Source organism: Argiope bruennichi, chromosome 4 (assembly GCF_947563725.1).
Source record: "Argiope bruennichi chromosome 4, qqArgBrue1.1, whole genome shotgun sequence".
Lineage (NCBI taxonomy): Eukaryota > Metazoa > Arthropoda > Arachnida > Araneae > Araneidae > Argiope > Argiope bruennichi.
Window position 1 is genome coordinate 56,723,524 of NC_079154.1, and position 144,179 is coordinate 56,867,702.

The window sequence follows — 144,179 nt, forward strand, 5'->3', positions numbered from 1 at the left end:
AAACATTTCCTCTCACCCCTATTTTGCCGAATTAAACACGCCCTAACGCATGCGCAAAAGATTGAAGTCGTTGGAAAACAATACACGTATTGGCTCGGATCGACGAAAAATAAGAATGAAGTATGATGTACGAAAGAAATAGACAAGGTAGAAGTTCTAAAAGAACACTTGAAGGATAATGCATGATATTCAGCCGCATTTATTCTTGCAATGAAGGCTTCTAGCACATTATATAATCAATCGTAGTTCTCATTAAAATGTTATGATCGACCTACGAAAGTGATTTTACTTTGATATTAATTGCGATTGTAATTACTGTATATGATTCCATGAAATCCAGTATAATAAAATTTTAATTTGAAGATGTGCAAGTTTTCTATGATAGCGCTTTCTTTTGCGGTGTTATTTAAATGCCCCATTCATTTGAAAATTATCATTTGTTGAACCAATTTTGTCAAATAGTGTTTTTTTTTTTAATTCTAAAAACATTGATTTTTAAAATAAAGATTTAAGAAACCTTTATTATTCATATTTAGTTTTTTAGAGACTTCTTTTTGTAACTTTTAGACCATTTTTTTCCCCCCAATATAAATTGATTTGCCTGGCAGGCTCACGTAAGGATGGTTTTTGTAAAATTTCAATTAGGAATTCAGTTAAAAAATTAAGGAAATTTTAACTTGTTTCCACATTAACATCAAAAGAATATTATCGCACTAACTTTAATTTTTCACCTTTTTAAAGGTTCAGAAATTTATAATAAGTATTTTTCGAAACTTCTATAACTTGTGCCGCTGCTTTTCTTAAGTTTCGGCTTGTTAATAGAAAAATGACTTTTTTTTTCATGTTTTTATCCCAGGAATTTAAAAGAAGCAAACAACACGACTCAGTCAGATTTATCCTTATTATAAGTATGTTTTATTTTTAAAATATAAATATTTTTCCTTTTTTTATTTAAATGTTGAAGAAGTTCGGTTACGTATAAACTCAATTCATCATTTTCGGCCGAAGAAATTAACATACCTGTTAATTTTTATGACGAATGAAATACATTGTTTAACCCATTTCTTTTCCTTAAAAAGTCGCTGGTTGGGGAAAATGCGAATACCGTAAAAACATTTTAAGCAAATGAAATTATCGATGTTTTTTAAAAATTTGATTTTATTTTCAAGAAAAAACAATCGGATGGCAGATCAGTTAAGTTTACTATTGTAAGAATGGCTAAATGATGGACATTCTTCCTAATATGCAACCGTTGATGTAATCAAGATAAATAAATACAAGCGAATTGAGCCAAGCACATTATGCTTCAATAAATCAAACTAGATGTTCGCAAACATTTTTTTAAAATCCAAAACCGCAATTACAAAGAGGAGACCAATTTATAACTTTAAGGGAAACATTTTAAGGATATTTTTAAAATACCCGACGCCTAATTAAAGAAGTGTATGAATAAATACCCAAAATTAAGCCATTATATAAATAATAAGCACTAATTAATTTCCTTATTTTAGCATTAATTAATTTACTGAATGAAACGGATTCCCTTGCATCTCTGTAACATTTTAACAGTCGATCTATCCTGCAATCGAATTTTATATCGTCTAAGTGGAAAAACAAAACATTTATTTGTTTAAACTAAGCAAAATTTATATTAAATTAAAATCTTTTGATCTGAAAATAAATTTAGCTAAATGTGATATTATAATGGCCATTAAAGCTCGTGCTTCATAAAAATTAAATCTATAAATACAAATGAATTTAATATATGGTCCCTCAAAAAGTGGGTGTTTCAAGTTGACTGAGAATTTTTCAATTTTTTGAATATTTCGAAAACTATTTTGGGTATAAGCACAATTATTTGGATTTCGGAATTTTATCATGTTTGCTTTACTGTCGTAAAAATTTTAGTATGTTACAATTAACTTTTCCCCACATTCATCTTTAAAAATATTAAATTTGTGTTACTTATGCATTTATTTCACAACTTTTATGAAATATGATAATTTACTTTAGGTGAAAGAAATTTTTTTTAATAGTGTCCGAGATATCGCCGAAAAATAAGACTTTTTTTCACGTTTTTATCCCTGGAATTTAAAAGAAGCAAACAATATTAATCTATTATTGGAAGGGTCATTTTTCAAACCCTATAACTCGAAATAATCATCAGAATTCCGTAAGATTTTAATGAGAGGTTAATTTCACTTAGACAAATCGATGCAGTAAACATGTTCTAGACAAACAATTTACTCTATCCAACATATAATTGAGCTCTTTTAATAATGCTTCCGTAAATATTTTGTTCTTTTCTAGTAATACTGTTGCAAGTATCGATTATCTTTCATTTAAGGTCAGATGCGTTTAGGGGAAGAGTATCAAACTAGTGCTATAAGCCGACCCCAAAAATAAAAATCGAGTGGCTTTAGATAAAGGGTTTCGGGGAGCCATTCTGGGATTTTTCAAACCGATCCATTATTTATCAAAGTTTTCGTTGAACCAGTTTAGTTTTGTGTGTAGACGCATCATCTTGTTGAAAATACATACTTTTTATTATTGATAATGGCGTATTCTCCAAAAATTTTGTTACTATATCGTTACTATATTTACTATTCCAATCGTGATCCTTGTGTGTATTTATTTCCGCATTTTCCTTAAACAAACATTCATCAGTCCACATAGTGTTCTTAAGAAAATTCAATTTTGTGTCTTGTTGCATTAACAACTATTTGAATAAGAAATAATGTTTTCTTCGTTTTCAGTATTCAATCGATTTCTCTCAGAACCAGGTCTCGGATGAAATGGAATGGCTTGATCTTGATCGTCTCATCATTCGATAAACAAATTATCGGAAATTTCGGATATTGCCGTCAAATTAATTAGAAGTTTCTGCATTATTTTCGTTGCACACAGGATAAATCATTGCCGATTCAAATAGCTCATCGTTTGCTCAAATTCCATAATACACTACCAATTTTGCTGTATTCTTAATTCAACAATATGAAACTAAACATTGTTGAATGGTTCCCAGTCTTTGATATGAACAAAAAACATTTAATTGAATTATACGGAAAAGAAATAATTCTGAGAATAAATAAATAAATTGAAAAAAAAATCGTCTGCATTTCAATATGCAGTGTTTTTGTTTTAAGTTTTTTTTTTTTTTTTTTTTTTTTTTTTTTTTAACATAGATACAGTAGACTCCCGATTATCCGCGCCTGCCACACTAAGTTTTTTTTTTTTTTTTTGCTTCCAAGCAAAGAGAAAATGTTTCCAAAGCAAGAAGCAAACACAAATGACTGATTTCTTCAGAAAGGTGTAGTTTTACAGTTATGCTTTTGTAATTACATAATACATTATAGTATTAAAACAGTACATATGTATTAATTTTTCTGTGTATCCTTGACGCCTCTCGTAAGTACAAAGCACTTTTGTTTTCATTAACAAAATGCATTTTGGGTTAGTTTTGAGGGATATACTGAAATATTAAGCGTTAGTTAAACATTTCACGCTGTTTATTTTACGTGTTATTGTACATAAAACAATTTTTCAGTTGGAATTACTGTTTTCTCTTTTGCTATACCCGTTTTTAGCTTTTTTCGGATTATCCGCACCACCCAATTCCGCGGAAAATCGGGAGTGTACTGTATTTAGCAACGGCTCAATTACTTTTAAAAGAAAGAAAATAAATCGTCTGCGAGTCAATTGCTAGAATGAAATTTTGAAAAATTGTGATAAATTTGACAATAAATTACTTGTATGTCTTTATTTCATATTTTTACGAATAAAAATGTCAGTCTGAATATCAAAAAACCCTCAGGAGTACGTGCTGGTGTCACGAATCTGCTCTAAACGGGCAAAAACGATTTTAATGTAAATATTATCATACATTTTGTAAATATGTTACAATTTTATTTTGGTATATGATCCCTATGCAGCGCGTTCTATTTTCAGTTAAGAATAACTCATTCACTTTATATTTAAGATATAAGTATGCGGTTTTTCGTAATGTTGTTGTTGCATAAAAAAAAATTAAAACTTTCCAATTGTCTAAACTTATCAAGAGGGATCGCATAAAAATTTAATAAGTAACATTTGGAAAATTAACGGAAAAGATTTTATTAACATTGTCGCATTTCGAACTACTTCGAAATTTACATTGCCCACTTATCACTAATAGGTAAAGGATGAAAGAGCGTTTCAATCTTTTTGGGACATCCAATATGCGTACATGTAATAATTTCAAATGAGCTGTATTCTCAAAATAAATACCTAGTCGCTTCAACTCAGCCTCCTTAACATCGGAATTCCGCGTATTTTTAATTTTCTCAAGAATTGCAGCGTTGAAGTTTTCCTATTCTTTCTAAAACTATATAAGCTCCAAGTTCTTTCCTTTTTCCGTCCTTTTCTGATTATCTACTAGGTTCGTTGCTTTGCTCTCGCCATGACTTGGATAAAGAAATCGTAACGAAAGTTAAAAATTAGTATATATATGAAAAAGAAAATATTTGTTGGTGAGTCATGGTATTATTTTTGGTGTGTTTTACTTTTCCTAAATTGAAAAATAAGGCTTTAAATTTAAATTTTCTTTCATTCTTTAAATTTCTTAGAGTATTGTGTCTGAATTGAAATCTTTTATAAAAAAAAAAGAGACTTTCAGTTAATAAGACATAAAATGTAATATGAGCAATAAAGACATAGAATAAAAGGTGCAATTTCAAGTGCAATGTAATCATTTTAAAAATAACTGCTATTCAATAATATTAAAAACCTTTAACAGTGTTGAAAAATGCTAAAGACCTAATTTTCGTGCAATGTAAACAAATCCCATGAATATTTAATGATTTATTATTTTTTTATTTCAAAAATGTGCAAAGAAATTCTTTAAAAAAAAAAAGCAAGGATATATGAATAATATACATTTTTTTATATTGGAATTTTCATGTATAAAATTTTTTACTAGGTTCCCTGTTTATATACAGAAGTCAGACTACATATTAAAAAGAATTCAGTTGTGAAATTTTAACTTTTTTGTCATTCAGAATTCTTTGTAGTAAATTCCACATGTCCTTCAAAGTGTAAGTTTGTCCTGACTTTACTGTCTTTTACAGTTTTATTGCCTTGAGATTCAATAATAGAATACTTCAGACATTATACAATTTAATAATAATAAACAGAAGACAGCATCTTATAAGAAATAAAGTTTCAGGAGCAGACTTTATTGGAGATGTTTTTTCTTTCTTTCTAAAAAAGTTATAAGCAATGAACAATCAAATGTCAGTATATTTTGAGAACAAAATTCAGAGGAAAAATATGAAGACAAATTTAGAAATACAAATACATTTTCAATGACATGAAGTCAGTATTCTCTTTTTTGTAAAGTTATTACAATACATGTAGCACATGGAGTCTCCATTTAAAAATGTATTGACATTTCTTAACACATTCCCAAATGTTTCCCGAAATGATAAAAATTAATCCATTTTCAAAGAAGATTTTTTTAATATAAATAATAATTCCTAATTGATACTTTAAGCAAAATTTGCTTTTTAAAGAATATCAATGAAAATATATATATATATAGAACTCTAGTAAACAGGTCAAAATAAACATTATACAAAAAAAAACACAAGGAGTATGAGGGTGCAGAACAGGTTCAAGGCAGCCAAGATACTGGCGCTAACTAAAACGGATTTGTACAGCTACAACACTGCAAATTAAGTAAAAGGACATCTGAAGTTCAAAACAGAACAACAAATTATTTAGTTAATAATGTAGCAAATACCAAAGAGCTAATTTGCCTTAACTAAATCTAAGGCATGAACTGTCTGAGAATGCGACAGCATAGGAAGATAAATATTTTACAGAAACCGAGACATCTTCGCGATGTTAGGAATGTTCCAACACAATTTATTTCTCTCCAACTTTCACACACACGCACATATTATATATATACATTTATATTTATACAACTGGGGAGAATAATTCCAATGTACAATGTGTCTAGCCCTATAAAAAAATTACAGGCTTTTTTCCAATTCAAATCAAACACACACACTACAAGATACATGTGCAGTGCACACTGATCCGAACACATAAAAAAAAGAATAAGGACAGAAAGATAGAAAAACACTAAATTACACATTTACAGCACACAAATATCGTTGATTTCAACAGGAGAAAAAATAATTATACAAAGCCTCCTTGGCTTACATTCCATTTCAAAAAATATAGCTGTCTTCATTTTACACCAATGTCTACACAATTTACAATCTGAGCACCTAAAGTTTTCCTTTTTTTTGTTATTTTTTACCTCCATTTTATGTTTATTTTTAGGAGGCTTTGACTGAAAAATAAAGAAAGAAAAACGGCTAAAAAACAGTATCTATTAGCTCAGAGGACGCATCACACACTTCATTTCCAATCACACAGAATTGTAACTTTTTTAATATCACAGTTTTATGGGTTCATATAGATACAAAATACACAAAAACAAAATAAATTCATACAATTTTTTTTTTTTCTCAACCAATAAACACTTCAAAAAAAAATCAGACTTAACATATTAGACGGCACCAACATATATACACCTAATTGTAAAATAGTAACTCTAGATAGGCCAAGGTTCATTCTGCTCATAAAGGATTAATAGCATCTGTTTAGTTATGGACAGCGGTAGACTGCTGCTGCTGTCGCTCAACTTCTTCAACAAGTAGGGCTTTTTGTTGAGTGCTTGGAGGCATTTCCGGCATTTTCTGCTTCAGTACATCATTTCCAAACCATTTGGCAAGATTGACAGGGGATTGGCGATTGGCAGATGGTTGACCAGGTAAAAGATGTTGATGTTTAGCATCTGAAAGAAAGTTTAATTAATAGCTTCCACAACAAATTCAACTATACTTTTCATCAGAATTTTAAATTATGATTAGTAAAGAAAAATAAAAATATGACTATGAAAGAAATATATCTCACACAGGAAAGAAATCTCATTGATTACAATTCATGGATTTCATTTTTCATATATTCCGGCAAACACTAGAAATTTGTAAAAAATCCAGAGTTGCTGACATATCATTGTTTTACTTGTTAGTAAACTATTTATAGATTGTAGATCCTATTATTTTAGAATAATATACTAACACATTTTTCATCAAGGTTTTTTTTTTTTTTTTTTTTCCCCCCAAAGTCAAACTATACTTTTCATATTAATTCTGTTTAACATTTTTTAAATGTTGATTAATCAATTTTTAATGAAATAGCTTTCATTTCACAGGCATTTCGAAGAAAGAATTTTTAATAAACTGATAGCTATACCTTTTAAATATTTTCGTTTTACAAAATTAAAGCATACAAAAGCCTTGAAATACTGTTAGAAAATCAAATTTAATTTTTAAACATTTCCAATTCAGAAAATACTTAATTCTGATCATAACTGAAATGAATATGGGATGAATGAACCTATGAAAATATATGAATAATTCAAATGAATTAAACCTACCACGATTTCCAGGAAAGCCTCCAACAACTTGAGCTTGTGCAGCAGTCACTTGATTCTGAGAATTCATAAGAATGTGCTGCAGAGCAGCAGGATGTATCCTTTGTGACTGAGCAAGAGCCTGCAATTGACGACTATCAATGGAGTTTCGTTGCATCTGCAGAGCAGCAAGTTGGTTCAAATGATTGAGAGGATTGACAGAATTGGTTTGTGCAGCTGAAAAATAATAGGAATTTAAATATGAAATAATTATTACTAATAACTTTGCAATGAAAATTCACATAGATGCACTTCCTTAAGTGAGAAATGATAGAATATATAAAACCTCTTGAGGCTTTGATTAAAACCCGATTCCGTTTTCTTTCAATTTCATAGATAACAGTAAGAAGCGGCAATACTGCAATTTTTAATTGGTAAAAGAATTCTCAAAATTTTAACAAAACTATTGTACAAAAAGCAAGAATATAATTTGTAAATTAAAGCTATTCACTACTTTTAAACTTTATTCCACCATAATTCACATTTAGTATTTCAATACTGAATATAAAAAGGTAAAATTTTCCTTTAACTTCCTCACAATACATTTTTATACGAGAGAAGATGTAACCAAGAGGAATACTCTTAAATAAAGGCATACTTACAAACAGTTTTGGAAGTTATTACAGAGTTATCCTACCTACTTCTAAAATCTTGTTGCCAAAAAAATTAATCAAAATAATGAAATGAAATTTTTTAACATTAAAGCACTACAGTTTACAAAAACTAATCAGAGTATACTTTTTAGAAACAAGCCTAAAAGAAAATATTGAACAGAAAAACAAACATAAAAAGTCAGTATTAATACAATTCCCAATTAAATCACCTGTACATTAAAATTTTTTACCTTGCATAAAATCTTATATTGGTCGAGTATCTAACATTTAAAAATTGGATGACCATACACTTCACTTATAAAACTTCTGGGTCAACTTCATGTAAATCCAAAATTAAAAAGTCAAACTTTCAAAACTATTTAGGATGGAAATGATTGAATTTGCAAACAAATTAAAATCTAACAATATCATAATAAATAAGTTATCATGAGAGTAATATTTTAAACAATCCGAATTTCTATTAACCAAATATGGCAAAACTAAATCTACATATTCTACAAGCAAGGAAATAAGAAAAAAAAAGAATAAAACTAGGAACTCAAAGCAATAAAAACCAAAATAAAACATTTACCTCTAATGGGATTTTGAACACTATTTCTTAATAAAGGAAAGTTAATATTCGAAGAAGAGACATTTCCAGCTGAAGGTATGTTCATTGGTCTCATTAGGTTAGGGTGATGAGGATTCAGAGGTCGATTGAGAGCAGCGTAAGTGGCTGCCATTTGCAGTTGAGCAGGCATTCCAGAAACATTTTGTTGTCTTGAGAGCTGGGGCCAGGTGTACTTATTCATTGCATCAAAATTAGATTCAACATCATGATGCACATTATGAGCTATAATGAACACAACACAATCATGATTAAAAAAAAATATGAGAATCAGAATTTCATTTGTTCCTAATGCAGATAACCGATTCCAGTTTAATTGAAATATATGTCATGAAATATGAAACTTAATTTTATTTTCATTTTAATTATATTAAAAGTAAATGTTATTTTAATTTATAGTGATGTTATATTAAATCATAGACTAGCAAAAATTATTCAAAATAAACAAAAATTAGTTCCTGAATATGTACAAACATTTACTGAAATTTTAACAAATTTTACATGATTAAAATTTTAAATATCCTGTAAAAATAGTGCTTTCTATGATAATCCATGTAAAAGTAGGAATATTAGAAATGATCTCTGGGACATATGTCCATAAGGGCTGAAAAGGATTAAACAATATATGAAAAGATTCTTTCCTTTCTATTCAAAATATTTTTGCAGTGATAGAGATTCTAGCAACTGAATTTTTATTATTCTGCAATAATAAACTATAAAATTTCTTGAAAATATTCATAACAGAATGATTAAATATCTTTAAAGATAAGAATTAAATTTATAACACAAAAACAATAGGGGGAAAAATTGAATGACTTAGAATATGCTTACCTTGATTGTTACTTGACATAAATGATTTGTTATGACTAATATTAGCTTTATTTGACATGATGCCTGATCTTGAAAGGTCAGAATTGGGGTTAAGAGGCTGACTCATTCCTACTTTCACAATTGGCCGGCCCTGACTGGGCATGGAAAGTTGAGGTGCAACCGAGTTCATGACACCATGAATGGATCGTGGTTGTGATAGATTTTGTCCATGGACTGCCCTAGGGACTTGATTCAAACCACTAGTATTTTGTGAGCTTGCTAAATTATTCATTAAACCAAAACTGGTATCAGTGCCTGTTGAGATTCCCATATTTGACAGACCACCCGAGCTTAATTTCTGGAAATTCTGAGCAGCATCAGACATTCTAATATCATTAGAGCCTATTAAATACAAAATTACATTTCATTCAACAAGCAAGAAGTTATACAAATGGAAATTACGATCTGCAATTATCATGTATCATAAATTTTTATTTTAGAAAAAGTATGAATCTAGTAACTTCACTATCAAACATAATATGCATAATTAAATCACATCTATTCAAGCACCAAAGTTCTATACTTATTCATTATGCATTTTTATCTAATTAAATCTAATCCAGTTATCCAATCCATGCTTTATTTAAATAAATTTAATACATTCTGCATAAAAAAATATCCATTAGAATTTTTTTTTTTTCATTAATACTGTTATTAGCTGCTATTTAAATGCTTTTACAGACCACAAAAACATGCATACAATCTGTTCTTCTATATATTCTGTTTATTATCCAAGAATGTGCAACTTAGTTATTGAAAAAAGGGGAAAAAAAGACTCCTTTCCACCCTAGAAACTTTTAACATTATAATGTTAAAATGGAAAGTATAACACGGCTAGTAGTCACTGAAGTAGTGATACATTATGCATTCACACACAAAACCTATTTAACATCTTTGTTTATGCTCAACAAAGTATCAACATTTTCAGCAATCTAAGATATTCTTATAAATCATTTCAAAAAAAAAAAAAAAAAAGCCACTTTAGACTGCATAGTTTTTAATAGTCTGTATTCTCATTTTTAATTTAAAATAAATTAGATCTACTCAGTAATAGGCAATATTTTCAGTTTATGATAAATGCTTTTTTTGCTGTGTAATCTTGCAGCTCCTTTTGGAACATAAAATAGATTTTTTTTCTCTTCTCATTTCAATAAACTAAGTAATATATTTCGATTAATGCATTATAACTTTTTACCCCAAATTACTTTTTAATTAATGAAACCTCCAAAAATAAAGAACAAATGTTTGCTATAAAACAGAAAACATACTGAAAATAAGTGTGTAAATTAATAGTAATAAATTATCTTTGGCAATAAAAAGATTATTTGTAAGTTAATACCATAAAAAAATTAGAACAATATTACAGATAAAATGAAAAAATTAATAGGGTGGAGATTTAATTAATTTTTTTTAGACAATGCAATACAAATACTAGCCCACCAATACTAACCTGGGCCATCCGGCCTATACAAATAACCTGATTTTGGAATGGTTTCTGTCTCACAGGAAGGGTGCAGGATAAAAAACAAGCTATCACTCAGGATGTCTTCACTTTACATTCTGCACTCCTAATATGAAGCAGAAACCGGCCAAATCAGACCAGAAATAGAGAACTTGCAAGTCTAGGCCAGACCAGATTAGTAATAAGAGGGTTAAAAGTTTTACTCAGTACCAGATTTTAAGTTTTCATTGAATCTTTTAACAGAATTAAAATAAGGATATCTTAAACATCAAAGCAGCTTGGAAGTATTGATTGTTTAACTATTAAAATTTTAATGCTTACAAACTGATCATAGTGCTAAATAAGAATTATACTTATTAAATGAAACAAAATCAAAACAAAAAAGCATTTAATTTTATTAAACAGATTTTTCACAGCAACATAAGCAAATGATAAATATAACTTCACTTGTTTAACATACCTGGAAATTTAGTTCCATTTTGCTGCTGATTAATTTTTTGTTCCTTATTTTCTGTTTTTTCAGACTGTATTTTTCTCATGACTGAAGTAGGAGTAAATGCAATAGTAGGACTAAGCCCCTAGAAAAATGAAATATCTTTTCAAATATATATATTACAGTTTTTAATTTAAAAGTAATTGATATGTAGACAGGTTTTTGAACGTTGCGGTCAGATCAACAAAGATTTAAAAACTTTTTTATATCATTGAATAGAACAGATTATTGCATTTAAATCAAACTAACCTTGAGAGAAGATGGAGATACTCCATTCTTTGTAGCATTTGAAGCGGAAGGGGACGTGGACCTAAAGAAAGGTGAAAAATATTGAATCTTATATGCCAGTACAGCAAAACAAACATATATAAAATTTATGCAAAAATTAAAAAACAATATTGATATAATATTAAATTAATTGAAATTATAGCCTTTTTATACAATACTGAGTATGTTTCATTATGTTCGTATTACCAAAAACTTCATTTCTTATTTTAATAATTACTCAAGACAGTACAATAAATTAAAATTCAAACATAAATGCCATAGACTTACATATTTTTATATATCCATCTTTATAACAGAAAAGAATAAAAAAAGTTAAGAAATGTATGAATCCGGGGGGGGGGGGAAAGAAATCACTGTTTGCTTTTAAATTTAAGCTTTATCTTTTTTTTTTGGGGGGGGGGGGATTTGAAACAAAGCATTAAACTAAAATCCCTATTTAATATGCAAAAGACCAAATTTCCATTAGCAATCAACAATGGATGAAATACCAAGATAAAATATTTATAATAATAAAACTATATGAATTTTATTGCAACAGTGAAAAGCACAACTGCAAAATATACCTAATTAAACAATTATTCTCTATTGTTTAACAGATATTATAGAAAAAATTATCAACAAGCATCGGCATTTTCCAAATAAGTTACAATAAGTATTCAAAAATATCGTTTATCATCTTTTTTTAAATAAGCCAAAGAATGTTATATATTTTTTCCAATAACATTTTCACTCATTTCAAGCAAAAAATCTTTCTTATTTAACAGAAAAATAAACTGACCTCGCCTTCCTAGAAAACACAATGAAAAATATGACACTTGTTTAACATTTTGTCCACAAATATTTAACATTTTTTCATGACAAAGAGAAATTCAAGGCTTTTGGTAAATCTTGATCTTTTGATTGATCAAAGCAAAATATAAGAAATAGGTTTCAGTTGATATTCTTTAAAGCAAACCACTGAATTTATAAATGCCAAATTTGGAACATAAATTATTTAAGAGGATATGTATATCAAGGGTATATATATTTTTTAATTTTATAGTATATTTGGGCAGTTTTTCATAACTTCCAAAAAATATACCACTTTAAAAATTTAAAACAGTGTATAAATTTAGTTGTCAAAGAATCCTACCCAATTTAAATTCTTTGAGGTTTTATAATAATACTTGCCATTATTGTATTAAAATTCATCAATTCAATTATAACAACTTCACAGATTTGTATTTTCCTGAAGCTGGTGGTTGGTTTTAATATTAAAATAGGTTTTTCAGCTTACAATAATATCAAATGAAATTAAAATTTAATATTTTAAGTCTTTTTATAAAATAGTGAAATATTTTTAACTCTTTTAAATAGATATAAAATACCAATTGTACTTATAATTTTTTTTTCAGGTTGTCAATCAATGAATGCAGATATTTTACCACTTTTTTTAATCCATTAATTTTTTGCTATCAAATTTGAACTCTTAGATTAGAGTTGTCATTATATTTATATTTTTCAATCTGATGAAGGAACAAAAAGGGAAATTTTTAAACAGTTACACATTTTATATTAATAGTTTAACTGCTAGAAAATCTATATTTAAGCAAGGTAATTAGCCTTAAAAGCAGTAAGAATTTTATAATTTAAGCACTTCATAAAAATGATTTCTGAAAAAAAAAGTTAATTTGTTGAAATATAATGATTTTCTTTGAATCTTCAAAATGATTTCACTCAATACATTACGTAGTTTATTACACAAAAATAAAAACAATAAAAATTTAAAATATTTTCTTGTATGTTTAGAGAGAAAATGTAAATTAGCAGTTAATCTAAGTCCCTAACAACTAACCATTGCCTAATTTTTGTAAGGAACAGACAAGGTAAAAGTTAAATGATAGACAGAAAAAATTCTTTAGTAGCCAATTCAAGACAAATTTCTGATCTGGAAAGAATTGAAATAACATAACTCTACTTAAAAACATAAATGAATCGACCAATTTTAAATCTCTTCATATCCAACTGATTCATCAAACGATAATTTAAAAGAAATTATTAGGGCTTGCTTAACTATTATCCATGTTCTCACATTAAAAAAAAAATGACACTAAAATAAGATATGTCATGAATTAGGAGATCATTAATTTTTTGATAAATTATCCTAATTTAAGAAATCTTAGCACTGGTGAAAAGAACAAACCTCTGGGCTTCCTGTCTTTTTCTAAAATTTTCTTTCTGTTCTTCTAATTTCCGTTTTATAAGTGCGTTTTGCAAAATGGATTGTGTATGTACAGCCAGCTCCTGAGGTGATGGAACACGTTGAAGGACAACTGGGTTCTAAAATAAAGTCATTTAAAATCAATGTAATATAAAAACAAACTAACAATACATTAATCCTACTAAATTGAATTTACATAAGTTCACAATCATTGTAATATTATTTTATTTTTAATTTCCTTTCAATTTATATGGCAGATTCGCACAATACATCAATTTTAAAACTTATTTTATAAAACACTTACCTGTACTTGCAAAGTGTTAGGGCTAGCCGAATTTTGAGCCATTGCTTGAACAAGAGCTGCTGGATGTATAGGTGCTGGTGCATGGCTTAGAGCAGGTGGTTGCTGACCAAAGACTACAAATAAAAATATATATATATTGTGACATCTAAACAATAATACGTTGATAATTTTTTTTAAACTAAAGAACATTAAGTTTACTATGTTTTGTTATAAATATTTAATTGTATATGATTAATATCTCTCTACTTAACATTTTTATGAAGTTCAAGGGTAAAATTTAGTTTTAGCTGTGCCCGATTATCAATGTGGGTTAATTTAACACATTCAGAGACTAACCTGTACTGGTAATTAGAAAAATTGAGTGGAGAGGGATTCACTACTTATGGCTAATTTTTTTCTTATGTTTTAAACAAACTTTTAGAAGCCAACAATTATTCCATGTCCAAAAATAGGTCAGCATATGTCAATGCTTTTTTTTTTTTTTTTTTAAATTATACAGGTTTTATCATATGCTTTTTTTTTTCTTCTGCAATTTAAACACGTCATACTTTTGTGGACCTTTTTGACCGATATTGTTAATGCATAAGAAGTTTTTCCCCCTTCTTATCAGCAGCTATGACAATTTATCCAATTTACAATTATACCAATCAAATGAAAATTATTCATTACCTGCGTTTTAATTCATACACAATTACAGACTGAGAAAAAATTCCAAATTTATTTGCAAGCTAATTTAACACAGCAAAAAAAAAAAAAAAAAGGGGGGGGGGGAGATGATACACAAGCTAAAGATTTCAACTTCAGTGAGAAGACTGTATTGCTCTTAAAAAATGAAAATTTAAATGCTGTTAAATGAACTATCAAATACAAGTTTGAACCATAATGAATAACGAAATGTAAATATTGAAACTTTATAATAAATCAAATAATTTGCGAGATGAATTATTAGTATTAATTCTAATGATGGCAAAATGTTCTTAAGTTATTTATTAGAATATTCTAACTGTTCATTAAGCAATGATAACAGTGATATAGGAAATAATCTGTATTGTTCAAGTGATTATCAGATGCTTTCAATAAAAGCAAAAACTTTTCATATGTGAATTTTACAGTACACCATTCAGTAACATTCTAAGTAGTGTAGCAAATAGCTAATTTAAATTATATTTAAAAAATCATCTCGTTTTAGTTAATAATAGGAACTATTCATGCAAAAGCATGTATGAAGTATTAAATAATAAATCTAACAGCAACTGAAATAATTTTAAGAAAATTATCTGTTATATGTATGCAATGAAACAAACCATTGAATACAATGTTACTCTATACATACAGGTTGTTTCAGAATTCACGGGCCAAACATTAAGGAGTAGGTAAAGTACATAAAAAGAAGCATTTTTTTTCATAGCAATATTGGGTCGAAAATGAAAAAAACATGATATTTTTAGAACAGACAATATACATGTTCAGTGATGTAATCTTTAAAAAAGTATTTTTGGAAAGAAAAACACTGATGAAATATGAAGGTTGCAGTTTTAAATCACCAGCAAAACCATTTTATTGAGTATGAATATCATTTTGTAAACTTCAAATAATTCTTTATTGTTGGAAAATGTTTTGACATGAGGGGACAATTCATGCTCCGAGTAAGTAGACATGCATGGGCACATTATGTTGAGCTCGCAAATTGTAAAAAAAAAAAAAGTCTTAAGGTTGTACCGTGAATGGTATGGATAGGATATTACTGGATTATAAAATTTTTCAGTGCTTACACTGCTAGCTTTGTGAAAGCAGTTCATTATACGTCAAGTAATAGGATGCAAGTCTCTTGAGACATGTAAAAGTTTCAGAAATGGAAGAAAGTATACTGTGAGAATTTAAAGATAATCCAAGCATTAGTACAAGATCAGTTGCATGAACTACAGGCATTAGTAATAACAAAGGTGAAATTTTACACAAAGAAATACTTTTTTTCCCCATACCACTTACAGAAAACATAACACTCAAAGCATCCGATTATCCTTGGTGCATATATTTCTGTCATTGGTATTTACAACAGAATAAATACAATTTGAACTTCTCCGCAAGTGTTCTTTTCGCAAGTGGGGCCATCTTTATGCGAGATGGAGTTTTTAATTTGCACAGTTCCAATGTTTGAGCCATCGCTAACCCACATGATACACATCTACATGATTTCGCATTCACTTTGACGCTAACAAGCCTGTATTGATGTTGGTAGTGGCACATTTGGCACATACTGTAATATTATGCAAATAAACAGCTTTCTTTTCATTCCCACAGCATTTCTTTCCATTTCGTGTCCCTCCCCCACTTAGCTTTTTATTTCTGGTCCTATAACAAAAATATGTATCATTTACCTATCATTTTACCTACTCTTAAAATATGATCCATGAATTTATAGATACTTTATATATATTAGAGCAAGGAACAAATTAATATATGCCAGAAAAATAAGCACTATTATACAATTTAACAGAACTGTAATGTACAATAATTTATCTTTATTTTTCCTTCCATCGATTCATTTGCAAAATTTAAAAACAACCTATTTATTTTCAAGTAGCAAATTTAACCTGAAATACAATTTATAAGTAAACACCCTGATTATTTTCAAGCAAAAATAGAATATCATTTAGACAAATCATTTTTTTTTTTTGTCAATTACCGAGACTGGACATAATAATTAACAATTTTCATAAATTCTACATAATTCTCACTTTTAATTCTTGCCAATTTAATATGTCAACAAAAGAATTAAAAAAATATCACAAGAAAGTTTAAATTTTCAACAAATTGTAAAAATAGAATTGGATTTTCTTAAGGAAAGATAAATATGTTTACAAGCTTAATTTAAAAGCTGCACATTTGAAGTTATAAAATGGCTAATACACAAAGAAGTCTTTAAAAACAAACTTACCAAGAGGCGAAGGTATACGTCCCTGATTTGGAATTGCTGAACCAATAGCATCAACAGGCAAGGGTGACTGACGTGGACTTATTCCAAGAGTAGGAAGTGCCAGAGTTTGTTGAATGGGAATCTCTTTGGCGGACGGACAACGACGCTGTTGCATAGCCTGGAGCACATTACGTTGAGATAATTGTTGCTGTTGTTGTTGCTGCTGCTGCTGTTGCTTTAAGATGGAAGACAATAATTCTTGCTGTCTTTGCAACTGAAGAGCAGCTATGAAAAGATACAGATTTAGATACATTTAAAAAATATATTAAATAATTTCAGATGAGAAGGGTCTAGAAATACATAAAAAAACATTAACATATTTAACTATCTAAATTTTAGATTAAGCTAAATACCACATTTATAATTTAATTTTCTTCATTAGAAATTGAAAAAAAATTTTAAATGCTTCTTCAGAAAAGTAAAGCAAATTAAATTGCAAAATACATATCTCTAGTTATATTTAGTAGCAACGGAATAATTACCTTGCAGATCATTTCTGTTCAATGACTGTCCAGATCCTGATTGTTGAAGTCCAGGTGAAGCTGGGCTGATGGGTGCCTGTGCTGAGTTATTTAAAATTTTAGACAGCACATCAAAAGTAAATCCCTGCATACCAACATTTTGATTATGTTGCTGATTTTGTTGAATATGATTCTGTAACTGCTGTTCTTGCAGTTGCTGTTGATGCATCTGCTGTTGTTGACTCAATTGTTGCAAATGCTGTTCATGCTGTTTTTGCTGCATTAGTTGAACAAAGGCATCATTTTGTGAACTTTGATTTTGTTGAGAATATGTTGAAGATGCCCCTGAAAAATTTGAACAGTTTATTAAATTAACAAAACCATCTGACATTAAAAAAATACAACAAAGACTATAATACACAGATACATATTCTTTTTATCTCCAATCAACAAGCAACAAATGGTTTGGACCAAGATTGTGAACAGTTAAAGATGAGCATTTAATTATTCAAGCTGATATTTCATTCACCAACCACAATTTAGATGCATTAAAAGTACAATTTTGATCAGGATAGACAATTTAGAATTCCATTTTTTTTTTTTTTTAATCAAGCCAGATGTTACCAAGGTTAAAAAAAGATTACTCCTAGCAAATCTGACATCAATTCTATGATTCAATGTTAATGAAAATTCTCCGACTTACGGATTCTTAATTTACCAGTTGCCATGATTAATAATTTATCATGAAAATGGCACTGAATGAAACAGTTCAAAATTTCTAGAAGCTTAAAAATTCCATAAAATCAGCAAAATAAGAATATTAATGTTTTCACAGAAAATATCGAAAAAAGTAAAAATTTAGTATTAGGATTTTTCACATCCTCCAAAAACAAATTTGATAAAAATCTTTAGAAAATAAAATCCATTGCTTTCAAATTATGCATGGATTTTTTAAAAAATTATAGAAGTATAGTGTTGAATAATAAATGTGAGTTTAAAGAAAAATTTATAGAAAGCAAAGAGAATAAAGCAAACTTTTGAAAATCTTTGGAATTATAATGCATCTAATAATCATATCAGTAATAAATTTTCAAATACAGCAAAGCATCTATAAAGATCATGTTCAATGTAATTGAAAATTTTCTTTTAAATTTAATCAAAGATATTTTATTATATTTTCGCAATTGTAAGAAAGCAAAAATAATTTTTTCATTTTTTTTTTCCTGCAAGGCTAAGAAAATGCTTTTAAAATCTTATATATTGAAATAATGGTAATTCTTTTCTTGAAAAAAAAAATACTTCAAGGGTAGATATGTATATGAATTTTCTTTCCTACCATTTATAAATATTCCAGACTTAAAAGAATTCAAATTTATGAGGACAAAATTTCAGAAGAATTAATATACATTTTTCTGAATTATTCCAATATAATATGAATAAGAATTGAAATTCATAACACTTTCTCTTTTAAAGAAATAATTTCATGAATTTAAAGCTTTAACTATTTCATATTATCATAGAAAAGGAGAAAAATCAATAATAAAAACGTGCTATGTTTAGTTCAACGAAGCTTATAAAATATAAGGGCAGTAAACATTCACACAATGAAGTTAACTTCATACAAGAATTACCATGGAATCCTAAGAAGCATTTTGAATTAACCGAATTAAGAAAATGTACACTACCTACAATCTCCGCTTAAGTATATATGCAAATATAAACTGACAGACACTAACATGGGTGATAAATAGTATGTATACATTAGTAACTAAATATTTAAATATTAAATTTTTTTTTCATTTAAACAGATATCTGAAAATATACTAATTTCATTATATTTCCTAAAATATTAAGAAGCTACAAAAAGATACAAACCAGAGGGCATTTTAAAAATGTTCTGCTTTTCTTCAAAAATATTAAATGTCTGACCAGGTGACGATGGTCGTTGTGGAGCACAAATCATGTCTTTGAGAATATCTTCCTCTTTCAAAGCTTTTGATGTATCAACAATTCCATATCCACAAGTCATGGGGGCTGACTGTTGGTTATTAGAATCTGACATATGCTGCAGCTATAAAAAATGTTTAAAAAGTATTACATTTTGTTTTTTAAATAACAAATTAATTTTTTTTTGAAGCATAGCTTACCAATTTATCAAAAGCAGATTTTTCTTCAGTAGGCTTTTTGTCACCCAATACAATTCTTTTAAGATCAGCTTCTAATTCTCGAACAGTTTTAGCAGACTCTGAAAGAATACAAATATTGTATTATAATAAATTACATCATGCCAAAATACTGAAGGGAAAACATGCCTCAAACTTATTTACTTGGGATATTTTAAGTGCAAAAAGTGAAATTTTTCTTTAAATTTAAAATATTTAACAAGTTTCAATGCCTTTTTTTAAAGCACACTTGCATACGCACAAAAGACTAAGATTTCTTAGACTTAAAGACTTCTTACTACCATGAAATTTAATTCAATTTGAATTAGTATACAGAAGAAACTTATCTTGTTCTACTACAGAATTCATTCATAATCAAGAATTTAATTACATCAATTGATTGTTAGTCTTATGAGCCAAGCTGTGCTTTTTTCTTAAAAAGAATAGTTTATTACTAGTTAATCAGTACTAACAGTAATCAGTAGTAACAGAATATTAGATCAAGATGAAATTACGATAAATGTTTTATACCTTCAAACAAGTTCATTTATTGCACAAAAACAGAAGGATTACAACTATCTTCACACCACAGATATTGGGATATGATGATGCCTTGGGCATAAGTTTATTACTGCATTCCTTTTAATATAATTTAAATAAGTACTGACAGTTCATATAAAGAACACAGGAAATGGTCAACTTCAGTTACTTCTGAAACTAGGAAGTCGAGATTTAAATGGCTTATAAGACATTCTAATTTTTAACAGTGTCTTTTTATCTGAAGATCAAAATTGCTAAATATAGTTGATTGGCAACCATTCTTATGCTAAATAAGCTACAAGTTGATTTTCTATGTTGGGTGACAAAGCAGAAAAATAAAGCTATAAAGGCTTTTTATTGGTATAGTTTAAAAAGCACAAGAATAATGATTTTAAATTTTTGCAAAGAATTACAACCAAATATTTCCTAATTCAATCAATATTATATTATATATATATACACACACACACACACACACTGAAATTAAAACAATGCTTAATATTATAAAATTCTAGATTTATTTTTTTAAATTTAAATAACATTTAGAAAGTATGATTGCATATTTCTTTTTTAATATATATATATATATATATATTGAATTTGACAAGCATTACAAATAGGATAATTTTTTACATTTTTTTTTTCATATATCAAAAATGCAAAGATAATTTCAAATAAAATATAAAAAAGCTAATATAGTTTACCAATTCAAAAATAATTGGTTAAAATTAAACATTGATTATTTTGAAAATGTCAACTTTTTTACAGAAATTAATATTTTTAATCAAGTCTAAAGCAACAGAAATCAGGGTTGAATACATAAAGTTGAACTTGTTTTGTAGAGGAAAAAAATTTCAACATTTGATAATTTGTTTAATTTTAAAATTGTAAATTACGCTGGTTACCATTTGGAGCACCACCATTAACAGATGACTCACTACCCGAATTAGCAGACTGAAGCATCTCCATTATGTCTTTGCTGGTACTAGTTGACATTTTTTGGGGCAAAGCATAATTTGGAGAACGAGATAGGGCAGGACTGATAGGTGCAAAAAAGTTGTCAGATGAATTGTCTGTTGGAGATGGTATCTTTATTTGTGGTTCAACAATACCTTTAAAACATTAGAAGTTCATAATGAAATATTAGTTGTTAGTAATAAAAGGAAAAACAGAAAAAAAAAACATGCAAGAATATTTAGCAATATTAGATTAATTAAATAAATTGTCAAAAGAAAATTAAAATACAGCTAAATAAAATTTCACAAATACTTGCAACATATTGCATTATTTTTTAATTTAAAATTTATTTCATTTCATTATGATTATTAATAATACATAGTTAAAACATTTATGTTTTTTTTAAATTTATGGTAACTAAATTAAAATTTGAATATTAGAATTTTTCTCTAATTATTAGTTTTTTTTAACCTGAGTCAATTACAAATATTAATTTTAGTTAAAGGAGATAAGACGGTAATTATAATAAATATATTGTGTCCAATAAACAATTGATACTTCTTTCTACATTAGTTTCAATATGCTATACAAGTTTTTAAGCAACCTACTAGGACGAAGGAGAAGAATTGTTATGATGTCAGGATTTTACTATAATACTGTATAAATGTTGAAAATCAAGAAAAGGCATCAATTCAATTCAATCCTTTATCATAGATAAGGTTATAAATACCCAATTATTTTGATACAATTTACAAAGATATTATTCAAATAAAATATTCATTTAATTCAATTGATTTGAAAAATTATTAAAGGAATAAAAGACATTAGAGAATGTTTCTAAACATTAAAAACAAAAATATAATTATTAACAGAAATTGGATAAAAGAACTCACTATTCAATACGTTAGCAATTAGTTCCTCATGAAGAGATGATCGCCTACTGTTATTTCCAGATTCAGGTCCTTCAGGTAATGGGCTTTCTTTACGAAACCACTGACTGAAGCGACTACAACCCATTTCTTTATCATTATTTTCTGGAGGTGCTTCATTCTGAAACAAAAATTTATTTTATTTCTATATTGAACAAGAAATAGAAGCACCTTTACTAAACTAACCAGTATTTTTATACATCTGTTGACATAAATCATTTCTAAAACTAATTTTTTTTTTCCCCAAGAAGTAAAAGTATTTATTGTGAATGACTACAGAGAAATCAAGTTTTTCTTGCCATTAATTTAAACGTTAATAGCTTCATTAAAGAATACGTTATATTTAAGAAACAATCACTCAAAATCAAGCAATGTTAATAAGATCATAAATTTCTACATTAGTGTTAGAAAAATTAATTTCTTCAATACAACATAACTTATTAAAATCTGTATTCAATAAAGTTTACTACTAATCACTTTAAATACATTGAAAGTATTATTTATATATGTATTAATATGAATATTAAAAGTATTAAATTATTAAACATTACTAAGTAATAATTGTAAAAGGAATCTTTAGATATAAAAAATTATTTTAATTGATAAAAAGCAATATATAAAGGAGTTATGACATTACAAATTTTTACACTTTTACTAGATGTATAACTCACTTGGATTAAACCAGGTATCCAATCCATTTTAAACAACTGCTCCAAATCAAAACCAGTATTGCCTGACTTAGCATCTTGAGGCTCTTCTGTTTCTTTAACTTCAGCTATAGGTTGTTTAGAATCATCGGATTTAGTTTCACCTGAATAAGAAAGTACTCATGATGAACATCAAATAATTGAAAAATGCATTAAAGAATTCTAGAATATTTTTTTAAAAATTGAAAAAAATATATATATATTTTGTACTTAATATTTAATTACTCACTATTTATAAGATTATAGAAAAATTTAGAGTACCAATAATAAAACAATACAAAATTTTTTACCTTTCTTTTGTGTGTTTTTATCATCAGACAGAACTGCTTCAATTTTTTCACCTTCATCTGATTTCAAACTAGAACGACGAGAATTTTGTTTTGATCTTTTCTTTTTTGCAGGTTTTCGATTTTCACCATCGTTATGTGGATCTTCAAAACCAACAAGTTCAATAGTTTCAGACTGACTAGTTGGTCCTCCACTAAACCATTCAGGTTCAACTTCATCAATACGATCACGACCTATAAAGCAACCAGAATGATTTACAAAGTTTGGAATGGTTGAAATTATTTATATAGCTGAAAGTTTGAGAGCTACTTGTAAACAACATTATGATGTATATGTAAAATATTTTTATTCTACACTAACTTTTTTCTTTAACTTGCAAGCTTCTCCAACACATTTTAGCATCGTACATTATTAAGTTTTAGACAGAACAGCCACAGAGAAAACTAAAATCTTTCATTAAAATTCAAATAATTTTTTTCAGCTGCCATATACTGCCTACATAAAAACAACCTCTTCTAGTCCTTACAAACATCAATAGGAAAAATAATCATATAATGAAGCTTTAAGCATCTGATTTATATTAAGTCTTCGTATAATGTCTATTTAATGATTAAATAAAAAAGAAATATAATAAATACCAAGTAGTATACAGCTAAAAATTTACATAACAGATATGACTGTATAAAGAAATTTATCCAATTCCAAACAAATAAAATATCAAAGCCTCTAAAATGATATTTATCATTAAAATATTTCAACATAAATTTGAAATTTTTTTCACTTTTCATTAAAACTTGAAAAGAAAGAAGGAAAATTTCTCACTTATTCAAAGTTTGAAGAGTTATTCAGATTAATTTATATTCCTATAGTTCATAAGTCTCATTTTATAAAACTTGGTCATTTTATTATTAAAAATACAATGCATTTAACATTTTAATTTTTTAAAATCAGAAATCAATGAAATTCAAATTAAAACAGCATTAAACTATTTACAATATGTCTCCGATTACAGAACTTCCAATAAATGTTTCCTTTAAAAAAAAACATTTTTTATCAATGTAAATTCCTCTATGCATAAGAAAGTATGAAAAACATAGCATCAAATGATTTGATTATTACTTAAACCAAAATAAATTTAAAAACTTACCACCTCTTGAACGTCGATCTGTACGATAACGACCAGAATATCGTCTCAATTCCTTATCGGTATCATCCTGATCAAAGCGATCCCTACGATCATTTCTGTTACCATAGCCATATTCTCTATCACGATCCCAGTCTCTCTGATCTCGATCTCTGGTTATGATGCGACCACTACCAATTCTTCTAGATGGTTCCCTGAAACTAAGATGAATAAATTTCTGTCACGAATACATTGAAAATAATTTAAAACGATAAAAATCAAATGAAATTATATTTAAAAATATTTTTATAACACCATTTCATTAATCCACTCACACTCTTAAAAGCTATAATTTTGATGCAATCCTTACAAATGTAAAAATAGTTTTAATTGACAAAAATAATATTTCTCTCAGATTTCCACTATCCAAAAATATTAAAGCATAAAATTCATTCAATAAAACATTATGTTAAGAACTTGGTTAAACATTGATCAATGATTATCCTTAAACTTGAAAGCATAATATCTTTAATCAGTTTTATTTTCAAAGCACACAAAGTGTAATCCAATAGAACAAAATCAAAACAGAATGAAAATATCACGAAATGACAAGGAATCGCTAGAAAAATGCAATATATTTTCGTTAGAATCTTGCTTTAAAAAAAATGCTATTTTTTAACGTAATACTAAAATTTTTACCAACTATAATGCAAGGTCTTCCCCCTCCCAATCAAGGTTGTTTTTTTTTCATACATAAGTGTAGATTGCAAGTAATTATTTTTGATGTAAAAGCACATTCTCATACTTTACAAACCAATCTCTATCATTAAACTTATATCTCCAAAGAAAAGCATAAAACATAATATGGCTGTTTGTTACTGAGAATCTGAAACCATTAAGCTTTTAGAAATTCCAGCAAATGGACAAATTACTTTAAGAAAATAGATCCTAAAATTAAAATGATGAAGGATATGAACAAAGGATGCAAACTGTGAAGTTTAAAATCATTCAGGTTAGTAACATGAGAATTAATCTTTCTTCTGAGAAAAAAAAAAATAAATTTTTTAAAAATAAATTTTGTATAATGTCCAGAAGCTTCAAGGATATTTATAAAATAGACTTAAATCTTAAAAAGAAAATTTTTTCAGACCTTTTAAAATTATGTATTTATTAAAAATAGATAAATATATTGAAATATAATTTATTCAGGAAGTACCTATTCATTTTAAATAAAATCCAACAAATATAGAAATTTTTCAAATTGATTACAAACTCCTTTAAATCGGTATATTCTTTTCATTTGCCTTGAAATGTTAGTAAAGTATATAATAACACATTCACTGACAAAATGTTAGGTTAAACTTTGGACTATATGTGTTCATGAAGACAGCAAAAATAATTTCTCTTGCGATTTAAAGAAATCTTCGCAATTAACGAACTAAAGAAAAGACCAAAATTTCAAGAGACTGTGATATGTCCTAAAATGAAGATGTTAATGCAAGGATTTCATAACACAGTTTGTGAAAAAACATTACCAAACATTTTGAAAGTCCTTTCTAAACCAAGCATATATTTTAGCAATAAAAAAAAATGTTAAACCTTCAAAGGCATCTCTATAATGTACAATAATCAGTGCAGAGAAAATTAACAGTTTAAAAGTTCACTAAACATATTTACAAAAAAAATAAATGAATTTCAAAAACCCTTAGAAAACTTTTAACTAGTTTCTATTTTTACTTTTAATAATAAAGAAAAATTAGAATGTATTGTTAAAAAAATCATTAATCATCTTTTAGTGATATAAAATTTCAAAACAAAACATACCTAAATATAGAGTTCTATTATATCAGATAAAAGAACTTATATTAGTTTTGTAGGGAAAAAAAATCAGAAACTCAACTTGCATGTTTACAAGTTATTATATTAACACAATGAAAACATGCATACTTTTCAGAGTCTCTTCCATCGGTAGGACTACCAGGTCTTCTAGCTAAAGATGATTGTTGAATGACATGGCAACCTGTTCCAAAACTTCTTCGTTGAGGACTAAGAACTATGTCGTCCTTCTCTTCTTTGATGCGCTCTTTCGGATCAGAAGACTTTCTTTTGTGGCTTACGATACTATCTTCCTGCCTTTCTCGCTTTGAACGAGGTTCATCCAAAGGCATGAGTCGATCACTCCTGTGATTCATAAACCATCGTTCTGGGTCCCATTTTCCAGTAGCACTAAAAATTAAAGGAAAATGAATATTAAAATTTTAAATATTATACTACAACTACAATTTTTTATATATGTCATCCAAATTTATTATACAATTATATTATATATAATAAAAATGCTAATTTTTAAAGTAAATCAACTATTATTACCAATTGAGTTATATCAATTTTTTTTAGGTAGAAAGTACATTGATTCCACAACTTGTCTTTTATTATAATAATGCTGCATTATATAAGTAATTACAATTTTTAAAAAATTTTCAAAAAATTTAGGTAAATTTTGAAGTATGTAATACCATGAAATGAATTAATAAGAGTGACTATGGTTTAAACATGGCATTTTATGTAAAACTATAGAACAATTTTTAACAAAATATATACATGAAAATACAAATGGATGCTATTTGACCAATTGTAACACATTCAGTGTTAAAATCATTTCAAGGGAAGGAATTTTTATTATTTCTTTAGAACAAAAATTTATAAATAGCATTATGATTGTTAAAAAAAAATCTTACTTATTATATGCTGGATCCAGTCTGGCAGGCCAAACCTTAGATAATGGCGAATTTGAATATTTCATTAGCTCTTCCTATAATAAATAAAAATAAGCATGGAAAATAAATTCTAAAGTTTGCCTTTTTCTTTGACTGCAATTAAAAGATAAAGAAACCAGAAGCATATTTTAATTCATTATACTTAATATGTCAGATAAATATTGTGAATTTAAAAAATCCTAGGAATTCAATAAAGGAGTAAAGTTTTAAAATTAAAGTAATCCTTATTTGTGGTAACAAACTATTTTACAAGTAAAAAAAACATTAAAATTTGTGTATATATAATTTAAAAATACAGGATATTAAGTTCTTTAAGGCCAGAAAAGTTAAAATCTATTTTCAAAGATAAGGACAATTATCTGTGCATTTTTGAAAAAGAATAACAGAAGGTTTTGAAATAGCTTTTATATTCAAGGTAGCAAAGTAATTTACTTTGCAGAAGTAATGCAGAGTCTCAGTTATATTTCCAATTTTTGTCTTGATACAGAACAGAATATCATCTCGTACCCAAGTATCCGTAACCATTCTGGTCACTGAACGGTTTGGTGGGCATATTACAGGAATTTTATTAAATACCAGAATATTTACAAAAGATAAAACAAAAATAAATATGCACAGAATTTACCAACATGTAAGAAATAATATGAAACTACAATTTTTTACTTTGAAATATCATGGAAAAATTATCTGGAGTAGTAATATACACAAAGACATTATGTATAAAACACACACACACACACAAGTTCTGTAATTATTATACTTGTTATTATAACATAAAAGATGAGGATGCAGTTAATAAAAATCTAATCTAATATGATTAATAGTTACAAAAAAAATTCCTATTTAAAAGATGTCTATGAATACATATAAATGTAAAAGAGACTGAGGAGCTCCCCCCCCCCTCCCCAGTTCTTGTGTGTCCGACACTCAATGTTAAGAAGGCAAGAAAATATCTATTTTCACTGATAAATTATCCTATGGATTATTTTTCCCTGGAGAAGAAGTTACTGGCAACTCTTTTCAGTCATTCTTGTTCAAGGTTTGGTGATAGTTTTTTCATATGCCAAGAGACTGAGAATGTACTCCATAGCATAATGAAATGTCATGATAATTCCACCACAACTCCAATATACAAAACTAGGTACTTGTAGATATTTACAAACCATGAATTTTATCACCAAAATGGTTATGTGTATTGACATAAAAATAATTTACTGGTATCATAAAATTAATATTATACCTGTCTGTACTTAAAATTGTAAACATAAAATGAGATCTATTTAACTTAAGTGGGTTTTTACTACATTACTTGCAGGATATCAAAGTCTACTACCTAGTAAGTCATGACTAACTTGATTAGATTATGATAAGAATTTACAAAATTTTGATCTTTGATTTTTTTGGGGGATTTTTCTCACTGATGACCTGACCACCCCAACAGACAAGTGTTCATGAACAATGAATGCAAAAGGGAAAAAGTAGATGACATAATACAACTTATAAAAAATGACAGAATTAGACTGATTCAATATTAATGAAATAGCCTTTAAGCTGCAGGAAAACATCTTAACATAACGACTTTATGAGATGGTAGAATACAATAACTAGAAAGCTATTTTTATAGAATCAATTTTCTATTACAAATTTTTATCTTGAAAAATTGTCTTTAGAAGCTTAGATTATTAGTTTATAGGTTGGATATCTTTTTTATTCTAAAATAATATATTATAAAAAATGTTCTATATAGGTTATTTTATGTTTAAAAGTAACTTTTCTCTTCTGTATTATCTAGCATCAACATTCCTTGATCACTTCAGATAAATGCGATAGCTTATATTTCAAACTAAAAAATACATAAAATATGGACATATATCAATATGATAACATTTAGACTTTACAAATTAAACAAATGAAATTTTAATTACTTTTTTTTTAACTTGAGGGGGGATTGAGTTAATAAGGAGTTACTTATACAAAATATTTTTTATATTAAGAAAAATAATATATATTAAATGTTTAACTATTTTAAAAAATTCAGCATTCAGTAAAACTGAATTTTAATTGTAAAGTTAAAATTATGTTAAAAATATAAAACTTTCAATTTAAAAGCTCTTAACATCCATATGTTTAAGAGCCAAAAAAACAATTTAAGATTTAAAATTTTACATAAAGTATTAAAACACATTTTTTAAAGCAAATTTTAGTCAATACTGCTAATAAATTTATATTCATAAATAAACATTTAATGTCATTCATTTCGATACACACTAAGCTTGAGAAGAAAAGGAGACCTTAGAAATATCCATTTCTTGGTCTTGGTTCATTTAGTCAAATTAGATATATTTACATTCCCCAAGACACTAAGGCTATTTTAACCTTATGCAATCATCAATACCACATTGGTGTCATGCAAAAACTATTGGAAGCCAGTCCTGCAGATGCTAAACTACAGAATTCAGACTAGAAATGCAGATAGCATAGTATTAAGAATGAATTTACAATCTTCAGTTGTAATGAGATGATGACAATACCTGAATCACCATTTCTCCATGTTTCAGCAACACACTAGTAGGAAGACATTTGGTACTGATTCATTTCACATACATCAGACAGCCTTACATGATTGTAAAATCTAGTTTCAAATCTGGAATCTTCCAGCTTCTCGGACCACTTTGTCCCATTTTTTATTTAAAGAACATTCATTCACAATTCATATATTATTTCAGACTATTAATAGTAATAAAAGTAAATAGATAAGTGGGCCTAGTAGCATTTTACAGAGACTTTATATTCTGAAGAGATCGAATATACACTTGGAATAAATATTTCAAAATTTGATTTTTTTTTTTTACTGAAAACATTAAAATTTATTCACATATAATTTTTTGATTAAAAAATTCTCTTGGGAGATATTTATTTAATACTAAATGTTTTTTTTTAAAAAATTTTTGATAATTCTTTAAAAAATTTTATACAAAATTGAAAGCTACGTTTCAAAATTACAATAAAAATTAAACTATTTTCATTAGTTTTACAAATATTTCAATGCATTTTTCTCTTGTCATTGTAAGCTAGAGAATACTGGTTTCTTTTGTTTGTTTTAATACTTTGACAATGTTAAAATGACATTTTTTGCTTTAGATTTCATTTGGCATGATGAAAAATAGTACTTTAAATTATTTTTACCAGCATATTCAATCCAACTAAAATGCTACTGAATATGCTCAACATAAATAAAATGTACTGTATCCTTTCACAATATAAAACCAACTATTCATTTTAAACGAGTACCGAGAAAACATAGTTGCAGCACTTTGCAAAACATCATGCAATTTGATAAATGGTGCAAACAGTTACATTTATATAAATTTGAACTTCAGCAGAAAGGTTTGTATATAATTAACACAATTGATGTAAGGCTATTAAAATAACATGGTTTTAATATCTATCTATAATATTTAATTTGATATTTAAAAATTCTTCATTGAGAAAACTGCAAAATTTATACACAAGTGCACATTCTCCAATCAGAATTACTTAAATTTAGATATTTTTAATGTCAAATCAAATACACCTTTCAATGTTAAAAATATACAACTCCATAAACTGCAAATAATCTGTAACCTTTTAACTAGAGTTTTATATAATTAAAATTTTAAACCCATGTAATAAGGTTCTTATTAAGATCAGCCATGTAAAAACTTTTTTTTTTATCCAATAGGGAAAAATATTTTCTGGGATATACATACGCAATTAATATGACAGACTTTACAATTCAAACTATTAAATTAATGTCACAATTTTACAGATCCCAAAAAATAAAAACTTATTGTTTGAACTTAAACTTTAAAGTTGAGTTAAAAATAATTTGATTATACAGGAGTTTTTTAAAAAATATTACCAAAACAAATAAGTTAATAAGTCAACAATTTGTAGGAAAAAAAATCATGACCGAAAATTTTTATATACCTTTTTGTTGTAGATTTGTACATGTTTTTAATCAACAAACTGCAAGAATGAGTGTGGTCTATAATTATTTATTACGAGAAGTCTATTGATTTCTCAAATAAAAATAACATCAGCTAACAATTATAAATATGCCAAAATTGAAACAATACCAAATGATAAGCATATAAGGTAACACTTCTCGGGTTTGAATTGTTGAAATTCATATGTAAAACAAGTTACCTATCATTATAATAACCATTCCTTACAATAGACAGTAAATAATTCCAAGGATCTGCAATTTAAATTTTTATATATCTGAATATAATATTTTCAAAAAAATTGCTAATTTATAATTCTTATTAGAATTACACAAAATGAAAAAAATATCAGAATTGTTATTTAAAATCAAACTCATTTGAAAAAGTTATCTTTTATCAAGAAATTAACTATGTTCATACTAATATAACATTTCATAATGAATGTAAATTTGAAAAATTAAGAATTTAAATGCTTATATTTTTTTTTACAATCATAATATGTAACTTTTAAATTAAAAAAAAATTTTTAAGTTTTAATTTCAATTTTTAACAAAAGGTTCAATTTTAAAATTCAAATCTATATACATGGAATAATTTCAGAACCCTCATAACAATGTCTGAATACCGATACTATTCTGTTAACATCAACAATTATTGTAAAGATTCAGTCTTATTAAATTAGGCTTTTTTTTTCTCCTTTTTGTCTGGGACTACACTATAATAATGGAAAAGGTTCCACACAAATCAATATCCATCAGCAATTAACATTAAATTTATTTTCATTTTCACTTATGACAGCAAATATTTGAAGGATTGGCAATAATTTTGTTGGCAAAATAATTTTTTTCCCTGTAAACTCTGTATAGACAATGTAATGAAATGCTCATTTTTCTTACAAGTCAGAAGTGTGCTCATAGGTTGGAGCATTTTGGTGCTGCATTTGGCAAATTTTGCCTCTTTCGCTGCTAAGTAATAAGTACCAAATATTAAAATTTTGACAAAAATTATTTCTTACTTTACAAGTTAAAAATAATAACTTTGTATAATGAAATGCCCATAACTCAATATATATATCATACAGTAGAATATATTGAAAAATTAGAATTGCAACAAGAAATATTACCATAAGAAGCAGGACAAATAAAACTATAGCTTATTGAATAAAACTTGATTTAAATAACTGAATTAAACCGCAATTGCTTTTTATTAATTTCCCCCCCCCCAATATATACACACACACATATATATTATATATATATACACACTTATATATTTACGAAAATTAACTATTCAGAATAAAAATTAATTTTGGAACTTACAATACAATAAATACTATTTCACAAAGCTTAGTTAAAGTTCAAATGATAAACAAATTTTTGATTAATGGTTCTTTGAACCAAGAAACTGGAAATATTTATTATAACGATATTCAACATACCACATCCTCGAGAGACATTTCAAAAACATTAATATTATTGCTTTATTTATGAATTTTATACTTTAAATTACTTAGTTAAAATTTTGCAACATAACTTGAATATACTTAAGACCAGAAATTAAATATTATAAATAAAATTTAAAAAATACTAACTTTTGTATACTGAAGTGTAGGCATTACAGGAGAATCTCTTTTACTACCAGCAGATGAACAACGTGATGATGGTCGACTATTATTACATTTAACTTGTTCAGAAGATTGACTGTCATCTGATAGGAGAAAAATAATTTCATCCTTGAATGAATTTTAATAAATAAAATTTCATGAATTACAAGTATATATTTTCATTAAATAGCAAATGATAATCACTAACACAAATCCCCAAAACCAAGATTTCATTGTTTTACAATTAATCAATATTACAAATATACTGATGCTTTGTTATTTTAAATTATATATATGAGTATAAAAGAATGTAAACATGCTGAACATATGTACTACAAAGTGTCACTCATAATTTTAAATAAAAGTATTTTATTCATTTTATTGCCAATATTTCAGTAAACCATACAGTATTTTCTTAAATAATTCAAAATTAACAAAATGAGTTTTATTTTAGAAATTCTATATAAATATGTTCTATAAAAGAAATGTGCAATGAAATTATAAAATAACCACAACAAGAAAAATAGCAACAACACAGGCGTTATTTATAATTATTATAAAGGAGCAATCAAATTCCATAATTAACGAAAATTTATCTTAGGCTAATATTCTAAATATTATATAAACTATAAAAAGGTTATTAAAATTTAATAAAGGTTTCAAAATAAAAAAAGTCAGTATCTTTAACAGATTTATATTAATATCGTAAAATAAATATTAAACTTACTTACTGCAAAATAGATTTTATTATTTCAATTACTGTTACTCTTTTAATAAATATGAGTTTATTTACTAGACACATGCATTTACATTTCTTCTTACTCAATATGCAGCACCAATAAAAATAATACTTTATTATGGCACAAATATAAATGCAAGTTTTTTAATACGACGATAACCTACTATTAAAAAAAGTACTCTCGTATGACAACAATAAAAAAAATTTCAGTCGAATTCAGTTTTCTTGTCTCAACAAAAAGAGTAATTCGATTTTGTTTACTGCAGAAAAATGCATGCCAAAACTTGGATTTTTTTAAAACAAATAAACAAGAAAATAATTTAAAATATTTCAACTGTCCTTCAAATTCTCGTATACAAAACAATGCACTAGTCGTATAGAATTCCATGCTTATTTTTTATCAAAAACTATCGAAGTAAACATTCCATAAAAAAATTGTAAAACAATGCTTGAAATGAAAGCATTTTAATACAGTATAAATTACTAACCTTCTGGTGTGTTTCCATTTACTATTTCACCTTCTGTCAGTTGACGAACCATGGCCATCTTTCGCACGTAATGAAGAGGTCGTTTAAAAACAGTGTTTACAGACACAGAAATGACGTAACAATGTATTTACAAGATAGAAATTTATGTACACTATACAATATGAGTTCATTTATAATACAAGAAAGGACGCATCATTTCATAACAAATAACAAAATACGCCACGACCATACAATGATGCAAAAATAGAAATGTCGGAAAGTGCTCAGAACCCGGATGCTAACCAGCTGAGCAGTCTCTCTAACTCCAAATCACAATCTTTTTCGAGTTCCCGAAACAGCAAAGCAATCTCTCTTTGAAACCAGCAGTCGCAGCGCCCCACTGTTTTGCACTACCGTTACATTGATTTATTTTTAAAATTTAATTACTTTCAAACGAGTAATAAATGGATATTCACTGATATACGTAACTGGATTTCAATTATAGAAGTTGCAATACTTTCTTAAATTTTTCATTCAATCATTTCATCATACAAAAAAGAAAATAAAAATAATTAATTTAATCTTGAATCGAATTGGCGAACATAATTTTTAAAAAGTAAATCTGTAGATAAATGCGCAAACTTATTAGAAAATAATAAATATTATTTCCGATGATAACCTTTTCTTCCAGTCATATAATTTGTAAAGGAATGAAATAACTGCATTGATTAGTTTCAGTTTTGATTTCCATTTGTGTCGTACTAATATCATAATGACTAGCGCTATGGCTACAGTCACTGGTCTTCAGCTTCAAATCATGTGGAAGAGATGGATTTTTATAATGGGGTAACTTCATGTTTTACACCACATATATTTAACTTCTTTTTTAAAAAATATTATGATGAAAAAATACATAGATATAATCCAAATTCCTGAGTACTTGATTTATCAAAAATTTAAGAAATATAATAGCCAATATTAGATTTATTTAGATACTCGATTCATTTCTACTATTCATCTATTCATACTGTTCGATTTATCGCATTTGATGCGTTTTAAAAGAGAATGTGTTGATAAGCGTGTATATAGGTGCGCGGGCGTGTAGAGTGTGTGTGTTGGATGGTTTTATTTAATGCATAGCAACCAATATTGCCCAAATATACCGTAGAAATTAAAAATGCCAATCGCAGCAATTGTTTAGAAGTTTTACTTTACAATGTAATTAATCATAATTATATATTTAATTTTTATATTAAAAAAAACTAAGCTGAGCTTGATTTTTAATTAATTTTAATTCTAATTTAGCATAAATTTTTAATTTATTTAAATCACATTCGAGATTTTACCGCTTTTATAATGTAGAAAGATTTCTTACTCCGTTTTAAAATCTAAAAAATCAGCTAACAATTTAGGCAATTTTTTTCCGAATTTGATAATTTTTGAAAATTATTAATAAGCGTAATTAATTATTTATTTCGATAATGCATTGCATTACTGCGAAAGAAATTCAAACCTTTAATAAAATAATAAATATATATTCACTAAATTTTTTTTCCATTGTTGAAAGCCAAAGAAATATTCTGTTTGTTTTCTGCTCTGTTTGCACGAGAAATAAGAAAGCGAAGTTGCAGCGTCCTGAAAAAAGACACTCACACGTATAAACACACATTCTCTTTTAGAATGCATAGAATTGTACTGGTAACCTATCTAAGAAAAAAGGTAGATTAAGTTTTTAGTGACAAATAATATCACGCGGCTTTATTCCATTAGGGCAGTTCATTTATAAATAAAATTATTATAAGGTATTAAAATAACACGACTCTAATGCCTATAACAATTTAATGTTTAAAAATAATTTTTGGAAAAATTAGGAGCATCAATGTTGTGATAAAAGATTTAATGGAAATTAAGCACAAAAGTTAGTTTTTCAAAGGCTGCCGCAGTGAATAATGTAGAAGACTGAAATATTATGTCACAACAAACAAGCATCTTATTTTTAAAAAATTTCAAAACGATTGACTGTTTCTAGAAATTCTATACGGCTATTTATAAACAAATAAAGTCATACTTTATTGAATTTCTTGGTATTAAATTGAAACTCCCAAACCTGAAACAAAAGTTTCTGTGTCATTCGATGAAAAGAAATTTCTATGTAATTTGCTTATTCAATTAGCAGGAAATGTATTTTTTTTATTTTTATATTGTACAGAGTTATAACTTATGTTACAAATACAAGCTTAAGTAGATTTGGAAGGAGAAGTCCCAAAATTTCATCTAACTACGTTTTTAATTATATAATCACTTTTATAGACTAATCAACAGACAAAAATAATTTCTTCCAACTTGAGGAGGTCTAAAATGAGGAGATTTGAGGAGAAATCCACAGGTGATTTTTTTTTTTTTTTTTTTTTTTTTTTTTTTTAGGGTTGCAGTAATTTGATTACTTCGTATATCAAAAACAATATTAACAGTGAGGAAACTATATTTTTCATTCAACACATATATTGAAATAAATTCAACTACATTTTTTTTAACTCTAGCATGTTATACACTTATGAGATTATTTATAATGTTTCAGTAATGCATTATGTTGTCATGACAACAGCATTAAACGCAGTCATAGGAACAGATTATTTCATGATAATTATGATTATGTTTAATCCTACTTAATTTAAATCGATTTTGATAAACTTTCTTATTATGATGATAAATTATTAATAAACACTATTAATCATAAAAATTCCATGAATAAAAATCAATTTTGATTTTACATTTTTCTCTGATGACTTAGACATTACTGTACAGCGATAATTTTTAATCGGTTTTAAAACCAGAAAAATTATTTTTTTATTGATATCAATTTAATTTTCAAGCATTTTTTTTTTTTTTTTTTTTTTTTTTTTTTGGAAATTGTGTAAATTTTAAGTATCAAAAGATGAAATTCAAATCGTTTTTATTATTTCATTAAGTATTTAATCGCTTATGTTTTTTTATTATTATTTTTGAAAGCAAAAGAATGATCCTGTTTCTTATCTGAACAGTTTACAAGAACAATATATATATATATATATATATATATATATATATATATATATATTAGATGATGAATAGCTAATGGAACTATGATGTCAATAGTGATGATGATGACTCCATCATGAACGATCAGGTTCCTAATAAACAGAATGGAAGGTTCCTAATAAACAGAATGAAGGTATTAAGCTAATACAACTTTATTGTAGTTTACAATTTGAAGCTTAAAGATACATTTTTTTAGGAAAATATGAACATTAAATTCCACGAAAGAAATTTAATTGCATTTAACACACACAATATTTCCGACCTCCGAAGGCAGTTAGTTACTAAAAATAATCTCTTATAATAATAAAAAAACTTTTATAATGAATTGCCGCGTAATGTGTTCCTGTATTTAAAAAAAATCCTTATAGTTTTTCTTATTATTTTCAGCAATGCTGTTTACAATAGCCATGAAATTCAAACTGTTTGCATTGTTTCATCAAACATTTGTTGGCATTATTTTAGCATATTAATGAAAGTTAAAGAAAGAACCAGTTTATTAAATACGCAATTTATATGAAGAATAAAAAAAAAAGAGAGAGAGGTTACGTGGCTAAAAGACCAGATTCAATTAGAAGATGATTCATTACTGGAGTAGTTAAGTATTTAGTGGCATTTTGATGCAATGGGATTTCACTCTATCAGAAGAGTTTCTTGGGACAATAAATACAATTGTAAAGAGAGTATCAAAATAACACCACTTTAATAGATATTAAAATGGTGTTATTTTGATGATTTAATGATTAAAAAATTTTTGATGAGGTTATTATGAAACTCAAGCTTAAGTATTAGTAAATGAAGAAAGAAACATTAAATAATACAAGTAGGGAATTCAAAGTATTGGATTACCAGGAAAAATATCACGAACAAATAATTTTATTCAAAACTGTAAAAATGAATCACTAAAAGTTAATACAAAATTTACTCCTCCCCTTCAAAAAAAAAAAAAAAAAAAGAAAAGAAAAGTGAATCGTTTAATTTAAACAAATTTTACTAAAACTGAAACTCATGCGAACAAAGTAGCGATTTAGAATACGCAACTCTTGATTAGTAGCAAAATTTAAAAGAGACTTTGATGATGTGTCCGCCTTACCCGGAAAGGGGGTGCAGTAGCTTCTGTGGGTAAAGACCCCTAAGCATCCGAAGGCAGAAATCTGAGTTCTAGCTCAAATGAAAATGACATTCACTTGCACAACCCCTTTTTTATGGGGGGGGGGATCGTTCACACATCTCTGAGAACACAGGGAGAAGAGCAACCATGCCCGAACCAGGACTTGCACCCAGGACGCCCAAATCACGGGGAAGACGCGCTACCCCTAGGCCAGGCTCAAATTGAACTTCCCCCAAATACGAAGGTTCTGTTAGCTAGGTGATCCCCAAATGAGAATGATCTCATATGAACTCTGTTCCCCATAAGTTGCGAAACTTAGTGGTCATTGGGAGTACACAAAGATATTAGCGATCATAACGAATTGAAAAACAGGCATAACTAAATATTTGAAATATTTTTATAGCAATTCAAAATGATGCTATATGATAGTATCAGTTCGTCTGATGCTGCTTTCTCGAACTTATGCTGTGAATATTTTAAGCCGACAGTGGTTTAATTCGTTTATTGTATTAGTGTATTTCTCTAAATTCATATTGAACAGCAATTAAGGACCGCCACCTTTTAAAAGACATAAACGACTTAAAAATCTGCTAAATTGGTGATTCCAAAATTTTCTCGCATGCTCTCTAATAAAGAAATTAGCCCTAAGCAAATAACATCTGGGCAAATAGATTTCCCCCAAATGAATTTCGTTCAATATTTTATAGAAATCCACAACTTTCGTGTAAAGACCGCATACCGAATTTCATCTGTCTAGCTCAAAGCGCTTTTGAGTTATCTTTGTTACAGGCAGACAGACATAATGTCAAAAATGGGTTTTTCGAACTCTGGAAGATCTGAAATATAGAGATTCTTCAAAATATCGAGTTCGAATTTTCCGAAAATTACAATACTTTCTCTATATTTCCGAGTGCGAGAAAGTAAAAAATATTCACTTTATAAATATTTTAATTAAAAGTAAGTGTAATTAAACATGCAGGAGATTTGCCAATTATACTTGACAAAATACTTATTTTATCATTTATAGAATTTGTATATTCTATAAACTTATTCATTTAGCAAATAGCAAAAAAAAAAAAAAAAAAAAAAAAAACTTTTGAATCAACCTGCTTGTAGTTTCCTCTCTGTGTAGCGGTCCTAGGTAGTTGCTTATTCTGTCTTACTGAAAATCTGCCATCGTATGAGCCCGTTCTATTGTTTATAATCTAAAATTTGGATACTTTTCCATTGAATTTACCTTTTAATTATAATTGCGGGTTATTTATGTTTTTTTTTTAATTATAGAGTCTTGAAATTCGTTGAATCATTCTGAATAATTCTGTATGCTTCATGAATTCCAATCCTATTTCTAATAAATTAAATCTGTGGAAGAAATTCAATAATCGACAATTGTTGAAAAAAGCAAAAAAAAAAAAAAAAAAAAATGTAAGAGCAATCGGATGGAAGTAGGGAGCGGAAATGTTCGTATCCATTGTATGTTAAACGATGTGACAGTTTTAAATCAATGTAGTTAACTATCTGAAAGTAGATAAATGTTACACACTGAACTCACCTATTATTTCTCTAAACTACTGAAGAAATTGAATGTGACTGAAAATAAAAGTTTATCGTTCGTTCCAAACGCTGAAAACGTCGAGAGAAAATGCTTTCTTTGTTGTGAGTGGTATACCTTTCTCAAGATTGGGAAAATTAATATTTGGCCATTTTAAATCGACTAAAAAGTTGTCCATCCATGAGATAACCCGTCCATCATTTTCAAAGACTGATAATACGTTTGAGGAGTTAAAAGTGAAAACGGTTATTATCGATTGAGAACAGAACGATTTTTAGAAAATTGGGAAGGAAGAAGAAGGAATATACTGATCGGAATAAAAAAGATGAGATACTGAATAAAATTCAGTTATTCCCTAATTGTTCATTTTAAGAAGTTTCATATTTTTTCGATATTTATATTCGGAACAAATGATTCAATAGGATTTTTCTTTACGGGTAATATCGGATAGCATTTAAATTTGAATAAATTTTGAATATAATTTCAATAAATTTATTTTTTTAATTCATGTTTGTCCGTCAAATTTTTAGAAAAAAGTATATAAATAACATTTTTTCATAGTAATATGTACAAGGGGTGCTCAACTGAAAAGGTACGAAACGACACTGTGGGTATAAATGAAGACTTTATTCAAAGTATACACCATAGGCCTGAGCACAATGATCCCATTGATTAACGAGCCGAAGGATTCCTTGTTCCCAGACTCTTTGAAGGACTGGGTCCCGTCCCGGCCACAGGAATTTCGGGAATCCTTCGGCTCGTTAATCAATGGGATCGTTGTGGTGTATACTTTGCCTATGTTGTATACTTTGAATAAAGTCTTCATTTATACCCACAGTGCCGTTTCGTACCTTTTCATTAGAAACCCCTTATAACTATTTTATAAAAAGTATATGGCCGTAAATAGCCGGAGTTGTTTTAACAAATGTGAATCCCTGGGGGTCTTTTCAGAATCATCAATAGGAATTTCAACTTCTATATGCCAAAAGAAAATATCTGTTTATGTATAAAATAATTGAGCAATAAGTAATGAAATTTTTTAATTAACTTTAGAAATTTGTATTTCGTCTCTTTATAAAAATTGGAGGTTGCAAGCCAACTCCGACCATACTCGCATACAAGACACACAATACTATAGGTTCCATTATAAAAAGATTTTTATTTAATTTTATGCATTTAATAAATACAAAAATGCAGCCCTATATTTAATATTTTAATAATCATATGCATGATTAATGATATATTCTAATTTTACTAATATAAGAGATCTACATTTTTTATTTAATTGATGCAAAAATGTGCATTTTAATTTATAATTTTAATAACTGTAATCCTAAGCAATTGTAATTTATAATATCTTTATTCAAATAAATAATATTTTATATTTAGATATACGACATAAATTAAAATAATTAATTTGGGGATACTTTTTATAATCTAGAATACCTTGTCTTGTAGTGAAAAATGCATTATCTTACGAAAATGTATAACTGAAAGAATATTAAGAAGTTTGTAAATTTGAAACAACACTATTTGGCCAGAAAAAGAGAGAGAAAAAACATGCTTTTAAAATAGGCGAATTTTTTTTTGGTGAAAATTTCAAATGCCTTTGAAAATTATTTTAATGTAATTCCTGAAAAAAAAAAAAAAAACCACCGACATTTTATAAATTAAATTAAATTAAAACCCGAAATATACATAGATTTAAAGAAAAACAAATGCAATAAAGTAAAAATTATATTAAAATATTTGCTTCCTATCATATTTCGAAATTACTAAGATTTTTTCCAATATCCATACGTTTTTGGGACTGACTGTTGTTTGTTAAAAACATCTTATCATAACGTGACCAAACCCACATTCACTCGCTAAAATATATTCATAAGGAACTTTCAGATGCTAATCTCAAAGTATTTATCTGTTTATTTCAAATCATAATTTAATAAGATTATAGTTAAAAATTATTCTTTTTTTAAATAGAAAACACAGAATGGATGGAAATTCAAATTGATGCTTTCTAGACTCCTTTTGAAGTATCTTTTCAGATCTTTCGATTCATCCTATAGGTGCAAAAGCATTACAAAGAGCTTTTGCTCGTCTTAAAAGGCAGCGGTCTAGTGGTAAGGTCTCGGCTTCTAGAACCGGAGGGTTTCAGGTTCGAGACCCGACTCCACCAAAAAACCGCCGTGTAAGCAAGCCTGGTGCACGTTAAATCCCTGCGGGCCATACGTCTTCCGGTTGGTGTGGTCTGGAGAAGGGGGGTACCAAATCAAGTGTCATCTGATCGTGTTTCAAAGTTACGAGGTCCGTCCAGAAATAGCCCTAATGTTGCTTTCATACGGTATGTTAATATAATTTAAACTAAACTAAACTAAATCTTCGTCTTAAAATCCGTCATATATCACTCTTAAAAGGAAAGTAATAATAATAAAGCTTTTTTCTTGTACATGGTGTGCAGTTTGAGTTCTAATATAGAGAGTTTATGCAAAATATGAGAGAAATATAGGGGTATTTACTAATTAATTGAAAGCAAAATGTGAGGTTAAGTAGAGCTTTTCATGAGCTCTAGATCAAAGATTCTGCGATAATTTCGTAAAATAAAATTTTGCTAAAACTTAAAAAGATTATACAATTGCGAGATCTTCTGCGAATTTCTTTCAAAAGAGACACTTGAATAATAATAACAGGGATAAAAATAAAAATTAGTAAATTTTTCAGATTAGCAGAAAAAAAAAAATTTCCAGAGTACACTCTAGTGCGATTTTGAATCGATATAGTATTTCATTATTAAAATAGGAAAACGGCTAAACACAACCCAAGAAAGAATTGAAGTGAATGTGAGTTGTTGTGTCTCTTGTTGCGCCAAAACGTGTTGGATTTGTGAGGAAATTAGTTTTAGATCTTTGGAAAATTAATTGTTTAGAAAATGTGAAGCTGCTATTGCTCTTTTGTATAATTAACCGAAAACTTAAACAAAGGAGAAAATGTCCGTAAAAAGAGAACTTGAGCATGAAGAATCCAGTAATGATGAATGCATCGGTCCTATGCTGTCAGAAGCGGCACCGGTGAAAAAGCGTAAAGTTTTAGAATTTGAACACATGTACTTAAAAAACATGCCTGATAAAGAATCTTATGAAAAAAGTTATATGCATCGTGATGTTATTACCCATATTGCTTTAACAAAAACAGATTTTCTAATTACTGCGAGTTGTGATGGCCATTTGAAATTTTGGAAGAAAACAGATGAAGGTATAGTATTTGTTAAGCATTTTCGTGCGCATTTAGGAAATATTCAGTGCATCAGTGTAAATTCTTCTGGAACTTTATTATGTTCTATATCGAACGATAAATCCTTAAAAGTATTTGATGTTGTAAACTTTGATATGATTAATATGATAAAATTAAATTATTGCCCCAGTTATTGCGAATGGGTTCATGGCGCTGGAGATGCGATTGCCGCTCTTGCAGTTGCTAAGCAGGATTCCAAGGAAATTTATGTATATGATGGCAGAGAAGTAGGTGAACCCTTGCATGCTTTTGAAAAGCTCCATTCTTCATCAATTGCAGTTATCAAATTCAACCCTGTGTTTGATGTCGTAATATCATGTGACAAAAATGGTATTATTGAATATTGGTCTACTCAAAAAAAAGACTTCAAATTTCCATCATGTGTACAATTTGACTCTAAACTTGATACTGATTTATATGAATTGGTAAAACACAAAACTTACCCTACTGATCTTGCATTTTCCCCTAAAGGAGACCAGTTTGCTATGATATGTAGTGATCGAAAGATTAGGATTTTTCGCTTTTTGACTGGAAAAATGATTCGTGTGTATGATGAAAGCCTGCAACATCTATCGGAACTGCAACAAACAAAACAACAACTTCCCAATATGGAGTTTGGTCGCAGGATGGCTATTGAGAGGGACTTGGAGAAAACTGAAGCCTTTGATACTGCTGGCATATCATATGATGAAAGTGGTTATTTTATTATGTATCCTACTATGTTAGGTATTAAAGTAGTAAATGTCTATACAAATCGTTGTGTTCGAGTGTTAGGAAAAAATGAAAATATAAGACCTCTAAAATTAGCTATCTATCAAGGTATTCCAAATAAACCAAAAGCAGCTATCACTGTTGAAATGCAAGCATCTGATAATCCTACATTAGATGCTCGTTCAAGTGACCCAACAATATTTTGCACAGCTTTTAAGAAGAACCGGTTCTATTTATTTACAACACGGGAACCTGATGATACCAAAAGTATTGATGCTGAAAGGGACATTTTTAATGAAAAACCCTCAAAAGAAGATATAATTGCAGCTACAGAATCCTTGAGCCAGCAACAAGTGTACAATAGCTGTGTTATCCATACAACTATGGGAGATATACACTGTAAATTATTTCCTAAGGAATGTCCCAAAAGTGTGGAAAATTTTTGTGTGCATAGTAAAAATAATTATTATAATGGCCATATTTTTCATCGTGTCATCAAAGGTTTTATGATACAGACCGGTGATCCAACAGGAACTGGAACTGGTGGAGAATCCATATGGGGTGGTGAATTTGAAGATGAATTTCATCCTAGTCTAAAGCATGACAGACCATATACTCTTAGTATGGCTAATGCTGGACCAAATACTAACGGATCCCAATTTTTCATAACTGTCATTCCAACACCTTGGTTGGATAACAAGCATACTGTATTTGGACGAGTAACCAAAGGCATGGAAGTTTGTCAAAATATAAGTACTGTTAAAACAAATCCTAAAACTGATAAACCTTATGATGATGTAAGGATAATAAATATAACACTAAAATAACTAAAAATAATTTGTCTCCGAAATTATAACAAGTCATGTAAATCTTTTTTATCATGATTCATAGTTAAAAATCATTCATATTCATTGTGGGATCATACATTTAAACTACAAATTTTTCTGTATTCATCTTTGAAATTTTACTTCAAATAAATAAAAATGCATTTTATTAAAAAGATCATATGAGATTGTTATTTTTATGCGAGTGTATTTTTTATTTTCTGATTTACTAGACAGTAGTTTTATACTGTTTGAATTTTATTTATAGGTTAAAATAATTATTGATAATTAAGTAATGTAAGTAATTGTAGTTTTTTGGGGGAAATGCAAAAATATATGTTTAATTTTATTATATATTAAAAAAAGATGAATTTCAATTGTTATAAAAATAACATTTTATCAAAATGAATGCTATTTATGCCAGTTATTTATGCTATTTATGCCAACAATGAATATGAGATAACATATTGAGCTTTACTAATTAATTACTGTTCTTTTTTTTTTTTTTCTCTTTTCTGTAATATAGTTTTTACATCCCATAAACTATTCTATGTTTAATTTTTTTACTAAGCTGTTCTTTTTATTATATTCATATTAAAATGTTGTAAACTAGTTAGTTTGATTAAATAATGAACAAGTCTATTTGTCACTTAGTTTTTTTTTCTGTTATTAGATAATCAAAGTTTATATTCGCCTAAAATTAATTTCTATTTTTTTTTTTGTTAAAATATGTTATGAAATATTATATCAATATGAATTATTTCATTCTTTTTCTTTAAAATTTCTAGAAATTAAATATAATTTTCATACTGTCACTTTTGAATAAGCTTTTAATTATTATGTTAATATTTGTTATAAAATAAAATTTCATTCTTCTAAAAAAGATTCCCACAAAGATTATCATTTCTGTTGCAGAAAATAATTTTTATTATTAAATTATATTGATTGTATGTTTGAATGGTATATGGTTAGAATTATATTTCTGTTTTGAATTTTCTCTTTTTATGCAAATGACGATGATTGTGTTCTTGTATACTTTTACTGAAAACTCTGTTTCCTTGATTTGATAGTAATAATTAGTTAATGTTACTTGGATTTATCCATTTTCCTATCTAAGATTTTCAATACCTGTATCATGACTACTAATATAAAATAATGGGAACTATTTAAATTAATTATGTATGTGAGAAGAAATTTTTAGCACCAGATTGACTATTATATTATGGAGGTATTCTACTTCTGAGATTAAATGTTTGCAGTAATAAGGACAATGCTTATACTTTAAACATTTTTTTTTTGTTTGTATATTAAATGTCATTAATATCTTTTGCAATAATTGAACGTTTTAGAAGTGACTTAATTTTCTTTTGAGTTAAAATTATTTCATTACAAGGTAAAAATAGTGTATAATGAATTACAAACCTTGTGAAAATTCCTTGTAATTGTTTAAAATGTGTCTGAGCAATATCTAAATTGATACAATTTCTGACAATATAGTTATTTCAATATATATTTAAGTACAAAGTGTCAGTTGCTTTTTTTTATAAAGAAATAAAATATTGCCAATAAATGCTGGTTATTTCTATTCAATTATTTCATTTAAACTATGTTGTATGTTTTCTTCTTATTTATAAATCTGGTTACTACAATTTTACTTTATATTAGTTTTGTCTAATTCCTATGTTAAATCTAATTTAATTTTTTAAATACATAAGCGAAGTTTAAAGAAATTATTCCTCTCATAAATAATGTATTTATTGCAGAATGATGCAATTGTTTTGTATGATGATTTTGTGTACTCAATCATTTATTCTGAATTGAAGCACTCATTTATTTTTATTGTTCAGTTTGTTTGAGATCACATATAGCTTCATACACATACAAAAAGTTTTAACTTCAAGGTACAACTAAAAATTTCAATTTTGTGCTATTGCTTTTATATTTGTTTATATCTGGAATGTAGAATTTGAAAGTTATCTGCTATACTTATTTTGAGCAAAGCTCTTTTTTTTTTTTTTTTCTTGTGTAGCAATCACTCTACATACTTCAGTTATATTTAGTTGTTAATAGTATATTATTTAACAGTATGATATAATATTTGTATTCTTTACTAAAGGAAGTTACCTTTTAAATTCAAGTTTATTTAATAAGAATATTTATATATTAAGTTGCAACCTCCATGCCCTTGATTGCCTCGGACAACAATACAAAGATTTTTTTTAAAAAAAATGTTAAATTTACAATAAAAATGTTTTTTAAAATTTATTACAGTAAATTAAAATCGGATTTAAAAAAATCATTAGATCAAAAATTTTCAAAAATAAGTTTTTTGTTTAATGAAAATTTTGTTTTCGTAATTTTTATGAGATAATAATTAATATCTTACTTAACATTTTAACTGAACCATAATTTCTTAATTGGATAAATGCTATAAGTTTTTTTAGTTAAATATACTGCTTGACAATTGCTAAGGAACAGTTACGTTTTTTGGAATTATTAAGTATAGACAATGATTGAAAAAATGAAACTAAGTACATGTTTAGTAGGGAGGAGGTGCATTTATCATAGTGCAAAATGGTGCAGATATCGACACATCAAAGAATTAAAAATAAAAAAGATGCTCCTTGGATGATTTCCAAACAACCCCACAAAAATTGGTCTTCAGATCAGAATGATGCAGACATGAGTACTTTAGTAAGATGTGTGATGACCACGGCATTAATGCACGTTCTGCATCTGTTCTCCATGCTCTCCACTAAACTATCGAGGAGTTCTTGAGGGATATTGTCCCACTCCACTCTCAAGGCGATTTTGAGCTCTTGGATTGTTTGGAGAGGGATAGTTCTTTCTGAAACACGTCTGCCAAGAGCATCCCAGGTATGTTCAATGGGATTTCGGTCGGGAGAATAAGCAAGCCATTGTATACGGACAATATTTGCTTTGGAAAAAGAAAAAAAAAAAAAAAAAAAAAAAAAAGAAGAAATTCGCAAGTAAAATTTTCCTGAGTAAAAACAAATAAACAACTGGCTTTGACTGTTTTGTTGAAGCAATGATATTTTAATCCTATCCATGTAGAAACCAAATTATTATGAACCTCTGCTTATCAATACATTGTTGGACTATCTTTCCCTTTAATGCTGCATGGATTCTATGAGATGTTGATAAGCGGTATAATGAATATGAGACCGAATCCGATGAACTGTATTTTCCAGTTCTTTAACATTTGATGGTACTGGATCCAGCTGCCTGATGTCCTTTCGATTTGATCCCACAGACACTTGAGATATGGTGATTTTGCAGGCCAAATAAGTTAGGTAAAGTCTCGGCCATACTCTTCTAACTATTTACTGACAATGCCACCTATATGACAATGGAGCACTGTCCTACTGGAAATATACATCGCCGGCAGGCTGCACCAATAACATACTAGAATGTATTTGACCTACGATAACATCTAACTACTTTTCGACTTTCAGGCTTTGTTCCACAGTAATTAAAGAACTCATACAATGCCAAGAAAGCACCGACCAACCCATAATATTGCCTCCATCAACTTGAAGTGTTGTTGCAGTGCAGTTGAGGTCAATACTTTCGAACTCTTTTTTTCCCCATATTCTCATCTTGCAAACTGCATCTTGTAGTTGTAACCGCAATTCAGCGGACCACATAATTCTTTTCCGGTCATCTATTGTCTAATTCTTGAGTTCTTTTGTGAAACGGAGGCTTTCGGCTTTCGAGCATGTTGTTGATTTCCATAGCCTATATTATTATGTCAAGACGATCATAATGCTTTGACTACTCAGTTTATGTAAGCATATAAAATGCAAACAAGATTGTTTTCCTAATAATAAAATTAAAATGTTATTGACAATTTTTTTCTTTAAAAAAAAAAAAACTTTTTACTTTCTGATATACGAAGCATATCAAAAGAAAATATTGTAATCGTTAATACTTCGATTATCCTCATTTCAGACTTCAAATGTGTCTTTCAAACTTTGAAATTGTGTCTGTCTATTTGTGAACACGATAATTCAGGTACACTTTCAGCTAGAGCGATGGAATTTGGTATGCCATCCATATCCATATGCATGCGGACGCGATTACTAAGAAAAGCAAAGAGCTATGCCATTAAAATTTGGTAGTCAAATTTGACATCAGAATTGTAGGTGCGTATAAAATTCTGGACCAAATCTGTCAAAGACGGGAAGTACAAAACGCTTATGTGTGGCACTCTGAAAATAAAAATCTGAGTACTCGTGACGCTCATGATTTTATCCAAGTTTCAAAATTTTGAATGGGGGAGATTATTATAAGGAAATATGCGAGAAAGTTTTTGAGAAACCATTCTCTTTGGCGTATTACGTGAAAGAACGAATAATATTAGCATTTGGGAATTTTCTGTCAAACTCGCTTTTTTGTTAAGCGAGTTTGCTTATCGGAACTTTGCTATTCGGAACTTTGGAAACATCAAATGTTTTTTATTTTCCGTGTTTAAGAGAGTGAGAGAGAATAATAATTAAATTCAATGCTTAAATTATTTTATTCTTTAAAATTAAATAGACCTTATTATATACTGAAATTTTTTGTTTAAATTATTGAATGACTGAGTTACTCAATTGTCTGAATTTTTAGTATGATAATGCAAACGGGATGGCATACTATCTGCAGATTGGGATATGCATGATGTGAAAATCATTCAAAGTCTTTATAGGAACGATAGTTCTCCCTAGAGCTATTAAATATGGCAGGTAGTTATTTCTTTAGTAAATGTTCATTAATAAAATATTTTCAAAAATTCTAATTGGATTGAAATTTAGGAGAAACAATGAAACATTTTCGTTTTCACTTAATATTTTCAGAACATATTACTGCAGGAAAATCAATCTTTCAAATTCAAGAAATAACATTTCTGTTATAGTAATTTTGTTTCTGCATAATTATTCTCTGCTCTTAATAAATTTTTAAAAATATTTTTTGAGCATATTTTACAACAGTATTTTTTATTTCTTATTTATTGTGTTTGTATCCTTGAGCGTTGTAACGATATTTAACCAAATAATTAAAGGTGAATTTAAAAAATAAAATAATGAGAGAAGAATCTAGTCCTAAAGATTATCATGCCATGATATTTCGAACTGGAAGATCGAATTTTCATTAATTTTTAGTCCACGAGCATATTAGTTTCTATATAAAGTAGTGAATTTGGAATATTTAAAATATTCAAGTCCAAAATATTCCAAATTCAAAGTTGTAGAACAATATTAATGGGCTCGTAGACCCATGGCTTGAAGTCTCATGTTTATCCTTTACAGAAAATAAATTGTATCTTACAGTGAATAGTTAGCTAATGAACTCTCGAAATATTACACAATTGTTTGATTGTGTAATATTTTAGTTAAAATTTACTGAGAATTTTTTTTAAATGAAAAAAATCAGACAGCGGAAATTGTTCAGCCATCTAATGCATGCTGTAATGATGACATTTTACAGAGAAAATACGAAGAAATGAAAGCAATGCCTTGTGCGAGATTTATAATACTAAAATCGGTTCTCATTTTAACAAAATATAATCATCTAAACTTTATTATAAAGATAATTCGTAAATAGAGATTTGCGATTACCTACTTGCTTTATTCTTTAATGCATATCCTAATTTGTGAAATAGTCTGCACTTTTACTTTGTACTGTTTGTTATAAACATCACTAATAATAATATAATTTTTTTAATATAATTTTTTACATTTTTATAAAAATGTAAACACATTTTCAGCAATATCTATATTTTTTTGGAACTAATCTAGTTTATTTTATTTTAAAAGTTTTTAGCATTTCTTCTTGTGAAGGTATTTTCAGTAACCTTTTCATCTTCATCTTCGTGACTCACCGCATTGCTTTCATTATTTTTCGCAACATTTTGAATGTGTCATGCTCCGTTGGATGTATTCAGAAATTACAATAGGCTTATGAACATGAAAAAGAATTAAAAAGCTCTACATATGTCGTATTACAGTAAGAGAGCATGAGGTAACAGAAGTCAAATTGGTAGATTTTATTGGAACTTCATCAAATAAAAAATCGTAAAATATTGCAAAAAAAAAAAAAAAAAAGGAATGTGTCGTGGCTAGTTCGTGAGTGCTTTGAAAAAAATTAGGCAAATAGAAAACTTAACAGATTTATTTCAGATTCGTTCGAGTTACTCTGCTCAGTAACTCCTTCTCCTCCAAGAGCCAACACTCGAATGACCTCACTCTTTGAATTACACTCGCGCTAGTTGCCTAGCGCCATCTATGAACGTTTATTTTCTTAACGCTTCAAAATCCAATCACTACACCCCCAACGTAAGAGTAGTGTTTATATGAAAACATAAACATACCTCTGAATTAAAATTATGAATTGGATTTTAAAACGTATCTAATAACATCAAATTATCCAAATAAAAATAAACACAAATGCAAAGTTAACTCGAATGAATAACTAATTACTAACAAGCATTTAAGAAAGCAACGAGGTAAAATAAGAAATGCACAATTTAATATAAATACCATCTTGATAATAAGAAACTCACTTATCAGTTAATATATACTTAATAATGTATATAATCACTTATCAACTAATAAACACAAATTTATAATGAATATAATCACTTAGTAAACATTAATACATAATTAAGAAAGGATTTCACTTGATAAACATTATTCAAATAATATTTCAAATATAACCAAAACTGCTGAATGAAAATTTATAACAAACACTAGAAAAAGTTATATTCCTGTAACCAATCCTATTTCAAACAGTTTTGCACATTATACTCTTAAACTTGCGAATACCAATTATTCAACATATTAAGAAAATGATAATAACAAAAAAAACATTAAAACAAATATACATAATATCAAGCATAAATTATTATTATTTTATAGTCACTAATCCCATATTGATATATAAAACAGAAAAATGATATTAGTACTAAAAAAATGTTTTTCAGTCTATTTTGGTAATAAACGTGACAGGGCATCTGCATGCGGCATTTTAGAACCAGGGCAATGTTTTAATGTTATGTTGAATCTCTGCAAGGCAAATACCCACCTTTGTAGTCGAGATGACTGAGGAGCGCACTTGGTCAGATAAGGAAGGGGGTTATGATCGGTAAAAATGTGGATCTCGGATCCAAACACAAGGGTTTCAAACTTTTTCAAGCTCCAAACTATAGCAAATGCTTCCCGTTCGATTGTCGACCAAGATTGTTGGCTTTTGTTTAATTTTTGACTTGCATAAGCGAAGAAGGAGTTACTGAGCAGAGTAACTCGAACGAATCTGAAATAAATCTGTTAAGTTTTCTATTTGCCTAATTTTTTTTCAAAGCACTCACGAACCAGCCACGACATTTGGCGCAGTCGACAGGATTGAGAATCGAGTGCTATTTTTGACGAACTTGAAATCGAACTTTATTCGATAAAGGTGTGTGCTTTCGGTATCGATATGGCCTTCCTAGGCAGTGCGAAAAAGGAAGATTTGAAGTTGTTGGCGGAAGAGCTGGGTGAAACTGTTTCATTAGAGATGAAAATTGTGGACTTAAAAAAATTAATTACTGGAAGTGAAAATTACGAGGAAGAGTTTGTGAAGAAACAAATGATAGTTATCATAGAGGATAGAAAAGAGATAGAAGATCAAAAACGAAAGCAAGAAGAACGAGAATTGGAAGAAAGAAAAATTAAAGAAGAACGAGAATTTGAAGAAAGAAAAATCAAAGAAGAACGAGAATTTGAAGAAAGAAAAATTAAAGAAGAACGAGAATTTGAAGAAAGAAAAATTAAAGAAGAGTGGGAATTGCAGGAGAAAAAGGCACAAGAAGAACGAGAATTCGAACTTGAGAAACTGAAGCTGCAATATTCCAGTGTACCCGTGGATGTCGAATTACCAACTCCCAAGATAGAACTCAGGCACGTGATGCAAAAATTCGATGAAAAGAACAGTGATATCAGTTTATATTTGCTGTTGTTCGAGAGACAAGCCGAGTGGGCTCAAATAAAACGAGAAGATTACGTGTCGCATCTATTAGGATTATTGCCAACGGATATAACCCAACTCATCGCTCGAGAGCCAATCGAGAAAGTTAAGGACTATGACCACATCAAGAGTTTATTAGTGAAACGATTTAAACTCAGCCCGGAAAAATTAGGCAAATAGAAAACTTAACAGATTTATTTCAGATTCGTTCGAGTTACTCTGCTCAGTAACTCCTTCTCCTCCAAGAGCCAACACTCGAATGACCTCACTCTTTGAATTACACTCGCGCTAGTTGCCTAGCGCCATCTATGAACGTTTATTTTCTTAACGCTTCAAAATCCAATCACTACAGAATGTTTTACTATCGAACAATTAATTAACTTAAGTAATAAGAAAATAAATAAGACGTAAATACTATATAAATTCAAGGTTATGTAGAAAATTTCGTTAAGTAGAAAACTTCGTTAAATGGAAACTCTACTGAATATCATACATCATTTTATAATAAAGTAAGAGAAAAGTTAAATAAGTTTAAACCGGAAAAAAATAATACTCTTTTGTTTAAATTTATGGGGAAGTTGAGGGCAGAACACTCTCATTGTTTTTTTTTTTCCTTTCTTTCTTGAATGCATTATGGTAGTAGGGATGTGGAGAGAGGCAGCAAACCCTCCCAGGGTACGACTGTCCGCAGAAGTTAATTCATTTCTCAAGCCTGAATTCCACGAGTTAAAACTCAATGTATAGAATTTTATTTCTCGCAGTATAATGAAGATATGAATGAAATGAATGGAATAAATTTTGGAAATCTTTCTTTTGAGGGACTCTATCCAAATTTTAGTGCAAATATATAATTTTAGTCACAAAACGTCATACCAAATTTCATTTATTCAAATTATTGAGTGCGTTTTTAAATTGTTCACATGTTGTTAATTGTGTTCACATATATGCACTTAAACAGGCAGACAAACGATCATCCGTCTGATGGATTTGATGCAAGATTTAAAGAATTTCTGATTTCAGTCATCTACATTTCTGATAATAAAAGTATTTACGAAATTCTATCCATCTTGCCCTTTATATTTTTGAATTATCGTATTCACATGTCCAAAGAAAGCCTTCAAATATATGGATACTGTCCAAAATTTTATAAAATTTGCACATTTTATGCAAGGACTACAAACCAAATTTCATCTCTCTACCTGAATATATTTTTAAGTTATAGTGTTCACAGATAGATGTAATTTCCAAAAATGTATTTTTCGTAAGCAAGGTCATTTGAAGCGCAAAAATTTATCAGTCTTAATTTTTTGACGATTAAAATATTTTATGTATTTTATATAAGACACAGTAAAAGATTGAAATTTTTCTCCTTACCTTCAGTATAACATATTTTGCGCATAGCTTCATAACATAATGAAGAAAAAAAAATCAAATATAAATTTTGTATTTCTTTCCTTTGGCAGATCTATTTGATATAGGTCTATTATTTTTATGTCTGCATTATATACTAAATACCATTCATCTATTTTGTTGCCCTTTTTTTTTATAATTATTATCAAATTCACTCGAATGGGCAAACTGATCGACAAACAATCCGTTCACAGATTTGGTTCAAAAATAGATTCAAATAATAAAGTCATGTGCTAAATTTCATCTATCAAGCAGATTGCATTTTTAAGGTGTGTTAGCCTACAAAAAAGATGGGCTCCCTGGACGAACTTTGTCCGAATTTGATAGAAATCTACAGTTCTGATAGGTATGTGAATTATTACAGACATAATGCCACTTAATGTTCCTGCAACTATAACCATAGCATTTATGATGTCCGTAGAGTAGAGTACATGAAATAAAACCGTGCTGATACACAAACATAACTTCATTTTTTTTTATTTATTTATTCGATTCAGACAGGTCTGAAAACGAGGATTAAATTTTTTAAAATTACAAATAGAAATAGTAAGATATTTTATAATTTTATTTACTGTTGTTTGATGTTTTCTGAACACGTTAATCGAATTCCCTGAAAACACGGTCGTAAAAATTGATTAATTAATAAATTGAAAATAGCAGAAAGTCTTGAAAACGAATTATATTCATGAACATATCATCCAAGGTTCGAAAATGACAAGGTCTTTAGATAAAAATTAAATTTTAATATTAATTTCTTATCTCAATTATCCACACATTTTCATAAATAGTTTACGTAAACTGGCTTTTAAACTCAAAATAACATAGGGAAAAATAAAGGATTAGCATTTTCGAGAGAAATTAGTTTTCTTGTAACTTGGCCACTGATTATTAATGATTTCTTTAAAATTTTAATTCCAAGGCTGATTTATGGACGGAGATAATAATATGAATTTATACGAGCTTATTCTAACAGAATCTTTCTTTCTTTTGCTTTCAGTTTTGTGAGTTAACAGAAAATTAATGTTTTTAATAGAAGCAGACGATTTCGCTGAGATGATTGGACTGAACTGGAACAATCGATAAAAACATATCTTGAAAAGACACGCAATTTCTGTTATTCGTTTCCAAGGCAAGACATGTTCTCCCATATTCCTGCTGATGTGTTTTGTACGCAGGTATTCTTTTTATATTTTATTATTATTTTATCATGTTTGATGCAACTAAACTTGCTCTAACTAATATTCAGGAAAATGTTGCGGTGTTCTAAAAATAGCTGTTATAACTATACGTTATGTGATTAATCAATGTTTTTCAATCAGTCTGAAATAGGTTCTTTCGTCTTAAAATAAAATGAGTGTTCATCAGTTTTATGTCTTTGGACAATGGGGATGGGTACGATAAAATATGTTAATACCAACGGTATAATATCTTTAAACTTTTAAAAATGTTTAGCGCTTTGCAACCAATATTTTTTCGATTTTCTTTGTCCTGAATGAGAAGGGAAAAAAAAATTAATTCTGTTTCAAAAGTCGCATAATAAAACTTTATAATATTGATTATTTATCTTTTTAAAACAAGTTCATTACAAAATGCTTTTTTTTAACCATTTTTAAAATACTTTATATTTAATTTCAAAAATATATTAATCTTTTGTAAATTATTTGAATTTTAAAAAAATACATATCTTAAAAAAATTAACAAGTAAATCTAAAATAAAAAAATCATTTGCAATATTAAATTATTAGATAGAATGATAAAGACAAGAACAACTGGAAATAGATAATTGTAATTACAGCTTTGTTAAGCAAAATAAAATGAGTTTATTGAAAAGTGCATTATTTAAAGGTAACTGAGTTTGATACTCGGTACGCCATTTGAATAGATATAAATAACATAAATAAATCATTTAAGTAAAGGCTAAGAAAAATTAATTCTAAAAAACAATAAATAAAAAATAACCAAAAAATTAAATACCATGAAATTTCTGTGATCGCTTCTTATTAGTTGAGAACTTATAAAGTAAGTAAGGAAGAAAACCCAAAATGACATTTGAAGTAATGAAAAATTCTCGTATTATTTTACACAGTATAAACATATTGTAAATTTCTAAGTGATGAAAGACGGCATTAAAAAACATGAAGATTTAACTACAAATATTTGGGTGCCTTAAATTAGAGAAATAATTTGAATCGTAGTTGTGATTCTTTAAATTAAACCTTCATCGAAAAGAAGAATTTATCAAATTAATTCAAAACTAGTTATTTAATCTATCAAATGATCATATCAATCTGATACTTCTACAATAAAATGCTAATTTCAAGGCAAATTTTGTGGGTATGGATATCTATATGTAATACAACAATCGAGTGAAACTTTTATTTACAGTTTTTAAAGTAAATTATTATGTACAAAACATTTATATTTATAAGTACATTTTGAGTTTAGGACTCTGATTATAAAATATGCATTCAAATTTATATACACAATCGTTATCATTTAATTGTAAGGATGGTATCAGAAAACTTATGCTAATTTCTCTATGTACAGGTGTCCATTCTAATTATGATCCAATATTGGCTTTCTAAACTATAAGAGATATGTAAATACTCCAGCTAAAAAAATTCACTTTAAATGATTTAATGAATTACGTTTTATTTATTAAAAAGAACAGACAAGGATAATTATTGTCTAAATTATTAAATAGTCTCCTGATCCAGTCATTTATATTTAATAAAATATGTGTTTCATAATAATATTTTAAACAAAAGTACGCCCGCAATTCACTAATGAATATTCTTTTTCGACTAAAAAAGTTAATTCTTTTAAACCAATAAAAGACCACTTCTAGCTTGCATCATCTGTTAATCGACTGAACTTTTTGAAGTAGCCACTAAAATGATCTAATAGTGATATTCAATTTTCTTTCTCTCTCTTTACTCTTTCATTTTTAGTTCTGAAGAGCGAACTTTTTGTTTAAAATACTATTGTGACAAGAATATTTTATTAAAAATATAATTCATAGAACCTGACGACTATATAAAAGTTTTTCAGGTGCTTATTCCTTTTTAATCAAAAACAAAATATATATTTACTTGCTTCATTCAAAGCATGTTTCCTTCTAGAACTAACTGTTTGTAACTAATAGTTTATATTAGAAACTATGAATAGAGTAAGCACCGTTTACCCATTCTAATTGTGTTTTAGATTACCTTGCAGAACCTTCCTTACAATATATATTAAAATTAAAAAAAAGATTTTTTTTTAATTCATGCTTATCACAATACTTTAAAATCCACTACTCACAACATAGAAATACAGTTCGATATATTCCCTTGTAACAAGTAAGTCAAATAGATTTTGTTTTATTCGCTGATTCGATTTTAGAACTTCCACAATGATTTTATTTTATTTTTTTAATTTTCATTCAGATGCAATGCTTGGACTTCATTCCTTTGTAAAGAAGTTAAATGCCACTAACATGCAACGCCATAATTGCATAATTTAGTTACTATGTTATGATAATATGTATTGAACATCTCAGGAAGTGAAACAAATCATAAGGTGCAGGGTAAAATATAGAAATTTCCAACCACAGTAAATTGGAGATAAGAAACTGAAGAAATGAGCTATAATGCTGGTGCAGATCTTGCTTCCTCTAGAATAAATAAAACCAAACCATCTACATCTGTATGAACGAATTGAATTAGAATTTAAACGCACTTTCTTTAATTATGAAATGGAGATCTTGACAGCAAACCCAAGAGCCTTTCTAGATATGAATTGTTATATTATGCGACGTTTTTGCAACAGTTATTATTCTTATTTAATTAAGAAATAAACCACTTTAGGTCGCCCATGGTATAAGGATAGACATGGAGCTAAATCTTTTCTATTAGTTGCTGTCTTGATAAATAGATAGATTACGCCAACATGGATTCATCTATTTCTGTGATACATCTGATGTTGATTAATTGTTGATTATTTTGACAAATTGTTATTGGACCAACATTTTAAAAAGTAAAAATAAAAAAAAGAATTTTAGTAATTTATTTGCCTTTGTAGATTAATGGAAATGTAGAAGATGCTTTGAGAGTTCTGAAAGCTCGTCTGGGAAATATACAGAAGAGACCACAGACCTTTGATTGGGAATTTGCAAGCATAGATCCAGAAAATCCAATAACTCAAGTAAGTATTAAAAGAAATCATCAACAATATTTATACAGTTGTCAAGTTGTCAAGGTGTAAATGAATGTAAATAATAGAACAACTTCCTGGTACAATGATATTTATGTTTACTCTAACAATCAGGTTGCCCTAAAATTGATTGCAAATATGGAATAACTTCAAATATCGATAGAAACAATTAATAAGTTGCATAATTATTATTCATAAAGCAAATGAATTGAATATACTGGAATAATTCAAATTATCGGCCGTTATTATTTAAGCACTGTTGATAGTTCCAACTAATGAAACTCCACATGCCAAGGATTAATTGCCTCAAAGGATAACACATTAGTTTCAGTTACAATCCTATATATCACTCCAACTATTTTGGAATTATTGTTCGCCAATACCATGCTAGGTGTCCGTGAGCATACTCAAGGTCCACCATTTTACAAGAGGAAGAAGATAGCAGCTTTAATAGAGAATATGCGAGATAGTTTTGGGGAGACTAAACTCGCTAATTATAATTTCGAAACGGGTAGGGGTTAGGAATGCAAAATATAAGAAATCGGTTATTCAGCATTATGATGGGATTTGCAAAATTAATCGGAAGAAAGGCCTTGTCATTTATTTAGAAAAAAAAATAATAAATAAGAAGCATGGGAAAAAATAGATGAAAAAAAATTTATAAAACTTAACTGGAGACCCGAATTTAATCCTCTTACAGGCAGAGCCCTCTATCTATCTTTTTAGATTATTTTAGTTTTGAGAAAGTAATTTTCCTCTATCTAAATGAGAAAGTAATACATATTTGAGATGCTTAGTGTTTTGTCTGAATTTTTACATTCATATTATTTGCAATATTATTAATTAACTTTTGAAACAAAGAATTCTCGGCGTCTTGAATATCAAAATAATATCAAATATTTTGAAAATATATCAAAAATTTATAAGGTTTTAAAGTTTGGTGCATTTGAAATTTTTCTTGATTACTGCATTGAAAGCATTTTAACTCTTGTTGACAGATGCTTACAAATATTTTTTTTGTGTTCGTCAATTAAATTGTAAGCCAGCACATATAAATATTAATTCTCATGAATTTTTTAATGTAGTAAACTTAATTTTCTCGGTGAAATATATTTTGTCTGAACCCTTTTTACTTTCTCGTATATGTAGTACAAAGTATTGTAATCGTCAAAAAATTCGAACTCTAGATTTTGACGAATCTCCACATTTTAGTCCTCCCTGAATTGAAGAACGCCTTTTTAGAAAATGTCTATCTGTCTGTCTGTGACGAAGATATTCAAAAGCGCTTTGAGCTGCAAAGATTAAATTTTGTATATGGACTTTAGGCCAAATTTATAGATTTCTGTCGAATTTGGGACAAAATCCGTTCAGAAGAAATCCAGTTATCTGGCTGTTCGAATATAAGTTAACATCACAGCTACAAATGAAGAAAGCTAGATATATAACATTTAGTACAGAGATTCAACATATATAGTGTAGACATTTATTAAAATTGGAGCCAGATCTAACCAGGGGTTCACCGTGAGTTGGTCTGTATTTTCAGAAACCACTCAAACTGTAGTGACTTAAATATATTAAATTTGGTATGGGATTCTGTGGCTACAGCTGTAGTTTTGTGTCAAATTTTTGTTTCAATTCGTTTTGGGAAAAAAACCCCCGTCTAAAATGCAATATCGATTTTCAGATATTATTAACCACATACCAGGAATTAATCGTCAAGGATTACAATAATTTGGCGTTAATTTAATATATTCAGTAAAAATGCTAAAGTTATTAAAGCTGTAAATTATAAAAACTTATTTTTGCAAAAGCATATGAAATATTTCCTTGTTTTTCTGATTTCGTCATTTTTTTTTTTCAGGTATCAAAAACTCCCAGTGATGCGGAATTTCCTTGCGATTGGGATGATGGCGATGTCGAAAATGAAAAAGAAGGCATCAGCTATCCAAACACTCCAAGAACTCCTTCGAATTGTAAAGGGTAAGTACTGTAGCAATTTGAAAAGTGAAATAATTTGGTATTTTTAGGCTTACTCTGTAGCAATTCTCGCCAAGTACACAAAAATAGCACTTTCATCAATCAATATCATCAATCAATTTCATCAAACAATAAATCGTTATTAAACAACCACAACAGCAAAGAGCATTTAGAGATAATTACACCAAAGCGAGAATTCGCTTAACTGATATTTCACATGTGACCGTTTTATAATTTTTAATAATTTTATGTGACCGTTCGCTTTTATAGTTTCTGCGACATAGTATGAAAGCAAAAATTCTATCTTATCTTCTAATGATGATACCGCCAAAATTCTTGTATTTTTGAAAACTTTCAATTTTGTCGCCAAATAGTCGCCAAGTTTGTCCTTAAGATTGGAAGCCTTTGACTGACATCTATTCGGCGTCCTTAAAAATATTTATAAAACTCTGTTTCTTACAAACTGTGCAAAGAAAATTCGTAATGATATGTGACACAATATATGCAAGGATTCCAAATATAGAAACCTTTTGCCATAAATTCAAAAATTCCATACAAAATAATAGAGCAAGAGTGATTACTACAAGTAAAGAAACTTTAAATAATTCTTTTTTGATAAACTGTTTCTCATTATTATTGTTTTTTAATTTTCCTCTTAATAAAAGGATAATATAGTAACAGATGAATAAATTACAAGAAACGGCTTTGCGACATAAGTCAGCCAAATATGTTTTTTTATGCATAAAACAAAAGTTGCCATTTTACAGACAATAAACTTTTTGTCTTGAAAACAAAATATCTGTGGAGATTATCAAAGCTCTGTAGTGTTTTCAATGCAAGTCTCTTTGATATTACGTTGAAAGATAAATAACTGAGGAGTCACAAGGAATTACCATCATTATATTTGTAAATATTGCTATTCATTGTTTTAATAAAAGAACCTTTGGTAAGGTAGGTAGTAACAACTACCAATTGTATATTCGAACTATTCCATTTGTAAATGCATTTCCGGATAAACGTCCGAATGTTCTAAATAATGGAACTTTTTTCTCCCTCCCAAATTAATTTCTACCAATGAGTATTTCCTTCAATAACAGAAAACTGACGCTAAACTGCATAGGTTTTTAGGTTATCTTTTAAATAAGCATATTTTATTTACCACTGAATAATAATAAAAAACGCTTGTCTCACATACTACCATCATAATTTTTGAAGGTTTATGAATTCATAGAAATAGTCTAGCAAAATTAGACCATCTGAAATTAACAATAACAACAACGACTTTCATCATCATCATCAATAATTAAAAAAAAAAATTCATACGACAACATGATTTGTTGATTTGAAAGGGCAATTATTTTATTTTAAGAAAAAAAAATCGCCGAATTATCTAAATGGGTGATGAAAAGGAATCAGTTGAAGACACAACAGAAGAAGAGCAAAAGTGAGTAAATATTAAGTTTTACGGGTAAAGCTTAAAAACTGTGTACATTTTCCTGCCAGCCAAGCAAAAATCATGTCAACAGATCGAACAGTCTATCATCTGTATGGTATCGGGATTACCACATTTGGCGAGAAATAGCCAAAAGAAGTTTTACTTGGGTACTCGCATTTTCGTGGTCCGTTTGCACATTAATTATTATCAGTTAAAATAGAATTCAATATTTAATAAAAGTTGCATAATCGTTATATACTGAATCATTTCCCAAACCCTGTAGTACACAGCGAATGTGTACAAAGAAAAATAAAATAAATTGGTTACTTGTCGGTTGTAACGGCGACCAAAAAGCGCGAAGAAAAATTTTCGCCAATTTGGCGATTTTAATAATGCATTTGAACATTAAAATCAAACTAAATAACATGCGATTCGGATGTTGAAAATTTTTCATAATAAATAATAATGCACTTGAATATATTTTTATAATTTGGCGAACTTTTTTCTTGGCGATTTATGACTGCCGTTAAAACCGAGTTGTACCATAAATTGTTTTCACCTGGTTCTGTTACATATATAAATTATGAATTATCGAAAGTAGCACAAAAGTAATACCTTTTTTCACTCTTGGCGAGTTATTTAGTTCTTTTCTTTGTTTATCTTTGTATGAATATGCTTTGCCCTTTTACGGAATTATTTTGCTTTCCTGTCACACGCAAAACTTGTAAAAATGATTAATACTCAATTTATTCCAAAACCATAGTTCATTGAAAAATAATTTAGCAATAATTAGCTATAATAATAATTAGTTAGATAATTTAGCAGTAATTTCTATTAATGTCTTAATAGAAATTACAGGTTGAATAAAATTCCTCCGATTAATGAGTAGAATCCTACTAACTTAAGATGACGGGAGATGGTTGTATAAATTGTTTATTTTTTTATAATAAAATGCTGATAAAATTGAATCAACTTCTGAGATTTTAAATACGTATTTTCTTGAATGTATGAGGTTAGGATATGTAGCAATAATGGCTGTTATCGCTTGTTTTCAGATGGAGACACCGAATAAATTCTTCAACATACGCAATAAAAAAATCACTACAAAAATAAAGTTTCAGTCCATTTACAGTTGTAGAGCAGTATCATTGATGCGTTTCAATACATAGTTATGTTTCTAAAGTTTCAAACCAAACGAAGAGGTACAACAAATCGTTGGATAGAAGCAATAATGAGAGAAGATTTGATTAAAAGGCCCACAGAGGCCGATATAGGATAAAATCAATGAAATTAGTAGATATTAAAGTACTTCATTGATTGAAGAGAAAATTGGAGATTAGTTTTGTTAGCAATTACTTTAGCCAATTTTTTTTCAAAGAAATATTATCTTGCTTATCTTAGTTTTGTCCACACTCTGTCTCTAAAATAAGGATACTTTTAACGTCTTCTCCACGTTTGCTTGTCCATACGAGCCACATCGCAGATACTTTTCTTCCAATTATGAGAAACATTTTTTCCATTTCTGAACTCATTTTTGATGCGCGCATTGAATATTGTTTCGCCAATATGGTAATCCAAATAAGCAAATAGAGTAGTTATGTTTTATAACTTAAGGTTAGTTTACACTCGGCCAGTTATAAGACGACCACTAAGACAACGCATGCGCAGAAAGGGACTGATTTATATTTGCCACAATTTCATAGGATAGATTCAGGCATTCCATGTTAAGAGTTCAGTTAACCACGTGGTCTTCCTGGGTGGAGCTAGCTGCCAATCATGTAAATATCACGTGGTATTCCTGTTGATGTTAGTATATTTTTCTTTCCCACCAGAAGCGAACTTGATTCCGGTACTAGGGGGAGTGATCTCGGCTCTCTCTCTTCCGAGAAATTTTATGTGTAGTTCTCTAGGCCTTCTACACTATGGCGTAATCATGTGCCTTTTGTTGTTGATGTTACCAATAAACCACATAAAGACAGCATGTGTCTTCAAGTCCTTTCACCCAGGACACAATCTTCACCACAAATAAATTATTGTGTAATCATGAAATGCAATAATTAATTACATTCCATGCTTGGCTATAAATTGTTTCGGCGTCTTTGACTCTTTCTTTACCATTGCGTGTCGGATTAAAATAATGGATATTTACATACAGAAACATGGTAAAATAAAAAAAAGGTTAATATATCTAAATTTGGAAAACCATAGAAAAAAATGGCTAATAAAACGGACCCCCCCCCTAACCTTGAATCAAAAAGAAAAAAAGAAGAAAAAAAATGTTGCAATTAATCTATGATTTTTTCACGCCAAAAAAAAAAAAAAAAAAAAAAAAACCCTGCCAAATTCTACAAACGCATGCGCAGTAAGAAAAAATACAATGCAACGGCATGTTGTTATCCCGTCGGCACAAGTACTTGCAATAGACCGGACAGCATTTTTCAGCCTTTCTATGTATGCGTTTCCTACTGGCCGAATGTAAACCCATCTTTAGCATTGTTATTATTGAAATGGATAAACTGAGATTTTTAGCAGCAAAGGCTGTCATCCTCTAATGTTAGAGAGTCAGAGTTAATAAATATAAAAAAACTTCAGTGAATGAAAAAAATGTGAAAAAAGCGTTTATGAAAAACAGTTTTTTTTTCTTTGGGGGGGGGGAGAGGGGCAGAATTTTAAATTTTTTGATGATTGAAAGTGAGCTTGCTCCAAAGGTAGTATTATTTGAGTTGAATACTTCAGAGTTCACCGGAATATTTTCATTGCCATTTTCTTAATTACAGGAGAGACAATCAAGATTATTATGAAGTCCAAATTTATTCAGTAGAGCTGAAGTGATGATCATCCGGGTAATTAAACGTGCTTTTATTACATTTTCTCTTCTATTTTTAAATCATGAGATAAGGGAAAGAATGGATGGAATATCGCCTAGAGCTTCTTGGTACTTGCTATTTTGATAAATTTGGTGCATATTTTGAAGCTAGGTTTCTTGATAACAAGAGATTAAATCTTCAACAGTAATCCTCTCAACGTATGGCTACGACTCTCTCAGATAGAGTAGTTTTTCTAGGAACCCTGTTGTTAAATTATTTACTTATTTTTTGTTTTGTTTATTTGTACTTTTGCTACTTTGAAGACTTAGGATTATCGGCATTCTTGGCGATGTGAAGGAGCATCTCAATATAGGTTCTAATCTTTTTTGCTTTTCTCTTTCGTAATATTTGTCAATTTTTCCTCACTCAGATTTCATGAATTTTGTGTGTTTAAAGATAAAAAAAAGTCTCTTAATCACATTCTATAAAAACTCTCTTGTTAGGACAATCTATTTTCTTCCTATAAAATTTCATACATAAAGAAGGCTTTCAACTTTTCTTCACCGTAACTCAGAATATTTCGGCTTAGAACTCTATATCGTTTGGCTAAAATGCCAGGATGATACATAAATAGGAAAAAATGACGTTTTTGCAATCATATCAGAACTTCTTTGGGAGCACAAAGTCACAGCTTATCCGTACTGATAAGGGAAATTTTGAAAATTGGCATTTTTCCAATACTTCTCTCTTTTTGTCCTCTCATAAACTGTTTCTGATGACTTTATTTTGTTTATCGTTGACTTAAATATTCGCACGGTGAAAATATTTCTTGCTTAATACTTACCATTAATTTTTTCATCTTTATTATTTTTGTTATAAGGAAATAATTTTTATTTATATAATTATTTTAAAAGAAAAAAATGGATATGGAGCTTATATTTAGACTGTAGCTGTTATTTTATACAGGAACTGAATAAACGTAGCTTGCCGTAAACTTACTCTTAAAACAGCTGGAAAGCCATCTGAGTAAATACAAATAAAGCGCATAAATATTTTATACACTATAAAAATAGATTTTGTTCAAATTTCAAGCATAAAAAAGCTTTAATTAAGATTTCAACACTGTTAATTAAATAACTAATTTCTTTATTAATTAAAAATATGCATTTATTCCTAAAAAAATTCCATTAAATGAAAAATATCATAAACAATTTATATCATTTTATTTATATGTCTCTGAATTTACACTCGCAATATTCAATCAATTTTTCTATAAATCTTTAAAAATTATTGATACTTTTAGAAAAAAAATTAGATTTCTGTAATTTTTAAAAATCGTTTGATGCAATATGATGTTCTGATAAATGAAGAAAATTAAAATAATTGTGTATGTGTTATTCTCATTTCAATTATAAAGAAAGTTATAGAATATTTGTTGTAAATGATAAGAGAGTTTTATGTATTAATATCAAAATTAGTTATAGCAAAAATTAATATTTGTGTCTGTATACGAGGTAACATTCTAAGATCTTGACCATATGACCTAGAGCTATCAAAGTTGGCACATTTACATACTTTGGAGGGTGGAAAGTTATACCACCAAGCGATATTTTTAAAAAGTTAATTAAAATTTTAATTAATTAAAAATTAAGCAAAATTTTAATGTTTTCCCGTAATAACTTACGAAAACACTGCAGCAGAGAAAGGATTTTCACATCATCTTAAAATTCAAAAAATTATCTTTTCAATGATGCCTATTAATCTGTCGTATGATCTTTTTCAATGTTTAATAAATTTTAATAAAACATTTTAAGTATATTTTCCAACGATATATTTCATGTAAAATAACAATAAAATTAACATTCACCAGTGCGTTACACCTGCATGAAAAAATTAACTTTTATCAAGATGATGCCATCATGCTGATAAAAGCTGAGTTAAAAAATTAAGTTTACTCGTATTCCAGATAATTTAGAAAAGAGTAATTTTTAGCACGTGTTTGTATGAAATGAAATAAACACAAAAGATGATATTTTTGGAAAAATAAATGTAAGAACAAGTTTTCTATGACCACTTAAAATATCTTTATTATTAATTGAATGATTTTATATTATTTAAGACAAACGTAGTTTATATATACATCCATCTAATCGGGACCTAAATTATTAATAATAGGCATATACAACTAATAAAAAAAATAGTCTATGGCGAAAATAATTAAATTTTAAATAGTTTAAGTCAATAAATGTTCTGATGAACTTCGAATTTTAAGTTTTTATAGAAACCTTCAATACTATGATCACTATTTATATAATTTTTTTAATATAGTAAACTGAATTTTATTTAGAATCAGAGAAATTTTTATTAAATAATTCTTTCAGATATTGCATATATTATAAAAAATATTCAATAGAACAAGTAAAACTTCCGTAATAAAAGATTCCGTTTTCTGTACTCATACTTTTAAAAAACTTGCTTGATTTCAGTAAAAATGTTTTTGTATTGGTTGAAATTTTATAATTTCCTTTTCAAATTAAAGAGAAAAATTTGGAAATTGCATAGTACGTTGAACAGAATCGTGTAAAACTTCTGAAGTAATAAATGACAATCAAAATTTGAAGCTTATAAATATTTTATTACAGGAACTATTTAGATCAAATTACAAAAAAAAAAAAAAAAAAAAAAAAATTATTAAATTAAAATTTTTAGCGATCAATGATCCTGGTGAACTAACTGATTCTACTAATACGGCTAGTATTTTATATAAAAATATTTTTGAATTGGAAATATATAATTTTTATAGACATGAAAATACTTTCATTTCGAGCAGCGACGGATATTTTAACCTGTATAAAATATAATATTTGCAGTTTAATAAAAATAAATTGGCTCAAAAAATATTTTCTTTAAAGAAACAACGCACATATTCAACAAAATATTTTGCTTAAAGATAAAGCATATACCTCAAGGACAGGGTGGTCTAAAACTATAGCAGATTAGATAAATGATTTTGTCTTTTCAGAGTGGATTCCGAAGAGGATATAGAGAAAGATGAGCAAAATGAAGAAACACCTGAGCCGAATTTTCAGAAACTAGAAGATGTTCCAGAGAAGGATGAGAAAGAAGAAAAAGAAGGTGACGACAGTGATCGAGTTCTGATAGAGAAACAAGAAGATGAGAAGAAAGAAGGTGAAGAAAAGGAAACAGAAGAAAAAGAAGAGGGAAAGAAAGCAGAAGAAAAAGAAGAAGAAGAAAAGAAAGAACCAATGGTGCAAACATATTTTGAAATGGCTCTATTTTAAATATAAACTTCGGAGTATATTTTTCTTTTTCTCTTTTCAACTCAGAGCTTTGTTCCATATAAGGGTTCTGGCACCAAATTTCTTGTGCATTTCCACATTCACTTTTAAAATACAGCAAAAAAAAAGGCTGTACCTATATATTAATTATACAATTTAATGATCTCAGTTGGCATATAAAAAATAATTAAAAATAAAATTAACCAGAGAAAATATCCAAAATTATTTTTTAAATTTGTCACTGTTCTTTTTTTTCGGAAATTTGGTAACCCCAAATTTTTTTCTATAATTTCTACAAAATCTGATTTGATTTGCTGTAGTAATATCTAAACTGTTCAGAAATTTAAATATTTAAAATATTTTTCCTGTTCAAAAATTTAAAGTTTTTTTAAATTACATGTTTTTTTAAATGTTTCTTTTTATTCAATTTTCATTACTTGTTGTCCTAATATTTTTTTTAGAGTTCTCTAAATGAACTTAATGGAATTAAGCTTCCAAATTCGGATACCTAAATTAGTTTCGGAAGGAAAAAAAATATTTCCTCAAAAATTTGATGATTTTTGGAAAATATCGAATTTTTTCCCTTTCGCTATTTTTTTTTTAAATTTCTTATCAATATATTTAAAAATCGATGCCTAATTCTATTAGGTCGATATCTTTGAGTTCGCAGGAAAAAATTTCAATCTGTTTCAATAAAATGTGCTTTAATTTTACATTTTGTAAGAGTCATAATTTTAGAAAAAGCGAAGTGAGGAAAACGGCTTTAAAGATTTAACACAATAATATTACACGTTACACAGTTTACATTAAATTAGTACTTTTCTCAACAATAAGTAAAGATTTTTTAAGAGTAATGATTTTATAAAATTTTATTGTTGTCATAGTTAATAATTTCTCTAGTTAAATTTCGCTATAATTAGAAAAACAAATTGAAAAATTATATTGATTTATCGATTTTAATGTTATATAATCACTATACGTAAAAAATCATTCTTAATTTTTTTCTATCAAATGTTTATTAATGCTTAATAATAATTGTAAATCATTTAAATAAAATATAAATAAATAAAAAAAGGTATTTGAAACAAGCAAAGTTTCTAGAAAAATGAGTTGAATAAGAGTAGGTTTAAATCCATCTATAAAAACTTTTATAATCAGTATTTTTTACATAAAACAAAATTATACTTTAAAAAGCAGTTGTAAATTTGACTTTCTTGAGATCAAAATGTTTTAGAAGCATACAAAGAGTTATTAATTTCGGCTTCACTAAGGAATTTTATTGGTAAATAATATATCCTCTTTTCGAAACTGTTTTATTTGATAAATTTGATTTAAGCGTTCTACACCTCTTATCATTCATAACGAAATAATGCGCCTTTCTGTTAATTCGCAGCATTTCCAAATCTTTTTGAATTAAAGTAAGAAATAAATTATGTTGCAATTTTGAAAAAAGCTGATTTTCTTTTCAAAAATGATCCAAACTGGATGGGTAGAAAGGCTGACACAGAAAGGTTGGTGAAATTACCAAATTTAGAAACAAACATTGTGTAAACAAGAAAGTAGTTACAATGTTTGAGACGCTTACCCATATTGTCTTCTGAACATAAAGAGTATTTTTCATTGGATTTGAATTGGCGAATTATACGTTACTGGCAGATCGAAAATTTCATCTTCCAGAAATGGGGCATTTAGCCAAGAGAAAGGCGGGAATAATTTTAAGGTGAAATCAGAAGAATTAACTTCATCGTAATGAATAATTTTTACACTAAAAGTTTTCGATAGCTGCAAACCCTTAGAAGTTCTGTGTTGAAAGAAGACTTTTAAATTCTAACTGTGATTGTCTTTTATCCGAAACAAATGACGCTTCGGTAAAAGTTCTTCCATTCCTCCCCACCCACTCTCTTTACAATCCCTGTGAATCTAGATGGTGGATATAATAGAAATTGATAGAAAGGGAGAAATTTATTCTTATATCCTTGGAACAATATATATATATATATATTTAGGACAGTTAAATATATTTTTATATGTTTTAGCGTTTTGACTGATGCAAAACTGTTTATTTTTCAGCGATGGGAGAGGCCAAAGCGGCCCACATCAATCATGAAGACAAAATTACTTGTGAACGATGTTGTCAAATTCATTGAAGAAATGAAACAGGTACATATATAACGTTTTTCCATAACGATGTTTTTAACTTTTTTGCATCTTATCTAATTCTTTACCAAAGGTAATGAAAATTATATCCATATATTTAAAATAATTAGCAAAACAAAAGAATCAGCCTCCTAGATGTACATAATTCAATAATTTTTATGACAGATCATGATCTTTACATACATAATCATTGATCGCTTGTAATCCCCCCCCCCCATTTTTATTTTGAAGGAACATCATTTCTGCTTTTACATTCGGCAGAGAAATTTCTCTCACACTTCAAATTTTTCAAACAATTTTTGACCTTAAATTTAAAGAGGAATAACTGTAAAACCGTTGCTACTCCCATCTTGCCAAAGCATCCAGGAAAAAATGAATGATCTGGTAGCCACGACAACATGGTTCACAACTGAGTTGGACACAAAATGGTTCTCAGTGCGGTGAAGGCCATATGTCCACCACTCGTGGCAGAATACCTCAATATAGAGGTAACTCAAATCTACACCATTACTATACCCAATAGGAAATGAGGACCTGCTTACTTATGCAGCAACTTCTCATTCCCACATCTGAGGTGCCTCTCAGTGGAATTTTGAAAGAAATATGAAAACATTGAACAACACGAATGAGAGTCGTGAAATTACATGGGTGAATGCCAAACACATTCTGAAGTTTTAAATGCCTTACTCATTGTAATTTAAATAGCGGAAACAATAAAAGATAATTCTTTAATTTGATGCCCAGTCAATTTCAAATTTTTTTTCCCAATTTCAAATTAGTCGTCAAAGGAGACTAATGATTCTAATTTCGTTAAATTTCTTATAATAGTTATACTAAAATATGAGCATAATTGAACATCTTTATTGTATAATACAATTAGCAAAAATGAGTCATATGTTAATGTAATGTTTTCTAGGCACTATTTAACCTTTTAAGTACGAGTAAAATTATACACGTCTACAATGCCAAGCGCAAAAATAAAAATAAAAAAGAGCCGTATTATACACCTTCATACATAATAATAAGTTTAAAAACATGAATCGTCCATTGATAATCACTGAAATGCAAGGCAGACTTGCTAAATCGCTTATTGCCTACTTCGGGAGTAAAGGGGTTAAATCAATTTATATCGTTCGGATGTTTCACCCCAAGGCATCAAATCTGGAAGGCGGAGAAGGCAGCATCAATTTAATTGACAATTCAACTTGACTATACAGTTAAAGATAACGATGCATGATTGCACCCAATTAAATAGATCCTAAATATGATCCCCCAATATAATTAACAGAAATAAATATTCTTGAATAGAATTAGTTTTAATCAAGTTTTCTTCTTTTCAAGGAGGTGGATTTATGTGTTTAAAATGAAAGTTATTTATTTTCATAAAATAGGAATATTTCTACGCCCTCTTCAGTACTAGAGAGCATAGAAACACTTATTACGCTATTCATTTTTGAATTGGTTGCTCATTGCTTTCTACATGTTATCGAGTTGTCTTTGATTGTAGTTAGAATTTGGCTTCATCTGGAACTTAAAAATGGAATTTACTATTTTACTGAAAAACTAATAATCATCAATAAATTTATCATACAAAATAAATAAAAATTATTCACTTTTTATTTATGGCAGAATTTTATTATTTTATTCATTAGAATTTTTTTTTTAATTATTGCTAATTACAGAATTATATAATTATATTATTATTATAGGAAAGTCCAAAAATCCATTTTTTGGGTTGTACGACAAAAAAGACAAACAAACTCAATAGCTTGGGGTCATTGACTCGAAATCCATTCAGCATCCGTTAGAGCTACCTGTAAAATCTCTTCCTTACCAGGAAACCATATTACGAATTTTTAACAATTTGCATCGTTAATATTTTAAACTTTGATTGTGAAGTCATATATATGAGTTCAAAAGCAAATATTTGAATTATTAGACGTTAGCACTGAAGATAGAAAGATATTCTCTAACTAATTATCTCTTCAAACCTTTGTTGGAAATTGTGCCATGATGTGATATATTGACGATTTTAAAATATGCCTAGTAAATACTAATAAAAAGTACAAAGATAAACAGAATTTGTAATTTTTAAGTTGTTAAATATCTTATGAAGCAGTTCAGCACAGCCTAAAAGTTAAGAAATGCATTTTTCTATGCATCACTAGTTGCCTTCAGTAATCATTTGATCACCTACCATATCGATAGCATTAATTGAATCATGTCAGCATTTTTTTTTAAACAGCAAAAGAAATTATTGTTTTAAAATTTTATTTGTACAATAATTGTAAAACACTGTGATTGATTAGTTATACTTGGAAAATGGTGACATTTATTGGCGAAAAGTTTTTGCAAAAATCCCTTCAATTGCAGAGGTTGCTAGTTCAGTCAAAATTTGATTTTCCGATATATCTGGAAATGGTGAATTGTATGCATAGGAGCCCATTGTTAACGTATATAGGGTGTGCTAAATGCTAATTAGAATTTTGTGCTCATTTGTCGCTAAAGTGCTTATTTTATTTTAGCTAAAGTAGTATCCCATTTGAAGCTTTGTGTGAACTATTCTGATTCAGATCTCTTAATTTCAGAGGCGGCGGTAGCAGGGGGGCAAGGGGGGCAATTGCCCCCCTGTCGGCAGCCTCTTGCACCCCCGTCGGCGAGAAATTCAGAGTTTCGTCGGCAAAAGTGTTCACCATTTCATAATAGTTGTAGAGAATTGAGCATTATAGAATATGATTATTTAAAATCCACCTTAAAGTTAATGTATTGTAAACAATCAAAATATCCAAGTAATGGTTACAGTGTTTTGGCTATATTTGGCAAAATCAAGTGGGGGTAGGTCAATAACCGATAGGGCGGTAGGTCAATAATATGCCGTATTTTACGGACAATTTTTGATAGACCAAACTAATAACTGAATGCAATGGATGTCAAAGACGTTAAGTTCACAGATTTTCAGACATCTGATTCAAATGTCTTTCATTAAGCTTATAATTTGTACTATTTTTGGCAATATAACCGACAAGGTAACAAGTGAATAAGGTATTGACAAGGTGGTATTCTCATTTCGACAAGTGGTAACTCAATGCGGTGAGTGCCGAAGATGTTAAATCTGCAGATTTTCAGACATTTGATTAAAATGTCGTTCACTTAGCTTATAATTTGCATTAGATTTGGCAATATATCCGTCGGGTGATTCACATACCGCATTCTGCCGATAATTTTGGGCGGCCCACTATGAACTAAATATGATGAATGTCGAAGAATGTATCGACAGATTTTCAGACAATTGATTCAAATGTCGTTCATCAAGCTTTTCATTTGCACTACTTTTGGCAATATAACCGACAAGATGACATGTGTATAAAACATAATACACGCCGCATTTTGTCAAAAAATTTTGATCGGTTGACTAAGAATTCAATGCGAAGGGATGTCGACGAGTCCCAATTCTCAGTCATTTTATTTAAATGTCATAATGTTCATTCAGCATATAATTTATACTATGCTTAGGTGAATAGTCAATAATCTGGGAAATTAATACGACGTCACATTTTTTCCGACTAATCTTTATCCTTTGGCTAAGGTTTTATCATAGATTATGAAAAAATAATTGCTTTCATCGGGCACTTCGATTACCTGCCAGTAAAATTATTAGAGAAATTGAAGCTTTTATATTATTCATGAATAGGACGATAGAGTTGTTTTCCATAATTCATAATTCAAATTCATAATTCTAAAATTAATCATCATCTAATTCATATAATTGTTACTTCCTCGGTAACGAATTGATAAATTTATTTTATTCATTTCACTATGAGAATAGCCTGACTAAAATCTAGTTAATGGTTAAACTAAATTTAAAAAAAAAATACTGTTTTCTTTTGAAACTCTTGTGAGTATGAGGCTAAGAAGAGTTATTTTGCTGTAACCAAATTATGTGAATTCATTATAAATCACTGGAGTAAATAAATTGTATAATTGTAAATTAAATCCATATAACAATAAAACATCTGTTTTCCTTTGCAATCTAATTTATCATGCTACACTAAAGAAATATTACCGACTGCAGTTGACGGCAAAAAAATATTTTTGGTATGGTTAGCTTTTTAGCTAACTAAAAAAGTTATCCAAGTATGCACTAATTTTTTTTAATGATTTACTACCTAAATGCTTAAGACTCTGCATTCAATATTATGACTATGTAATCGGAGAACGTATCATTTATATATACTTTTCTTCCAATTACTATTATCGGCAAAAAGTATATAATTTCAGATGCTCCTAAATTTTTAATAGACTTTGAATAAAGATGTCTTGTTAAAAGGATGATTAAAATAGTTATTCTTAGAATATTCATAAATAACACATTAACCCCTTGATATACGAATTTGCTTAATTTCCTAATTAGATGGCAGATCTTATTTGGGGCAATTATCGTTATCTTAATTCCCAGAAAAATATAAGGGCATTTGAGGTAATGATGCGCTTTCAAGTGATTTTAGGGTTTTAAATTACTTAATACTTTCACTTAATTGCAGATTTAAAATTTAAAATTAAATAATTCCATACGCGAGTTAGACTCGCCATTGTATATGAAGGGGTTAAAAAAAGCCTATTCATGCAACTTAGGGGATAAAACTCACCTTTTGGTAGGAATATTAGCTTGTAATAACTTCGAATTAAGAAAGTACTTAATAGTACATAGAATAGTCAGAAAGTGCATAAATAAAAATAAAAGGTGAATTCATGTTCAAGATCTAATTTTTTTTCGAATAAAATATATTGGTTTTTTAAGCTTAAATATATATAAAAAATAAATACAAGAGGGATCTAACGTTTAAACAGTCCATTTTTCATAAGAATATTTTTCATATCTTACATAAAATAGTAAATTTGTACATATATTTACAAAATTTTCTCCAGCCTTCTTAAAAAACAACATATTGTATCTTTTCTGCATTCTGTATTGTTCGTGTCCGAACTATAGTGAATTTTTGTTGAGTTCGCGCACTTATTTTCCTTGGATTCGAAACACATCTTAATTCTTGCTGGTTGTTGCAATCCTCACTTAACAAATATTTTAGGTAGGGGACTAAGCAGAAAAATTGGTTTTTGGAGAAAACATCGAATATTTTTTATTTATTATTCTGGATTTCTAAAACAGTTGCTTTTATAAAACTTTTTGTTTCGACATTCATTTTATATAGCTTCTGATATAAAATAGTAAGAGTATGCATTTGTCCATTTAGCACGACACGTCATTCTGGTACAATCTGTGTTTCTATCTATATACTACAATCTAGAATGGAATATGACTATATTTTTTCTAAAATTAGATCGCAGAGAAATTAAATCTCAAGAGTCTGAGAAGAAACTGAGAACCTGTTTTTTTAAAAATACTTTTATAAAGTTTTAACAATGAAAAAAGGATCAGCATTTGAATAAAAAAGAATTAAATAATACTTGATTTTCTTTAATTAAATTAAAATTAATTATTATGAGTTATTTTGAAGCCAAATTAAAGATATTGTGCTTGCCACCCCCACCCCCCGTCGGTAAATCTCTACCGCCACCTCTGCTTAATTTTGAACCTTTTTCAGAGGACGATGATGGAACTTGAGTATGTGAACATCTTACCAAGTTTCTTCTCCAATGTAACATCAGGAAAACAAATTTATTATGTGACAGGCACACGTACATTGTGAATTTCGGGAAAATCGATTACCGAAGTTACGATTCTCCAATTTCTATAGACGATGCACGCAAGGCTCGAGTCCAAAAATCTATAAAATTTTTAAAAGTTAACAAAGTCTCTTCTTATTCCTAAAAAGAATTGCTTAATTAAAGAAAGAATATTTTTTTTATTTCATTTAAGCATTTTAAAAATTAATGAAATAAATTACGATTCATAAAGTGACAAAATTAAACAATAAAAGTACTTAAGAATTAAGCATTTGCAATTACGATTCGGCTGAGATAAGTAAGCATAATTTTTGTACTGAAGTTTCTCGTATTCAGATTTTATATATTAAAACTAAATTTTACTTAAAAGCATTCGAAATAAAACAAATTGCTTTGACAATTTAGGACCAGAAGAAAAATAGCTTTATAAAGAAGAAAATTGGAAAGTTTGGTCTTATTCGGAAAGAATTTACGTATGTTTACGTATTTTATGCATTCTGTTATAAAAGAACATATTCATCCAGTTAGGTATTATTTAAAATATATAATAATTTTTTTTAAAAAGTCTATATTGAATTAAATGAAGGTAATGTGGTTTATAAATTTAATATGTAGCATTCATGCCATTTCGTATTACAGTGAAAATGAATGCTGCAATATTCACGTTCACTATCATGATAACCAATTCTTACTATCCTTTCTCTTTGTAGGAGTAAAGAAAACCTACTTTTGAATGTAGTTTCCTGGAAAAATAAGATTTGCTTTTTTTTACGTATGGTTTTTTTATGTATTCCATGAACCGTGATTCTATTTATATCGTAGCCTGGACATGCCTTCTCGAAAAGTGCAATGCTCGAATAAAAATAGCAATTATCGTATGTTTTATTCTTAGAAAATCACCCATGAGGATACGGATCTAAGAGTCATACCAAGCCCTACAGCTTGCCGATTCGAGTTGCCCATTGACATGACAACCCTAAAAGGTGTGTTTTTTTTATATTAAGTGCTAATTTAAGGCATTGTTAAGCATGCTCTGATAAAAATTTTGTGCAGTTTGTATGAAAACTATATTTGCTTCCAGAACAAGCACTGCATTTTAAATTTTCTGAAAGAGGTAAATTTTCAGATTAAGTAATGAATATTTTTTTTTCCAAATGTTCATACTCATTTTAAAATAGAACAAAAATAAGAAAGTAACTACCTATGGCTAGGGATTGCAATACCGGACCAAAATTTCAATACCGGTATTCGGTATTTTTTAAATCTTAATACCGGGATACCGGTTTTATACCGGTATTAGAAATTTTAGAAAAAGAAAGAAAACAGAGGTGTTTCTTTGTTTTCTTTGCCAGTTTTGTTATAGAGTGTAAATGTCACAAAAAATAATTTATAACTTATAAATTATAACAGTATATAATCACAAAAAAAGTAAAGAAACATCTTATTTATTTAAATCACAAAAAAAGTGTAAATATCACTATTCAGTCTGTGGTACTTTTACAAAGTTTTGAAATGTGATCTTAAAAAACATAATGCATCCATTGTACTGTCATTAAGCCTGAAAAGTAATTTTGTGTAAAAATTACCAACTGTCGAAAACGCTCTTTCGGCATCTACGCTAGTTTGTGGTACTGTTAGCAAAACGCGATATATTTCCAAGTATTTATCTCTAAATCCCTTATCTTCAAATAAAATAAATCGATTTCTCGTCGGATGATTTTGGATATAGCTGATTTCTGTATTGTATTTTGGTTCGTTTAAATTTTTTTATTTATCGCTAATTCTAATTTTTGTTCAAGAGACAATTCATTTTCACTATCGACAGTAGTGACATCATAATCTTCGATAATTGAACCGAATTCTTCTGAATGTGGATAGGTTTGTGGGTAAAAAATTTTAAGAAAATTTACTCTAAACTTAATCAGATTTGAATTGGTTATTTTCTTTTCTTCTTTTTCATTTTTAAAATCATTATAATTATGTAAATACCATAAGACATTTTCGATTTCGGTATGCCTATCTTCTGTGCGATTTTTCACTGTAATATATAATTCTTCAGATAGTGATGTGTGCTCTTCTTTCAATGACTGCAACATGAAATTTATTGTTGCATTAGCTGTTAATAAATTAGAATCTCTCCGACATAATTCCTCAATAGTCAGTTTTATTGGAAGTAGAGCTGATATAGTTCTGGATATTAAGTCGAATTCCCTATCTGAAAAATTAATTTACAGGTTTAAGACGATTATTGGATATTTGGATTGGATTTCTCAGTTTCAAAAATCGTTCCATCATTAGGAGTAAACTGTTCCAACGTGTTTTAGAATCTAATATTAACATATATTCTGTTTTATTTTCAGTTAGTATATATTTTAGTAATATATCCTTTTTATAGGGGAACGTTTAAATATCTGAACAATTTTTCGAACTTTATAAATTATAGGAAGCATTTCTTGATAGGTTAATATTTCATCCTCATTAGCAATATCTTCTTCAACAATTACATTGTCATTATCTTCATTGTCAATATCACTCTCACTCTTACTCTTTTCAAAGTTGGAATCCGAAATTTCTATATCCACAGTATTTGGATTCTTCTGTTCTTTATTTTTTTGATATAATACATCTATTACTCCTAAACTTTTTTCATAATTGTTGCCCCATCAGTAGTTATGGTTACAATATTTTCTTTCAGGGATAATCAATGTTTCACTAATTTAGATTTAAGCAATTAATTAAGCCATTAATTAGCTAATTAATTTCCCCCGTTAGGGAAACATAAAAACAAAAACGTAAACTATTTTGCTATGTTTCGCGATACCTGAACATATATTGGAGACAATTTTAAAAATTTCTAGTAAATACCGAAAAACCGGTATTTAAACTTGTGAATACCGGTATTACGAAATTGTACAAATGGCCCGAAATACCGGTATTCGGTATCCCGGTATACCGGTATTGCAATCCCTACCTATGGCGAATCTGCCTTTGTCAAACAAAAGATTTTTTTATTCAAATATTAACCCATTAAAAAATACGAACCATTTCTGAAAATAAATAAAATGCCCTTTTTCTTTTATCGGTTATCGTTTCTAAATTATTTAATTCAATTTTCCATATTTTTAGATTTAACACCTCTCCAGTACACATCAAAACACTGCCGACCTGCGGAGACCAGGAAAAAGATATATACAACGAGATATGAAGAGTATCGAGAAGAAAAAAATGTCTCAGTGGTGCTTGTTTCTGTATGTACATCTGTATCCATGACTTATCGCATTCAATATAGTATTAAAAATGCAACTATTTTAAAAATTTTGCATCCTTAAGAACAATAAAAATAAGCTTAATTGATAAGTTTTTTAAAAAAATTATAAAGTCTTAGAACTTGTATATTTGAAAGAATAGGCAAAATTTGAGTTCTCCAAATCTTCATGTCTAATAGCCCTAAATTATATTTTTTTCTAAAGCGATTTCATGGATACTACCCCCCCCCCTCTTTTGTTCATTTTCTAAAGAGACTTACCTGAAATTGTGTAGTGAGCAACATTTTCCAACAGAAAAAACAGTCGAGTTTCTTAAAGAAATAATAAAAATAATAATAAAACCGTTACCGTTTACTTAAACTGTGTTACCGTTTTTTAGTTTTAAACTTTGCAAATATTTGTAAATATTTTCCTGAATTATGATATAACTATCGCTTATTTTTTACTTCTAATACCTTTTTTTTAAAAAATATCGCCATTTACTATCAAAGTTTCCATTAAAAGGAGTATTCCTTTAAGAGTCATTATAAATAGATAATAGAATCTTAACTTTGAAATCAATAGGTCTTGAATTGGATACTCGATTTCACCAAATATTAGGTCGTGTAAACGGGCCTGACTTATACTAAATTGGACATTTCCCTACTACTTGGCCTATCTGGTGTAATAGAAAGCTTTGGAAAAGGAGATAATGCAACAAAAGTATTCTTATCCAGTCACGGACCATCGAATGTTCCAATTTGTGTTCCAATTCAAATCTTCCAACTATTACTCGAAGATCATTGAATGTGAAAATCTATCATCACGTCGCAGGACATGATCCTTTGATGGCTTTTTTCAGAAGAAATGATCGATGCATCTGAGGATACAAAAGCATTCGAAATCATTGCATAACTTATCTTACCGTGCCAGAAGCTTTCTGTATCACAGGCCGAGAGTTAAAAACATATCCTGAAGCAAAAATGTTGTACAGAATTAAAGATCTTCGGCACGAACAGCCAGCATAATGAATATTTTTCTTGAAAGAAGAAACGACAATATTCTGAACTCAGAAGCCATTAATCGAATCAATTAGCATCTTACTATAGGCAAATCCTAGATTCTATGTAATATTTTTTATATTGATATATGCTTATTCTCAATGTGATTCACATTTAACCGAGAAAGTGTTATTTATTTGTGAACCTCATTAGATTGATTTCTTTTCTATGGAGTCTTAATAACTATAGTTTTAGTCATCTGACCAGAATTCAAAGTTGGAAATTGCTTGTCATGTAGAATTGAAAAGGGGAGCTAATCTAACTGACCTGAAGAACTAAAAGATTGAAGGATACTATTGTAATTGAAGTATATTATTATAATCTCATTTAATTACTGGGTTTATAAATGTATTCTGGAATACATTTTAAAGGCCTTGAGATTGCAAAAAAAAAAAAAAAAAAAAAAAAGATTGCCGTCATATTCTCACAAGTTATCAACTGACCTTTTTTCGACTCAGAATTTAAGGTCTTAGAATCATGGAAGTGTGCACATTAGCTTTTCAGCAATTAGCAAAATAGCAAATTATCAATCGATTAGTCGCGTCACTTTCGTCTTTACATGGTCGCAAATTTTCTCACAGGCACACATTTTATTCTATGACATCTTATTCGGTTTTGAAAATTTTCCAATTGTAGCTATAATAATTAGTCCTAATGAGAATGTAAATTAGTATTCTGTGAGAAAATTCAAATTATAATACTTGAAAAAGTAGAATAAAAGAAAAGAAAATATAATAATCTATCATAAATAGCTATTAGATTATCTCACAAATGGAGAATTAATCATATAATTATGTTTTTGAATCCAACTTGAAGTTTTACTTATTTGAGTTAGCTACGTTATCGTAAAAACGTAAATCAGCTTGGGGGCAATTATAAATACGAGAATTGAGAATTTAATAGTGACAACTGTACAATTACTGCATTTTTCTTTTCTTTTCTTTTCAATTTTAGTATTATCGGATTTCAAACTGACCAACCTCCGTTTACCAAAATAAATCTTTTAAGAATTTTGCATCTGGTTGCTAATTAAGAATCTCGGAGTTTTAATTTGCTGATATGTGGACTTCCAATTAGAAAACATTTTCCGGTTTGGGAATTCATATTTTATTTCAATCTGTATAAGAACCTGAAGGACGCAGATCATATTTTTCAAGCCATTTATATCTTTCATTTCTAAGCAATATGATTTTAACATAGATATATAATTACCCAGAAGACAAGTTAAGTATCTTCAAGAGAAATTTGAAATTTAAATAGATTGGCCTTTTTTAAATGTATCTAATGGCCTTTTTTTCTGTATCAAAAGATCTAAAATTGCTCGATCAGCCTAGAAACGTCATTGAACATGGAAAAGTTAACAGTATTTGATGCATTTTAATGTCTATAAACCAGATTTAATGTGACATCATTTTCAAATCATTTGGTGGAGAAATTTCAAATATTGAAGATTCAAGAATTAGATATCTATTGAAATTATTGCAATAAAACAAACATGATAGATCCCTTTACTTCCACAGAACATTTACTATGGCAATGATTTTGTACCAAGTATAGCGTTTCCTTATATTAAACAAACCTCCTTTGGCGACTAACTCTGGTTTCCCCAAGACTAGTAGTACATTTTAAATCCAATATTTAATGTTACATGATCTTAATGCTTCTTCAGCACAATGTTTTTAAGTCTAATATTCTAATAATTATATAATTCATAGTATTTTAAAAGCTTTAAGGCATTCCGTTAATTGTACTAAGTATTCTCCTAACTTGTTCTCATCTCCTCTATTGAACTTTATTTTGAAATGGAACTGATTAAGTTTCAAAGAAAAACTTTTTTGTTGAAGCATGTTTTTAAAAACATAAGTATAGAAATAGAATAGTTTTGTATTAAATTATTTAGTATGTGTAATACAGAATATTTACTTCGAATTTATGCAATATTTCAAAGAATTATTCAGCAAAAATTTATCTGATTCATTATAAAATAAAGTTTTCAGTTTTATTTTCAAAAGGATTTAAGAGCCATAAATAAAAATATTTTATTTTGTTTCGGTCAATAAATGTACCACTGAAAAAAATTACGAAATCTTTTATGCAGTTTTTGGGTCCTATAAATCTATTCCTGAAATTCTTGTTTTTCCAACTTTTAAATAAAAACGTTTTATATTTCTGCAATCAAATCTGTTTGAGTTATGATGAATATCATTATTTTAGAATAATCATTATCATTATATTCATTATTATCATTATATTCATCATTATCATTATATTAGGACAATCAACTGCTTTATTATTTTAGATTATTTATTAACCAGTCTGATTGGTGTATCTGCTTCGAAATACTCAATGAAATTGTCTAAAATCGCGTGTTTTTGTAAAGTAGTGATTTCATATTTTTATTACTCAGTCAATTTTTCGCAAAAGATTGGAACTTTTTTTTTTTTTAAATGTTAGGCCTCAAGAATATTTTATTAAATATACCATTCATATAAATTCGTAATTCATCAGAACATTAATTGACTCAAACTGATCAAAGTATAATTTATTCATTAAATTTTATACCCTATATTAGAATGGATATCCTGTATATATAAAACTTGTTTGCCTAAAATTATATAAAATTACTGAATTAATAATATAGTTATTTTAAAAGGTCACAGAAAATTTTTCTTTGCGCTTATTTTTCTAAAAAATATAACTTTCCATATAATTTTATTTTATACAGACGTGTGCTGATATTTATGGTTTTCTAAGTTCAGTTTGTAATAAAAGGCAACTAATTTTAATTCAAGCTTTTGCCAACACGTTGATAGAAGTTAATTTTTCTCATACACCTATAACGTGCTTGGTCAGGTTAAATGTTTAGTTTAGTTACATTAACAACCCGTTTTAAACCAACACTAGAGCTATTTTTGGTCGAACCTCGTAATTTTGAAAAGCGGTAAGATGACGAGGACGACACCTGAGGTAGTACTCCCTCTCCAAGCTTCCACCCCACACCTGTGGGAGGGCATGAGTATTTAGCGCGCACCAGATCCGCTTTAGTAGACAACTGTTCTTCGGTGGAATCAGGTCTCGAACTGAAATCCTTCGATTCAAGCCGAGGCCTTACTACCAGGTCACCTCAGCTCTTCATTTGAAATTAAATATATTGTTAGAAAATATGCCTCAAATACTTTTTTTTAAATTAATAAAAAATTTAAAAAATCAACGGCAAAACTTTTATATAATTAAAAATATAATTTTTTGAATTTTAAAATGATGCACAAGAGTAATTTTGTTCTAGAATATTCGAAAGTTATTGCAGGAAAACTCCAAAATTTTGCTTAATTTTTAATTAATTAAAATTTTTAAAAAATCCCTTTGAAGTGCATATTTCTACTACATCATATTTGAAGTTTGACAGTTCTGGGCCGAGCAATCTTATTTACAGAACAGCAACACACTCATAAATATTTATTTTTGTTGCAATTGGAGATAGAGATAATCGTAAATAAATTAAAATTTTACAAATGAACTAATGTCATTTCAGGAAATTCGAGTTATATATGAAAAACTTTTTCACGACCCGGTTTTGGTTGATGAAATGCTGCATCTGAGAAGATTATTAGATCTTGACTTAAATCAAGAGTTGGATGCGGAGCTATTCGTTGCTGTATCTTGCTTAATGGAACGAATTATTCAGAAAAACAAAGGGTAAGGAATAATATGACTTCGTATTTGCTTGTACTATTATGATTAGTTTAAATTGCTATGCTGTTCAAAATGTCCAAATCAGTTCGTATTATTTTTATAGTATTGATTGGGAGAATTGTCAAGGGAGAAAAGTAAAAAAAAAAAAAAAAAAAAAAAAAAAAAAACCTTTTACAAGATATCTTTCAGTTATTTTAGCGCTTGAAATTATAAGAAAAAAATTACTACTTTTGTATATAAAGTAACCACCGCACAAATATTTTATCAATATTTTTTTTATTTCGATTTATATCATTGATGAGCTAATGCTTATTGAAAATATCGTCGTTATGAGCAACCAGGGGGAGTGTTCTCGACTTTCTTGTAAAATTTCGTAATATGCCTCGTTTAGTATTTCATTTCATCCTGTAGTGGAGCGTGAATGAATTTTCGGCCTTTCTCGTTTGGGACAAAAATTAGAAACAAATTTAATATTTTGATTCCAAGAACCAATCAGTTGTCTTTACTATACATTTAAAATAAATAGTAAAACCAAAAATCCAGTTCTCAGCCCAAACTCCTTGACATATTTCGCGAATTATCTTATATGAAAGCTCTTGACCTCTAGATACGTCATCATTTGTCATCTACCCCTTCCATTTTCAAAATATCACAAAATAAAACTTTGTCAGAAGTCCCAAATCTGACGTGAGTTTTCATATAAAATATGTTTCAAATAAAAATCATGATCTTTCATAAAAAATAAATATCAGCAAAATCGGGCCACTAAGGAGTGTAGATTGGGCCAATTATTTTAAATATATAAATGTTGATGAACAGCTGGTCGACGAAAGTGGTTAGTGAATTATATTTGCATATAAATAACATATATTTTGATGAATTTGATGCAAAATCTAGCATAAATCTATAATTTTGATATAAAGATGACATCTTAAATGACCAAATTAAAATAAATATTAAGTTTAAAGTCAAAGAACCAAAACGAAAGATATAATGAATTCAGCCTGAAGACTTTTTCGAGGATCACTCTCAAGCAGGGATTCAAATCATGGATTTTTTCTGTGGTGAGTCTGACTTTCGTTCAACAAATTGACTCGTGAACCGAAAATCCCAGGAAATTGAAGTTTTGGAGATAAAATTAGCATCATAAAATTAAAATAACAAGCAAAATCATTTCCAATTTCTTTAAATCCAAATAAGATCACAGCACTTTATTGACCTTTGCATAGTTTTATCTTATTTGTACCTGAAAGGAAAAGAAATATCTTTAGCCTCAATAATCTGGAATCCTCGAATCAAATCTAAAGGGAAATCTAAAAATATTTTTAAAGGATGCAAAAAGCGGAAAAGCGCAAATACAGCTTAATTTTAGCCAAAATCTAGCGTTTATATTCATATGAATAGACATGTCCATAGGTAATTAATTCATAAAAGAATTCATCCAAAGTTTGACGTAGACTCAAATTTTAGTGATAAAACCTTGTATATATCTAATTGCGTTTTTTAATTATTGAGTTACATGCTAATGAATGGTCAGATAGACAGATTATTCTGTGGCTTCATTTAATCAAATATTTGATTGAAATCTATAATTTTGGTGCTTATTAGTCGATAAATTTTGGTAACAAAAGAACTTTATTTTTTATTGAGAAAGTAGTGCATGAAGGCCATTTTCTTAGGTATGACTAATCGGAATGAAAAACAAAATATAAATTTAGATTTCGCAGTCATTTCAATAATATATTTATTAATTCAAGGGACATAAAATAAAATTCTTTACATCATCGAAGGCATTTTTCCAGCTGGAAGATAAAACATTCTTATTTTCAGCATTTTAGAAATCATCAGTTGGAGACTCTTTATAAAATATATTACAAATTCTTATTCGACTTTTAGCTATTGTAATTCAAAAGTGAAAGAAATTTATTGTGTGAATTTTTTTTCAAGTTTGCTGTTAGCAATCGTAAACTATTAACTGTATGGACTGATATAAATGGAAGAGAAGTTTTTAAGTTTTTATTCTTTGATTTTCATGTTTAAGGGTTTTTTTTCAGAAAGCTACTTGTACTAATGAATTTCTGAAGAACGGAAAGAAATTTAATAAATAACAAATTATGTTGAATATAAATCCAAAAAATCATAAGATTATTTCCTTTAGACTTAAAATAATAATGTTAATAATTATTATTATTAACATCTGAATTATTGTAATAACTGAGGCATCCTAATAATTCATTTTCATATAAATATAAAAATTATATAAAATAAATTTGACAAAGTTTAAGAACTGATTTTTACAAAAACTTGGATTGAAATTTTAATGTCAGTTATTTAACCTAAAAATACAAAGCCAAAAAATAAAAACTAATTAATTCAAATAATAAAAGAAATATATATTTTTTAATTTTACGAACAGTAAGATGAGATATACATTCAAATTAAGTTTGAATGTATATCTCATCTAACTGAAATCACATGAACATGAATCATATGAGCATCTATTAAGAATTAAACCAATGAATATTACTCTTAATTTATGAGTTTTTCTTGCAGATCAAGATCATCTCAAGAAAAGAAAAAAAATGTCTTTGAAGTTGCAGATTTTTGTTCACTGAATGGGAAATTACATGGAATAGACATATCTCCAAGACTTCGCAGTTTATTAGAGTTCATTAGAATAATGTAATATTAATAAAATTTATTCTAATTAGATTATTGTGAAATGTGTGCAATGCTTTATCATTCCTATTACAAATATTACGAATTATATTTAAATGCATTCATCTATTTTTTTACATGCCACTGTAAGCAGACTGTTTTTGATTGTAAAGTGATTATATTAAGTAACTAGTCGCTATATTCGCGTCTCCGAATGCATGCATATGTTCTATATATATACATATATGTGGGAAAAAGCAAACCTTGTTACAAAAAAATCCGAAATGCAGTGGGTGGGTGTACAGTGAAAAGTCCAAACGGCCCAATAAAGAGTAACTAGCTTTATTCTTCACCAAAACACGAAACACAAGTAACAAAAGACAAGTAACAAAACACAGATAAAGTGTACACAAAACAACACTTGCAGTAAGCAGCAATGCACAAGAAGCAAATTGCTACTAAACAACCGCAACAGAATGGAATACTCAAACACTTTCAACTACTCGCTTGAGCTCAACACAACAAATTCTCCACTCAATTGGCTGCGGCTTTGTTTCTTGGCTTTTAATAGTTTCCTAAACAGATCAAAGAAGCCTCTGGAAGGATGATGTATCTTCGATCTTAATCGAAATATCCCTAATATTCTTGACTATTCTGTGTCTTTTTTTTTTTTTTTTGTCACCAAAGTCCCTAGATTAATAAGCAAGTTGCAAAATGGTTGCCAAGTTTGTTGCCAAAGTCAGGGGATTCATCGACATAACATTCATTACTCTATCTACAAAGCTGCTTTACCAGGAAATTTACAGTGCAGGGAAGCAAAATTACAAATTCGTAATATTATTTCATCAGTTTTTTTATACGTCATACAGTTTAAAATTCTCATATTTACCTCCTTAAAATGTTTATAATTTTTAACCCTAATTTGAATAGTAATTAATTAAATAGTTCGGATAAATAAACACTCTAAGTCTCACCGTTTGCCATATTTATGTAAAATTTACTTAGAGAATCCGCTCTAAAACTTGGCAAGATATATCTAGTCATGAAAGAAATAGAAAGTTTCTAAGTTGTTACTGGCTACTTTAAGGAATTAAATTTTAATTCAAGAGAATACCAATTTTAAGATTAAAAATGACCAAAAGGTTCTTTGATCTTAATTTTCTTTGTTTAATCTTTGATTTAATAATGTATGTAGATTTCTTAAGTGCCATTTAAAAAATATTCCTGTAATTACAAAATTCAATAAATAACTTTCTTTTCTAAAGTAATATCCAAATGGATTTTATTATTTTTTTTTATTTCATCCCTTTTTCTGTGAATATGTAAATGAAATCTTTTAAAACAGCAAACATATTGGGAAATATATCCAGTAAGCTTAAATATTATGAGGACTAATTCTTAATTCTTTTTATCACGTATTTTAATTCAATTAACATGCTGCAGATGAAGAATCTTCTATTTTGTCGCCAAAGTTGCCAAAATCTTCTCCAAGTTGTAAGTTTGGTACAAAGCTAGGGGGTCATTGATGCGTATCTATTCAGCATCCATCGGAGCTGTCTGTAAAACAGTCTTTTTTGGGATAAAACTAACTTTACCGGAAAAAAACATTACAAATTCGTAAGAAGATGGATTTGTAATGTCACTTTTGTCCGCACAATAAACTAAAACTCTATGATGTTAACATAAACTAGCAGACATCGGTTCTATATACTTAAAATAATTGTCGAAAGAAAAAAGAACATTTCTCCCAATGACACCACTGTACCGATTTCGACAATTTTTCGTATGAAAATTATTGATAGGTATGAAACTTAACAAATGGTCCCTTGCTTTCATTCACCATTCATTTTTGAAAAAAAAAAATCTCGAAAATTGTATTCCACTATACATTTTTTGTGTGAAAAGAACATTAAAGCAATTCATCAGTTATTGCCGCAGAATAAAATATATAATATATTGATTTCGCTAAATTGTATATCATGTAAAATCTCATGAGTCCTTAGATACGCAAACAAGTATTGTCTTACTCTCTCTTCTTCCATTTTCGAGAGATATTGCAAAATAAAACTTAGACATAGCCTCAAAGTCTGGAAATTGAATAGATTTTCCCCAATTTTCAGCTTCAACTAATTTTGTTATTTTGCAAACAAACTAATCAAGCAAACTATTCTAACATTACATGCAATCACATTGTAAAATAGTGCTTTCTTTTAATTTATTCCATACAAATTGGCCAATATTTATACTAATAATAAAATTGCTTAGGGTTGTTCATATTAACAAATAAAATGAATTAAATCATATCAATCAACTTTAATGAACAACAAATGAATAATAAAAATATAATTACAATAATATGTGTAAAATTCAACAAAAATTATTTCTAATTTGTAACTGCATAACATTGACGGAGCATTTTGAATGCTTAAATGCAAATAAAAGTGATGAAATTGTCAATTTAGCGCTAAAATTTGCAAAATTGATCCAGATGTTGAGGTGGAAGGCTCTATCAAAGTCCTGTTTAGTGATCTCTTGAAAATTTAGAATGGTGGGAGTTAGACTACCAGGCTATATACATGGGAGCCGAGAGCTCTCAAAACATACAAAGTTTGAAAATCTGATTGTAACTTGCAAACTCTGTAAAGAAAGTTTTTTTAATTCAGTTTCTTACAGTGAAGGTCAAATAATGGAGGATGGAGTGGAAAAGTGATTATTGATGGTACATATAGTGGTATTAAGCTTTCATATTAAATCAAGATTTTCAAAATCAGTCCAATGTTTGGCGCCGACGAACTCTGAAGGAGATTTTCCTCATAGACAATGTACAATGAGATGCTTATTCAATATCTATCGATATCTATATGTTTTAAAAATCATATGAAAGAAAAATTCGCATAATCCGAAAAGAATTTTGGCTGAGCGATTCGTCATTGGTTTTGGTGAGAAATCTTCTTTCTACTGAGTACTTTCTACTACTACTGAGCTTTGCGGTATTACGGTTGTTTTACTACCGATTCACTATATGTAAGCTGCTATATCATGTAAGAACTGTTCTTGTGTACATCTGGATTAATAATAATAATCCAGAACTAGAAATAATACTTTTTGTTGTCTGTGTATTCGTGCCTTCGTGTTGAATAAATGTCGTTCTTTATTATTGAGCTTGTGGGACTGTTTCACCATACACCACTATACTGAATCCGTTGATTTTGGGGAATTTTCAGTAACATTTGGTGTCAGAAGTGGGAGATGGGGGTTTCTCAGGGTATTGTTTTGACGAGATCGCTAGCGAAGATGGCTGAGAGGGTCGATATGATTTATTTTCTTCTTAACTTAAAGAAAAGTCTGGAGTAAATTTAAGCTGAATAAGTGAAAATATAGGATAATATGAGAGCTGAACAAAAGAAAATACAAAAAAATTGAAAATATTCATCGAAAGACAACCCGACGGATTTAAAGATCATATTGACAGATGTATTGCAAGAAAGGAAGGAAGAAATCCAAATTGCTGAAGGAGAGATCGAAAAAGTAAACAGCGAGTGTCAAGCCGGAATAAAGATCAGCATTAAGGAAAAGATTCTTAGAAATTCGGCGGTCGAATCAAAGTCTAATAAGTAGAAGAATGTACACAATGAATGCAAGGAAACTAGTTGTCTTACAAAGCGAAATCTGCCTTTTCCGAAGATAGGTCTTGAAGAAAAATTGATATTATCCGTATTTATCAGGGGAGAAAATGGACTCTTCTTACCAGATTTCTTTGTGGTACCTAGTATTCGATGATGATAGATATCAGAGCTAATGCATCTCTATTAGAAGGACACTTAGCCTAGAAGCTGAATAAGTTGAAGACTTTCTCTTGAAGTTTACAAACCTCCTATCATTTACTTGCAAACTGCTATTAGTGGAATCTACGAGGCTAGAATGACCGATCCCTGTGTTTTAGGCTTAAATTTCCTTCGAAAATTTGGTTTTGTTATAGACATGAGACTGAGCCTGATGTAGGCAAGAAACGAAGTTCTTTGTTCGGAAGTCATCTCAAAGGAACCTTTTACTTAAAGACCGATGAGCCATCTGAAGGACCCTGTATTGAGAGCTGTAAAAAAACGTTTGAGTGCCGTGAAAGACCTCGGAATGGACGAAAATATTCCCGTGAAAGTTAAGGCGACGGCATCGGCGAATCACTTGTTTGCTAGTAAAATCCAGGAAGCATTGTTGGAAGACCCTGATTATAGTTTGTTTCTGTGGAGGAAACAGAATACAGCCGATCGACCATTTTGGAAAGAATTTTCATCAGAAAATTTTAATACGATCCTATGTTTGGTTCCTTGTAACTCTCTACATATTAAATAATTTGGTCAAGTTTGGATGCCCAACACGAAGCGACGGAAACGTTGGAGCCCGAGGCCGTGAGAGATTTGGGAAGGATCTTTTGCTATCGCCAAGAAAGTGAACCACCATGTCGTCAGGAGTTCGAAAGTCGTCCAACATCGAACCAAACGCTGTTCACATCAGTCGTCTTCCCCAATGCTGGGTGTAATTGTAATGAGATTTCCGGAGCTCAGTCTTTGAAAAATTGATTAATTTTAAGAATTTGTAATGTTATTTCTCAGCCCAGCTAGTTCCATAGTACGAAAGGCAGTCTTATAGACAGCTCTGGTAGATGCTGAACAGGCATCGGATCAATGATCCTGGGTTTTGATAAAAAATTTCTACTGGTGGCAAAAGGGAAGACTCTAGAATCAGCATGAATTTTGGCGATAGGGTTATTAGTATGCGAATAATCCCGATCCTTATAGCAACAAATATACTTTACCTTCTGCTCCCTGCGTTGGAAGCTGTAAAAAGTCGATTGAACGGGATGGAATCAGTTGAAAGAAGTGCAAGTGTTGAGTCAGTTGAGTGGAGCTCAAGCGATTTGTTAATCATGTGCCACTGCTTATAGTCAAATATTGAGGCAGCATCAAGTCGTATGCTGAATAGCCAATTTTATGATGGAACCAGTAAAGAGTCGATAGTAAAGCTCAGCTAAAACGAACAGATAACAGAGAATGGCTGGCATTTGAGGGACATTAATAGTGGGTGTGAAGTTTCTATTCCCGCTGAGATCTATATGACCGCTTTACGGTGCTACTGCTGCTTACTACTTATTCGCTACTTGTGTGCTGATGTATACTATAAGTATTTTTCTTGTATACCTTTGGCTGTATATTTGCTGCTATGTACTGTACGTGTTGAATAAACGTCGTTCTTTGTTACTGAGCCTGTTAGACTGTTTCACCATAATTTTTAATCAAGAATTTATAATTTTTCTACCTTATATAATAATTCTGTTTTATGTTTCGCTAGTATATTGTTACGGAAACATCCGTCTTTATAGTGTACAATGAAAGTTCAACAGTATCAGTAAAGCGTAAGAATTCATTATTCTCTACGAAAGCATTATTCTCTACACAATTAACAAACTACATATGAAGCGTAAAGAAAACAACACTTGAAATCAATAATATACAAGTATCAAATCGTTATCAAGCAACCACAACAACACAAGTATTTCAGAGAGTATTTGCTGGAAGATTAGCACCGCAAAGAGAAACTTTGTTTAACTCCTTTCTGGACTCGATATTCGTCCTTGCGCTTGAACTTTTCTAGATCCACTGACAGGGTATTGAATGTTCTAACGCAAACAACAATGTTGTAAAATAAAAGCAGGAAAGAATACTAGTTTTAATAGTGATATCCCCAAATAAATTCGGGAGCTTTCATTTTTTTGTATAGTCTCCCACAAAGGCTGAGGGTTAGTAACCTGGCATCAAATCAACAACTATCAAAATATCTATAAAATTTTCTTCCCTTTCATGAAAAATGCACATGGAAACAATATCACTAATTCGTAACAATAATAAAGCAATATTAAAGATTTTTCTTTTCATTACTCAAGATATTTTGCTTATGTATTGTACATTTCGTCAAATGTGGCAAGTACTGGGCCCGTGGCATTTAAAAGTAGAGCCGAAAAATAATATATAAAACCATAGTTGGATGTCGAATGATTTTTTAATTGATTTTATGTGTTGGAAACAAATAAGAATTTAGTTTTTGTGCATCAGCTCTTGTCTGTCAGATATGATGGTAATGTTACTTAACAATGTAGGAAAGGAATGAAATTAAATATTTGAATAAACATTGAAAATGGCATGAATTTCATAGCAACAATGAATAGAATTATTTAAATAATTTTTTAAAGTATTTTAAGTCAAAGAAATGCCAAACGTTTGATATTATTTCATTGATTAAAGTTCTAATAGATCACCCAGATGAATACTTTCTCACCCTGCCAAAGTATATCTGTTTTGAATCTCTTGTCGAACAGTCTATCTTATTGAGTGTCAATAAATATAAATCCCCTTTTATTATTATCAGATATTCCTACTTTCAATACAATCGCGATGTCTTGGTAGTAGGTTATCACCTTCAGAATCGGATGTCCGAGATTCGAAATCCCATTTTACCGATGAATGGTCGTCTAAGCAGGACTAGTTCTTGTTAATTCTGTAGAAATCAAATGCCGTGACAAGGATGTTTGAAGACAGGTGTCATCCTCAAAATCTGATCACAATTCAAAATCGTGAGATCCATTCCAAAGTTACCCACGAGTTGCTTCAAAACGCAACATAAATATAATTAAATCAAACCAAAATTTTCAACATATGCGCTTTTCACTATTATGGAATAAAATAATGAAAAGCATGTATTCTTCTGGTTTAACACCTTCATTATCGATGTCGAAATATGAAAGTTTCGTGTGTGAAATATTCATAATGAGGTCAATCTTGTGTAGCTCTGGACTACTCTGTTATTATCTGCGATGGTCAAATCGATCCTTTTGTACCTGATTATGCAGCCCATGATGAGATGTGTTCTTCTTGTGATATGTGCTATATTCTATGAAATCCTAGATTCATGATGGCAGGTTCTTGCCTACCAAACAAAAGGGCTCTAAGTTTGAGATCAGATTCCATTAAAATTATTCGAAATGCACGAAAATCTGCTGTGCATCAAATATATCAAGAAACATTTAAACACTGGCATACCATGAATATCTGAAGAGGAAAGGTAAATTTACTATCATATCTTGGTCCAAACTACGAGGTTTGTATCAAAATATTCTCGTTTTGAAGCAAATTTGAGAGCTATGAACAACCTCGACAACGTAAATATCAAGTAAATTCATTAAATCGATAAAAAGAAAAAAATTAATCTGTCCCTCTTTATTCACAACTAATACATCGTATGAAATAATTGACTTATAGTAGAAAGGACTTGCTAAAGAAAATGGAAAGATTTTTTTCCTGGAAATAACATTAGGTGTTAAAAGAAATCAAATAGTCTTTGCAAATGAATATAGATGTTCATAAAGGAACATTTGAAGACACTATGAATATGCGTTTACTACATTTTCCAAAACCAAATTTAATAAAAACACCCGAATGCTGTTTCATGCTATAATATAAGATATGCTGGAGCCCGATAGTTATGGTATTGACTCTCTTTGCCGCAGGTGCCATGTTAATGAAAATATACCAAGGACAACTCTCCGGCCTTGAAATCACAAAGTGAAGTGAAATAGTGTTGTTTGGGAGGATCGGAGAGGTGTCTTCATATTTCGAAATTTCATTTAAGTGAATTAGATGCGGTTTCTCTTTCATTTGCAATAATTTCTGTACTTTCTATATACGTTATGTTGCAATTACTCTAAGTCGAGTTCTCTGATTTGAACCTCTTTGCTTTAGATTCTCTCCTGGTCGAATCGGAACTGAAATTCGAAGACATCAGCAGATTTTTAAAGCCCCGATTTTATTTTTTTTATATCTCATATTCCTTGTATATCTTATCTGCATATTCTTTTTACATAAATATTAATAAAGCCTTATCGAAGTGCCTTTTCCCTTTTTAAAATGGGCAATATCTATACAGTTGGACCAAATGAAGCACTTGTTGTGTCAGGTAAGTTAAAAGTTTTCTTAACATATTTTAACATTCTCTTCAATTTTCTCAATTAATGTTGCTTGATGTATTTTGAATCTAATGCTCTTACTTTGAAATGTAATGTAGTTTTCCTGCATTTCATTATGTGTAATATAATAATATAAACAACATTTTAAAATAATAATTTACAAATTTTGTTTATGAAAATGTATGTATGGAAATGCATTTGTTTATATACAAGCAATGATAGATCTTCAAAGTTGTGCAGACAACAAACGTGAATATGCTAGAAATTTTTTCTTTTTTTAGGAATACAGTTGTAAAAATAGTTGTTGGTTTTGTACATTAAATGTTGATTAATTTTCTTAGAAAAAAATTATTTATACACATATTTTTTTGCTGAATGTCTAAGAATGGAAAAAAAGTGGTATTTTTGGCATTATATTTATTTATTACAAGAAGTAATTATATTTACAAAAGTATTTAGAAAATGTACATTTACAGTTCGTCAATCAAGAAGCATTTTGCTTTTATATCAAAATTTATTTTCTATCACATTTGGACTACTTAATTTCTGTTATGATTGAGTTCCTGATTGCTTGACAAGAAGTAATATTGCATAGGTGTATGGAAATACTACCTTAACTGTATTTTTCTATCTGTTGCTCTTGTTCACAGTTTAATTCTCTTGTTCTGTGTGCATTAAATATACTCCTAAACTTTTATTTTTATACATTACTATTCATTATTTATATTTTATTTTTGTTATGTCTGCATTTTTTTTTATTGAAGTTATATTGTATAATCTTTAAAATTTTAATGATTATTTTTTTAGAATTCATATTATTAAAATGTTATTTGAAACAGATTTGAGCTATTATTTTTTTCTTACATATGTTTAAGGTGTACGTACACACTTGAAGATTTTTTTTTTTTTTTAAATTTTAACTTTAAAAATCCAGTTTTTTTCACAGTAGGTTATTAATATATGATTAAACTCATTTCAGTGAGAAAAAACCATATTACACTAATTATTAATTAATTAATTAAATAATATTTAATGAGCTAATTAGCCTATTTTTTGAAACATGATATCTTAAATTCTAATTTGTACAGACACACAATTCTAGTTGGAAATTATGCCTAATATTAGTCTTCATGTTGTCTGCCTCAAACAAGTTATAAAAATGTATAGTTTTTTTTAAACAATTTTTTCATCAACGATGAGTAGAAAAGGCGAGATTTTTTCTGTAATTTTAACTTTTAAACAGCTATTAAAAATTTATTTCTATAAATATAACTTTGATTGAGGCACAAAACATCTGCTATTTCATACAGATTATTTTGATATATAAATAACTGTATTTGTTTAATTTCTTGTTGAGTTATGATTGTTTGAATGAAGTAACTTAGTGGGAAAATATCATTCTTCATAAAATGAGTTTTAAAAACACCGTGACTAGAGTTTTTAATGAAAGCACCTCAAGAAAAATAATCATAACTCGAGAAATATTTCGAATATTGACAACATCTTGGTATCGATTGAAAGCTAAAGGATCAGAGAACATTATTAAGCAATAAAAAAGATTCGATATTTTGAACGATTTTCGAAGCTTCAAGTGAGTAAATACACTTTAAATATTTTTGCATATCTGTTTTATTAGTAATATATATGTTTATCTATTGGTAATATTTATGCTTGATTTCTGTGGTGAGCTTAACTGATGATAGTTGTATTTTATCAGGATTTTTTATAAAAATAAAATCTATAAAAATTTATGTATTAGAAATCATCTAATATACCTAATGCAATAAAATGTTATTTGCAATTTTCATTACTTCATTAAAAGAATCATTCATAGATGGGTAAAAATTTGCACTGCTGACATTCATTTCCACTTTTATTCTTGGCTATTTACCTTACAAGTTTGATGTTATAATTCACTTTCCTTTACTATCGCATATGTCTTTTATTATCCTGAGCAGCACCATTAGTAGAAAACAGAAAGATTCAGTTCTTCCATAACCCTCTGAATATTAATTCAGTTCAACCAGTTCCATTAACTTTTGCATTGATTGATATGTTTTGGGCCAGTCTTTTGCAAATGAGTGCTGCAGGTTATAAGTGAGTCATCATTAAAAGTGACTTAGGAGTAGAAATGTCTACTATTCATATTTGAAATATTTAAAGGGTTTTGCTTGGTTAGCTTCAAATAACAGCAGAAAGAAACAGTTGAATTTTATGTTCTGTTTTCTGAAATCATTTTAAAATTTTTTATTAAATTTTTCATTCACATGAATGGGATAAATATTAAAGTTTAAGTTTATGATAAGTAAATTTAAATTTTTGTAAAATTTATTTACTAAAAGGGATTTATGGAAAATTTCATAATTAAGACAAGTATTACTAATTGATATTCATGTTTATTGTAAATTAGATTTGGAATGACAATGAAAATGCTCTATGCCGGAGAATTTTTTTTTACTATAATTTTTTTTTTTCTTTTACTTGATTAAGGATTTAGCATTATTAAAATTTTTTTATAAAAAGCATCTGGTAAGATTTTGTATAATTTTATTAATTATTAAAAATCAATTAAAATTGTATGAATTGTATAGTTTTGCACAATTTAAAATTTTTTTAATTTAATTACTATTTAAAAAAATCAACATAATTAAATATTAGTTTCATACTTGAGAGTTTGAAATAAGAATATATGTATGTATATATAATTTCAAGATTCCTATAATAAACTTCAAAATTAGTAAAAAATAATTAAAATGAAATGCTTTTTGTTTTTAACACATTTATAAAAGTTTATGTACCTTTAAAATGTGATTTTATTAATTTATTTTCTCTCTAAATGTCCTCATATTCTTTCAGAAATGACTTGTAAAATGCAAAAAATTAAATTTGAATTTTGAGGGCTAAACAATTATATTAATTGTGCATATTATATTAGTTGTATAATTTAATTTAAGAAAAGGGATGTAATTAAAATTCTTGAACACAGTATTTTAGACACCAATAATTTAAAGATTTTCGGAACATTTTCGGGATTTGAAAAATATAAAATTTTTGGAAATATTCATTAAAATATTAATGATTTGACTAAGCAACCTCAAGAATCAATATTAGAGAAAAGATTAATAATCTTAATCAATTTTGTCAGCTAAATAGGAAATCCTATTTGCATTTGATTTAAATATATTATCTTAAGCATATTAAAATATATACAGTACACTCCCGATTATCCGCGGAATTGGGTGGCGCGGCCGCCGCGGATAACAAAAATCGCGGGTAATCCGAAAAAAGTTAAAAACGGGTATAGCAAAAAAGGAAGCAGTCATTCCAACTTTGAAACATCGTTTTATGTACAATAAAACATAAAATAAACAGCAGGAAATGTTTAACTAACGCTTAATATTTTAGTATATCACTCAAAACTAACCTAAAATGCATTTTGTTAATGAGAACAGAAAAGTGCTTTGTACTTACGAGAGGCGTCAAGGATACACAGAAAAATTAATACATATGTACTGTTTTAATACTGTAATATATTATGTAATTACAAAAGCATAACTGTAAAACCACACCTTTTTGAAAAAATCAGTCAAAAAAAAAAAAAAAAACTTTGTGCGGCAGGCGCGGATAATCAGCACCGCGGATAATCGGGAGTCTACTGTACCTAGAAATTCATTGTAATATCAGCAAATTTAGCACAGTAGATTTCCAACTAACTGAATAATATTTAAATTACTTTATTTTGCACTTTTTTTAATGAATAAGAAAAAAATTTTGGACAATCAGATATTAAAAAAAGGCATTAGTTAAAATTCCAAAAATTGAAAAAAAAAAAAAAAAAAAACTTTGCTAAAATAAACAATTTTGTAATATAATTTAATCAATTCTCATTCAGTTATTATAAGTTAAAAGCATCCATTGTATTCCATACCTATTATACACAACATTTACTTACAGCGCTTCCAGTTTTAAAGAAATTTCTTTTCATATAAAGGAATGTAAATGTTCAAAATTCTATTTTATTTACTTACAAAAATTTGAATATTCCTCAAATAACCAGATTTTACTATTAACTATTATTATTGTTACTATGCTTAAGAAAAACACCTGTGTCTCAGAAAATAATTTTCTATTTGTAAAAGTTGCGATCAGCAGATATTTATAAATTCTCAGAGAAGATAAAATGTTACAATAGTCTGTTCAAGAGTAATTTGTTTTGTAAGGATATGTAATATTGCATGGGAATTGTTTTAGGAATTATTCTGTTACAATAGGAAGAATTTTGAACTTTAAAAAGGCCTTTTTCTTAAGAATATTCCTTCTTTGTTCATTAATATGCATTATTTTTGCAACTCAAAGTAGGATGATATTTATTAAAGCTTAACCAAGAATTGTATCAGTCAGTTAGTAACTATTGTGGCTTTCTTCCACCCATTCTGAGGATAAATGTGGTGAGAGGATGTCCATTTTACTGAATTATTTGCCAACAAACTTCCATGTACAACTGTACTTGGTTTCATTTGCCTTCAGGAGCTTTAAGGATAATGTTGCTTCTAATGTCTGTTTTGTGAGATATGTATATGTTTGTTTCACATTTGCTCGTAATGCTGTCCATTGATTATTGATATACAACAATATAATGCAACTTGTTTAGAAATATAATTAATTAGAAATCGGGAATTTTTATAATATACATGATGGATTATTCATGCATTAAAAGCAGTAGATAATTTACATATTAGTAATAAATGAAATTAACAAATATAATTCCCAATAGTGTTACTTTCAGTTCCATTAATTTGTTCTTTTGGAAATAAGTTTTCCAAATACATAGATTACAATTCTTTCATTAAATATTTTTTCTTTTTAAAATTTTACATTTGCATTAGATAAATAGTTAATATCTATTAATTCTATATAACAAGTTATATATTTACTAATTATCTGTATAATATTTCATCTAGGTGGTTGTTGTGGTTCTGCAGACAAGCGAACTGTAGTTGGTGGTTGGGTTTGGGCCTGGTGGTTAGTTACAGATGTTCAAAGGTAATTTTTTAATCTGAAATATTTTCAGTTTGTTATCTTTTTTTTCCCCCTTCTTTTTTTAAAGGTTACAAGATTTACTCTGTTGTTTTGTTAAATTTATTCAAATTGGATGATGAATAATATTACCGCATCTCTGTAATAATAATTATTAAAAATTAAAAGTTATTTAGTTGTAATTTATTTTTAACTATTTATCTTTACTTATAATGTTTGTTCATTTGGGAATTGTAAAATGTAACTCCTTGTCATTTAATTAATTCAATCATAATTTTCTACTAAACAGAATATGACATGGTTATAATCATGAACCAGACCTTCTTCATGTATGTCCAAAGATTAAATTTTGGAAGTTTTTTTTATTTAAATGTCTTCTTCAAGAGTAGTGTCACAAACCAGATAAATTTAGCTTTTTTTTTTCAAATATTTGCAGAATAACATTTATTTCTAGTTAGGTGAATTGTTATAGGATATCAGCATTATATAACTCTTGGAACATTTTGGTGTTTGATATTGGTATTAAACTAAGTATATTTCAAGCTAAAAGGTACATCAAAGATTTAAAGTATATTTAAAAATATTATATGCTTACAAATTTTTCCTTTTTAATTTATTTATGTTTTATATCTGAATTTTGTATCTTATGTTTTGCACCATGTTTCAATTATTTTAGGTTATCATTAGAAGTGATGACTTTGACACCTAAATGTGAGCATGTTGAAACAGCTCAAGGTGTGCCCTTGACAGTTACAGGAGTGGCTCAGTGTAAAGTCATGACTGAGAAAGAATTCTTATCCACTGCTGCAGAACAGTTTCTTGGAAAGAAAACATCGCACATTGAATCAGTGATTCTGCAGACATTAGAAGGTCATCTTCGAGCTATTTTAGGTTAGTTTATTTTATATTTGTGTGTTAAATATTTAAACATTTTTTTTATATCTAAAAAAAATTCAATATCTCTAATATAAAACAGAATTTTGATTACTTATTTTAAAAGTTTGAATTAGAACTCTTCATTTTTTTTTCATTAAAAAAATATAATATCAAAAAATATAAGGAATAATAAAATATCAACAGATATTCTTAATCACATTAAATAAAATAAATAAAAACTTATAAACATGTGTTATAGGATTTGAAGTACATATGTTTATATATGTATAAGTATGCATGTGTATATACAAATTTATATAAAGTAAAATTTTCATTACTTCTTCATTACTTTTCTTTTGCAAAATAAATTCAAAAAGGAAATTTCAACTGTCTGATGTTTATTTATTTATTAACCTTCAGTGACAAGCTGGTTCATATTAATTACATGAATTTTGTTTTATCTTAACATATAAAAGTTTAGAATAGTTTTATATTCATTAACTTTTTCTGGCACTGGTCATTAAATTTTTGAAATATAATGAAGAAACGCAATCCATAGGATATTAGCACTACAATGTTTAGTAGGCTGTATACACGTGGATTTTACAGTCAAATTTTTTTAAAAACTTGCCTCCTTTCGCAAGGGTGGTGTCGTCCAATGAGGGTACCGTTCGTTTAGAGCAATCTCTGTATAAGAAAATCTTTCAAAATGATTTCGTCACTTCCTTATGACAACAGCAGTAATTATGAATATCTTAGGTTAATAGACAATTTTATTCATGTTCTAGGTAATTTGAGATATCTTGAGTATTAAATTAACAAAATTTTATTTATTATTTTTAAACTAAATCTTATAAATAATTAAAGATAAGAATTTGTAATTATAATTACAAATTCTGTTTTAATTCAACCATATCTAAAAATTATCCAACTAAAATGCTAAAAATATCAAATAAAAAAATAACTTATTATTGGGCATGAAAGCACATGGATGTCTTTTTGTATAACACATAATTGAAAATTATTTTTTTTGCACATTTTTTTTTATACTGCTCAGCGAATATTTTTGAGACGGACAATTGATGGGTATATATTTAACACTTTTTTAAAAAATCTTTCGCGGACAATGTTTACATGCTGGACACGATAATAATAAGTATGAAAAAAGGGTTAAATAAAGTATGGTTATATAAAACTAAATATTTACAGAAAAAGAAAGCAAACAATAAAGAAGAACATGATGCTGAAACATAAGTAACAGTCTACAAGAAGAGGCAAATCTTAAATATGAAATGTTTTCTTTCTTCAAACATGATTTCCCCCCCCCCCCTCCAAATCCAAAGATAAAAAAACACACCCTCCCCTCCCCTTTGAACTCAGTATCAGCATCACATCCTTCTCTGCAAAATATTAAATTACACCTTTCACACAAAGCGAGACGGCAGCACAGAGTAGAGGTGAACGAAGAAACAAGCGTCTTAGATGGGTGGTGACCTTAACCCTTTCAGGGATGGTGGTTACAAAAAGACAGCTATTTTAAAATTTTCTAAAAAAAAAAAAAACTATCGGTTTTAAAATCACAAAAATTGTTGGAAAAATAATATTTAGTCTCCTTTTAGAATAATAGATGGCAGCACAAGCATATATAACATTAATTTTATGTTAAAAATACCTCAGTTTGGAAATTATTTTGACTTCTTAAGAAATGAAGTTTTACCAAAATCAATTGCCTATTTTCTTACAATATTAACGAGGTTTTGAATCGTAATTTTGTTTAATCTTCAAATTAATTTAAGAACGAATCAAATTAGCTGATTCACAGGTGTCCTCATTTGAGGACACCGTCCATCTAGGACATCTGTTTCTTCGTTCGCCTCTCTTCTGCAACGCAGCCTCCCTTCATGTGAAAGGTGTTATTTGATATTTTGGAAAGAAGGATGTGATGCTATTCTGTGTACAAGGGGGAGTTTTACTTATTTGGATTCGGGAAAAAGAAAACCATGTTTGAAGCCAGAAGACTTTTCACACTTAAGATTTGTCTTTTTTTCTGGACTGTTACATATGTTTCACTATCATGTTCTGCTTTATTTTTTACTATCTTTTCCTGTAAATATTTAGTTTTATATAGCCATAATTTTTTATTTAATCTTTTGTTCATAATTATTATTTCTGCATTCAACGTGTAAAAATTGTACAGCAAAAGATTAAAAAAAAATTGTTCAACATATGCATATCAAGTGCACCTCCTTGAAAATATTTGCAGCGCAGTATCAAAAAAATTTGCACAAAACGCGAGCAATGTGCAAAAAAATAATTTTTTATAATGTGTCAGACGAAAAGAAACTTCCACTTGCTTTCATGTCAAATAATAGGTTATTTTTGATTTTCTTTTTTGATATTTTTTCTTGAATTAATAAAATTAACATTTAATTAATACAGTTTAATTGTAAAAATTTATTTTTAGAATTTCAGTTGGATAATTTTTATTCTTAGTGGAATTAAGTGATAATTTGTTATTATAATTTATATTAAATTGCAATAGTTTTTATTTTTTAATTACTTATATTTATAAGATTTAATTTAGAATTTTTGTAGTAAATATATTGTTATATTTTGTATGTTTAATACTTTAAATGTTTCAAATTACCTAAAGCGTGAATTAAAGAATTTATGCAATTATTTCAGAAGATTTTCTTACACAGAGATTACTCTATACGGGCAGTGTCCATGTCAGAGGACACCACCACCTGCAAAAGGAAGCAAGTTTAAAAAAAAAAAATTGATTGCAAAATCCATGTGTATGCAACCTATTAATCACATTGATTGTGTTTTTTCATTATATTTCAAAATTTTTAATGGCCTGCGCTGGACAGGGTTAAATGAGAACACTTGCGAATCAGCCAATTTAGTTCATTCTTAAACTAATTTGAAAATTAAACAAAATGATTATTTAAAACTTCTGGATATTGTAGGAAAATGGTGGATTGATTTTGTTCTTAAAAGGTAAAAATAAATTTTCAAATTTGAGGCAAAAAATCGGAGTATTTTTAAAAATTATTGCTATGAAAGAAACGAAAATTGCTTATGCTGCCATCTATTCTTCTAAAAGGAAACTAAATGCTATTTTCCCAACAATTTTTAAATTTTAAAGGAAATAGTTTTATAGAATTTTTTTTTAAAAATTGATGTTTTTTTCTGCGACCACCACCCCTGAAAATGTTAATAGAGCAAAAACATGCACTCAGAGATTTGATAAAACAGTGAAATTGACCTGATTTTCTTTACAACATTAATAAGTATTGTAACAAACTATGCTTTAAAATTTTTTTTACAAATAATACGAAATCAGGAAGATTACTTGCATTATAACAATTTATATGATTAAATGGATAATTTTTGAAATTTATAGTAGTGTAAAAATTATTTTTGTATGGCAATATTTTCCAAAGTTATCATTAAAATCTTTAAAATGGTAATTAATACTTGATTAATTAAATTTCAAAACTATCTTGTCAACCAGCTCTGTTTCATCTTTCAAAATATGATTATGCCAAATTTGGTTATTCAAAGACAAATGCAGACTCTCATTTTTATTATTAGTAGAGGTAGTTTTAAAGTAATCTGTTCTGCAAAGCTGGTTAAATATTTTTGTTTCTTTTCAAATGTTCAAGATCTTATTATAATCCAATTATATTTCCATTTCTTTTATTTTTGGAGGATGTAATTAAGTAACAAAAAATATTTGTTTAGGTACTCTTACTGTAGAAGAAGTATACAGAGACAGAGATCAATTTGCTTCATTGGTAAGAGAGGTTGCTGCTCCAGATGTCGGCCGTATGGGGATCGAAATCTTAAGTTTCACAATCAAGGATGTTTTTGACCAAGTAGAATACCTAGCATCTCTTGGGAAAGCCAGAACTGCTGCTGTCAAAAGAGATGCTGATGTAGGAGTTGCACAAGCTGAAAGGGATGCTGGTATTAGAGTAAGTTTTATTTCTTTAATTTTTAAATTTATTAGTATTAAGTTTGTGAATTTGTTGAAACTCAAAATTTAATTTTTTTAAAAATTAATCTTTTAAAGTAAATAGTAGATAATTTTTGTAAAAAAAAAAAAAAAAAAAAAAAAAAAAACTTTATAAACTATTGTAAATTATACATTTCCAAGCAGAAAGGTGGAGAAACCTAAAATATTATTTTGAAACAACTTTTACATGTGGGTGTTCCATTAAATATATATTAGAATCCTTATGAGTTAGAATTTTTATTTCTTCCTGAAATTTATGTAAATAACTTGATTATATTCTAATTAGACAAATTGCTGCTATATAAAAAACTGGTGCATGTATATTTATTTTCATTTATTACTACATTCTTTTTAAAATGAGATTTAACTAAAGAAGAAAAATGGATATTTGCAGCGGGAAGTATTGATGGACTTAAAATTCAGTTCTTGCATTCTCATCTCTAATATTCTCGAATTCCTGCCTACCTACTACCTTCATTCCAACTGGCTTCCTCGGACTTAAGCAGGCATATCTGTTGTCAGAACTGAAACAAGAACGGGCTGTCAGTCATCAGAAGGAGTATCCATCAATATTTTTTACGAAGTGCATGGTTAGAGCAAATTATGGTCCTCTGGTGAAGCTTATTTCTACATATGCACATAAAAAATTAACATTAAGAATTATGACTGGATTTCACCAGTGCTTTATAAACTTTACCATTAATTGATTTGCTGTGTGTATTGCTTTTTATGAAATCCTTGCATTTTATTCATATGAATTTCATTTTGTGAATTCAAAAAACTTACACTGCTGATTTATTTTATAGGAAGCTGAATGTGAAAAATCAGCCATGGATGTGAAATATGCTGCAAATACCAAAGTTGAAGATTCCCACCGCATGTTCCAACTTCAGAAGTCCAATTTTGATGCTGAAGTGAACACCAAGGTGATTCTTATCCTCATTATTTCCCCACTCTTGTAATGTTAATAAAAGTGAAAGCCAGAATTGAATTCTTAACATGATTGCATTATTTTAGAAAGCGGAATCACAGTTGGCATATGAATTACAAGCAGCTAAAATGAAGCAGAAGATACGTAGTGAAGAGATAGAAATTGAAGTTGTTGAAAGAAGAAAACAGATAGCCATTCAAGAAAAAGAAATTCTCCGCAAGGAGAAAGAGCTGAGTGCTACTGTTCGTTTACCTGCTGAAGCAGAAGCATTCAGGGTTGAAATGATTGCCCAAGGAAAAAGGTAAGATGTCTCTTATACTCCCTGTATAATTTAAATTAATCATTTTATAATGTGTTTTGAATATTTTTCTGTAATAGAATTCTGCACATTTTCTTTTAATCACACTGTTCTGGAAGTTTTGATTTTCTGTAGCTTGTTGATTATAAATAGACTGTCTCCAATGAAATTCCTTTTAATGTGTTTTTGTAAGGATTTCTGCATTTTACAATTATAGGAAAATATCTTTATGTAATCTTTTTTTGTATCTCTAGTTATAGATATAATAATGAATAATAACTGCTATATCCGATGTATCATTGAAGATTTCTGTAGTGATAATGTATAATTAGTTACTCATAATTAAATTGCTTTAGTTCCATTTTATATCTATATCTGAGGCTATGAGATTCTTACGACAATTTGTTTATATGTTATAGATTTGAAAGGGAGGGGATATATCATCAAGATTGTATATTGTGCCCAATTATGAATAGGATGGCTTGTATTGGTATACGGAAATTTGATGCATATGATTCTAGTTCAGGTCTCCATGTATTAACAGTTTATAATAAAAAATTACAATGTGCAGTCCAACCTATGTCTTCCACATAATTTTACGTTGATGTGATACTTAATAAGAGATAGACTTGGCAATCTGGAACTAATTTTGTATGATTAAACAAATCAATGAAATTTCATTTTCCATAAATATTAAATCTATTTGATGAAAAATCTTATTTTATTATTTTCATTTCATTATTGACATTATTATAACCAAAGTTTCATACATCATAATTTTGATGATTAAATAAATTTCATTTATAAATGAAATGTATTGGAATGTAATTTAATTAAGATGAAAAGAAATTTTAAAATAAACTTTTTTTATCTGTTTGAATTATTTATTTTGATAACTAATTATAGCTCTAAAGTGGTTGTAAGTGTGCAATTCTTCAAAAAAAAATTTTGTTTTGCCATTAATATTTAACTTAAATAAAATGTTATAAAAGATTTTAAATAACAAATTTTTATTGTTATATATATTAATTTTTTTCTGTCAGGACACAGACAATGGATGTTGCTAGAGCTGATGCAGAAAGAATAAAAATGCTTGGAGCAGCAGAGGCCTATGCCATTGAAGCTGTTGGAAAGGCTGAAGCAGAACAAATGAGAATGAAAGCGGCTGCTTATAAACAGTATGGTGATGCAGCTGTCATGAGTTTGGTTTTGGATTCACTGCCTAAAGTATGTATTTTAGAAACGTTTTAATCTAAGTTGAAGATTAAAATATGAATACAGTTTTATATTTTACATTTTCTGATATTTGTATAATGTATATTATTTATAAGATATTGCATTTAATGTTTATGTATCGTGATTGCATTCTACTGAATATAACTGCTGTCAGTAATGATGTAATCTTTTTTTTTTTTAACTTTTTTAATTTTGATACTATATGATGTCAGATAAGAAGGCACAGTCTGGGAACTTATACATCTAAGGCAAAGTACTTCAACCAGGAGGCTCAATCTGCAAATTTAATATATTTATGATGAATAATTAAGTAGAACAGCATTTTTGTTACATGCCTTTTGATGCACTATGCATGTAAGCATTTGAATTCAACTTCAGCAATATGCTTAGAGCGAGTTCTTTCTAAAAAATAAATGGTATGAATTTTTATTATACAAGAGAACTGAAAGAAAATCTTTTATAATTTCCAGTTAAAATGTAGTTACATTTTATGAGATTGTTTTTGTGTTCGTTTCAAACTTACAGTGAAAGCTGTTCCCAACCAATTGAAATTGATCTTGTTATGGCTTTACTATCAAATTTGTTGAATTAGGAAAAGGTATTCAAGTTAAAGAAGAAATTAGCCTGTACTTAGGCTTACAACAAGTAATTACAGTTGTGTAAAATTTATTCAAATAATTACCATTTTGGAAAATTTAAATATTTCTGAAGAATTCTGCTGAAAATAAATTCTGTTATGAATGATTTGCAAAGTTTTATTCTTAAATAATCTCTGTGTGAAATTTTTGATTTTTGGTCCTAAAAAATTTTTATATCTTAAGCAAACTAATAATTACATTTTTGATTTTGTTATAAATTAGCCTAAGATGTTTATAATATTTATTAAAATGATTGTAGGCCATTCAAAAATGTCATCTTATAAAATAAACTTCTTGTATTTTCAGTGAAATATATATTTTAAATTTTTGAAATACATTTATGGTCAGATGTTAAGTGCTTTTTCTAAGTAATTAAAAGGTAAAACATTTTCTTACAAAAATTTAATAAAGGCAACTAATAAAATCATAAAAATTTCAAGAATTATGTAAGTAATTAGAGAAATTGACTTCTTATTGCATATCATTTGTTCTTCAAATGAAATGAAACAATTTCATGATTAATGTTATTTGTCTATATTAAGTCAAAATATCTGATGAAAAATATATCAAAACTATAAACCTTTTAATGAGGTAAACATTTTCAAAATTTGTAAGTGAGAAATTGCTTCTTTTGTAGAAATTATTCTGATACATTTATTTGTATTCTATATTCAATAATTTTTTTGTTAAACATCTTGCATCATGGTCAGAAAGTATCGCACGCTGCGATTTTCTTTAATTAATGAAAGTTTTCTATTTGATTTGCCCATTTTTCTTATTATTTTATTTATTATTTCAATACTTTGAATGATTTAATGTGTTTGTAATGTTTGTTTAAATAGGTTATAACTCCCCCCCCCATTCATTGCTGTAATGGTTAGTAAGAATATGTAATGCCAATTTGTTTTGTTTCAGCTTTTAATTTTTTTCTTCTTCTGTGTTCATTATGCCGCATTGAAAAGAGGCAGTCGACTCTCCATGGCCGAATGGTCATGGCACTGATCTCATAATCCAGAGATTATAAGTTCGAATCCCGCTAGAGACAATGTGATTCACAATTTGTGTAAATATTTAATTTCTTGATTTTATGTTTCCCTTTATTTCATGTTCCAGTAGATTCTGGACATTTCTTTAGTTTACCAGACAAGTGTTCTGGACTTTTCTTACTGTCTCCAGAAAAGTATTCTGGAACTTTCCCTGCTAGTATAAAAGCAGACGATTTGTCAGTCACTGTGATCTCAGTTCAGTGTTGAGTTAATAAATTGGTTTAGCTCGACTTCTTGTGTGCGTCATTGCGTTCCACACTACGGTATCTACGTGACATTCTTTGGTGGAGAATGCCCGTGGAGCCGGAAATTAAACCGGTCATTCTGGCACCAGCACAGCCCCAATATAGGAATCCATCTGTATTTAAAGGAGACGTGGGACAGGACCCAAACAAATAGCTTAAAGAATATGACAGAGTGTCAAAATTCAACAAATGGGATGATATGACTTGTCTCGCAAATGTGTTCTTCTTCCTGGACGGCACAGCGAAACAATGGTTCGAAAATAATGAAGATAAGTTGACTTCCTGGGATGTTTTCAAATCAATGTTAAAAGAGGCATTTGGAGAAACACAGCACTATGTAAAGAAGGCAGAAGATGAGCTAAAGAATAGAGCTCAAAAATCTGGCAAAAGCACGCAGTCGTACATCCAAAGCGTGTTGGGGTTATGCCATCAAGTAAAACCAGATATGTCAAAAGAGAAAGTGTCTCATCTGATGAAAGGAGTCGCCGAAAATGTTTACCAGGCACTATTGACGAAAGAAATAACCACTACAGAGGACTTTATTAAATGGCGTAGAAAGATCGTAGAGATGCAGCAAAAGAGGATCCGGGGTAGGAAATTTGAAAAGCTCCCAAATGTGGTACAAATGGCTGCAATTGACCAACAACTGGATCTGGTATCACTAGTACATCAAATAGTGCGTGAGGAGGTCCAGCGCCTCATATCTCCAGTAGTCGATCCCGAACTTCAAGACAAAGGTATTGAAGCCATTGTTCGAGAGGAAGTGGAAAATACTTTGGCTCCTTTGTCATAGACAATACCAGAGTAGATAAAGTTCAAGCCAAGACGCCAACCTACCTATGCGCGCTGTTACCAGACGATCTACGCTCGTATCACAGCAACTACAGAGGAAGACAGATGTCTGGCGCACCCTTGATAGAAGACCCGTCTGTTTCCATTGTGGCCGCCCTGGCCATGTAGATCGATACTGCCGAGATCGCAAAGCTATTTTTGAGGCATATCGGGCTAATAGAAGAGATTTCAGTCGTCCGCCGTCGAATGAGGGACGTTATGTCGACGAATACAGCCGACCAGCAGCCCGAAGTTTGTCGCCCAGCCCATCACAAGGACGATCGCCGACACGCCGCTGTAGATCTCCGTCGCCATATAGAAGATCCAGTCAATCTCCTATCCGGAGAAATGAGGAAAACTAGGCAGTGCGACCTTTCTTGGGGGCGAAGCCGCTAGTGACAAAAATCCTCCGATTGCCGCAAAGATGTCCGGAAACAACATTGAAGTAATCGTCGACAATGAACCAGTACCTACCCTTGTAGACTCCGGAGTCTCATTTTCTGTTATCTCGGAGAAGTATCGTCGCCTACTGAAGAAAGTTATGTTTCCAACAACTAGCAATGTTCTTCTAAAAGTCGCCGATGGAAATTACGTGAGACCAGTGGGAAAATGCACGCTTCGTCTCGAAATCAATGGCCGACCTCAAGCTTTTGAATTTATGGTTTTGCCGCAATGCAGTCACGATATTATCCTTAGTTGGGACTTTTTGGGCGCTTCTCAAGCTGTTATAGATTGTGGCCGTTCGGAGCTCTTGTTTCAAGACGTTATTCGAGAATCCCAAACTCCAGACTTCAGCTGTTTATTCACGTTGGAAGACTATACAGTACCTGCTTTTTCTATCAGAAAGATCACCGTCTTAAGCCGTTAGAACCTTCGAGCTATCGACGTAATAGTAGAAGGAGATAAGATGCTCCTTTTGAACAACAAAGTTGCTATTCTATCTACTATAGTTACACTTCTTAATGGCAAAGCCGAACTATGGGTTGCCAACGGAAAAGGGGAACCTCAGATCATCCCTAAAGACATGTGCATCGGATATGCCGAACCCTTAAGCAAAGACTGCGTAAATACCATAGACGAAGGATCGCCTTATTCCACGACCACTTCAAAGGCAAAGTTGGGTGTCATAGACTATACCACGATGATAGCTCCGGATTTGAGGATCAACCAAAAAGAAAAAGTTTCATCTACTCCAGAAGCTTCCAGAAATTTTTGAACAAGAAAAGACGTTCAAGAAAGGAAGTCAACTCAATGTTAAACACCGAATAAATACAGGCGACCTCTTACCTATCAGTTAGAGAGCTTACAGAGTGTCCCCATCTGAACACCGTATTATCAGTGAGGAGGTAACCAAAAGGTTAGAAAGAGACATCATTCAACCATCAGAAAGTCCGTGGTCATCTCCAGTCGTCTTGGTGAGGAAAAAAGATGGAAGCTGGCGTTTTTGTGTTGATTATCGCCGACTCAACAAAATTACCAAGAAAGACTTGTATCCACTGCCGCATATTGACGACACCTTGGATTGCCTGAAGGGGGCAAAATATTTTTCGTCTATGGATCTCTACTCCGGTTACTGGCAAATAGAAGTTGATGAAGCCGATCGTGAGAAAACAGCCTTTATAACACCTGAGGGATTATGCGAGTTTAAAGTGATGCCATTTGGCTTATACAACGCTCCTGCAACTTTCGAAAGGATGATGGATAATCTTCTGTGACATTTAAAATGGACAATCTGCCTTTGCTATTTAGATGACATTGTGGTGTTCTCAGAAACATTCGATGAACATCTTCAGAGGTTGAATACCGTCCTTCAGTGTATACAGAACGCAGGCCTTATCCTTAATCCAAAAAAAATGTCGCTTTGGAGCAAAAGAGATAAAGATCTTGGGACATCTAGTATCCAGTGATGGCGTACGACCGGATCCAGAAAAAGTACAGGCCATGAGTGAATTTCCCGTATCTAGAAATATCCATGACATCAGGAGCTTTCTGAGACTTTGCTCTTACGATCGCCGATTTATAAAGGACTTTTGCCATAAAGCCGAACCTCTACAGTTGTTACTGAAAGGGGACACAAAATTCTGTTGGGGACCTGAACAAATGGAAGCTTTTAATAACTTAAAGAAAGATCTTACCTCCGATCCTGTCTTAGGCCTTTATGACGAAAATGCACCAACGGAACTTCACACCGACGCGAGTGGATACGAAATCGGCGCAGTATTAGTCCAAATCCAAGATGGGAAGGAAAAGGTAATAGTTCGGATGGTGGCATACGAACCAGGGGATTTGGTGTGGATTTTTATTCCAGTTCGTAAAAAAGCGCTTTCCGAGAAGCTCCTCAAGAGATACGTCGGCCCTTATCAAGTCTTGAGGCAGTTGTCCGACGTCACCTATAAAGTAGCCGATTTCGATCCTAATTCTAGAAGGCGGAAACCGAAGGAAGTTGCCCACGTCTTACGCCTTATGCTATACGATGACCCAGAAGAACAAGACGACCAACATTCTTATGAAAGTATGGAGGTTACGGAAAGAGACATTTTTCAAGAGACTACCCCCGTGAAGACGCGACGACTTATCCTGGCCCTGTGACTCGATCAAGAACTACATACACAAAATTAAATGTCATAACATCGAGACGCTGTTCTTCTAAGGAGGGAGCAATGCCACTTTGAAAAGAGGCAGTCGACTCTCCATGGCCGAATGGTCATGGCACTGATGTCATAATCCAGAGATTGTAAGTTCGAATCCCACTAGAGACATTGCAATTCACAGTCTGTGTAAATATTTAATTCCGTGATTTTATGTTTCCCTTTATTTTCATGTTCCCTTTTAGGTTTCCCTTTATTTCAGAAGATTCTGGACATTTCTTTAGTTTACCAGACAAGTATTCTGGACTTTTCTTACTGTCTCCAGAAAAGTATTCTGGAACTTTCCCTGCTAGTATAAAAGCAAAAGATTTATTAGTTACTGTGTTCTCAGTTCAGTGTTGAGTTAATAAATTGGTTTAGCTCTACTTCTTGTGTGTGTCATTGTGTTCCACACTACAGTATCTACGTGACAATATATTTTTATGGAATTTGATGGGGAAAATTTTTTGCTTCTGAATTTTAGGAAAATCTAGTGTTTCCAAGTCAATGAAATTATTTGTTTCAATGAATATAAAAATATGAAACATTGGATATGCTATAAATGTTTTAAAATATTGATTTTTGAAGATGCCGTTTTATAAAAATATAGCAGTTGAGATAAAATTTTTACTTAAACTAAGCTAGTCTTCTTAATTTAATTTTTTAGAAACTCATTGAAGAAAATGCCATTATTTTTAAGTCTACGATGTGTCAGGTTGCATCAGTTGATATTACAGATTCTAAATTCTTTTTACTGAATATATGTGTAAATTGATTGAATGAATTAATTTATAAACAGACATTTTAAATTAAAAATTGATATAAATTTATTTTTTATTTTAATGATGTTATTTTGAATACATGTTTCTTTCTTTAAAAATCATTCATGTTTGCTTTTTTTAAAAAAAATATCAGCCAAATTTCATATCTTTATATCTGTGGTTCCTAAAGCTTATTTTATATTGCTTTATCTTCAGTTACTAAATATCTACTTTATTTTATAGATTGCTGCTGAAATAGCTGCTCCTCTTGCAAAGACTGATGAAATAGTTTTGTTGGGTGGTGATGATAGAGTTACTGGTGAAGTAGCAAGATTAGCTAGTCAATTGCCACCTGCTGTTCAGGCACTTACAGGAGTTGACTTGACAAAGGTACAAGCACACATAAAATTTTGTTTTATCTTTTGAAACATTTTTATTGAAGTAGCTACAGTATATTTAAAATAAATTTTTAAAGCATATTTTATGAAAAAATTAAAATGGAATGAACAGTATTTCATTACTCAAAATGAAATTTAGTTTTTAAAAGAGAAAAATAAGGATCAATACAAAGAATAGAATATAATGTTTTTTAAAAGATGTTTTGTAATTGAAGGCTTTTTTTTAAGATAATTGATTTTCTTTTATCTGTGTTATGTTTGAGAAATTGGTAATTATGTAGCTGGAGAGTGTTTTTAGTAACTAAATTATATTTATCAAAGATGTAATTGAAATTCATTATTGTATTTCGTATAACTTTGGAGACCCGAGTTATAGAGATGAGAAGCTTTCAATGTTATGGTTGATTCTTGTCATCCTGCAGGGGTGTTTGTGCTCCGGGGAAACCCCGGAATTCCGGGGATTTTGAACTTTGATACCCGGAAATTCCGGGGATCGTCGTTCAAAAGGAAGTAGGAATAATAATGAATTATTTATTTTGATCTGGGTAATTTTGTTTGCTTTGAAAGCAGAAAACGCAAGGTCAGTGTGCGTGGTGAAAACTTTTCCTTTCTTTCTCCAAAGGCAGTGATAATGCGTGAAAAGGGTGAAAAAACTTCTTTTTTGTTCTTTCCTTATTGCGAGTTATGATTCATTCCCCCGGTTCTCGGACATTCTCTTCTGGATTCTTTTCGGCAAGTAGGCGCGGCAGAAAAAAAAAGGGTGAGACTTCGTTCGACCAGATGTGCGATCACGTGATTTGGGTTCAAAGGTCTTAATTTTGCAAAATTAATGGTTATTAATTTTGCAAAAAAAGTAATTCATTGAACTTTTATAATTAGGTCATTCAATACTTCATAATTGTAATTTTTCATTTCTCCCCCCCCCCCTCCCCCCCTTCACGAAACTCCAAAATGTCGGTAGTAAATCCGTAAAAGTTTCAGGGGATTTTTTGGGGTCCCACAAACACCCCTGATCCTGGTAAGCATACTATTCGCAAGGGTTTGAGCCAACCCCTGATGATGATGATGATGATATGTTCTCTTGCAAAAGTGGCTGTATCATGCAAGATCCTTAGAACTTGGCTGTAATTTCCATTTTAATGCTGTATCACGGCATCAAGATCATTCATCACACTCTGCTTGCTTTTAGGTGGGAGGTGAAAGGAGTGCATTTTTTTGGTTATATTTAATGCAAAATTAATGCAATTTTTTTTTTTAGTTTCATTGTTTAATACATTATACAATGCTATTAAACATTTTGGACCTCAATAGCTTTTACTGATTAACCTGTGAAGAAAAAAAAATTTTTTTTAATGCTCTTGCAATTAGTAATATGCACGAGGATGTAAAAATGTGTTTTTATTAAAGTAATTTAATGAATAATTCCCGATCTGTTAAATAATATTTTTCTAAGCATGATAGTTCAATTTTTAATATATTGATATAGGTTAATTTATTATCTGTTGTGACTGGAAATGCTAAAAAATGGCATCACTGAAATTTTTTTAAATTTCTGTTTAGTTTAAAATATTGAGTTGCAATATTATGTTTGGAGAATTTTTTTCCATTTTCTTAATTATTTTAAATTGATTTTTGCTTTGCCAAGAAACTGAAACTAAAATAATAATAATAATTTTGCTTACATTAATTTCTTTTTCCATTATCATGTCATAAAATTGATTCGTTGTATAGAATGGTCAAATATAACTCTTTAAATTGAAACTGCAGAATTTTATGAAATGAATTTGAAAATTTTTTATTACCTTTATAGGTTGTCAACAAAGTGATTTCATCCAAGTAATTGGATTCAGAGAAAATCTTCTTTATGCACCTGAAGTGTACTGAAACTATTTGATCAAGAAGCTATATTTTATTTTTGCCTCTATTTTTCTGTACATAAATGTGCTAATTATTTGTAAGCTCTCATTGATTTTTGCTTCATCTTCAAGCATGATTATGAAATTTTATATATGCATTTGTACATATTTTTACTGATACACAAAATACATTAACATCTGCAAAAAAATAGATTCACTTATTTCAAATGCACAAGTCTTTTTTCTTCACTTTTTGTAAGCAGCTTTTATCTGTAGTTGTTCTATTGTGTGATCATTTCACATGTATAGTGCAGAAGCAAATTGAATTATATAATGTCATCTGTGGCTTGTCCATGTATGTGCCACAGTTTGCAATTCATCAGTTGTGATAAAAAAATTTCCATTGTTTTAGTTATCTGCAACACATGCAAAATTTTTTCTCTGGAAGCCATAAATCAAAATATTTTTCAGATTTGAAAAATAGTGTATGGTTAATATTGTGTTCTTATTTTCTTATTATTTTTTTTTTGTTTTGTTTAAATATTTTTATTAATTTTGTTACACATGTTTTCTAATACATTTTTGTAGAAAGTTCAGGAAGAATCAGTTTGCTGCTGTCAGCAGATAATTGATTTTTTTTTCCCCTCCAACTTTTATTGTCAGTTGTTGATTAAATTAATGGACATTCGTGGTAAATTTGTGCAGCTGTTGATTTTAATTTTGACTGATATTTAATCTTTTTTAATGTCTCAAGACATTTTATTGGGGTTCATAATTATTTACTATATTATTTATCCTCTTTTATATTTATGTCAAGCAAAATTTGTGTAGAATTTATATTTTAACAAATTGTATTTTTTTATTTTTTTTAATGTCTTTCCCCCTCTTAATATTAAATTTAAAAAGACAAATAAGCATTAGCTGTGATGTATTGTAATTTGACCTGAATTATCTGAACTTTTTTATGGGTATTATTACATCTTTTGTAATGTCTCATTTTTCCTTATTTTCTGAGTGTTTGCTACTATCAGTTTAAATACTTAATTACAAATATTTATGTGTGAGGATAAATTCTTTTTAATGATGGTGATAATTCAAGCCATTTATGCATTCACAATTATTTCAACATCTTTTTTTTCTTCTAGTTTACCTTTTTGTTTACTTCACTGTTTCTAATTTCTGTTTTGGCTAATATGGCTTTTTATTCCAATTTTTTTCCCACATAGAGTCATTGTACAATTTTATAATTATTGTTCCATACTGCTCAGCTAAATTTTTAATTACTTAGTAAATATGACCAAATTTCCTTCTCAGAAATATAAAAATAAAATAACTTTAATATTTTTAAGATGATTTTATTAAATTTAGTGAGATATAAATATTTAATTTTAATATATGTTTATTTCTCATTGTCTTGAATGCATTTTGTTATGCAGTAACATGAAAAATAATTGTTCATAATTAATGAAAGAAAAGCATTGCCCAATTTATTACATGTGATGTATTTTTAACAAGGATTTTTATATAATTATGTATGAGGTGCTAGTTCATTCTGAAATTTTTATTATTGATTTAAAATATATTTACATTTTTCAACTTGTTTTATTTATCCCCCACCCTTACTTAAATTTTTTTATATTGATAAAAAAAATGGAGATTTAATAAATTGCATGTCATTACAGAAATTGATTGCAGATTATTTACTTTTTACCTCTTTTTTTAGTCTTGTCTTATTGATTTTTGTTTTGTTATTTGATTATATTTGTGTTTATTTTAAATGTACAAACATTGTTGAGTGCCATTTGCAGATATTTATATTTTTTAAAATATATTTTAGTTGTTTATTTTATATTTTGTTGTTTTGGGGCATTTTTATTTTATTCATTTCATATGACAGTATTATGCATACCAAAGTTCCTCCATAAAATATTTTATTATATTTAATAAGGTAATTGCATAAATGTACATATTTGATGGTACTTATTCTTTATTTGCTTATCACTTATGCAAAAGTGATTTAAAAACATTAAAAAAAAATGTCAATATTAAGAATTTCTGCTGGAATATATACATATAATATATATATGACTTCATGAATTAACCAATTACTATAAAATGCATTCACTTTGTTTGCAGATTGGGCATTGGATTTTTTTTTAATAATCTCCAATTCAAGTTAATTTCTTTGAGTATAAATGCTTGTCTTTCAATAACATTTGTTTTAAGCATTGCCTTAGTCGATCAGAATAAAGTTTATATACGTTTCTTATCAAATATTGATTGAAAAAGGGAATATGTGTAAAATATTTAAACTCCAAGAATGCAATGCATTAAATATATTTACACTTATTACTAGAATCATTTTTCTTGAACAATATGTGATTTTATATCTGAGCCAATTATAATGTACAAAAAAAGTAAAATATAGTTTGTTTTTTTTCCTTTAAATCTGTTATTTTTGTTTAATAATGTTTATAAATCTTAGTACATTGTTTCATGTTTAATATTGATATACATTTCAAATACATGTTTTACTTGCTTGTTGAGGCAACTTGTTATAAAAACAATAAATCTTAAGATGTCCTAAAAGAACATTTTAATATTTCTTATAAATTATAAATAAAAAACTAATCATCATTCCTTAATAGGATTATCTGAACTTTTCAGAAAAAGTATTTGTATGTTCAGAATTAATTGTGAGAACCCAATACATTTTCAAACATTTGTATTTTTTCCCCCTTCAGTTTTAGAAAAGTTATTGCAAAAAAATGTTAAAGAGTGGCAAAATTTTAGCATATTGGCCACTTATATAAATTAGTAAAGTTTGTCCAAGATTTCGGGTTCTTCCATTTAATCATCAAATTTTATTTTTTTCTTGACAAGGAAAGGTATCATTTAAATAGAACTAGTTTTTGAAGAAATTTAGAAAAGAAAATCGACATTGTATATTGTTAAAAAATTATTTTATATTTTCTCTGCTGATATGTTTACTGCCAACTAACAAATTGTGAAAAAAGTTTGCTGATGGTGCTTTGTGTTTGTTAATTGAATCTCTTCTCTTGTATGTAGTATAGATTTAGTAAAGTATTGTATTTTTATTTAATGCTGTGCTGACAATCATCACATGTTACTTAAATATGTTATACTTTTATTTTTCATGTGATGTTGCTTGTAATAGATAAATTATGGACATATATTTTCTAGTCAATTTAAAGTGGTATTTTCACAATATTTTCATGCACTTCTCTTCTTGTTGAAATTTATTCAAAAGATTAAAATGATTTTTTTCTCCTTATCAAACTACCGTTTTCAAATTATTAAGTTTTTAATATCAGTTTCTATTGCATTTTAAAAAGATTATTGGTTGTTTTTTTATATATCGGTTGCAATGAAAATAATATTTCTAATTAACTTTATAATGTTTTTTTCATTTAATTTTATTTTCTCCAATTCATTAATGCGTTCCTTGTTTGTTTTTTATTTACTAAAATTTTTTTTTCACATAGTTTAGAATTTGTATATACATTTTTTTTCTACTCATCGGAACTAAAATGAAATATCATTTTAATATTGGCTTAAGATTTTATAACTTTATTTTTAAAAAAATTGATAACTTTGCTTGCTTTATGAAATAGCATCTCATTTACCAATTGCATGCCCAAAGAATATTATACAAATTTTACCAGTTTCATGTACAGTGCCTTGCAAGCTTTTTATATGTGTGTAATTCTGAAATGCATCAATAAATACTTGCTTTGTGAAGTAAAGAAGCCAAATTGCTTTTTCATTTTTTTTTATTTGTGTACACAAAATTTCAAATCAAAAGCACATAATACAACACATATTCACTCATTTGAATACAACAAAAACTGAAATGCACAAAAATCGAAGATCATTGGGCATATTTTTTTTCACAAAATAATAGTACTAAAATATAATAGTACTAAAATATGATTACACAGAGAGAAAAATTTTCTTCCATGCTTATCATTCAAATGATATTGTTAGTTATCTAAGATGTTTTTTGAAATCCAATATTAAATAAAACATTTTAAAACTATGCAATGCTCTAAAGATAATAAAAAAAATCCTTCAAAATACCTTATTTACATGAATTTTTCTACTCAAATGTTTAAACTATTCTCTGTATTTTAAACAGTAAATAAAAAGGAAAACCTACAATACTGAATATTAAGTACTCTGTAGTTGCTAAAGTTATTGCAAAACAGACGTTTAATTCAGTTATTGAAAATATTTTGAAATTTTCTTAAATGTATGGGCTTTTTTTTTCTTTTTCCAGTTAATAAAATTAAGAGATTATCAAAGATGTTTATGCATGTATTTCTAGCATTAAATTTTTGATAACCTTGTTAAGATGTTTTAAATATGTACATGTAAATGAAATATTTGTATATATGACACTTAAAATCTTGGAATAAGGACACACACAGAGTTTCCCACATAAAAATGCCATTTACTGTACATTACATTATGGTAATGTATTGTTAATGTTGTAAAAATGAATTTTTTTTATCGCCTGTTGTGAACTTTTATGTCATAACAACACTTGAATTTCTCATCTTAGTAAAATATTTGGTTTTTTTTCATATCAAATTTACTCTTCAAAAATCTGTGTTTTTAGATGATTATTGATTTTATTATAATTATTACTGTTATAATGTTATGCTATTAACTTTTTGTTATAATCCTATGGATAAAAAAGTAATAATAATTTAAATAGACATACAATGTCTTAATTAATTTGAATCACTGAAACGAAGTAAACTTACTTTATATATATATATATATATATATATATATATATTAGGCTAGAAAAATGTCGAGAATTTTCAATTCACAGACTTGGTTGATTTCTATAAGTAATACATTAACTTCAATGAAATTGTCAAATGATATGCAGTCTTTTAAATCAAATCAGTAACATAAAACGTAATTGCCACATGATTCCACAACAGGACAAATATCATAACAGCTCAGATAGTTACTGAATAATGATCTACAAAATAAGTAAAAAAACTAGCAATGAATACATAATGCTTTTTCTGCACGAAACAACAATATATAAATAAACAGCAGAATAAGCAACAGAACCAGCTTTGCATTGTTTTTATTTTTTATGCTGTCAATTTTTCTTTCAAAATTCTGCATGTGATTTTCTCTTCTAAATCATTTTGGAAAACCACATTTGTGATATTTGAAGACTACTTGATCGTTGATTCCATTACTGAAATTTAGCAAATGATATGTCACCATTTTCCTATTTAATACAATGATTTCTTAATATTCACCAAAGGAAAAAGTATTTTAAATCTGATACAAATCTCTGTTTTAAGTAATAAATTAATGTAATGAATTCTAGCACTGATAATTAATTACCTCCATCAACAGATTATTTCAGCAATTATGTAAATACTAATTTTGTTGTATAAAATATGTTTTAATATCCCATTTATTAATATCTTTGCTATACATTTTTGCACAAATAAAAATTTCCTATGCATATGACATAATTCATTATCAGAATATTCAGCATTCAATTTGTATTTTCTACCTAATATAGAATTGCAAACACAGAAGATTTAAATAACAATCTGATATACTTCTGCTTTTAATAACGCTTTGCAAAAATTATTGTACTGAATCACATGTTTTTAAAATTTGAAAAGCTACCGCAACCTGATAAACTGGCGACATATAAAATGCTTAGTTTCTATACTAAGTTAATTTTCGATTGTTTTGCTCATGCGTTTAGTAAGTTTAAAGTCTTCCTTAAACAAAAATGAAATCGGGTTTTCCATTTTTGCACCGGTCAGTAACTTCCAGCCTTGTCCAGCGTCCATTGCATCGAGGATTAGCGACGTATGTCCACCTGGTAGGTTTGTGGTCCACGCCATGCCCGTTGCATCTGTAACCAAGGTGTCCTCTCATAGCAGCGTCTTCACAGCTAATGCAGAGATGAGCGCCCTTGACAAGGAGTGTTGAGACATCATCATTTGTAATGCTTTCACAGGCTTTTCTTACTTTCGTAACTTCGAACATAACGCAATACCTGAAATGAATACAATAAAAGTGTTATTTACGTAAATTCTTTGAAATTAATAAGCTTTTGAGCACCGAGACTGGTAGAAAAAAAATCAAGAAATTAAAAGTTTCATAAAAGATCCATGTTCTAAAAAACCATTTTAAACAACAGTGTGCGCACAAAATGCCTTACAATAATATTGCCTTATTACAATATTGTACGGATTTAGAATATCTAGTGCTAATAAAGTAATAAATCTACTTTAAAGAAAACACCACCAATTCAAAACAGATGATGTCGTGTCTGCGTTAGAACGGAAAGAGGGGTGCAGTAGCTTCTGAGGGTAAAGACCCTTGAGCACCCCAGGGCAGAAGTCTGACTTCTAGCTCATATGAAGATGACATTCACACACTCGCTTGCCCAGCCTCTTTTTACTGAGAGGCTCTTTCACACACCTCATAGATAGAACACAGAGTAAAGAACAACCAGGACTCAAACCCGGGGCGGCCAGATCACGGAGAAAACGCGCTACCTGTAGGCCAGAACGCCGGCAATTCAAAATAGATATTTGGATAAAATAAGTAAGGTATCGTAGTCGATGTTTCTGACCACCCCTTAGGTATATGGAAAAAATCTGAATGACCGGATGCTGTGACAGCATAGACAGGAACTATATTTGAGTTCTACGGCTATTACCGGCTACGGTGCAACCTCTCCTTTAGAGAGCACGTCCCCTTATCTCTAGGAGGTCGTCACTCCACGTCATTTTCGTGTCCACTAGGACGATGAGAACTAACCAATATGATTGAAGCTCCTCATCACCATTTTTAAGTGCTCCTCCCGGGAGATATAGAGCGAGGTATATAAAACTGCATCTTACTGTTATCTTTTGACAATAAGATCTATTTTATTTTATTCGCAAGAGAAATGAAAGTGGTACAACAAGAAATTACCTGGAGGAGCAGCTCATTCGCTAAGTGAACTGATGACATCGGAAATTGAGACAACAACAAAAAAAAATTAAAAGCGTGAAGAATAAACAGTTATACATCTGTAATTATACATCTTCTTTATTTATTATTATTTTTTTTCTGTTTGAAGTTTCTGACAACAACACATATCTAACTTTTTAGTGCTTAACATTTATGTTCTCTGAATTTTTTCATGTGTTTTCTTTGTAAAACTTAAGAATAAACGATAAACTTACGGATTTATTAAACATGGATCATCAACAAAAATAAACACCACAAAGAAACCAAGCAAAATCCTCATCCAGTTTTGAATCTGTTATACATTAGCAAATTTCAACTCCTAACGATAGCAACATTTTTTTATTTTTTTTTTTATTGCTTGAGACGATAGCTTTATTTATTATTTATTTTTTTACTTCATACTATTTCCTATACCTATTATATTATTACTATTTTCCATACCTATATTAGATGTTAAATTAAGTTGTGTGTATGTTCTTTTTATTTTATTAGTTCTTTATATGATTTACATTAGAATCATTCTTTTAACATAAAAAATTCACATTATTATAAAAATCTAATCATATAATAATAATAATCAATAATCTTTTATCTAAATCATATTGTTGTGTGAGTGTGTGTTTTATAGATCTCTTTACTCTATACAATTCTTGCCCAATCTTGTTGAAATTTGACACATGTGTTCTAGTTCTTAAAAACTATAGAACACTCATAGTCAAATTTTAAAATTTAATTAAAAATAAACAAGAATTTGACATTTTTCTGAAAGCATATCCCACAAAAATAATTTTTAGGTCATATTAAAACTCAAAAAAATTAACTTTTTTAATGATGCCAATTAAATTGAAGTATAATTTTTTACATGATTTTAACAAATTCTTAAATTTGGCATTTCTAATTTGTAACAATGTTATTATAATGAAAATCAAATTAATTTCATCATTTTGTTGTAGCTTATCTGTGAAATTTTACTCTACATAACGTATTAATTTTGCTGAAAATTAAATATTATTTTTCATGACGATTAACATAACATGGGATGGTATGCTATATTTCCGGGTTAATTTATTACACGTGCAATAATTTTTTTGTTATTATTATCTTTGATGTATTATTTCATAAATATTTTTGACAACATTTTCGCCCTTTCTAAAGATTTCAAAAAGAAAAGAAAAATTTAAATAAGATAATGAAGTAGGTTTTCTCTGAAATATTTCCTATATTAATTTCAATGCAGATTTTCATCGATTATTATTATTACATACTTCTAATTTGATATTCCATACTTTTTAAAATTTAAAAACAACTCCGATTAATAGAATGAAGTGATTTTTGTTTCTTTTATTCAGTTTTGTAAAATAAAATATTTTCTAGCGTCAGCTAAAAATTTATTATATATGATATTGCTTTTTGCTTTATTCTTTTATTAATTTTATAATATTTTTGTACTTTTATATTTCGAGTTTTTTTTTAGACATTTTGATTAAAAAAATAAAAGTTTTAATATTCACAAAATTTATATTTAAAAGTTTTTGACAGTTAATGATTTTTAACTTTAATTTTAATTAGACTTAAAACACAGCATGAACCAAATTTGAATTTTTCAAGCAATAGCACAACATTTCAGGTTAAGGTCTAATAATTATTTTGCGGCTTTATTTTATTTCGGAAGTAAGCCCAAAAAAAGTTTCGCATAAGTTTCAAATTCCGTTAAATTTATATTTTTAAACTTTATTAAACTTTAAAAATACAATTTTAAATAGTTCTGTATTCCGTATTAATAGTTTACTGACAAAGAAAGCAATATGGTGACCGACAAAAAACAAAAATATGCCTATAAGCAAAAGGCAAACGATTTTATTTTCATTTAGTGCTATCAGTTTACCAAATATTTTTAGAACTTCAGAATAAAAATGGCAACAAAATATTAAAAATGATTTTATGACAAGTAATACTGAAAGAGATAACTCCATTTTTAAACTTTCTTTTAAATTAGCTTACACTGAAGAAAATTGAAAACTTGTAAGTCTGAACAAGAATTAATAAATGCAAGATACTTGTCACAGCCAGGTAAATTTGTTTAAATTTATTCTTTCTTGCATTCAAAAATTTCGCTGATTTAGAGTATTTTATAAATTAAGGCTAAATATTTTAGAACATACAGCATCAATTTTCTACAAAAATATTCCATATAAAGATTCTTCTGCTTTGTTATATAACACGTGTATGTTTCAGATTTTAAATGATGATAAATAAAAAATAAATGTAAAACTATTGAATAATTTATGTGTTTTTAAAGGAACGTATTCTGATAAGCATATGTGTCGAACTTCCAGCTGTTCTTTTAATTATTAAAATTAAATTAAAATTAATAAAATTACCATTCATTTAATTATTTAAATTAAAATTATTTAATTATAATTATTAAAGAGATTTTTTATAATCATTCAGAATGCAGAAGAACCTCGATTACTGTAATGTATTGTATTAATGGACATTGTAATCTTCTGATAATCGAAAGTTCGGTTCACATAATTTCTGATAATAAAAACAGAATAAATAATCTTCTGTTAATTAAAACTAAATTTTAAAAGAGTGAAATTATAAAAAATAAGTCTGAGCTTACTACTATGCATTAACATTTTTTTTAATTAAAAATTATCAAAACCTACTTTGGTTTCAGGACGAATGTTTTGGAGGTAAATTTAAAAAGGACTTCATTTAAAATGAAATACAGGGTGTCCCAAAAAATGTATACACACTTTAAATAATTGTAAATTTAGGGTTTATTATAATTCGAATAATTTTCAACATGTAAAAGATTCTTCAAATATCATTCTATTATCGCATGTTTTCAAACTGATGTCCGTTCTGCTCCAGACACTGCTGACAACGCGAAGCGATGGAATAGCACACATGATGGAACAATTCCCTTGGGATATTCGTACATTCATGTTCAATGGTGCCCTCAATTGAACAACTGTTGCAGGTTTATGGACGTCCTGAACAGTTCCATCAGCTTCAAACTTATCTCTAATTCGAGTGATGGTAACTCGTGTAGGTGGTTCTTTGTTAAACTCCCTCTTAAATTGTCTTTGCACTTCTACTGCATTTTCATACTTCCAGTAGCATTTTAAAATAAATTTCCTTTCTTCAAATTCAAGTCTGTCTGCCATCACTCGGTTCAATGGGTTCAGTCCGTAAAGAAAGAAGAAATAACTTAGTTATCAGCTGCTAAAATGTGTATACATTTTTTTGGGACACCCTGTATTTATATGAAATGTATTCAAAAGTTGGGGTTTGGAAGTAAATGGATTGTAAATGGTTTTACTCTTTTGCCGGCGCTAATGAAATACATAAAATATTTTAAAAGAGTTTTTTAAGATTCAATTTTGTAAAAATGAATTAAATATTTAACTATAATAAAAATCGAAATATTTAAGAAAATAATAATTAAAAAAAATATCCTCGAAATTTTGTACTTTCGCTATCGGGGAAATGACTTCTCATAATTTCTGAATATTCTCTCAATGCTCAGAAAAAAATATAAAGGTGACAATTGATTTCAAGCATAATAGGAAAATTATTTTTTATAAAAATATTTTAATTCTTTAAATTAGAATTTCAGAATTTTTCAGAATTTCTTACCAACAGCCTTTTTTTAAGTAACTGAGGAAGGAGCTCCTAACTCTTTCTAAACATTTTTCCAAGGAAAGGAGTTTTTTTAAAAAAGAAATTGAAGCAATTTCGTGATTATAAGTAGTAATTTTAAGGTTAAGACTGACTAGTAGAGTAATAGTAGAAAACATATATCTCTGACCAATAATTTCAAGTTTATCCCTAATGGGATAAGAAAATGTCTTCTTATTTTTAGAAAAGACACGTGACAAATTTTCAAGAGCTGTGGATTTCAAGCAGTTAAAAATGGAAGGGAGGAATGGCTATTGAAAAAAAAAAAAAGTTCTAAAGGCAAAATTTGTTAAAAATTTTTTAGACATTTAGAGAAAAGTTTTAGATTACCTCAACCTCCCCACAAAAAAAGCGAAGAATCTTTAAAATCTTTATGTAAATTAGTAAATTTTTGTATTGAAAGATTGCAATTTATTAAAAAAATAGTCTTTAAAAATATATTCCAAATGTTTCCAAAAGGCATTTTCACTCAGAATGACCTGGGAAGTATTTCAAATATCTCTCAACAATACTTTCATTTATTTTTCCTAAAATCGTCTATTCCTTCGCTTCATATTCTCGTCTTTTATTATTAAAAAGAAATTCGTCCAACAAAAGCTATGTTTTTAAGTAATAGCATGCATATTATTATATGCATGCCCACTACGGTTTTTAGTTATTGTGTTAAATTATGTTTGGATAGCCGGACAGGCAAAATTCTTTTGAATGGATTTAACTCAAAACTGATAGAAATCAAAAATTTAGTGTACAGACTATATACTAAATTTCCTCGGTATAAGTTATCTTTGTCTTAGTTAGACTGAATAACAGACATAATTCCAAATATGTGTTTTTCGAAGCATAAGGAGGAGATTTGTCTCAAACTCGAGATCGAATTTTTTTGACGATGAAGTATGACTTTCTTTATACATCGTATCCGAGAAAATAAACTAATAAAAAAAAATGTTTCCAGGGTTTTTTTTTTTTTTTTAAATTTTAGATGTGCGCACTTAAAAAATTTTTTCCGTCATCAGCTGTGTACTTTAGACTCGTTCTATATTTAGCAAATTGCATATTTGTATTTATAAAGAATAAACTCAGTAAAAATATAGTGGTGTAAAATTCAGAAATTTAAACTTTGTTTCCTTTATTTTCTGTGCCTTCCATTCTTCTCCCACAAATTCAGTATAAATTTTCTCATTAAAATTTTTTAAAATATAATGAAATATTTAAAAATTATTTCTTTTTCGAATAATAAACTGAAACTCAATATTATGTTGTTACATCTGGAGAAAATAAAACCATATTAGCATAGAAAATATTTTTTAAACATTTTATTTAATTTTATGCAATTTATATAACTTACTCTTTGCTGCCTTCCTTTGCTGGATTTTTGGGATATTTCAACCTCAAGTTTCTTCTGATATCTGTACTGTCATTGATGGCACGGGCTTGGGAAAATTTCCCTGGCAAGAGAAGAGCCATTTCTGCAATAGAAAAGAAATTTCATATTATTCTTTACTTTCTCGCATCTACAATGCGATGATTAACTTCCTTATTTATTTAGATAACTTTAGGATAAAACTTTCTTCCTATCTAATTTTTTGTATTTTTAAATCTAATGTACTTTAATTGAAAAATTGCGTAAAAAAAGATTGCGATAAAAATCGTTTAAAATCGATAAACTCAGGAAATGGTCACTTTTCAATAATGCTATGCCACATTTTTTCTCCCTATACCGTGAAACAATTATCACACTAAATAATGTGCACTGCGAAAAATTGGATACACCGACACATTCAAGGAACAAAAGGAAAAAAAATGAATATAAAAGAATAAAAACAATGAAAAATTTAAAATAGGGAAAATAATTACACAAAAATTTAGAATTATTTATTTTAACAACATAATGGACTCGATTCACGACATGCAACAAAAATAAATACATATCTCATATAATATCTAACTGTTCATTATTGTATGATGTGCGTAACATTATACAAGTAACAAATAAAAAATGGATGACAGATATAAAAATTAAATTGAGCGGTGCGTTTGATCTGTTTCATATGAGTTTGAACAGACTTCATTATCTGTTCGATTTCAAACAAGTATCATTTTTAATTTTGATTAGTTTAACAGCAAGTTAATGCTCCATTATTTAAAAAGTGCATTTTATTTTCCAATAATCGTGATGGTATGTTTTTTAGAATTTTTTATGTTTTTTAATATAATAAACCATTAACACTGCCAAATCAAATATTCATATCAAAATATTACATGCTAATTTGAAATTTAATCTGAAACGAATAAACATATCTTCAAATAAAAAAACCCTCATTAAGGTTATAGCGACAAAGGCATCGAACCACAAAGTGTGACAGTTTAAAAGAATCGTCGTATAACAAGTGACAGAAGGTGCAAATAAAATACCGCATTGTCGAATAAATTAGAAATATTTCATTAAACTGTGTTTCATTACGTAATTAAATATTAAGTAGTAGGGGGGGGTAAATCTCAGGGATGAAAGAAATTTAAAATTCTGTGCAAATTTCAATTTTTAAGTTTGTGTTGGAGAAAAAGGCCTTAATATCAACATTTCTTTTCTTAAGGATAATATTCACTTTTTTTCTTTGATTCCTGGCAATCCAAGAGATAATTCCGAGAAGGTAAATTGCTAAAAATATATCAAGAGAAATTTTAATTAAAAGTTATAAAATAAAACATTCATATTAAAAAGAATCGATTTTTTTTGTTCATTTTTCAAATTTTAAATTAAGATAATAGTGATTCAAAATTACTATTAAAGATAAGTAGAGATTAAGAGATAACTATTTCAAACTGTTTAAACAAAACTTCATCTTAAAAAAATCGAATTATATAAACGCATTTTTAAAAAATAAGTATTAACTGTTAATTTTTATGGATTGTAGACAAATAAATTAATGTAAGTTCTAAAAATTCACATATAAAATTCTATATTAATATTTGATACAATGGCTTTTTCTAAAACAATCCTTCTCCTTACCTTTAGAGATTAAAATATTATTTTTGACAAAATTTTGAAATTTTTAAAACTAGAAATAAGTATTTAAAAAAAATCAAATGTGCTTATGTATTTTGCCATTTATAAAAATTTTATTTTCTTTCCCAAATTAAAAGATTTAAATACGTATGACAGGAAACTTAAGTACTGACTCCCTTGAAATAGGAAACTGATAGTTCATCAGACATATGTATATAATTTTGTTCATCAAAAATGAATTGTTCTTCAAGTCATTTCAAATCTCCCTTATTTTATTTTCCCCATATTTCCTATAAATCTATCTCGAGTGTTAAATCCAGTATCTAGTCAGAATAAATTCCGATCGAGGCAAAATAATGCTACTGTTCTTTCATTCAGAATTTAAGGGTTTAAAAATTCTTACGATCAAAAAATTATATGGTAATATTTTATCATTTCATTTTGAAAAAAGTTATTCACAAAAGTAAAATCTATAGTTAATAATTAATTTAGAATTTATAAACAAGATATAGTTAAAATAGTTAACATGATAAATGTGTCTATTGTAAAAAGAGTTCACAAGATGATGGCAACCATTTTAAGCTATCGTGTATTGCATATCTCACAATAACCACAGATCAATTTTATGAATTTTTTTATAGTTTCTACGAATTTTTAAAGTTTGTATGATGAGATAAATAGCAAGGCGTCGTTTTATTATTTATTTCTTTTTCATTAAATATGTGACAAAAACTTCAAAAGTGAAGATAAACTCACATTTCGTTTATTCCCTTTTTATTTTTATTCGTTAACTGTTTTTATAAAAATTTCCGAGTTTTGCAAGGAATAATTTTATGCTCTTTCAACAAATTAAAAAGGGTTTTCGTCCTTCAGAATACGCAATTTGATATCGCTGTTAATAAAATGTTGTCTCTTCTCTGGAAGTGCTTCTTTTTAATCGGGTAGCAATTACCGTTCACTGAACGATCGAAGCAAGAAGACCTAATTACGAGTTCTTTTGTCGGTTACAGAGTTCACCATTGAAGATTCTCCAGCCTCGAAAAATCGAGAACAAGGACCCTGAAAGTTCAGATATTCATAGTGTGTGAAAGGGGCAAAAAAAAACAATATGGCATTCGTCTGTCTTCGAATGCCAATATCATAAATTGATCAAAACAGCAAGGCCACTGAGATCAAATGTTTTCGCAATATTATTTACCACAGTTACAAAAAGACGTCTGTATTTGTGCAGGAAAAGGAAAATAATTGACAAATTTGTTGATTTTTTTTTCACAAAACAATCTTAAGACCCGGTTTTGACAGCTTTCTTCGAGTTTTCAGATGAGATTAGTGGTCTATTTGTCAAGAAATGAATGATATTTATTACAAAAGTTAGATATCGCGAATAAATATTTGTTTAGCTCTCAAAATATTGGAAAAATTCTTAATATATTAATATACAGATATATTTATAAAAAAATCATTATCTGAGCAGTATTTTAACCATCAACTTTTAAAATACTAAATTTTATTGAAACTCTTTATTTTCTTTCTAGGTTTAAAAAAAGGTTTTTGAGTATTTTCTACAAAATTCGGAATTTTTAAAAATATATTTTAAATAAATAATTTTGATTGAAATTTATAAATTTTTTCGAGCCTCAGACCTAAAATACTTTTTCAAATAAAAAACACGAAAACTTCTTATTTTGTAAACATTACAATGCGATTTACGGAAGCTAATCGCATTATAATGTTTAAATCAGTAAGTAAAAATGAATAAGTAATATTAAGTTAAAAAGATAAATAAGATTAGAAAATTAATCATCATAAACTGATTAAAAATATTTTATAACTAATAATGTTATAATGGTATATTTTCAGGAAAAATAATCTTACACCTAGAAAAGACAGCTTTAATATAAATATATAAAATACAACTACTAACAATGTTTGAAATGTACATTTTTCTGATTATGTTGATTCATGTCATTTAAAATTTTAGAGTTATTTGCAGTAATAATATACATATATTAAATATTTTCGCTTCAAAATTGAATGTAAGATCTCGAGGAGACCAAACTCTAAGCTTTTTAAGTAACGAAGTTATATCGACTTTCGCTGAGCTATATAACTGACTTTCATCTCGAGTTCCAATAAAAATTTCAACAAGTCATAACAATTCTGATTCAATTTTTTTCTAAGACATCCATTTCATTGTGAAAAAAAATATGTCACATACACTAAGAAGCCCTTCCTGCTGCTATTCACCATAAGGGTCTCTGAAATTCTGTCACAATTTATGAGCTTCATCTGCTGCTTGCGATTGTTAAGTTCTAGAAACATCCAATAAAAAACTTTTTCTTCTATCACTAAGAACATTAAATATCATTCACATCATCATTAAAAAGGTCGTTACAACGAAGGATATTATAAAAACTGCTTCTTGAATGGAAGACAGGCGGTGTGAAATTCTAGAGCTGATTTAATGTCCTTCGCATCGGTTCTTTTTTATCAGTACTTACCCTTGTCATCGCGCTTATGTTACAAATATTTTATATGCCTACAAAGAGGTACCGAATTAGTACAATGAGGCTCGTTTACGGAATTGAATTCGAAACTTGGTCTTTAAATTTAGAAATCGTCACTCAAGGTCATATCTAACTTGTTTTCATTTTTAGAATAATGTCTGTAACTCATTTTATTCACTTATTTCCTGAATAATTTTTTGAATGATGTCTTATGTTATACAAATCTTATTTTGTTATTATTGACGAATAATTTTATTTTCTATTATTATAATTATTATTCTATTTTTTATATGAACTTCTAAAAACATGCTTTACTAAGCATTTAAAATATTTCGCAATTTGTCAACATATACGAGTAATTCGCCACTCAGACATGGTGTCTCGTACATATATACACAATTTTGTGATTTCAAATATAGTAAATTTTATTTTTCTACGTTACAGCTTGAATCCTCAAGAAATCTCATACCTCTGATTCTCTACCCTTTAGCGCATACCTTGAGTAAGGAAAAAAATTTTTAGGAATGTAGCTATAAGACTGCTGATGATAATTTAATTTTTGAACTGTCACATCCGAGTATTATTATCTAAAATAATATTTAACACATATTGGGAAATTCATACACAAAAGAGAGCGGATCTTTTAAATCTATTTATTCCGAGTTTTTTTTTTTTTTTTTAAGTTTCTATAAAGTTTTGGATTTCAAACATATGTAAATCTTATAGCAAATATATAAGTTATTGAAATCTTTCACGAAACACTGTCTAGTTTTATTTTATGTACTGCTAAGAATGCTGAAACTTGAAGAAAAATACATAACTATGCTTTATCATGTATGTAGAATACCATCTATTGGTCTAACATAGAGAAAAAAAAATCTATTTTTGCCCAAACAATATAAACATCATTACATTTATCGATTTCTAAACTTTTCCTAATAAGAACACCTAATTAATTTCAGAAGAATCCTTGAATAACTCAAATACGATTAAATTTGAGGAGCTCCTAACAACAGATACCTTTCGATGGTAATTTTCCCATTAAAAAAAGAACCTGAGTATCACTCCAGGAAGGGCATCACAAGCTTTAATTTAAATGAAATGGAGAAGAGCAACGACCTTTCCTAAAAAAAACAGCATTAAATTGTAATTTTTTTTCAGAGTGTTGGAGATTTCTATGGTTACAACTTACGAACGGATATTTCATATTATATGTTCGAGTTTAGCGACTTGTTTTCCAAACTTTTCTTTGCCAGCGCTCTTTTTTAGATATGTTCCAAGGACTAGTTAATGAGGTGTTACGAAAGTGCAACTACATCTGTCACGGTGTAAAAACCTCTAGGACAAAGAATATACTCTGTAAGGTTCTAGCGGAGAAATATTTCGCAATTTTCAATTTAAAACATCCATGTTTGGCACATAGTAAGAAAGACGTTATTTATGTTTTTAAAGAGTTTATCAAAAAATAAAACATCCTTTCGCTGTACAGTTTGAATGATATCTTTCAAGAAATAGATTTTTTTTTAAGTTGAAGTTTACTTTACTTAAAGCGCATGGTTTAAATTTAAATGAAAATATCCAAATAGGTTCAAAATGAATTAAAAGCGGAATTTGATTAAAAAATATTTTTCGAAAATTTTCTTTACATTATGAATATTAATGATTTCAATATAATGGAAACTGATGTATTTAAAAATTTATTTATAAAAATATTGAACTCTCCTACTTAAATTGTTCTATTATAAATTGTAAAATATAAATTGAAGCAAATTATTAGTCATTGAATTTTCTGTAACTGGAAGTTTAAAAATTTCACCTATAATTTTAAACGATAAAATTGTTAAATAACAACTGAAATTTCTTCCTCTTTATATTTTAAATACAACCTATGTTTACGTGATGACAATGATTTCATTTTTATTACCTATTTCTAAAATCTGTTATAAGTTTATGGAAACCTTTAATGTTTAGTAGGAATTTAAACAGGAAATTCTTACAGTAAATTATATTAAAAGCGTCTGAAATGCGACTAAAATGATGAGAAGTCTATTCCTTTTCGAAGAGAAATTCAGAAATAGGTTATCTTTCTTTACGTATTTTTCAGATTCCCTTCTTCCCTGCAGTTTTAAAAAATTAATTAATAAAACATTTCATTTTAATACTCGCATTATTTCCTGCTTATTAATTGTGATTTCAGTATTTTTATTTTCCTTCTCATGTAATTGTTCAAATATCCTGATTAGATCTGAGAAAAAAAAAATCCTACTTCATGAAAAGTATTTCTGTTCAGTTATTCACGTAATCTTTAAAATCATTTTAAATCGATGTAAGTAAATTATCTTCATCGTATTAAAACTTGTAATTAAGACTAAAAGTTTGTTTCCCAGAATGACACCTAGACCCTATAATGAGATAGTATTAACCAAAAATTCCAGATACCATTTAGGGGGCTAAATTTTAAAATTACAATAAAAAAATAATTTAATGGATCGTAATTCTATATATTTTAAATAATTCTTACCTCGGCGTGCCTTAGCAATAGATTTGGCTTCACACTGGTTGCCATAACAACCTCTTGTTTGCATCTGTTCTGGGCAAGGAGTTCCACCATTTCTAGGAGCTCGAAGAATGTTCCGTTCTCGCACCATTGTACCAGAGCCACAATCAGAACTGCAGGCTGACCATGGTCCCCAACCGGACACTTCACAATCGATAACTGAAAAAATGAATTAAAAAAATTATAAAACTATACAAATGGATTTGCATCAAGAAAAATAAGATATTGTTTTTTAAAAATCGTAATTGATAGTTTACGCTTATATGACAAACTATTTTCCAGAGCCCAAACGTCATAGTTAAGGCACCTTCTATATTATCAAATGAAAAGTATAGTTTTCCCATAACAATGAATAGGATTACTGATAGCGATCGCTACGGCATCCATGAATGAAAATTCAAAATTTTATTAGGTATTATTTATGTTTTTTTAATAAGATGAATTATATGATTTAATAATTAGCTATGTGCAGTGCTATAAATTATAATTCAATTTTGTTTCTGTAACAAACATCAGTTAACAGTTAGGCTGAAGGAAGACATTTTGATGCAGGGAGGATAACATTTGATTAATTATCGCAAGAAAAACAAATTAGATACAAAAAATAAAAATAATTCAATATAAATAATAGGATAAGAATAAAATTTAAGGTTGAGAATCTTATAGAATGATTATGTAAAATATTTCTCATGTATTGAAGAACAAATCAAGTCCCCATTGTATTTTAGATTTTCAAGATTCATTTTTGTTTTAAGAAAACAATACATGGAGCAATTTAACACAAAAGTAGTATCCAGTCACGATGTATGTTACAGCTCTTGAGATAAAATTTTGGTTTCGAGTCATACCACCATTTGGTTCTTAATAATTTGACCAAGAATTTTCTATACTAAATAAAATATTTTGATTGTGTTTTATTGCATATAAATTATGTTTTTAACACATAATACAGCGCTCTGATAGTTTTACCCCATAGTTGATAATTATATCATATTGAATGGCATTTTAAAGGATTAAGAAAGAATGATACAAATTTCACGAGGAATTAGCTAAAATAATTAGGTAGCAATTGTCATAATATGTTTTCAAATTTTTAAAAATAAATCATTTAAATTCTTTAAACTAAATTTTGCCTTCTTATTAGGAGGCTACTGTGCAAATTCATTCATTCTTTCATCAACTAAATAGCACATTTTTGATCTGTCAAACATGTTTTTCTTCCATCGTTCAGCAAATAGTTAACGATTATTCTAAAATCTTGTGACTTGATTTGAAAAAAAAAATATATATATATATACAGTATTCGGGAAGGGAGGGAAGGTAGTTCGCATAGAAGAATAGTTTCAATGACAAATTGTCAATCTGTCATATCATACTTGACCATTATTCATGGTCCTTTTGCTGAAAGAATATTCGCAGCCGCATTTTCGTCATTCGCCTCAAGATAGCGGGGTTTGAGAAAGGGGGTGCAGCTTTCTGATAGGCTGGGAAAGGTCAGACGATAAGAAAGAGTTCTTGCATAGAAGAGGAAGCTTTTTTGTCATCACCCTGCCTGAGAACTCTGAAATGTCGAGGAAGAAAAGAACATGACGAAAGATAGCACGATATTTAGTCAGCGACAAATTCAAGATCTGGTAGATTAAATTTTTCACAAATCTAGAGCATTGCTATAAGTTTGTCTAGAAGTAGTTCTAGTTCATTAAAAAGAATTTTCTCGTGTCTTTCCGTGCATCAAAATTAAAGTTTTTATTACTGACATGGCAACGTGTTAATGCAATTGCAATGATTTTTTTTTTAATTTCTAAAATGAATGATATGCATAGTATTTCTAACGACCATTTATGTATTTTAATTCCATTTTTATACATCGAGCAATAACTTGTTCTACGATTTCAGTTTTCTGCCATTGTTTTTTTGTGAATATTCTTTACAAGAAAACATTTTATTGATTAAAAATCATAAACAGTACAAAATAATTTGGGATCATTTACATAGCTTGACGAACTATGCATTTATGAGAAATAATCTTAATATTTGATGTAGATTTTTAGTTTGGTATTAGACAAAAAAAAAACATTAACTAGTGATGCCATACAAACTAAAACAGCATCGATCGATCATGGTCATTATTATAAAAGAATTACATTCGAGACTCAGGAAAAATGCACGAAAAAAATATTTAAATTAATCATTAAGTTGATTAAAAATGTTAACAATTAGTAGTTCATCCTTTCTTTTTTTGGCATTTCTATTTCTACAAATCCATTTATTATGCATATTTATACAAATTCGTTTATAATGCATAAAGTTACCTATGATAAAACAGGATTGAAAAATCTTGTATGCTAAAGTGATTAATCACCGTATAGAATAATGGGAAAATATCAATAATACCAATTTTATCGATTTTACCATAACATTTGTTCAGATAAGTATTTATTATGCATACATTCATTTAAGGCGATAAATATGTTAATTAAAAAATTTCAAATACAAATCAGACATAATTAACTATTATAATCTAGAGCAGAGAAATTATTTTGACAATGGGTTCAAGAAAAAGTTCAGTGGCGTATAGAGTTGCTTTTCAATGTATTAAAAATTCAACAGCCTTCCCCAGGGAAAACAAAATTTTGTGCTACACTTATAGCGTTACACTGCGAAGTTATATCATAAGATCAAAAAAGCATATATATATATACAATGGCTCAAACAACTGAGAGTACACCTTACTTTTATTTGATAAATCCGACTTTCAATATAAACAACACATTACCGAGAAATGCAAACATGTTTTTATTTATACACATAAGAAATGGTTTAATTTAAAATTAAAATAAAGAAAAATCGGCGAAAAATTTCAAAAACATTTTAAATAAACGTACGCAGATTTTTGCCTCAAAAATTGAGAATACACCAATGAAATTTTGCAATATCTCGCATAGAAAGAAATTGTCAATATTTAGTTTAATGTCTTTTGACTTTTATAATGACCTTTAAACGTCGTGGTACCGATTCGACCAAATTTTCGTAGTATCTGAAAATATTTAAACCATTCTTCTTGTAACACTTGTTTTAAATGGGTTTTGTTTCTAATTTTGTGTTTTTGAACCACTATTTCGAGTTTGGCTCTCAGAAATTCAATGCCATTGATGTCGGGGTACTGTGGTGGTGTATGTGTAACTGCTATTTACAATGAAAAAGACACCACATTATGGACAGTGTGTTTCGAGTCGTTGTCCTGCAGGAAAATGAAATTTCCATCTAAAACCACATTTTTAGCACATTCTTTTAGATTGCTGCGACCATATGGTTCATCCAACTTGCTGCATATATTTCGCAAATCCTAAGCATAAGTTATTGTTGTTGTTGTAACTTATGGCACTTTACAGGCCTTCTGATATCATAGGCATGAATGAAAGTTCTGAAACTTATGTTAGAGAGAAGCCGTTCGTTCATCAGTTAGCAAATTCAGAAAAAACGTTTGAATTTTGCAAAAACTCATCAATTGGAAGACCAATAATTTTTCGAAGAAAGTTATATTTAGTGATGAAAGAAAACTCAAAATTTTTCGCAGTGTCAGCCGACGCACCGTATAGATAAAGCCTAATACTACTTTGGTTCCAAAAAATTTACGTCCTACAGTTAAACATGGTGATGACTCTGTTCATTGATTGATTGGCTCTCATGATTTGGTGTTGTATGACTTCATCCGGGGTAGGAAATTTAGTTCTTATAGATGGCAGTATAAGCCATATGGTTTACTTGGATAAACCTTATTCTTTACTTCGCAGCAATCTAAAGGAAAGGGCTAAAAATTTCGGTTTAGATGGAAATTTCATTTTCCTGCAGGACAATGACCCCAAACAAACTGCACGTAACGTCAAAATGCGGTGTCTTTTTCATTGTAAACAGCAGTTATACACCCTACCACCGTCCGCCGACATCATAGTCATTGAATATCTGTGGGACACATTCGAAACAGTGGTCCAAAAGCACAAAATTAGAAACAAAACCCATTTCAAACAAATGTTGCAAGAAGAATGGAGTAAAATATCTTCAAATGCCACCAAAAATTGTTCGAATCGGTACCACGATGTTTAGAGACGATTATAAAAGCCAAAAGACATGCAACTAAATACTGATATATATTCTTTCTATACGAGATATTACAAAAATGTCATTGGTGTATTCTCGATTTTTTGAGATAAAAATCTGCATATGTTTATTTAAAATGCTTCTAAAACTTTTCAATTTAGAAATTTTTCGTTGATTGTTCTCTGTTTTTACTTTAGATTAAACCATTTTTTACGTGTAAAAATAAAAACATGTTTGCATTTCTCAGTAATGTTTACTTATATTGAAAGTCGGATTTATGACGTAAAAATAAGGTGTACTCTCAACTGTTTGAGCCACTGTATATATAAGTTACACCAAATACTTTGGATTCAATCAGACATTTTATTCGAAACTTTCTCTATGTAAGGTTAAATTTAGTAAATAGAAATTCTTATAAATTATAATTTTAATTTAATAAATTTTAATTCTTTTGCTCATTAAATATTCATTAAAAAAATTCGCCGACTATACATAAACTTTGTATACAAGAAGACTGACTGAATACGCAAAGCCATATAACTTTAGATTACAAAAAAAATTACAACAAATAATTAAAGGATAATAGTAATTAAGAAAATTACTGATTACTAAATGGTTGACAAAAATTGAAAGAAAATTTATATTGTCATTTCACAGAGGAGCTGATTCTTCCTTATAAATTTTATTTAAGTCAGAATTATCATTTATAGCGCAACCCAACAGCGAGTAAGAAATTAATTTTCTCAAAAAGTAAAGTGAATTTCAACAAACAGTAAACGTGCGAAAACAGAAATGCAGCACAAATGGCAAATTGCTTCTGCAGACAAAACATTGTTATAATTAGTTAAATTTCGGAAAATTCTTAAAGATATCGAAAACTTATTTATTATTATTATACTTACTTATTATAAGATTTATTTATAACTCTTGAAATTCATAAAATTTCGATATCAACAAAATATAACACCTTATTCAACAATAACAGATTATGATCTGGAACACCATTTCATTTGACTGCCCTTTTCCTTTCGGTCCTTTGTGATTCCTATCCTTCAAAAAGCAAAACAATTATTGAAAAAATTTTAAGAACGCCTCTATTATTCAAACTTACGAAAAAGAAAACCATCCAATTTATTGTCTGTTATAATATTTAAATAGATGATAAGTGAACACAATTTCTTTTATAAATAACGATGCAAATAAATTTAATGAATGCACCAGAACCAGAATGATCATGAATACTGGTTTCTTATTAATTCAGAAAATGGATTTTCTCATGATCTTTATAGGTAGCATACTGTTAGCCATGCATATACCAGCGTGAACTAAGTTAAAATACAGAAATACTTAGTAAATCATCCGCAGCATCTATTTTGCAACACGACCTTAATAAAGTTTACTTGCTAGTTACCAATCCACCTTTTAATGAACAACATGCCAATTAATCAGACCATCCACCTTTGCCAAATGAAGGTCCCGGAGTTTATTGACCCATCGGCTCGTTTTAAAGATTTCGCACCCTCTCAGCGAATTTAAGTTTCAACACCTTGTGAGATTTATCAATGCCGCACATTCTGATAGCGGCATTTATAACAGCGATAAATACAATATCCCACACACGCTTGTATCTTTTTTCTTTCAGCATTGTTATTTAGGCACCCAGACACCGACAAAACTATCATGAATGATTAAGTGTTTTCAGTGGGTCAAAGGTTAAGAAGTACTTATCTAATAAATTTTTCTTATAGTTTTTTTAAACTCTTCTTTTCACACTTGATAAGACAGCAATTTTTAAAAATGGCTTTTTGTTAACTAAAAGATCGGCTTATCTTATTTACGTGCGCTGTTTGATCGGATTTACACAAGAATGCGCAGTTTGTTGACTAAACAACCCACATTAGATCACGATTATTACCCCCTTCTTTGTATGAATAGCTTCATTGTTCCTTTAAAGTTCTGCGCTAGTAAAACTTTCTCAGATTATATATTACTATTTTAATATCTACTTCAAATTAAAAAAAGTTAAAGTAGACTCGACAACTTACCGGATTACTCTTTGTTCTACAGTTATGTCTTAATAAAATACTTAACCTGTGGCGATGCTGTGTTTGAGTAGATGAGGTTGAATTTGCCATAGGCTTTCATATTATGTATCAAGTTTCTGTCTTATCCGGCTTCTTCTTTTAGAAATAGGCTTCTGCTGTCTTAAATTTTTATAAAGAGGAGCAACACACGTTTTACACACGCAAATGTTACGAAAACTTTTAAAAAAATTGTTTGGCAATCACTCATTTAGTTCTTCTTCAGCTGTCGGTAAATCTACTATTAATCACTATGCCCGTGGGTCATTCATGCATCAAATTATCACTTCTCAGATTTAAAAGCTGACATTAAATGATTCTGAAAAGTTATAATTTGACAAAAATTACACATAATATCCAAATACCTCAAGTATTCCATAAATTCGAAATTGAATAAGTAGGGCAGAAAATTCCTGAAAAAGAATCCTCTATCCGCTCAGATAAATTAAAAATTGTGTAGAGGTTAAGGCAAATGATGCGAACTTCATATAGTCATATGTTGAGCCAATATACTTTTAAACGTTAATCAGTTATACTCTTGATCTTCTTGATGTATTCGTGTGTTTTGCATATGCACTTAGTATGCTTTATGCTTGGTTTTAAAAATGACAAAAAAAAAAAAAAAAAAAAAATTCACAAAAAATTACAACTTTAATCAGTCTTCATCTAAAAACTTAAACAAATCCTGTCAAACAGTTTGGTTATTCACTACCAATATTTATTTCAACTAAATGAGTTCAATTCTTTGCAGATTTTATTCTTATTTCATTATTTAGATGAGATGCAGTTACGTTTCATCAATCATTCAAGTAGAATACTCAGAGAGATGATAGCAAACAGCAAATAGCAAACAATTCGTTCAACTTTCAAGGTAAGTTTGTTGATAAATTTTTTCTCAATTGAAAGTAGCTCATAGCTGTTTGAACGGTCAAGTTATTTCCTCTTATTGGTATAAGATATTCATTTTGTTAAAAGTAGATTTTCATTCTAACGTGATATTCAGAGAAACTAGACATTTAGTGTAATATTATTTTATTAACTTTAGCAATCGCTAAAGTTAATAAAATTATACTATGCTACGCTATTTAACTATTTATCTCTAAATTTTTACAGGAAGTGATAATACCAAAAGAACATCAAAAATAAATAGAAGCTATTCTTTTGCTTTTTTTTTTCAGTTAGCATTCTTTGTCATTATTGCCAATGTAAAATAATATTTAAAAATGAAGCAATCGGTTCAAAAAATTAAAACCGAGAGTAGGATATTTGTCCCGGCCATTAATTTTGAAATTAGATTGATAATTTTGAAAATATATAGCTAACTAAAGATACTTTTTGTTATAAATGTAAATATTATTTTTAAAAAAACTTGAAAGCTGCTTTTAAAAAAATAATGATTTTCTAAGTTATAAAGGGATAAATGGCTTTCATTCATAGATCTCCAACAAAAAAAAAAAAAAAAATCTGATTCTATGTTAGAAATAACAATTTAATTTTTTTATAAAGCATATTGATCTGAACAAAATGTTGTTAACAAAATGACCATTTGTAAGTTTAGTAATTAGAAACAAACAGTTTAGTAACAAGAGATCAAAAATCCTCTTTATAGATGATTAGTTTTTAAAAATTATTTTTTGAAATGTTTTGATATTTATTCGCTAAGACAGAGTATTGAGAAGATTTGAGAAATTCATACAATTAGTGCCATAACAAACCTTTCGTATTACAGCCGTAATACTCATGATGACTACAAATCCTTTTGATTTTACTGGTGTTATTATGGAGGATGCTTTGGATCAAATTTTAGAAATTCAAAAAATACGATAGAGAAAAAAAAATCAAAGAAAGTTGCATAACAACTTAAGAATCATAAACTCGTTTATTTATTTCTATGAATGCAAAGCGTATCAGTTCTGAAGAATATATCCTTAGTAGATCTATTTGTTGTTATCCAACTTTTGAACTTGCATCTTTTAACTGTTTATATTTTTTCCAAGTTTCTAACTGCGTGACTTCTTCTACTTTGTGTTATCATATCGAATAAACTAAAAATCTTTAGAATATTTGAGATTTATATAGATTACCCCTCATTTTTTTAAAAATAGTCACTTGTCAAGATATTACTAGATTATAAGATCTAAGTTTGGAAATACAATAATCTGATGTACGAATTAGACTCGTACATCAGATTATTGTATTGCAGAGTGCGAATCACAATTAAAGAGTATTTTATTTATTAACTCTTATTTTATTTTTTTTAAAGTTCATTGAACACAGAAAGAGAACCAACCTCTAGTCCCCTTTTTCTTTTATAGTGCAGCTGCTATCTAGATTAATTTGCAGTCGATGCCAACCAACGGGCAGATTTCCAAAATGATTTACGAGTTGCTCTTGAAAACCCTTTTTCTATCTTCCTCACATGATGCATTGCTGTTGTCCGGAGCGCCATTAATAGCGACTCGCGCGTGAATGACTCCAAAACATTAATGACCTTGAGAAACTAAACATACCCCCCTTCCCTTTTTTTTTTTTTTTTTTTTTTACTACGTGTTTATCACCGCTGCAACTCTTGTGCCCCACTGTTCCGTTCCCCTTTCCTGTGTTACAGAGTAAGAAGAAAAAATTCACTAAAAAATAAACAGAAAAATCTTAAAGCTCTTTAGCTTTTTATTCTTTTCTTTTCCCTTCTTTTTTGGTGACTGATATAATTCTCGTTTCATAAGAGATATGCTTTCCATATGGAATACACATATAACTGAAAAAAAGTGGTTTCTAAAATTACGTTCATAGCTCAAATAGTCGAAAATAATAACGGAGAATAGATAGGAATGAACAAGTTATGTGCTGTATGCAACAAACCAAATTCAGCAATAAAATTGCAGCAATTTTATGAGTTGAGAATTCCACGCAAATGCTTCAATGCTCTTTTCAACTTATTATTTTTGTCTGTTTATGGCAAGAACAAGTTTCATACGTAATTTTGTACAATGATGTTGCCTCAGAAATATTATCGTAGCAAAATCAATGGCGTTACCATGTAGTTAGTTCATCAAGTAAAAAAAAATAAAAAATACACAAAATTTTCATTTTGTTATACATAAAAAATTTATAATGCAAACAAATATAACAGTTTTAGAAAAAAACTCTGAGACTCATGCAAGAAAACCAATACATGTAGTGTAATGACTTTCCAAATGATTGATTTTTTACGATATACATTTTGTGTCTGTATTTAAGAGAACATAAGAAATAAACCCTCCGATGAAGATGTTATATTGCTAGGCTATGAAAAAAAATATATAAAAATATTTTGAATTATTTTTTTTTATGAATTCTAAGATTACCAATTTTTCAAAGTATTCAATTTTATTTTAATACCTTTGATTATTTGAGTAAGAGCATTAAAAAAATTTAGCGGGATAATTGTAATTATTTGAAAGCATTTCGAATTCAGCCTTGTCAAAATAATAATTTTAAAAAAATCAATGGATGAAGAAAACAAAATGTAATACAGGGTTCTCTTGTCTTGGTTTTTAAAAAAGAAACTAGATAGAGATCTGAAAAGCATAGCTGCTGGTTTGTCGATCTACTAACTGCTATATCAAGTTTTAAGTGTTGTATTAAATGGTTATTTCATAACCTAGTTTGTTTTTTTAGATATGAAACAATATATCTAAATTCAATTAAACTGGATGCTTTTACTGTTATTTCGAAATCCTCATTTTCTGAGAACACTGATAATTATGCAGATAACTGGAATCTCCTTAAATGATTAAAGAATTTCTTCTTTTAAATTACAGATATTCTATATATGCTTCAAAGATTTAACATATTAGATGCATGTAGCATTAGATGCATTTTTTTCAGGAAAATTACATAAGGATTGGAAGAGACGGATTGTTTTTTAATGTACGCAAATCAGGTTTTATTATATTATTTAATAATCTGTATTTTCATAGAACAAATATTTCGCCTTTTATTGTATATTCGTATAAAAGAGGATTAATTGTATGTGACATTTTAATTCGTTTTACCCCCCCCCCTTCGCTTACAATGATATATCTGACAAGTTCAAAGAATTACGGAATTTTTAGTATTTAAATATACATTAAGTGAAA

General features: G+C 28.6%; 5 protein-coding genes across 7 annotated transcripts in view; 3 read left to right on the forward strand and 2 right to left on the reverse strand.

The window, feature by feature from the left end:
* Positions 1-5,192: 5,192 nt before the first annotated feature.
* On the reverse strand, positions 5,193-34,438 carry LOC129965693 (eukaryotic translation initiation factor 4E transporter-like). 3 transcript variants are annotated; one of them, XM_056079800.1, is made up of 21 exons: positions 34,104-34,438; positions 32,865-32,980; positions 27,249-27,322; positions 26,458-26,736; positions 24,535-24,725; positions 23,390-23,620; positions 23,064-23,203; positions 22,357-22,513; positions 21,412-21,618; positions 19,952-20,049; positions 19,680-19,875; positions 17,826-18,149; positions 17,305-17,568; positions 14,367-14,479; positions 14,045-14,181; positions 11,824-11,884; positions 11,542-11,659; positions 9,581-9,961; positions 8,714-8,974; positions 7,493-7,705; positions 5,193-6,847 (listed from the first exon to the last, which is right to left on the reverse strand). In XM_056079800.1, the coding sequence occupies exons 1-21, from the start codon at positions 34,159-34,161 to the stop codon at positions 6,654-6,656; spliced, it is 3,813 nt and encodes a 1,270-aa protein (XP_055935775.1). In that variant the 5' UTR covers positions 34,162-34,438; the 3' UTR covers positions 5,193-6,653. The 3 variants fall into 3 exon arrangements, with proteins under 3 accessions (XP_055935775.1, XP_055935774.1, XP_055935776.1); XM_056079799.1 differs by having other exon boundaries at positions 24,535-24,731; positions 34,104-34,437; XM_056079801.1 differs by lacking the exon at positions 21,412-21,618 and having other exon boundaries at positions 24,535-24,731; positions 34,104-34,437.
* An 8,214-nt stretch (positions 34,439-42,652) lies between these two features.
* Positions 42,653-44,845, forward strand: LOC129966969 (peptidylprolyl isomerase domain and WD repeat-containing protein 1-like). The gene has a single exon (XM_056081591.1). The coding sequence runs from the start codon at positions 42,805-42,807 to the stop codon at positions 44,644-44,646; it is 1,842 nt and encodes a 613-aa protein (XP_055937566.1). The 5' UTR covers positions 42,653-42,804; the 3' UTR covers positions 44,647-44,845.
* Positions 44,846-55,072: 10,227 nt separating this feature from the next.
* Positions 55,073-86,299, forward strand: LOC129966269 (uncharacterized). The gene is made up of 9 exons (XM_056080684.1): positions 55,073-55,235; positions 58,123-58,245; positions 60,116-60,234; positions 67,496-67,742; positions 69,843-69,932; positions 76,507-76,597; positions 78,741-78,862; positions 83,453-83,616; positions 86,167-86,299. Exons 1-9 carry the CDS (start codon positions 55,197-55,199, stop codon positions 86,297-86,299), a joined length of 1,128 nt encoding a protein of 375 aa, XP_055936659.1. The 5' UTR covers positions 55,073-55,196.
* Positions 86,300-93,901: 7,602 nt separating this feature from the next.
* On the forward strand, positions 93,902-118,871 carry LOC129967036 (flotillin-2-like). The gene is made up of 9 exons (XM_056081674.1): positions 93,902-94,275; positions 99,247-99,328; positions 99,999-100,213; positions 103,949-104,181; positions 105,029-105,148; positions 105,240-105,454; positions 106,495-106,678; positions 113,079-113,225; positions 115,044-118,871. The coding sequence occupies exons 1-9, from the start codon at positions 94,227-94,229 to the stop codon at positions 115,071-115,073; spliced, it is 1,275 nt and encodes a 424-aa protein (XP_055937649.1). The 5' UTR covers positions 93,902-94,226; the 3' UTR covers positions 115,074-118,871.
* A 1,995-nt stretch (positions 118,872-120,866) lies between these two features.
* LOC129967037 (somatomedin-B and thrombospondin type-1 domain-containing protein-like) overlaps positions 120,867-144,179 on the reverse strand; it is a 33,026-nt gene continuing 9,713 nt past the window's right edge. The window contains exons 2-4 of the mRNA XM_056081675.1: positions 133,847-134,041; positions 127,160-127,280; positions 120,867-121,159 (exon numbers count right to left, since the gene is read on the reverse strand). Coding sequence (XP_055937650.1) covers positions 120,880-121,159; positions 127,160-127,280; positions 133,847-134,041 — 596 coding nt within the window. The 3' untranslated portion in view covers positions 120,867-120,879. The remainder of the gene's footprint in view (positions 121,160-127,159; positions 127,281-133,846; positions 134,042-144,179) is intronic.

Coding starts and splice junctions, on each gene's coding strand:
- LOC129965693 (XM_056079799.1), bottom strand. CDS start 34,161: ATGGCCATGGTTCGTCAACTGACAGAAGGTGAAATAGTAAATGGAAAC. Junction 11,660..11,823: donor TATCTCCATCTTCTCTCAAG/GTTAGTTTGATT, acceptor TCATTTTTCTAG/GGGCTTAGTCCTACTATTGC. Junction 8,975..9,580: donor TATGTCAAGTAACAATCAAG/GTAAGCATATTC, acceptor TGTTCATTATAG/CTCATAATGTGCATCATGAT.
- LOC129966969 (XM_056081591.1), top strand. CDS start 42,805: ATGTCCGTAAAAAGAGAACTTGAGCATGAAGAATCCAGTAATGATGAA.
- LOC129966269 (XM_056080684.1), top strand. CDS start 55,197: ATGTTCTCCCATATTCCTGCTGATGTGTTTTGTACGCAG. Junction 78,863..83,452: donor TCTCAGTGGTGCTTGTTTCT/GTATGTACATCT, acceptor ATGTCATTTCAG/GAAATTCGAGTTATATATGA. Junction 83,617..86,166: donor ATTATTCAGAAAAACAAAGG/GTAAGGAATAAT, acceptor TTTTTCTTGCAG/ATCAAGATCATCTCAAGAAA.
- LOC129967036 (XM_056081674.1), top strand. CDS start 94,227: ATGGGCAATATCTATACAGTTGGACCAAATGAAGCACTTGTTGTGTCA. Junction 106,679..113,078: donor TTTTGGATTCACTGCCTAAA/GTATGTATTTTA, acceptor TTTATTTTATAG/ATTGCTGCTGAAATAGCTGC. Junction 113,226..115,043: donor CAGGAGTTGACTTGACAAAG/GTACAAGCACAC, acceptor TTACCTTTATAG/GTTGTCAACAAAGTGATTTC.